The sequence below is a fragment of the Cricetulus griseus genome, chromosome 2, assembly GCF_003668045.3.
Source record: "Cricetulus griseus strain 17A/GY chromosome 2, alternate assembly CriGri-PICRH-1.0, whole genome shotgun sequence".
Classification (NCBI taxonomy): Eukaryota; Metazoa; Chordata; class Mammalia; order Rodentia; family Cricetidae; genus Cricetulus; species Cricetulus griseus.
The window spans coordinates 268,015,844-268,160,022 of NC_048595.1; the positions used below are offsets into that span (position 1 = coordinate 268,015,844).

A 144,179-nucleotide genomic window follows, 5' to 3' on the forward strand; every position below is an offset into this window, starting at 1 on the left:
TGAAGTCAACATCATTCATGATCAGACCTGTGCGTAACTCTGCTGCTCTGAGATATTACCTTTATTATTAATTTACCCATGTATCACCTGATAATATATAAAGACAAAATGTGGATATGGATTATTCCCTTCCTTCCTTCTTTCCTTCCTTCCTTCCTTTCTTTCTTCCTTTCTTCCTTCCTTCCTCCTTCCTCCCTGCCTCCATCCCTCCCTTCCTTCCTCCCTCCCCCTCCCTCCCCCCCCTCTCTCTCTCTCGCTCGCTCGCTTAGGATTGAACCCAGAACCAGTAAGCCATCTACCAATGAACAATACTCCTAGATTTTAGACATATGACTTTAAAAATTAAACCAATGTTCTTTATATTATTTTACAATTGATATTTCTCTATGCTGACAGATATTATTCCTACAACATAATCTTCATGTTCCCATAGAATACTATGTTGAGCTGTAGTAATATAAAGTAAGGTGCTGTTCTGAATACCTTAGGAGTACTCCTCACCTCATACATACTGTAGAGCAGTAGGAGGTGGCTTTACATAGGAGAAGACTCAAGCCCACAGAAGTAATGTGGTGTTTTTCATTTTGGTGATAGCTGTCAAAGAGCAGAGCTGGGATTTGAATGTCTGCAATCAAGATGCAGAACAATGTACTTTACTCCTGAACTCATTAAGTATAACTGAACCTTTAGGGACCTGTTTTAAAATCACAGCTAGGTGCCCATTAAATTCCTCAATGCATCATTCCAGTGTTTGTGCCATTAAAACAATGACACAGCTCTTTTCACCTTCATCCTCCAATTCCCTTTATTGATTTCTAGCAGTAACTGTCTGTTCCATCAACTAAGATTGTACATGGAGATAATACCTTTCTATCTATTGAGGAATAAATGATGAAGGGATAATTCTTCAACCATTCTCCCCTCCCTCCTTCTTGCTCCTTCCTTTCCCTTCCTCTCTCCGTTTCCTTCCATCTTTCCTTTCCATCCTTCCTTTTCTAGAAAAGTATTGCTTTACTTTATCTACACAATTAATTAATTGTATACAGTCTTTTAAGGGGAAAAATGAAATCTTGGTTTCCTGTTTCCAAATGACGCCTTTGAGACTCATTAGGGCTTCCGAGGATGAAGAAATGAAGTCATGAGAATATATCAAGAAGATTTTCAGGTATCTACTTTGCAGTTTAAAGCACATTTTCAATTTTTAAAAATAACTTCTCTTTTAAACTGTGAAGCTGGGTGTGGTGGTGCATGTCACCAATCCTGAGCACTGTGGAAACAGAGACAGGCATTTATATACTACATGTATATAACTGCAAGTGCCTGCAGAGGACTGAGGTGGGGCCCCTCCTGGGGCTGGACTTAAAGGCAGATGTGAGTCACCCCAGGTGGGTTCTGGAAATTAAACTCCAGCCCTCTGGTAGAGCAGTAAATATTTTTAACATCTGAACTCAAAAAACAAAATGTTACAACCTAAGTTGTCTCTCTACACATCCATTGAAACCACAGGAAAAAAATAAATCTTTAATAAGGAACTCAGAAGTTTTCAAACGTAAGTGTTCTATTTCCCAGGGCTAATATTGAGACAGCAAACCACTAATGAAATCACTAGGCAAAACTGAGAGTAGCATAAATGTTGATATTCTGACGTCAGCCTGCTAGAAACAGGAAGAACACACTTCTGCAATTGCACTGAGAACTAAGGCAACTCAATGGTCCCAGATGGGTGGATTTTTACCAGTCTGGGTGCTAAGAGACTGCCCACAAACTGGCCATGGCACAGTGATCACCAGCAGAAAAGCTGTTAATGGTTTCCAGCAGCCAAACCTTCCATAGATCTCTCTCAAAGACTTGCTGGGATTTTTGGTTTCCTCATTGAATTTAGACATGACAACACCAATCCTGCAGTGGGTGTTCTCATGTACTTGTCCCATTGTGTTCTACTGTGACTTAAGAGTGACCGAAGGGGAAAGTAGAAAGATCATCAAGACTAAAGAATGTTAGGATGGCTTAGGTCTGAATCTCAGCTGTTTGTGCTATGTGGAATTCTGGTGATTTTCCTGGCCCAGCACCCGTTTTCCATTTTCTGTAAACAATGTCTTCCTCTTCCCTAAGGGATCTACCTTGTATTTGTGTTGTGCCAGCAACCAAGATGCCTGTCTTCCACTGAAACAGGAAGGCATGTAATCCAAGCTAAAACAGGGAGATTCAGTTTCACAGATTGGAATTGTGAGTCACTTGAATGGGAAGCAGCTGCAGCCTACGATTCTTGAGGTGGTTTTTCTGAAGAAACTGGTCCATTCATTCCCCAAAACTATACATGAGGAGCAATTCTGCTTCTTATTCTTGTATTGGCCCAGCTGTGCACCTTTAGCTTTGTGCACTAGCTCCTACCTCTCTGATACACTTAATTTATATTATCTAGAATCTTCTCTGGTTTGTAAGAACTAATATATATGAAACCAGGGAGTCCTAAACATTTTTTGACTCACAGCCCACTCCATTTTTGCCTAAGAACTTTTTACATGACCCTGATTATATAAGTCTACAAAATGGGGTGGGGGTGGGGGGGGGGTGGGGAGGGATGACCCAGTCAGTAAATTATTTGCCATGCAAGCAGAGGATGGGACTTTGGTCTCCAGGATGGTGATCACAAGATGGTGGTGGCATATTTATAATCCCAGCTCTTGAGAGGCAGAGACAGGCAGATCTTTGAGGCTTGCTGGCTAGCTGGCCTAGCCTGATCAGCATGTCCCCAGTCAATGAGAGACTCTGTTTCAAAAAACAAAGTGAAGCCAAGTGTGGTGGCACACCCCTTTTATCTCAAGGAGGCAGAGGCAGGTTGATCTCTGTGAGTTCCAGGTCAGCCATCGTTACACAGTCAGAACCTGTCGTAAAAATCAACCAGTCAATCAACCAACCAACCAACCAAGTGAATAACACCAAAAATCCAAGGTGGATGACACTAGAGGAATAGCAGTGGAGGTGGACCTGTGAGTTCACACACACATAGGCACATATATGTATGTATGTATGTATGTATATATGTATGTATGTATGTATGTATATATATACACAAACACCTATGTACACAAAACATCTATGGATAATAAATTGTAATTTTTTTTATGGGCTAGCAAGGTGGCTCAATGGGTAAGGATGCTTTTGGCCGCTTTCTCTTGAGAAGCTTGCACCCATGTTTTGGATGTGTGCCTTCTTAACCACCCTCTCTCTCTCTCTCTCTCTCTCTCTCTCTCTCTCTCTCTCTCCCTCTCCTCATATTTGTGCTTAAAATCTTGCTCTTAATAAACTCAAAGTTCACTTTAAAATTTTATTTTAAAACAATTCTCTGGCATATGTAAAAATTTGCCATTTTTAAAGACAAAAACCAAATTTGCATACTAAGATGATGTGCTTATCTATTTTCAAATAAAGAATTAAATCTTGAGTGACTATTTGAAATTGAGGGACTTGGAATGTCTTTAACATTTTTCTAAGTTGATTGACATTTTGATTTTTTATCATCAATACTGAGAATGCTGTGTTACATATCTATATAGTAAAAATATTATTTAGGACTGTTGGCAATTCTGTCCTAATCCCAAGTCAAAATTCACTTAATGAAATTTTATGAAATTCAAGCCAGCAGCCGAAACAATAATTTTAAAAATCAAACATTCTAACACACTATAATCCAAAGATACAGTAATTTGATACTTACATGCTGAGAAATGACTGTAGGAAAATGCTGAAAGGCTTGGTTTCTTATAATTAAGCCATTATGTTTCTGTAAGAATAGAATACTCTATGTAAACAGTAATATCACTACAATTCATAACATAAAATAGTCTCAAATGTGAGCCAAGTTGTCTCAGGCAGTGTTTGTTGGTGCTATGTGGGGTGATGGCATGCATGGTTTATGTTCAGAACTAAGGCTACAGTGATGATGTACAACACAGGCAAGAACTGCCACAATGACGTCAAATTCATTGTGTTTGATTTATAAATGAATTCTTGGTTGTTTTGTGTTCATACCCATTTTACTGTTGCCACAATTTTCATGACCCTCTCATTCCATTCCATGATCTCATGCAGTGTCATGGCCCACAGTTGAAGAAACTGGGATGTAAACAAACTGAGTGGATCATATTTCTGATAGACATGGACTCCGCAGGTGTAAGGTGTCTGCTTCAATCTATTATGATTCTGTAATATTTCACTTTTAAAGTTTTCTATTATTATTATCATTATTAATATTATTATTGTTGAGACAGGGTTTCACTATGTAGCTCTGGCTGGCCTGGGACTCACAATGTAGAGCTGGCTGGTTTGGATCTCAGAGTGATCCCATCTGCCTCTGCCTCCTGAGTGCTAACTGTTTTTTAACTTGTGTGTAGTGTGATTTTCTGTGGGCATAAGGCTGTTATTGAGTGTCTTATCAGATTGCTTTCCACCTTATTTTTTGAGACAGGGTCTCTCACTGAACTCAGAGCTCATGATTGCCGAGGCCATTGAGCTCCTGAGATGGGATCCACCCATCTCTGAGCCTCCGACCCAGCATGAGGGTTCCATGTGTCTGCCACCAGCTCCAGTTTTCACACAGGTCCTCATGCTTGTGTAGCATGTGCCTTACTGAGGGAACCATCTTCCCTGCCCAAAGTCTACTATTTCCTATTTAAGATAAAAATAATGGTGGAGCATTTAGTTAATCTTCCTGAAGTTAAATAATATCTAAAAATTTTTAAAGCAATACCTGTTTCTCAGACTTGTGACAATTAAAAGACAACATGCCCCCAAATGCCCAGTGCACTCTCCTCTGGAGTAGCTAACACACATCTATTGGCCCATTCTACATGTCTATCAGTGTGAACGTCTTAGTCTAAGGCAAGTTCACACATTGAGACATGCTAACATTTTGCAATAGAGCTACTTTTTCTGAATTTTTGACCACACAGGAATACTTACTAGATGTTTCTATTTAGACTAGAAAACTGATCTGATAATTTGGATATTTCAATGGAACACTGATAAAGTTCGTATTTGGTTTTAATGAAACAGCTTTGATTTGGCTAAGGACAAAAGAGCTAGCATTCATAGGACTGTCTCAGCAATATTTTCACTCTTTAAAGGAACATTTCGAATAGTTCCAGGAACTTATCTCATTTCATTGGAAATAACGAAGTGATCTAGGGTGAGGTACATTCAGATGAGTATCAATCACTTGGATAGCCAATGAAGTCTCACTTTATGTGTGTTTTGGCATTGATGCCTACTTAGGCACATTGTAGGCCCACTTGTAATTGTTCCTGAGACTCCATAGAGTATGGATTTACAGAAAACTAAAACTAATTCTTAAGTGTCCTGGGGCATTTACTTTAATTGATTGCTGATTCCAGATATATATATATATATATATGTACTTTTTTTTTCCCGAGACAGGGTTTCTCTGTGTAGCTTTGGAGCCTATCCTGGCACTCGCTCTGGAGACCAGGCTGGCCTCGAACTCACAGAGATTCTCCTGTCTCTTCCTCCCGAGTGCTGGGATTAAAGGTGTGCGCCACCAACGCCCAGTTAGGTTTGCATATCTTTAGTTCTGCTCTAGGAGGCTTTGGGCATAACAAAATCTTTAGTTCAAGCATTTTCTAATTTGAAAAAGTCCAGTGGTTTTTGTTTTGGTTTTGTTTTGTTATCCAGTGTGGACAAAGCACACAGGTGACCTGCTTCTCCCAGAACCAAAACCACACTCTCCACCTTTGTCTGTTTTTCTGAGACAGAGTTTCTCTGTGTAGTCGTGGCTATCCTGGAACTCTCTCTGTAGACTAGGATGGCCTCGACCTCAGAGGTCTGCCTGGCTTTGCCTCCTCAGTGCTGGGATTAAAGGCATGTGCTAACATTGCCTGGCTCCAGAACCTTCTGACAGCTGGAATCCTGGAAGTCTTGGAGCCTGCACTGTCAAGGCAGTCCAGTTTTGCTGGCAGAATGAACAGAGAAAGGTTTTATAAAAGACAATGTTGGCTGTCATCACCTCTCCCTCCTCTACAAGGAGAGAAAATCCTGCTTTTACTCAGGCCCCCAAATTCTTAGGCGGCTTGTTCCTTGCAGAAAATCCAGGGAATGGATCCCACAGATCTCAACCAGCTTCGGCAAACTCGTTCGTTCCCACCACAAGCCCAGGGCTCTGGGGAAGACATCTAGGAAAGATGCTGTTCTTGCTTAATTAAAAATGTAGACACTTTAGAGAGGCCCACGGGTCCCCAAACCTTTCCACTTACCTTAAAAGTAAGAATAACTTGAGGTGACCACGTTGATCTCACTATGAGGTGAAAAGATGACTGTCTAAAAAGAATATGCAGGCTGGAGAGATAACTCTTGCTGCCAAGCCTGAGGATCTACTGAGTCCAATCCCTGGGACCCACATGGTAGAAAGAACTGACTCCTGCAAGTTGTCCTCTGACCTTACAGATGTGCCATGACATGCCCCTCCAGCACTTATATAATAAACAGATGTAATCAGAATGTTTAAAAAGAATACGAATCTCTTGGTGTCATTGAGCTGTGGCCTCAGCCTCATACAACCTAACAATCTGAACCCTCCAGTTCCACACCAGTCATTGGTTGAGATAATCAAATGTCTTTATTATCTTGTAGCTGGAGGCCTTCTTTAGATCCCTTAATATTTGAAATGCTGTATGTCATCAAATAATAAGACTATTATTTCACAACAATGTTTCGGGAAACAAGAAATTTCTGCAACAGTCTTTCATTGTTTTACCAGTAGTGGTTCTCAACATGTCAGTTCCAACCCATTTGGGGGATTGGACAACCTTTGGTGTCTCCTAAGACAATCAGAGGCATTTACATTACAATTTGTAACAGTAGCAAAATTACAATTATAAAGTAGCAATGACAATAATTTTATGTTGTGTGTGTGTCATCACTCCATGAGGAACTGTACTAAAGGGTGATTGCATTAGGAAGGTTGAAAACCACTATACTAGTAGATATAGGCTACTGCAGTATTTGCTAACACTGTCAGATCATGCCTCCTGAAGCATCCAATCATAGCAAGCTTGCCTGGCATGGGTTGTTCTGTAAAAGTGACTTGTGAATGGGCCCAGTAATGCAAACACTCATCAGTCTCTGAAGAGAAAACTCTAGATTAAAGATGAAAGAAGTCGGTTCCTGCTAGCCAAGGTTGGATGTCAAATCCTTGGATATCTTCATGGATTCAGGAACATTTGTTTGCACAGAAAGAGACATAACTCTAAAAACAGAGGGGACACTAAAAATATATAAGAGATATTTTGTTACTACTGAGAGTCTGCCGTTTCTTATACAAAACACAAAATAGAAACAAAATTCCAGGCAAAGCTATTTATTCTCTTATTGGGTGATATATGCTTCATTCTAGTCTCACTGTTCTTTTCCATTTAAAAAGTATTGCTGGTTTTATTCTACTAAAATGATTTTACAACTCATGGATGGGTTACCACAAGCTGTTTAAAAGGCATTTAAAAGTTACGGTGGGTTTTGTTTTGGGCTGCAGTTCCTCTGAGTCAAGCTGGTTTCACTAACATGGAAACATCTCACTTAGCAGGAATTCCAAGGCAGGGCAGAATGGAGTCTTGTTTGCCATCAGTTCTCTAGCCACTAGGTCCCTGCTCTCACTCCACAGCACCAGATCTGTGCCTGGGTTGGCTCTCCTCATGGACTTGAGGCTGTCTGCTGATTGCCATTCATTTATTATCAGATCCACCCGCTGGCCTTCTCTCCTTTGCCTTCGAACACAGAGAAGGACAGGAAGCTGGGGTACTTAATCACCTGACTTCTGCCCTGGGACCTCCCATTATGTTGAACACTTTCCTCGTTGAAGGTCACTGCTTCTCTCAAGGTGACCATCTCTGTGTGACTCTGTCTTGGGCTCTTGTCCCTGTAGATACAGGCATGGTGACAGTTCTCCTGCTACTCATGCTATGGTCCAACATTATCCTGACTCCTTTGTCCTTGTACCTCTGTGCTCTTGTAAACAGTTTCCTTTATTAAAGCGTCTTGGTTGCCTAATTTTGAGTGTGGCAATGGTATCTTGGTGAGGCCCTGACTAATACCATCTTCCCAAAACATCAGTGAAGCATCACTGGGGGACAGAAAGGTTAGCTCTTCATTAGAAGACAGTGGAGCTGTCTGTTTTCCCATTGGCACAGAGGGGCCAGGTCTGGCCATTTGTGGCTTGGTTAGTAGAGAGAGGAAAGAGACAGCCTTGGTTGGACTACAGTGCCCATCCAAGGAAAAGACACAAATCTTTCACAATTGCCACAATGCTTAACCCTAAAGAGCCAAAAATAGAAAGGGAACCTGTCCATGTATCTTCGAGACTATAATGCTATGATTCGTGATTTAGCCTGACGTCATGGCAACAAGTAAATACAGGCAGTTTCTTTGGGGCAAATTAAATTAATTGCACAAACACCAAGATGACTCATTCAAATACCAGAATGAATTATGATCTTAGAATAATCTCCTTTTTTTCACATTAACTTTTCTCAGAGTAGGGTCAGAATAAAATTGCAAAGGTCACATAAGACTTATTGTGTGTCATCTTGAGGGAAATTAAAGTTTAAATGTTATTTCGTATACTTGTTGGTAAAAATTAATTTTACCCTTGAGTCAAATTTCATATATGATCATGAAATAAACCATTGGTCCCAAAAGCTGATGCCAAATCAGCAAACAGTGTGACTAGGGATGGTCTCTTCTCAGTCTCCATATGTGACTCTAGAAATGTTTTAGGGAGTGGCCAGACTATGGCTGAGGCTTAGGAGGCCACCTCCACCTGTCCTTTCTCTTCCCTCTGAACCCAGGGGACCAGTAACAAGATGGCAACAAAGAGGAATTGTGTCAACAGTAAGTGAACTTGTAAAGTGCAAACAAAGACAGGACTTTCTCATAGCAGTAGAGAAGGCTCTAGGAAGTCCTGATGTCAGCTGGCTTTGTTGGCAGCCCTGACAAGGCTGGCTCTTTGAATATCTCACCTGTTTTATTCTCTTTCTTCTCCTTCCCCTTAGGGGTCTATTCAGCTCCTTCCCTTCTTTCCCACTTCCAACACTTCTCTTTATTTGCTAGTGTAAATTCACTCTCATGAGAAGTGAGAGTCTGGGATAATTAAAACTCCTGGGTCAAACAGCATGATGGCAGCCCCTGTTTCAGCCTCTGGAGGTTTTCTAGATGATGCAGCATGATTAAGTGGCTCCTTCTAGGTGCACATGAAACCCAGATAACCCTCTCTTAAGGCACAGGCCCTGAGCAGGCTGACTAGGGTCCCTTCCCAGTTCTTCACCGGCTTTTTACAGCTGCTGTTTTCTGTCCCTGCCAGTCTTTGCTGCTGTCACTCCATTTCCTAGTTCTCCACTTCTTACTCATCATCTCCCATGATCCTGTTCATCTCCCCCTTTCAAATGCGTTTGCCAGGATGAGTTGAGTGATACTAATTCAATGAGAATAACTCAGTCCTGTGGGTTTGTTGTCATATTGACAATATCTTGACTCGGTCTGGTAGGCAGTAAGAACACTCCTGGAAACCATTCCCAAACCAGGAGAAACAATGTGACAGTGGCCCTGTATCACATCAGTAAAACCAAACAAAAGTACTTATCACCAGGCATCTGGATTCCCAAAATGTATAAGCCCTTGCTACAACTCTGATGGAAGAAATTTCTGCATGGATGTTGTAGGGATTTGAACAAACTGTTGTGAAGTTATGCTACTGTTTCAGATGTTAATGAGCTCATGAGCACATTGCTAAAGTCCTGCAAGACCAACCTCCCCTTTGTCTCTCCTTTTTCTACCTCAGAGCTTCACTCACAAACATTGAAACAACTTAAGTACCTGTCTCAGAGCACTAAGATAGGTTTTCTTTGCTTGTGGAGAGCAGGAGACATCGTGGTTGTTTTTAACAGCCAGCTTGATTCCATTAAGAAACACCGATGAGTCTGTGAAGCTGATTCTAGAGTGGTTTGACGAGAATGGAAGACCCGCCCTGAACAAGCCTATCTCATGGGCTCAGGTCCAGATGCCCATGGGCTCAGGTCCAGACGCAGTGAAAACTGAAAAAAGGAGAAAGACACCCTAGGACTTGATCTCATTTTTCTCTGCTATCACATTTGAGCAAAGGGCCTTCCTCACCGTGGTGGAATGTACATACCTTCAACACATGAACAAAAGTGAATCCCTTCTTCCTTAGCCGCTTCCTGACAAGTATTCTGTAATAGCCACTAAAGTAACCTTTTCAAAGACTTCTCCTCCAGTTCTCACTTGACTCCAACTATTGCTTATTCTCTTATTAACCACTAAAGAAACATACCCAATTCTTACTTTGTTTTTTTTTTTTTTTTTTTTTTGTGGCAGGTTCTTATGTAGCCTTGTCTGGCATCGAACTTGTTCTGTGCAAAGATGACTTGGCACTCCTGAGCCACCTAGAATTACAGTGTTGGAATTACAGCATGTGCTACCAGGCTCAGCTAACTCTCTGATACCACTCATTTCAAATTATGCATTTTGTCAAATAGCTAATAAATGATCAGAAGTCATTGGGACTCCAAGAGTGCTAAGAATGGAGATATCATGGCAAATTCAGGCCTGCCGGCTCCTCTATGTGTAGAGAGAGGAATTCAGTTCTGGAAAAGGAAGATGGAGAAAAGGAAGATGTAGATAAAGCCACTGAATCCCTTTATAAGAAAAAACAAAACAGCAATAGTAGTATTTCCAAAATTAATCTTAATTTCTTTGCTACTGAGCTCTCATGTTTGTTGGAGCTTCCATTTCCTGTTATCTAGTTGTCTTAGGTCACACATGCTCTCTCTTTCCACAAGTGCATTTTTTTCTTTTTTCTTCTTCTCTCTCTTTTTTTTATTTTTTTTTGGATTTTCGAGACAGGGTTTCTCTGTGTAGCTTTGGAGCCTATCCTGGCACTTGCTCTGGAGACCAGGTTGGCCTCGAACTCAGAGATCTGCCTGCCTCTGCCTCCCAGGTGCTGGGATTAAAGGCGTGCGCCACCAATGCCTGGCTCACAAGTGCATTTTTTTCAAGGCCATTAACTTTTTTTTTCCATTCATTTATTTAGCTCATAAATAAAGTCATGCACAATTATGATACATAATACAGTATGTTCACAATGGCATGGCTAAATTAAACCAATTAACATGTTATATATCACAAAATGTCACACAATTTCAATTTTATGTGTAACCTAGAAATGATGAACTTATGGGAGCAGAGAGCAGAATTGTTGTGGCTATTTGGCTTCAATGTGGGTCTGTTAACAATGGGGGAAATAATTGGTTTAAGGATATAAAACTGCAGTTGGACAAGAGGCATGGACTCTGTGATGTCTTGAGGTCTACTGAGAGCATGATAAATATGGTTGATAACAATATGCTATACTTTAAAAGTTGTGAGATAGTATACTTTAAGTGTTCTCAAGGCCATTAACTTTTAACCCTCCCTGAAAGGCAGAGTCTTTGTGATTGCTGAGAGCAAAAGAGCTACAGGTGAAAATGGGGAAAAGACTTCACAACTTCCCATCACTCTTCTCCACGTAGAAAATTGCTCCTCAAGTCTCTGTGGTCCTGCTCTGAAATCTTTTATCTTATAAATTTTACCTGTACTTGCTCCTGTTTCTTCATGGCACAACCCCACAGAATGGGACCCCCCAACTGCTGTGCAGACTGTGCTGAGGAAGTGAGTCTGCTGAACCTGCAGAGAAAGTGCACACCTGACTGAACTCGAACACTTTCACACTCACAGTGACCACCTCCCCTCAGCTGCACCTCATCAGGCCCTGCAAACATGCTCAGCTCCTCTAGAAAGTTCATCGTCTGCAGTGCCTCGTTGCGTTGTCACTTTCTTGTAAGGCACCGCACCCATACCCACTCACCCACTCCCACTCTCAGCACAGAGTCACGGAGTCACGACTTACCCGCTAGAGAAAAGCTGCAGGCAGCAGCCAAGAAGCACCTTACCTTCCAACCCACCGACATGGTGTGTTTGCATCTGCACTCCTCCCCAGCCCCCACCACCACCTCCCAGTAGAACATGAACAGCCAGCTGGCCAGCTGTCAGAAGATGATCACAGGTGCACAGAGGCTACTCCCCCTCCCCTTCTCTCCCCTCCCCTCCCCTTTCTCCCATCTTCCTTCCTTCCACTCCATCAGAACTCGCTTTGCCCTGGCATAGAACATTGTCCAAGCCCTCCCATAACCTGGCTGGACTCCTTCTGTCTTGCCACCTCTTGCCAGAGGAAGTACCTCCAAGGGCCATCTCTTCATATCTCAACCAATCTATCAAAGTGAAGCTGTTCACTAGGACAAGAGGAAGCTCTGTAGGCTGTTGAGGCTTCTGGGAAAATGGCCCCCAGAACTCCAGAGACCTGAAAATCTCCATATTTATTAGTTAATCTAGTTCACTGCTATGGTTCCCAGGGTTACAGGATGGAAAATTCTCAATCAGGCTTTGTAAGTAGACTGTTAGGATGGTGCAGGCCTGTAATCTCAGTCACTCTGGAGGACTAGGTAGGAGGACTGAGAGTTCAAGGCCACCCTGGGCAATGTAGTGCGATGTAGTCACTCAATAAAAATAAAGGATAGAAATATAGAATGTAGGATATATATTCGATATATAAATATAGAAAAGAAATAAAGTAGAAAGGGGATAGAGATACAGTTAAATGGTAATGCACTTGCCTAGCACATGTGAGGTCCTAGATTTTATTCCCACCATGGGTCAGTCACTCAATCTAATGGGACAAACAGACAACTTTCATTCAAAAAAAAATGTTGTAAGCAGCTTTAAGCAATCAGACACTTGAGTCTGGGATAGAGGCAGTTTGCGGTGATAGGTTAATGAGTGGAGGCACATCTTTAGAGGTGATGAAAATGCTGGTGCTGGTGACATGCCATTGACTGTACCAAGTACTAGTGAATTGTATACTTTATAACAGCAACTTTGTTGCTCTAAGAATACCACCCTGACTGAAAAACACTAGTAAGGAAGGGACAAACCTTAATGGAGGTCTTTAGCAGAAAATACTTGAAAATGTTTCTGTCTGGCTCCTACTCATCGAGTGGAAGCAGAGCGCTTGCTTGTGCTGCAGACACTGTGGAGGGGCTCTTGGCTTTTGTCTTCTCCAAGGAACAAATTCAGTCAAGAAGCACAGATGATTTGAGCAGAGGTTTATTTAGGAAAGCAGCAGAAGTCTATTTATCGAAGAAGCCAAAGTTTAATAAAGCTAAGCGCAGCAAGCACTCCAGAGAGAGACTGGAGTGGGTTGCCTCGAGGCGGGAGCTGCATGCTAGGTTTTGCACTGTGGAATTGAAAGTGGTTTTAATGAAACTTCTGAGGTGAGTGGCTTAGTCATGGGGTAAGGTGAGGTAATTTCTGTCCCAAGCCACTGTAGCCTGAATCGCTCTATTGGGGTATTTTCTTCCATGACCTGGACAAAAGGGGAGCGTTGTCAAAACCACAGGCAAATGATATTATGATGACATCAGGTCATTTAAGTATTCATATCCACATCAGGTCATTTGAATAGTCATATATATATATATATATATATATATATATATATATATATGTTTTTCAAGACAGGGCTTCTCTGTGAGGCTTTGGAGCCTATCCTGGCACTCGTTCTGGAGACCAGGCTGGCCTCAAACTCACAGAGATCCGCCTGCGTCTGTCTCCCGAGTGCTGGGATTAAAGGCGTGTGCCACCAACGCCCGGCCTCATATCCTTAATTAGAGAATGTGAGTGGTGAATGTCCTGGTGCCTTAGTTTCTAACTTAGCAAGGACAACCTAATTTCAGTTTCAAGAGCGTATACTCCAGGGAGCATGTAAGCATCTGCAGAGACAGTTAACAAAATGCAGACACATATGTTCTTGGTTACTCCTGTCCAGCACCTTGCTTGCAGTGGTCTGGGGTGGTCTCCTTCCTGGAAGAGGCTGAGGCTTGTTTAGAAGCTGTCCTTACTTAAATTTTAGTCTGTTGCAATTAGATGCATTGGGTGCGAGATTATGCGGAAGGACAACAGTGCTTTGTACCTGTTCTTCAGTGGAGGTGTCATAGGAACGAGTCAAAACATACCAAGAGTGGCTTTGTCGTTTTTCTCGGAGCTCTAGCCATCCTCTTAAGCTTGGCTACTTCATCACTAGCTGCAAAGCCCTTTTGTTTCTCATGCCTACTGTTTCTGATCTCATCATTTTAACTCTACCACTTGAATATTCATTTTAACTCACACATGTTTTCACCATAATGCTTGGAGGGAAAAGGATGGCTCTCGAATAGATGAACTGTCTATGTGACATTTTGTTTTCCTTGACAAAGTATTCAACCAGGAGAATTCAGTGACAAATTTTATTTGTAGGTCATGTCATCTAGGATCTATTCCTCTTCTGCACTGAGGGCCCAAAGGGGATAAAATAATTTTTAAAGATACATGAAAAATATTACATATTATATCCTTATTAGCCGATTTGGAAAACTTGGTTTGCACGTGAGATATTAAGTATTTATTACTCTAAGTAAATCATATGAAATATGGAAGGAAGAATGAAGGGCTCCAGTTATTCAGCAATTTCCAGTGGATTTGAGCTTCAGGTCTGCTCATTTTGAGTGGAGGAAAGTCACCCGCTGGGGACTAATTTACATTGATAACACGCTGTAACTTAATGGGCCCACTGTAAAAGCTGAGACTGTGAGTGGGATCAATAGTGCATATTCTTTACTAAGGCTTTTTAATGCATTTAACCACATTTGGGTATTAGTCTTAATAAGCTTTGCAAGCTTTGACTATTATTGCTCCTCAGAGTGCTAATAAGAAATACAGAACTGCACATTGTATTTCCATTAGACAGGCAAATACATATTATAAGTCATTATGGAAACTAATTATTTAGGAAAAGGAAAGCCATGCTAGTGGCTGGGAAAAGTTGCCATTATATCCAGGGGATATAAAAATAGCCCGTTTTCTCCCACGGTATCATCCCCAAGCAATGTCGGAGTTTATTTTTCCAGCCCACAGCAAGTCTTCTGCTTCTCTTCGTGAGTGTGAGACAAAACCCCCAACTTGCACAGACTCGGCCATTCTGGTTGGGTTTGTCTTCTCCACATGGTGGGGACACATGAGGCTGATTTGTGGGTTCTCAGTCCCTGGGTGGCCACTGTTGAAGCTACTCTCTCTGCCATGCCATGGGCATTTCACACCCTTTTCCAATAGCCTTCCTCCATTCACCCTTCCCAATAGCAACTCCTATTTCCCAAAGGAGAAGACAGCCCTCATATAGGGTAGTGAGATCAGTTTCAAGGTCCGTAAATCTAAATCCTTTACTTTTTTGAAGTACAAACTTCTCTCTGCTGGGAATTAGTAAAGGGGAAAATTCCCTTTGGCTTTAGCCACATGGAAACACATGGCATATGGGGGCATTGTCTTCCTCTCAGGTTGGCTGGGCTAATGCTCCATTACCATGGAGGACCAGAGATGGAAGAATAGATTTTGTTGGAAGAGTGCATGATTTGAGCTCAAAGAGAAGTAGAGACACTCAATAGGCCCCCAGCACTTTCTGGTATGAAATAAAGATCTTTGTTATTTGTTGAAAGAAGCCAGAGCATAGAACAATTATGTGATGTCTCCCACATTAAGGGAAGTGGTGGGGGAATATGGGTGAGAGACTGGATTGAATTCAGGTCTCGGATTCTTGCTTGACTCTTAACTGCCACACTCTGTTTTCACTTTATTTTTAAACATTAAATGCCTCTTAGGCTTTTGGCAAGAATTTTTAAGTCATCAATATCCAATCCTCTGCCACTTAACAGCCATTTAACATAGAAGTCCATAATGGAGCTTTCTGATCTTGAAGTACACACACCCTGGAAACTCAGATGCTGGGTGTCAGCCCAAAGCTAAAACATCACGGGTGAGCACAACCTTTTGTAAGGCCCTTGAGCCTCAGTGACTTTTCCTTGCAGGTGTAACTATAATGAGGTTGGAGCCTTCACTTGGGTTTATTCAGTTCTTGGACTTGAATTGATAATGAATCATCAACTGGAGTCTGAGTCCATTTCAAAAGGATGCTGAGCAGAAGATCAGGGAAAATTGGTCTTTGTTTAAAAGTGACCCCAGCAGAGATATCTCTCTTAAAATCCGTGGGAAGTGAGCATTTTCTTTTCTTCCCTGCACTCTGATGAGCAGAGCAAGATGGAAATAACATTTAGTAATGGATTTGAGTCAGGATTTAAGAATTGTAAGAAAACAACATGAATTTATGATTCGTGAAATATTAGATCTATGTCAGAAACTGCTGGCATTTTTTTTTTAACTAGTGTGACTTCATGTGTAGCAAGGGACACTGCATACCAGTTAGGATCCTGCTGAGTCATAGCCAAATTAGAGGTATATGTATTTCTATGACTAAGCTTAATCCAAATGTTTCCACAAGAAATAAACTTCATCCAATAAGGACTCAGGGCTCCAAAGCTGTAAGCACTCAAATGCTTTTACCCAAACTCTAACTGACTGGAGGGCTAAAATTATTGCATTTAAATGAAACTCCTAGTACAGTATCGTATATGTGGTAGAGTCTGTGAGCTGATGATAACTGATCAAAGGCATCATTACTGATGCCTAGCTGGAGATACCATTTCTACTTGGAGAAAAGAGAACCTGTCAAATTCATTGCAAATCACAGTGGCTTTATTGTTTTTCATTTGTTTGTTTTTGCAGACAGGGTCTCCTGTAGCCCAAGCAGACCTGATGATGTTACTTAGCTAAGGATGATCTTTAACTCCTTGTCCCCCTGAATCCTCTGTCCAAATGCTGGCATGTGTCACCAGGCCAGACCTCAGTGGCTTAGGTAGATAGATAGATGATAGATGATGAATAGATGGATAGATAGATAGATAGGTTGTTTTTTTTTTTTTGTTTTTTGTTTTTTTGTTTTTAAAACAGGAAGGGTGGGTTTATTTTGGCTTACAGTCTGAGGGATATAACCCACCAGAAGATGTGGCAGTATAAGCACTGGTCACATTGGGTCTTCCACCAGGAAGCAGACAGGATGAATAATCCACAGAGGCTTTTAAAGGGGCTTTAAAGCTGAGTCTGGACATCCTCCAAGGTGACTATGACTTTAGAATAGAAACGGCCCCTGAGTAAAAATATTTTCTCTGAAATATTTCCTTCAGAGAATGCCTGTGGATTTGCTTAAAATTCGATTGCCAGAGATGTTGATGCATTGTGAGGGACCAGACTGCATGCCTCTGAGTCTCCAGTAGGGCACCTGGGAGCTTTTCTCTTCTGCTTCCAGGTGATGCTATGAGCAGAAAGGAGAGGCACCCAGAGGAAGGTGCATTTCCTTACATACATTCAGCTCAATTCCAGGAATCCTATTGGAAGGATGGCTTATGGAGAGAGGAAGGAAGGTATTGTAGAAGCCATGGATTTCTTGGATGTTTGGAACACTGAGGAGATTCACACTTCTCCAATGAGACACTTAATCCATAGAAATGAATATGTGGGGTGTAATAGAAAGTTCAACATAGGCTTTGAAATAAGTGTCCTTATAGTTAGATCAGTCATGGGGCCACATGCTTTTAATGCCAGCATACAGATGGCAGAGTTAGGAAGATCTCTGTGAGTTTGAGGCCAGGTTTGTCTACAGAGTGAGCTCCAGGACAGCCAGGGCAACACAGCAAGACCCTTTCCTTAAAAATAAACAAAAAAGCACCCTTCTAATTGGATAAAAATTTCCCACACCAGAGATTGCTGTTGAATGCTCTCTGTGAGGATAGTTTCTCATTTGTGAGACAAAGGTGATAACATTACTCTACAGAAGAGCAAGATAATATATATGTGATGATTTTCAGTAGCTTCTCTGTGCAACCATTGACATCACTGGATAGATATATGTCCAATGTGGAGATGTTTGCATTTTACCTCCATGGCTTTAGAGAGTCACAAATTGTTTATTGTGTATCCACGGTGAGCCAGAAATGTGTTAGCTATTACATATAGGGCACTGGCTAACCAAATGACAAACATGCACCTGTATTTATGGTTTTTATATCCCAGAAGGGAAGACAGACATTAAACCAAAATACTTAGGCAGAAAATCTAGAAGATAGGTAAAGCCTTTGGAGATGGAGCAAATCAAGCCTTAAGTGTTTCTCTTATTGTGTCTTTGTCCTTGTCCTGTTTCCCTTTTTGTGGGCTGTGGAGAAATGTCCACAGAAATGTATGGTACCCATGTTTATACTAACAAAATTATTTTTAAGTGATAGCACATACCTATAACCCCAGCACTCCAGAAGCAGAGACAGGAGGACTGCTTCATGTTTGGAGACAGCTTAATCTACATAGCAAGAATTCCAAGCCAACCAGGGCTACAAGTCAAGACACTGCCTCACAAAACAATGCTCCTCCCCATCAAAACAACCAACAATGTGAGTCAACCATTATTTTTTGTTTGCTTGTTTGTTTTGAGACAGGGTTTCTCTTTGTAGCCCTGCCTGACCTGGAACTTGCTCTGTAGACCAGGCTGGCCTCAAACTCAGAGATCCTCTTGCCTCTGCCTCCTGAGTGCTGGCATTAAAAGTATGTGCCACCACACCCAGCTAGCCATTCAATATTTTAATAATCAGCATTCTTATTTTGATAATAAAATTCACTGTGTAGCATAAACAGAAAGGAATTTTCTGGGGTATACAGATAATTCAGAGACTGTTGGGAAAACTGAGAAAAAAAAATCTAGGCTGAGTTGCCAAGAAGGAAATCAAACTGCACTGGAGCACCGGTCTTTGAGAGTGGCAGTCACTTCTTTGTGCATCAGAAAGCTACAGAAGCAAGAAACTGGGCAGCCTCATATGCCAAGTGCAGACTTCCATTTCTGCATCCTGCTTCTGCCTGCATCCAGCCTTTCTCCCAGTGACACTCAGGTCTGAATTAAGTCTTCTAGAGTGCTTGTCCCCGGATGGGCCCAAGTCACGTACAGAATTTCATCATACACAAGACTAGCCTCAGCACAGCTAGAAGGATCTGGAAGTAATCCATAAGACCTGTCCCAAGAGTGACCAGTAAGGACCAGGATCATCACTGAACTCAGGATTCTCCTTAAAGACCAGATTCTCAGAGCTAGAAAGAGGGCACGGTAGGTAAAACACTCACCATGAAAGTATGGGCAGTACTGCTGTTTAGATCCCTAGTCCCCACAGACCTGCTAAATGGGCATGGTGAGCAGCCTGTAATTGCCATACTCGGAAGGCAGAAGCAAACATCCTCAGATCTAGCTGGTTAGCTGGACTAGCATCGAGCTCCAGGTTCAAGAGGGACCCTGCCCCCCAAAATATGGGGGAGAGTTTTAGGCCCTGTGCATGCATGTGCATGCAGAAGTGCTCACACAAATGTGTGCCCTCCACATGTGTTTACACATATACACATTACATTATATACATCTGCACCCCCACCCCCATAGACAAGATTCTACTGAATCCTCAACACGCTCCCTGGGTCCACTGTCATGGAGCTGGCCTTTTTAGCTGATTATACTGTACTTCAGTGGAGCCGCTGAAGATATTAAGCAACTCTTTTGCTCCTACATGCCTGTTTTTTTTTCCCTAACAGCTGGCATAGGTGGCATACAGAACAAATGCTGTCTGTTTTCCTGATACACTGAAATTCATTCCTGATTTTGCCATTTGCCAGTCAATGTGACTTGCAGGTGTCACTGAGGACATGGAAACAAATGGAATGTGACATCTGTGACAGATCCACGTGTCAATCCTCTGATTAGCTGATAAAAAAAAACCAAGATGACTCAGAGAGGAGGAAATTGTTTTAAATGGTAGAAAAGCCAAGAAGCCAATTATTTCTTATAAATTTATAAACAAAAGCCACTCGCTCCCTTTCTCTCCTTTGTCTCCTCTTTTCTCTCTCTTCTCTCCCCCTTTCTCTTCCCTCTGTCTCCTGTCTATGTTTGTTTCTCCGTGTGTGTGTGTGTGTGTGTGTGTGTGTGTGTGTGTGTGTGTGTGTGTGTGTCTTGCCTCTGTCCTTCACTCTCCTCTGTCTTCTCTCGTCTCTCCCTGTTTCTATCTCTCTCTTCCCCTGCCTTTGTGTGTGTATGGGGAGGGGGGCTGAATTTTTAAAAGAATAAGTTAGAGTCTGGTGATTGTGGCTTACTAAACTTCTTCTATTGCCCAAGACTGAAGACACTTCCTATACAGGGAGGCTTCCAGCACTAAACCAGTCCTGGGAAACTGGCTAGGCACTCATCCTAACTGGTCCCTAACTGGTGTTTTCTTTGATGGCCTGTGGCTTGCGACTTGGTGCTTCCAAGTGTCACACAAGGTTGTAAACTTTCAGTTTATGGAATCAGAAAGAATACTGTCTGCTTCTTAGGAAATTGGTTGCCAGCATTTACAAACAAGAAGATTTTACAGGGACTAAAGGGATCAAATTCTTCCTGATAACAACACATAGTGTAGGGGTACTGAGCTTTCTCATAGGTAAGCTATAGTTTTAGATCAGAAGTCCATCCAATATCTCACAGTCCTCATCACTCTGTTGTCCTCATAGTTGCCTTTTTAAAAAATTGTGCATGGGGTTAATGATTTTCTTTTAATTGAGAAACACAGAGGTTTTATACCTCTCTATAAAGTAAGAAAACACACCATGAGAAGGGCATATATTTTAATCAAGTGAGGAGTCTAGACTTTTGATTCTTTTGGTCTTTTCGTCCTGCCTAACCTATAGGTTCAGATCTATGGTCCAACTCCAGGGAAGGTCATTTTCCTGATTGGTCTCTTATGGAAAGTCTCTTACTTCAAAGAGAACACAGAATGCTCCTTTATATCTTACAGTATTTTAGCATATATTTTCAAATAAATTTACTGACATGAAAAACATTCCAACTATAAAATGAATAAATGATGAACACATGACCACATAGAATATCTACATGACTTTTCTTCATTTATAATATAAACTACAAAAACTATGTAGAAGCAGGTAGAAGTAAAGTTGAAGAATATCCACCATCTATTGACCCTCAGAAGGGGAGGAATCTTTCCTTTCGCATCGATCTGGCATCTTGGCCTCCTGTATACAAACTTTGCTATGCTTCATAGAAAATGAAATACCAAACTCTCCAAGTGTTGTCACTAAACTTCGCATTGCAACAATTTCTACTCACACAGAGAGTTTAGGGGATGAAAATTCCAAGGGCATAGACCAAGATAGGAAAGTTTTGTTTTGTTTTGTTTTGGAGACAGTGAGAGTTAAAGTTTTGTCTTTGGGGGGCAGGTGGCTTCTGGGATATCTTCTGAGATATTTTCCCATCTGTGCACTGGTGGTGGTGAGTCATGCACAGGAGCTTGCAACCCAACAGGGCGAATATGTGTCAATCACACTTTATAAACAATGACATTTTGATTTCCTGTCATTTGAATGTTTGTGGTATATATGTTTTGACATTTTTCTCAACACTGAAAAACTATGGAAACCTTTCTTAGCTCACAGGCCATATATGGAGCAGGGCAGATCTAGCCCTCTGGCTCCAGCTTTTCAGCCCCTTTCATAGGTTGTCCATATTTCTCCTGTTGTGGGCTATGGACCAAGGGGTCATGAGAATCCCACAGAAGTCACCCAGGGGTTAAGATATAGCCTCCTTTAATGTGTAGATATCATTATGTCAAGATGGTGAGGATGATAAGCTAGGTGGTTCCATGGTGACATTGAGCTGTAGGTTCATATTGAGTCAGCACAGCAGTGTGCTCTTAATGACTCTCCCAAATACTGTCCCTGCTGAATAGTTGTCATTCTTAGAATACAGCATAAAAACTCACTTGGAGTGAGGAAAAATTAATAATACAGATGGAGTCACAGCATCATTCATCAAGATGCTATGTCAGTGATGGGTGGTTTGTACGGACTATAAAATTGATGGGCTTCCTTTCATAAGCAGCAAGCTTTTTGCCATAATAATGCATACAGAGAGGAAATTATGGGTTCTAGGAGTGACAGAAGTCTCTTAGCTCTGCTCCTAGAGAGATGAGTAGCTGGGACCAAAGATGCAAAAGATTGGGGTTAGTTTGTAGGAAGACAGTTCTGTCTTGTTTACTTGCAAGGAAAAAGCTCCTACAAGAGAAAATGGAATACTGTAGGTTCCATTTTACCTTTCCGAGTCTTTCTCAGCAATCCTGGAAACCACATGCTTAGGAAACATTATGGGATGGGCACTTGTGCCTCTTCAGGGCTTCCGGACATTTAACTACAATGTCCATAAGGAGGCTGTGAACTATCACAGATAGTCATTGCAAAATGAAGTGTCCTTGTTTAGGGACAGACTTGGCCATAGTTGGGAGCAGGGCTCTTTCAAGGTCTGTTCCATGATATAATGATCATCAGGAGTGCCTCAGGGCTTCCTCTCCATAACTTACCCCTGGGGTAGCTCTGCTATTGTTCCCTTGACCATGCCATATTTTCAGCCTGGGGCTTTTCCTCCTTTCCCCTTTTTGTGGCCTATAGATTCTCTGACAACATCCTATGCTCTCTCTCACTTTCTCTCTGTTCTTCAATAACCTTCAGTTCTCCAAGATGTTAGTGGACTATACTCTTCCAGAAGCTTCTGTGATCAGACTTCCCAAAAGTCTCCGAGGCAGACCTGTACCAAGAGAGGCCAACTTCTGTGACAAAGCAAGAAGATAGCACTGTGTAGCATCTCATTAAACTACCCTGCTGTGCACCAAAGGTGGGGAACTACAGATCCACAAACATAAGCTGCTCTGAAAATAATCAGCTGAATCAAGAAGCCAGTGGGACAGACAGTTGCTACTGTAAAGGGACAGTGGTCATAGCCACCCTTCCCCACAGCCAACACTTGTAGTTGCCACTAGAAGAAACAACTGCGTGGCGGCTCTTGAGGCCAGAACTAATTTGAAGCACAATAGTCTGAAAAAGCTCCAATCAGACACACACACCAAAAACTCTGTATCACTCAGAATGCTTGTCTTGTCCCCAACCTCAGGTGCCGAGTTCCAGATGTGATGACTGGACTGGTGGCTACTCCAGACCAACCAGGGTACCTATCCTCATAAGTATCATGCATTTCTTGGCGCATGCCCTTAGTATTCATCTTTTGTGATACTGGCATGCTGTTACAATTGTGTGTGATCTCATCATACCTCACAAGGACCAAACTTGTAGTCTTAGCTGAAAACAGGTCGAATTTCCCAATGACGCAGTCTTCCAAGAAAACTTCTCTTCTCATCCCAGCTGTTATCCAGTTCCTCACTGCCTTTTACTCCTTGTGATGCTGGATGCTTGATTAGATTCTCAAAGGTTGTTTTGTCCTTGCATGTAGTGACCACTCAGTTCCAGAGACCCAAAACTTCAGCTTATAGCAAAGTCCCCTGTAATGCCTGTGAAAACAGAGTGTTGTGACCCCATAGCCAGTCCCCTTCCCTGCCAAGTTTTTGACCTTCAGTGCTGCCATGAGGGTGGAGGGTGAGGGAGTCTGAAGGATTACCATGTCTTTTCCCTCTTTTCTGCCTCTGCTGTTCTTGCATGCATCCTATTATCTTAAGGATGTTAGGCAAGCAAGCTGAGCTCCATTTCCATGCCAAATATGCATTTCTAACATGTCCAGGTTAACTTTGGCCATCACAGCAAGCCCATTGTGGTGGTTTGAAAGAAAATGTCTCCCACAGGGAGTGACACTATTAGGAGGTATGGCTTTGTTGGAGTAGGTGTGGTCTTGTTGGAGGAATTGTATCACTGTGGGGATGGGCTTTCAGTTCTCCTATGCTCAAGCTACACCCAGTGTGGAGGACAGTTCACTTCCTCTTGCGGAAGTGATCAAGATGTAGAACTCTCAACTCCTTCTCTAGTACCATGTTTGCCATGCTGTCATGCTTTCTGACATGTCAATAATGGACTAAAGCTCTAAACTGTAAACCAGCTCCAATTAAATATTTTCCTTTATAAGTGTTGCCTTAGACATGGTGTTTCTTCACAACAATAGAAACCCTAACTAACCCACTCACTAGCTAACTATTCATATGTATTTCCTTCCAGAAACTCAGCATGCATACCTCCACCAGAAGACAAAGCTGATTCATGGTCTCAGGGCCTCTGAATTCCCCAAATTCTGTTTCAGTGTATGAGGTCATAGCTGGCCCAATAAAAGTTGTTTTTATGAAGTGGTTATTTGAATTTGTACGTGCCTTCCATACCCAAAACAATTTGTAAACACAGATGCAGAATTACATTTTTGTAGGATAATTCCTCTTTCAAACAGGGACAAAGGATTTCTAAAATTCAGCATTGGGAAGAATCGCCCATGGTAATAGTGGAGGGAACGGCATCATTACTGACTGAGCCTCCTCCTGACTGCACACAGGTGTCACTGGAGCCTGGTAGGAGAGCTCCCATTCCTATTGGGTAAACTGGAAGAGACTTCAATGGAGGCATTGTTTACAAAGTGTGTGTGTGTGTGTGTGTGTGTGTGTGTGTGTATGTGTGTGTGTGTGTGGTGAAATTAGGGTCTCTCTCTTTTCCCTCTTTCACTTGTTTCTCCATGGCTACAATGCTTAGGAAGTCATGTGACAGTGATGCTCACTTTTCATATTAATTGCTTTCCCAGAGCATAGTTCAGACAACTCTGTGTTGGAGCCCAGAGAAGGTGACCAGTGCAGTACAGACCTCCCTATCTGTTGTCCTACAAAATTATTATTCTCCTCTTGTAGGCTATGAGAATTTAACCAGTCTCCACTCTGTTGACAAATTGACTGAACAGCAATGGGTGGTGGATCTCCCCCTTTAGACCAAAGGGGGGAGGATCTCCCTGAAGGGCTTGGAAGCACGTTGTGTGGCTTCTGTTCACCCTGTTCATCCATCAACGTAGAGAAAATCATACTTGTGCTTGCAAGAAGCTTACAAAGCGCGAAGGAGGTGTGAGATGCTGAGCTTGCTTGAAAAAAGGCTTTCTTTCCTATGCTTAGCATTTGCTAGCATAGCCATGAAGGGAGGGCATTTATATTCCCCAGACTCTGCAAGAAATATTAGATGGACTTAGCATGCAGGCCATCTCATTTCTTTATAGTAGATTATTCTCCCATCTCTACTGGTCAGTCTGGGTATGCCTACCTTGGCCATCAGCAACAGTCAATTGTAATTTAGCAAAGGCCTTTATGTGTCCAGCTCATAGGCAGGCCTTAGCCGCTACAGTACAAACAAGATGTATGAAACATATGACATAACTTATATCCCCAAGATGATGTTGCATGTTGCTTGTTAAATTTCAGTCTTAGGTGGAAATATATATATATATTTCCTCTGAAGTGAAGAGATATAGAGTTGAAGGAGAACAATCTTGTAAGTTGGCCATTTTTTATTAGATAGCATTTGGTGGTTTGGGGGCGGCATTGAACATTTTAAACATTGAATATGCTAAACATGATGCACACACTTTCAAAAAAAAAAAAAAGCTCTTTTGCAGAAGTCCTGTCACATGCTATTGATCAGAGTGTCTTTCATCTGCCTGTGACTTCAGTGCCACAGTTAAAACTCACCAAGTGGAGACAAACTGGAAAAGATAGGCCCCCTAACCCCTCTCAGTGGGGGAAGGAGAGGGATCTAGAATGGATTCAGATGCCTCTGGAGGCAGGCAGAGAAGAGGGGTAGGAGGACAGAGAGCAGGACTCAGGATCACAGGCTTGGAGGAGGTTCAGGGCACTGGGGAAGCTCTTAGATATTTGTAGGGCAGCCTACCTTAAAGGACAGTTGCTTCATTGCTATTTAGCAATGTGGGCCAAAAATGTTCCAATCTTCAGATTTTATTTTAAAAAGCAAGAATTTGAAATTTATAGCTTTCTCTGCCCTCTTGTCTTCTCCCTCCCTCTTTCCCTCCCTCTTTCCTTCCCTCCTTCCCTCCCTCCCTCCTCTCTCCTCCTCCCTCCCTCCCTCCCTCTCTCCCTCTGTGTGAGTGTGTGTCTCCTTCATCATCATGGTCATCATCATCTTAATCTTTTTTTTGGAGACAGGATCTCATGTGGCTCAGGCTGTCCTCAAACTTACTGTGTGTCTGAGAATGATGTAGACCTTCAAGTCCTCCAGATTTCACCTCTTGAATAGTGGGATTACCAGTATGTGCCACCATACTCAGTTTATGTTTTGCTGGGGATCAAACCCAGGTTTCATGTGCACTAAGCAAGCACTATACCAACTGAGCTATATCCCTAGCTCCTCATTTCACAGAGACACATTGAAAACAAGAACTCTGTGCATTAGGTAAGGTGCATTAGAATTGCAATTAAACCAAGTTTAAAAAACACTAAATAAAATATATCTTATTCTTAAGAACCAACGATCTCATCCTGGTCTATAAAGTGAGTTCCAGGATGGCAGGGCTATAGAAAGAAACCCTGTCTTGAAAATTAAATTAAAAAAAAAAGAATTATAGATCTAAGCACGGAGACCCGTCACTCAATATGATGCCGAATGTATGAAACTGTCTTTAGTGCTAAAATGCAAGCTTCAACTCCCAGGATTGAGGACAAATGGCTAGAGATCACAAACTCTGCTCTCCACAAGCTAACTTTTCTCAGAGATGCTTCATCAGATTCAAACTCCACTCTTTCTTCCTTTGTACTTATAACTTATACAGAACGCAGATACGGTTTACATGTTTGCTTTTAATCTATTTTCAAAATTCAGAGTGAAAGAAAAAAAAAAAAAACAACCCAGCCTCGAATTTGCTGAAGCCTTTGGGGGGTGGGGTGATCTCTTTTTCATCAGCCTTTGCACGAGCCCTTTTATTAATAATTTATCACAATGTTCCACAGCAGAGATAAAGCAGACGCCTACATGATCATTTTGTGTTCATAATGTGAGCTCTGCCGTGCCTTTAATCTCCCTGCACCTGCTGGCACCTGCTCCCTCCCCTCTCTCTAAGGTTTGTGTTTTCTGTTCTGCTGCCTGCACAGCTTTTAGCTTCACGTGGCGTGCTGCCTGGCTAGGCTGCTGTTGGCTAGGCAGAGGAGATGGGTGCAGCCCTCCATGACCTCATTTCTACCCAGCCTTCATTTTCAGCTTTCATTTCACAAAGTCTTGTGCTTGGGGGTGGTTCCTAGGCCACAACCGAATCTCAACTGAACCAGTGGTTCAGTCACTGTTTGAGTTGGATTAAGGCTGTGTTCTGGGGTAGAGGGTCCCATGTGACTCAGTGGCAGGTGTCCTCTTCTAATCTCAAGAGGGAAGCAGATGATCCTTCACCAGACAGATCCATCCATGGAATGTCCTTCAAGCCAGCCATTCTCTACTCAAAGTCCAGAGATAGGATGTAGAAAGTCTGTGATGCTCCTGAGTCCATGAGACCCAGGGAGGGATGCTGTCTACTTTTGTACTGTGCAGGAAGGACACAACCTTGGCTTATTGCACTGCCTCTTTGGTGAGGCTTCTTCTTCGAGTGATCTTTTCATTTTGTTTGAGAAGTTGGTTCTTTTAGAAATGGCCTATATGGTGCACTTGGGTGGCATCTCATTAAGGAAACCTGGAGAACTAGGGATTGTTTTCATCTTGAAAACACAGATCCAGGAAGAGGAGATTTAGGACCCATTGGTAAGGAGGGAGCTGGGGCTGGCATCCAAACCTTTCTAAGAGAATTACCTGCCATTAGAAGGGAACATAAAAGTGAGCTTAAAATGTTCTCTCTTGCCTATTTTTCTCCCCTCTTTATCTTTTATTCTGACTCTACACTGTGAAAAGTTTCTATGGTAATCAATATTGTGGGACACCAAAGACCATAGCAAAATTGGCTTCTTTCAAGGTCTATGAACCTTATGGCCATGCAGACTCTAGAAGAAGGGAAGGATGGAAAAGTTAGGAATTCTGAATGCCTGGGGAATTTTCTGAAGAAGAGAGAGGACAGAACCAGCTGCAGAAGTGGAAACAAACGAAGAAAATGCCTATTGCCCCTAAGGTGTCAGCTTTCCTCTGGGCATTGCCATTTAGTCTTGGTATAAACAGTTGGAAAATATATTTTTTCCCTCACATGATCTTTCATTAGCTCTTACTTGATATCAGTTATGTAATACTCAGTCTCTTGTATTACCTAACATTCAGTCTTAGGTAAAAAGGGAAGAATTGAGATAGAACAAGGATTGGAATGGTAGAATTCGGACAATAGAAATACTGAAGACCATAGGGGTACAAGTGTGTCTCTAAGAGACTGTCTGTGGATAAGCAGTTGTGTAGGACTGAGAAGTGGTCTAACTCGGGCAATAAATGCAGCTGAAACCATAGATCATCCTTCCCCTGCCTCGGAGATTTTAACAGTGTTTTCCATAGAAACTACTACCACTAGAATGAGTCAGACTCAAGCCCTGCTTGTTATTTCCTGCCTGCCCTTGGGCAACTCACCTTAGCCTCCTTTGTCTCATGTGTAAAATAGGACCAAGGACACCATGCATCCTAGTATGTAGTTCTGAGGTTTAACATGTTTATAGCACTTAGGGTAATGGTCGATAAATGGTGTTCGATTGTAAGCCAATTACTCCACCTCATGAGACCTTCTCAGGGGCTGACTGCTAAGGTTGCACCTTAGGATAGGGATTCAGAAAAACATCTAAGTATACAATCTGCTCCCTGGCCAGGGTTGTCATGCTCTCTCCAGGGTCTCTATTTGCTTTGGTGTCACCAAGGCAAAGTCCTGAGTCAGAAGGGATGGAATTCTGACTGGAATTTAGCTTAGGCTAACTGGGTAGTGTTCTGACTTAGAAAACACATTGTTCATGATTCTGTTGTTAGCTTCCAAAGGAGTCCCAGGAAAGGACGAAGACTCATAAATAGAACTAGTTATTTGTTTGTGATTCATGTGGCAAAACTAGGAAGGGAAGAGCTGAAGTCAGGCAAGCCTCCTGAGGTCTCAGTATATCCTGGTTGCCCCCAGCATGTAGGAGATGTCTTCCTGTTGACTCATGGCTCTGTGAAACTTTTATGGGCCCTTGTTGCTGTTTTACTGAGGTGCCTCCCACCTCTGCTCCATGCCGAAGCTTGCCATTAATCCTGTTTCCAGCTCCCTTTATCAACCTATAACTAATGAGTGTAAATATTGACTTTTGGATGTGTTGGTGTTGTGAGATTTCAGCCGTGTAAAATGAGACAGTTGAAAAGCGTGCAGAAAATACTGCCATGTTCCGGCCCTTGAGCAAGACTAGCATTCAGGGCAAAGGAACGGTGTGGACAAACAGCCTAGATTAAGTGCACCTGCTACCTGAACCAGCTGTTCCATTAAGAGATGTGTTTTTAAAGGCTGAATCTAAAGTGGCTTAAGTGTTCATTGAGCCTTTGCATCCAGGGAAATGGTTCTGATTCTGCTATGGCCAGCTGTGTGTCACAGATAGATTCGGCGATCCCCCACCTCCTGCCCTTCAATGTCCTCACCTGAATGAGGGTGGCGATACCTTCTTGGAAGGGCTGTCAAGACCACATTCCATACATAAGGAACTTCTGTGGTGCTTGGCGAAGGAGCACAGGTAGCCTGTACTGAATGGATGGATGCCAATTTCACCACTTGAGAATGATGTGCAGAAATGAACCCAACAGGGAAGATCTGGAGGCAAGTTTTCTGACTGATCTTCTCAATCCTCTAGAGAGTAGAGTTTGGATTTCAGTTGTCATTTTTTTTCCCCATCAGAATCCACAAGTTCACAGCCTTATGCACTGTATGAAAACCTCATTTTATCAACAAGTCAACAAATTTCTCAAAAGTTTGCTTGCCTGAAGCCTTTTTGAAATTAAAGTAATATTTTTTTTCTAGTAGAAACAGTGCTGTACACAGTGGAGCCCTCCCCAGGCCAGCCCCAGCTGAAAGAGCTGAATTGAGGTCGTGTTCAGTAGCCACTGTCTGAGGCCCATCACTACAGACACCTGCTCCAGCCACAGAGGCACTCCCGTTTCTCCCACTCAGAGAGCTGTAGCTCTCTTCACTTTGGTGATGCCCTGATGGCCAGGGATGACCCTGATGTAGGATCCCAGATACCACTTCTTGCACCTTTCCTTCCACTGTGACCATGCTTCCTTCTCTGCCCCCTCCACCCTCCTACCTCACGCAGGGCACACAGGCATTCTCAGCCTCTGTCTCCCCTCCTTTAACTTCTGCAGAAGTTAGTGCAGCCCCTTCTTCCAGGTTTCCATTGCATCTCATACTCCTTTACTATGCATTTGTGGCAATGATTTGGAGTGACTGGAGAGCAGTACAACATCTCTCCTATAGTTAGAGACTTGCGTTTGATTTTTTTCCTGGGTATATAGTTTTGTTCTCACTATCTAGGGTCCTTGCCTCTGTCTACTTCTTCAGTTCCATACATATTGATTTGTCTTTAATATGCCCCTGCCTAGGGTAAGAAAGTATAAACAATAACAAATAGCAATAATGGATGTTTTTTGTTGGTGTTCTTTTGGTGCAAGATTTCAATGTGCAGCCTAGGCTGCCCTTAAACTTGAGATCCCCATGCCTCCTGAGTGCTGGGAGTTATAGGCATGTTACTACATCCAGCTAATAATGAACATTTTTAAGTTGCTAGATACTATCAGTTTTCTAAATCAATTCTCTCTCCCTCCCTCTCCCCCTCTCTCTTCCCTCACCCTGCCATGGACTGAATTTCTTTAGCAAACCAAGAGTGGAAAACATCAGACAAGTGATTAAACTAAGACATAGAGTAGTTAGCAACTCACCCCAGGTCACAGCCCCTAAGTAGACAGAAGTCTAATCTCAGCAGGGCCGTACTGCAAAGTCTTGTGTGCGCATGACTGAATGAGCACGTAGAGATGTTGGCTACCTCTCAAGGTAAAAACAAAGGCATTTCAAAAATATTCAGTTTTACAGAAGGAGGAAGAGCAATGACTATGGAGAGAGAGAGATTGATTCCTAATGTGGGGATGCAGCACCTCAAAGTGGCACCAGGTCCTTTTCCCCAATTAGAAAACATCAGTGACATGGGACTGCATTCCATGGCTATGATGGGCCCTTGAAGCTCCAGGGCTCTGTGCCAGGCTTTGGATAAGGACAGTTGGTAGAGTGCTGTCCTTGTAGAAGGTCTAGAGATGCTTGCTAACCTGCTGCCTCTGGTTTAGCTGATGAGTAATGCCATCAGCCCATGGCCAGCAAGGCGTCTGGTTATCTTCCTCCATCAGTCTACTCTGCCCGCCCGGCTCCCTGTTCTCTGCCCTCTGTGCCCTGTATAACCTGCTTCCTCCCCATTCTTGCCCGTCTTGTCTCCCCGTTTCCTTCCTTATTTGTCACACTGGACTGTCTTTTCTGTGAGACAGGAGCTCCTGGCAGCAGCATGGTTCATCCTTTTCATTGTGTGTCTTGTGTACCAAGGGAGCATCAATTTTTGGCACTCGGTATAAGATCATGCTTGACAAATGAATGCATTAGTGACTTGGTCCTGGAAAATCTTTCCTAATCTTCACAGACTTTCCCCTTCTCCCCTTCCCATTCCTCTTCTGCTTATGGAAAGTATAAAGCCGAAGCCAACTCTCTTTTTCGCTGGGAGATGGATAATTAGCTCATTTACAGTTATGAAATGAAAAGTGATGGGCCTTTTAGTTGAACAGGCTTTGATTCAAATCCTTCCTAGCCATGGTTTAACACTTCTAGTCCTTTGTTCTCCTAGACATGAACTAGGTATAACATGTTCCCTATCCATGAAACAGGTATAATGTGTCCCTCCCAGGGTTGGTGGTAATTTCAGTAGTGATTTAAGTTGAATAGTCTTTATCCAAAATCATTGGGACAAGAAATGTTTCATAGTTATTTGCAAATGCATATGAAATATCTTGACAATAGGACCCACCTCTAAACATGAGATTCACCTGTGTTTCATATATACCTTCTACACATAGCCTGAGGGTTATATTAAATACTGCTTTCAGCGCACCTGTGTTTAGAGTGCAACCTCTCACGTGAAGTCATGTGTGTGTGTGTGTGTGTGGAATTTTCTTCTTGTAGAGTCATATCAGTGATCACAACCTTCTAGCTTCCGGCACATTTTAGATTGAGAAGGTTCGCCCTGCATTTTTGTTGCACTCAGATGGTGCTTTGTATAGCAGGGCTATGACGTGACAGCTGCTCTTGTGACCTGCCTGTCACTGGCTTCTTCTGGTGAGTTTCCACTGGGCTTCAAGCCTCCCATTTTCTGGACCATTTTGTTTAGGTCACAGTAGGACAAAACGCCAGAAGTGTCAGAAGGAAACAACTTACTTCTCAAGAAGATACCTGCACCCCTTTTGAACTCAAAACTTGGCTCCCATTAGTAAGATTGTGAACATCCCTTGGAATCAGCAAATAACTTGGATCTAAGGATGGTGTGGTATGTGGGGTTTTTGCCTTCTTACTACTTATATCACTGGTCATTTTAGTGTGGGTGCGTCTGGGGATGCACTTGTTGATAGTTTTTTCATGCATTTGTTCTGCTCTGACATTGCAGTTGCAGGTCCTGATGGGCAGGGGTTCTTGCGGCCCTCAGCGTACCTCACATGGTGTTTGGTCAGTGGAGGAGGAGAGATGATTGACAGGTATCTTGTGATGATGGCACACCCAAACCCTTTCTATGATTTCAAGCTCTGATTGTTAGTATTTAGGCATTTGTACTGACCTGCCTTTGGGTTCTGACAAGATATGCCCTCAGCTGCTGCCACTAATAGCACCACCTGTACCTATTCATTATATTCCCTTTTAAAAGGTCCCTGCCCACCTGGCATCCCTCTCTCCCCAACCTTCCTCTCTTCTGGTGCTCCTGTCCCCTGAGGCTGGTCTTGCCCCTCCCCTTCCCCCTTTTTAGGATCCTCTTCCCTTAATAAAAATCCCCTATGCTTGGACATCTTTCTGGAGCCGCTTTTTAAAAATTATTATTATTATTACAACAATGGTGTCCCCAAAATAGAAGGGCCCAGAGAAGGAGAACACAATATAATGCAGATATGTATTTCTCCCATATTATAACGATGAAAAGAGATCCAAGGATTCAACCTGATTAGCTGATTAGCTAGAATTAGGCAGTAATATAACTTTGCTCTTTATTAAAATATTGGAACTGCTAGTGCTGGAAAGATGGTTAAGAACACATACTTCTCTTGTGGTGGACCTAAGTTCAGTTCCCAGCACCCATGTCAGGTAGCTCACAGTCATCTATAGCCCCAGTTCCTGGAGATCCAACGCCCTCTTCTGGCCTCTGTGGGCATTGCACAACCCATGCACTCTCTCTCTCTCTCTCTCTCTCTCTCTCTCTCTCTCTATATATATATATATATATTATATATATATATATAATAAAAATAAAAAAATCAAATAGAAAATTTAAAACAGCATTAAACTCACATGTTTTTAAGTGCTCTGATTTTGTTTGTTACAACAATGGCTAATAAATTTATCCTATAATGTCAATATAAACAGAGAGTAATTTTTAAAGGGAAAACGTATATATATATGTATATATATATATATATATATATATATACACATATATATTTGTCCTTACCTTCTACCTCCCTATTCTACTCCTCATTGTTATTATTTGTTGAAGAAAAACCAGATCTTTATCTATAAATTTGAATTCCTTTCTCAATTATGCTTGGAATTCAATACAGTTCCATCCCGAGACGATTCAGCCTCCAAAATGTTGTAAACACAACACAGAAACACAAGTAACCATGGCTAAACACTTCTTCATCATGACCTCAATTTCTTACTGGATGCATACTCACTCCACCGCAGTGGTGAAAGTTCTCAGCAACTGAGGCTTCACATTCCATTCCAGAATGAATGAGACACAATGTTTGCTTTTATAGGGAAAAAAATCCAAGAAATTAGTCATATCTCTGAGCAGATGGACAGAATGTTCCATGGTCTATAAATTAGATTATGACACTTATGGTCTAGCACCTATTCTGTGAGGTGAGTCACTCGATGAAGCAGCTGCCCTGTTTGTCCAAGAGTCAAAGTCAGGGAACTAAGATGGAGTGAGTTTAGTGTTTTGTGATGGCACCATTAGTTCTGGTGTTGGGAAGGCACGGGAAGAGGGACCTGAGAAAAAGTGATTGAAGTTTACTGCTGAGACTGGGGAATATCCCATAGGGATGATGCTGGTGAGGGGGAGATGGAAAAGAAACAAGGCTGGCTTGCCTACTCAGTTCCTGCAGTAACAGTTCTTCTGACTGGGACCCTAAAAGAGACAAACTTTGTCCCCTGGAGAAGGGGAAAGGGTCACCATCCCCTGAGCAAATTGAGAGCATGGGAAGAGGGGGGAGGGAGCTATGAGAATGAGAAGGGAAGAAGAGGAAGGATGCAGAGGTCATGAGGGAGCAGAAAGGTTGAGTCAGGTGTAGATTAGAAGAAAGGATATGTGATAGGTAGGATTTTAGTTGGGGGGGGGGTGGTAGGGGAGGACAGGAGGGAGAAGGGAACTGGGATTGTCATGTGATTCAATCTTGTTTGTAATTCAAATAAAAAAATGATAAAAAAGAAAAAAAACAGTTCTTCAGACTGTATTGTACAAGTGAAAGGTGAGGCTAAATGTACATACCAAGTTGTGAAGGGTTGGTAGTTGTCATTTAATACACCCCCTCCCCAGGAAATAGTCTCAGAAGACAATTTTCATGGAAGGGAATAGCCATTTTTATTAAGCTACAAAGTAGAACTTAAGAAAAATAAAAAACATTGATAATTATTATAGAAAGTAGCTGTTTGTTTGGAGACTCCAGAAAATGAGTTTGTGAATATATATGTCTGTGAAGGAATTCCTAGGAAACAGACAAGACACACTGATGGCCAGGCAGACAGCTGAAGTGTGCTGAGAGACACTGTTTATTAGACACTGTGAATTCAACTTGAGTGCAGACAGTTCCCAATTCATACTGTGTGACACTATAACAAGCCCCTTTGTAAACCAGAGTCTATTTATTCATTCACATCATTCGCCCTTTCATTTAACAAAGTCTAACATGTGAAAGGCAAAATTCTGTCCTTTTCTAATTCCAAGATGCATCCAATTCAGTGTAGAGGGACAACAAATTTAAAGTCTGGGGTGAGGGAGGCAGATGAGATGTGTATAAATTGGTAAGAATTCCATGATAATAAATATGTAAAAATATAAAAGACTGGAGAGTCAGTGAGGGGTTCTCCCTGTCCTTAAACAAAGATAATATTGTTTGCCATTTGACTAACAGGATCTTAAATTTGGGGTAAAAATGCATTAATGGCTAATATTTTAATTAATTAATTAAGTGTGTGTGTGTGTGTGTGTGTGTGTGTGTGTGTGTGTGTGTGTGTGTACAGGCACATGTGTGTAGAGAACAGACAACAATGTATGGGATTCTGTTCTTTCCTTCTACCATGTTGGTTCTAGGGGTTGAACTCAGGACATCAGGAATTCAGGTTGTCAGTCTTGGTGGCAAGCTCCTTTGCCCACTGAGCCATCTTGCTGGCCCCAATGGTTAGGATATTCTTTTTATCTTTTAAAAATTCTCCAGATAACTCATTTCCCATTGTTCTGATAGTAAAGAAGAATGGGGCTTTCTGTGGTTCCTTATTAATTGGTGTCTTAGATGCAATAATCCTTCTTTCCCCCCTTAAAATTAGTTGCATGTGTTTCAGGGGTCATCAAGGTTTCCTTCCATGGCTTTAGGAGCCTTGGCATTATCAGTAAAAAATAAAAGTAAATGGCAAAATTATCCTTGGAGTATTAGTCATACACATCCAGAGTCAAAGTTAATGAATTCAATTATTTTTTTTAATCTATACTATTTGGCGTAAAGGTTATGTTCCTCTGGATGTTTGTCTGGCTTTTAAAATGGCATTATTAGTTCATCGAATACCTAGTGGTTACTACCCACCAGTATGTTTCTGGCCTTTCTCTACAAGGTCCTGGCTTCTGAGGAGTTGATGAGCTAATGCAGGGACTAGATGATGTCATGACTCGATAGCAATACTTGATGGACCACCAGAATAGTCTCAGATGACGCTATGAAGAGGCATAAATATGAGGAAAAGAAAACAGGCAAAGGTGACATGATGGGAGAGATCAAAATGGTTTAGTCATCTTGGGTGATTTCATCACCACCACATTAATGTCAACCTGCCCCAAGTCTCCTCTCCAGCAGTCATTTGATGAATATACCCTCTACCCTGCTGTTATTCTCTCTCTTACTCACATTGTTTACTGCGTCTATTCTTTTTAATCATCTTTAGGTCATAAAAATGATAGACAAAAGCAGAAAACTCAGGAAAAAAAATAGGAGAAGCCAATCTGTTTGTTCAGCTTTCTCCTGTTTAGTCCCTAGAGGTGAACATCAAACGATGGAAGGACTATAGACTATGAAGTCAGAGAACTTGGCAATGAATATCTTCTTTCCTATGGATTTTCTTTGACTTAGGGTGACTCATCATTTTCCTGTCTCCAAATAAGGCAGAGTGATTGCCTTGGCAGATGCTGTTGTGAGATGTTAACTGAGGCGCAGGAGGCACCTGCTGGATATTCACTCCACCTCAGGAAGCGAGGCTCCCTGCAGTCTGTCCAATAACAGCCAAAGTGCAAAGCTAGCTGGTTCTGGCAGATGCTGGCAAAGACAGTGTTACAAGAAGCAGTGAAACTCTAGAGATGAAACAAAGATTGTTTTTGAGCAGTGCAATAGCTTGGAGTAAGAATTATTTAGCTATGAGAACTATGTGCTCTAATGGAAGAAAGGGCATGAAGAGAACAAGCCATATATTGAAAACATGTTGACTCACTAGGATCTGGAGCATCCTTGAGACTTCCGTTCCACTCTCAAATCCTAAGGACCATCATGTCCCATTGGTTCTTCTTGCTGAGGGCCCGACTTCCATCTCCATGGCTCAGTCAGGCATCATCTTACTTGGCCTCATGGTAGAAGTTGTGTCTGCCTCATCCTGAAAGCATCCACTCATCCACAAAGCATTTATGAAGGGTCAATGGGCCATGTGCTGCCACATTCATAAGAATCATAGGCCTTCAAGGTCTCCACACGTCAGAAGAGAGGTAGATAGCATGTGCCTGTTAAACTGAGCTGGGATTCAAATTCCAGGGGTGCACAGGAAATTACAGGAATGGGAAGGAGGAGCACCTGGCATTGCCAAGCAATGGGCATCTCTGGATCTACCCAGAATCCTCCTTTGCAATTGATGGTTGACATATAGAAGCTGAATAAGGGTTAACGTCGGTCATTTCAGGGGTTGAGAAGATAATAGAAAACTCAGACTGTTGCTGCTGGTAGTTGACAGGGTAGGTGACAAACTCCTAACAAGAGGCAATGGGAGGGAGGGAGAGAGGGAGGGAGGGTTTATTTTGCCTTATAGTTCAATGGCATACATTTGTCATGACAGGAGGGCATGGAAGCATGAGTGGAAAGCCAGCATTGTCATGTGGCATTGGCAATCAAGGAGCAAAGTGTGATGAATTCTCATTTTCTGCTCACTTTCTCCTTTTTATTCAGCCTGGGATTCCAGCCCATGGGATGGTGCCATTCACATCTAAGATGATTCTTCTTGCCTTAGTTTATGCAATCTGGAACATTCCTTATAGACATAACCAGAAGTTCATTTCCATGGTGATTCTAAATCATGTCAGTTTGACAATCCGGGTTAACCATGGTTAGGGAAGGGGTCTCTAAAGGGTCTGGGTGAGGTGACATTGAGATGAAAACTGAGCAATCACGAGGTGCCAGGTCAGGGGGTGTTCTTACATTCCACAATGTGCTGTTTCTGACCAACAGAAATAGAACACAAACCATGGGTGGAATTTTAAGTTTACTAGTAGCTTCATCAAAAGGGCAAAAACATGGTGTTGACTTGTAATCCTAGCACTCAAACATCTGAGGCAGAAGGATTTCAAATTTGAGATCAGATTACATAGTGACTCTGTCTCCAAAAGACAAAATAATGATGATGACAATAGTAATAAATAAAATGAAAGAAAGATAAATGAATAAAGGGAAACAGGTAAAATTAACTTTTCACTTCAGTTACACTAATATATCCCAAATAGCTTCAGTTTAAATGTACTGGTATAAAATTACGAGGCTGGGTTCCTTCATCTTTTTTGTACTGTCTTTGAAATACTGTATTCGTGATGCTTAGAACATGTCTCTGCCCAAGAATGCTAATTCTCGGAATTAGCATTTCGAGAATGTGTCCCTGGAAATGCCTAGGAAATGCCTAGTTGGAAACCCTTCTGCAGAGTGGTAAAAGGCATTGATATGTTGGCCTCCCTGAAAAGGGAGGCTGCCCTGCCCATATTGCAAACCATGCCATTGGAGAGTCTTTTGTGCTGGGTGCAATTAAGCACATGAATTTGGCTGGTACGGCCTTCACATCCACCTGGCACCAGAACTTAATTTCATAGGGTGGCCAGTCACTGTGGCCCCTTCCAGGCTCAGGGGCCAGATTGCCCTTTCTAGTTGGAGAAAAAGAAAAGCAGGATGTGAGAGGAAGTAAGTGTTATAGGAAAGGTTTCAAAGTCTTATGGTTCTCAGTTGTAACTAAGTCTTCACTTTGTTAGAGAATGAGTAACACAGATTTCACCTGGACTAGCCCAACGGGCAGATTGGAAGGGAACATTTCTATCAGTAATTTAACTTTGTGGTCAATATTTAATTCCCCATTGGTTTAAGAATTTGTAACATTTAATTAGAAAATTTTGTGTGGGGCATGCTTGATAAAGGCCTGCTTAATTTGAGCACTTATAGTTTATTTTAAATTTAGGGGGGGCTCTGAGGGGATCTCTATTTCTCTTCCTTTCAAGTCTCTTCCATTCTACCATTGCATTCTCTATTTCCATCATCTCAGTTTTTGATTATTCTAGAAGAAAGTCTAATTATAATCAAAGTGTTAGTTCTTAAATATAAAATATTATCTTTGATAAAAATATAAACAACCAAGAGAGGTAATTTTTTCTACACTTTAGAATGCACCTTTTGTCCTTACTTAAAATAGTCTATCAAATAAAGGCAACTGCAAAATGTAACTGAAATACAATGAAAATTTAAATCAAGATTGCTTAGGCAAAGGAAAATTTTTGTTGTGTTAGCAACTTCAGTCAAATCATATTATATGTTAACAAAATGACTATATTTCAGTTGTAACATTAGTTACATTTTTTTGATACTAAAAGTGATTATGTCTAGATCTTAATAATCTAAAAAGTTAAGAATAGTTATGCAACCATGGAAAATAGTGCTGTACATCACAATTTCCTCCGGACCCATGAAGCCTTCTCCTAGTGTGTAGACCAGAGGCAACTGAGACTCACATACTATATGCTGAAACAGGGTAAGCTTTCCACTTCAACAGCTTCTATGTCTTAGGACGCAGCCAACTACAAATGGCAAGAACAGTAATTTTATTCTGTTCAACATGAACATGTGTTCCTAAACAATATGACAATCATTTGTGTAGCATTCACGTAGCAGTCCATAAGTAACCTAGAGATGATTTAATGTACCACAGAGAATATACGTAAGTCATATGTGAACATCATACCCCTTTGTACAAGGGCCTTGAGAAGCTCCAGATCTTCATATCTGAAGAAGGTCATGGGACCACCATCCCACAGTACTGAGGGGTGACTGTATGTAAAAGCTATAAGCTGGATGTGGTGGTGAATGCCCTTTATCTCAATCTCTGTGAGTTCAAGGCTCACTGGGTCTACACAGTGAGTTCCAGGTCAGCCAGGGCTACACAGTGAGAGCCTGTCTCACAACAAAAAACAAACAAAATCTATACATCATATTAACAACCTAAAAAGTAAACAGGTTTGACTATCTCATCCTGAGGAAAATACCTTCTGATGGTACTGAGGATCAAGCTTGGCATAGTGAGTGCTTGGTAAACCCTTCACAGCTGAGCTGCATCTCTGCGCTGGCACACTGGGACATAGCTTCTTGAAATCCTAGAAGGTCAGATTCACATTTATAACTTACTTTTTCTCAAGCAAGGGAGTCTCATGTCTGAAAATTACAATCACCATGGTTCTAGTCCCGTACTTCACCCACTCCTCTTGCCACTTGTAACTCTATGCCATCATTTGGAATCTTGCATATTTGCATGTGGAAATTCTTAGTCAACCTATCTAAGCTATCCCCATATACTCAACACATGGCTACTCTGGGTCCTGTAGGCTAAAGGATGTGCATGGTGGTGGAATAGCCCATATTTGAGAGGAATGATTGAGGGGAGAAACCAGCATAGAACCAAGGGCTATTTGGATGTGGACATTAGGACTGAGGGTTGGGGATATGACCCCCTGTACTCTGAAGCATGTGAATTATGAACTCCAGGGAAGTTCAATGTATTTTTCTCTTCTTAAAAAAATAATCATACCTAGGAAACCGAATACATAGGGTAGTCAAAAAGTAGAAACAATACCTCCATCTGTCAGTGCACATACAAGAGGTGAATGGCTGTGCTTTCTATATGGATGGTTGTTTACTGTAAATGTACTTAACATCACTGCAAATGGTTCCGATCATCAATTTTATGCAATATGTACAAACATGTTTTATGTATGTATATTATACATGGTACAAATCATAATAAAGAAATTGTGTGTGGAGGTTTTGAGCACATTTCAAGGATTTTCCCCTTTAGCTATGGCTAACACATTCCAAAGAGAGAAAAAGCAAGCAAGCAAGCAAACAACAACTAAAACCAGACAAATAGGTGTGAGCTTCTATTCCAATTACTGGTCAGGACACCCAGACTGTATTTCAGATGGAACAGTTTCCAGCTGCATGAATGCTCACAAACCTTTAAAATAAGGTATTTGGGTCATCATCCCATCCTCGCTGTAAAAAGCCAGTCTACACACAGAGTCAGAGACAGTTCCTCTGGGCCCTTTCTACTTGCTAGATTCATAGGAAGTGCCCTACTTTTAAATTAAAAAAAAATGTCCAAGTTCCTACAAGATATCCTAATAAGAAATATACATCTTATAATTCAAACAAAGCAAAACCCCAATTTCTTTTTCTTAAGTTAGCCAGTTTTCCCCCTTCCAAACATCAAATCTAATTTTTCAGTTTTATTTCTTAATAAACTATTCTAGAGAACCTTTAAACCTACAGAGAAATAAGAAAAATAGAAGCCCCTGTGAATCACCTGCCCAGTGTTGTCTCTTGCTCCTAGCATGTTACACCGATCACAGTGTTAACACAAGTCTAGCCTGCATCCGGTGCACTTGGATTTTGCCTTAACGTCCCTTTTCTATCTCAGGGTCTTATTCAGGATGCCACTTTCTTTACATTTGGCGATCTTGTCTCCTTTGTCTCCCTTAGACTGGGATCATTTCTCAGATTTTGATAGCATCTTTTGTTCTTTGTTGGTTGGTTTTTTGACAACTTTGACATTAAAAAGAAAAAAATAACCAGTCAGGTATTTTGGAGACAGTCCCTCAGGGGAGGGTATTTCTTGAGTGCGTTTTTTCTGGTTATGGGTTTTCGAGACAGGGGGCAGGGTACAGAGTTGTCACCATAGCAAGTTCCTTGTAATCAGTATGACCTGGCTGGGTTGCTGACACTTAGTCTCCTAGATGAGGCAAAGTTTGCCTGTATGTATTTGTTTGCATCTATATCAAGACAAACATCACTGATGCCTCTAAAGGTTTGCCTGGTTTCTCTACTATAAAGTTACTCTTCTCTCTGCCCCCTTCATGCTGTACTCTTTGCAAGGAAGTCCCTACGTGCTGTGCATTCTGAAAGGAGTTTCCCTAGAGATCCTTGAGCAGAATGTAGAACTTCACAGAGCCCACGTATGCACACACACCACACAATTTTTTTGTAAACCTTAATATACACAGATTTTTTTTAATCACTAAAATAATTTGGGCATCTCTGGATGGTACCTAGGCTATTAAATATGTTCTAAATGCATTACAAAACTTTATGGAAAGGGGGGAAGGGGAAGTCAATAACCCAATAACCACGGATATGTAAGTAAAATAAAAGATTAAAAGGACAAAGAAGTGCTGCACCGTTGATGTAAATAGATATCCCTCAGGAGTGCGGCTTGATTTTGAGGTCATTGTACATGCCTATCAGAACTGAATACATAATTAAATAGGCGGGGGATGTTTAGAAACAGGTTTTTCACTACTGGAGTGGAAAGTAAGTTATAGACAATAAAAAGGCAAATGTAAGATGGATACTAGTGGTACTAGGTTAGAGTTGGAGTCAGCATTATAAAGTCATGGCTGGTTTAAAGTAGACATGAACACATGTGCCAACGTTAGTGCGTAAGTGGATGCAATTCTTAGATGTGTTTCCTTGATTTCTGATATCATTGTCCAGTAACAGGAAATGGTCAATTTTAGGACTGAGGCAAGAAACACATAGGATGATTCTATAGCATCTTATAGGATGTAGAGATACTCACAGCAACTGCCAAACCAAAAAGCAATGCCCTGACTCTGATGTGAAGATGTCAAAGGGACCCAGGAGTGAAATGAAAATGCTGTCAATAGCAGGAACTGAGTCAAACCAAGAAAGAAAACAAACCATACTCCATTGGATTATAAGTAAAAATTAATATCCACATGCTCATGCTGGCAGACATAGTGATGAGTGACAGGATTACATGGGAGGGGGTAAAAGACCATATATGTAGCAGGAATCCCACACAGGTTCTGAAAATCTATTTTTTTTGTGCATGTCATTGTCATTTCAGTATCATAGAAAATTACACAAAATCATTGAAGAGGTCACAAGGCTAATGGCCATCCTTTGATTGGAGTGAGCAAACTGAGAGTCGTAGAAAATCATTAGCAAAGGCAGATTTTCACACACTTCACTTTTAAGTTTCCTTGGCAATGAACGTTGTCTAGCAACTGCTAGATTTTCCTTCTTAGATCTGAAGAGGAAAGCTCCATCGAGCCTTCGTGTGTGTGTGTGTGTGTGTGTGTGTGTGTGTGTGTGTGTGTGTGTGTGTGTTTACCAGGGTGGGGACAAGGATTTAATCTCCTTTTACACACATCTTCAAGAAGAAGAAATGGAGATCATTTCTTTTTACTTGTAACTAAAACAAGATCTCAATGTTTACTCATCCCTGAGTACCACCACAAAGAAGGAAGGATGCTGTCATCTTCCCAGTAGACCCATGCTGATTGCTCAGTGTGGGGACCTCAGTGACTCAGGAGCAAACCTCCTGCAGACACACCCCTGAGATGCACATTCAGAGAGGGCTAGCCTTATGACTAAACATGTGGCCCTTGACAGTAAGTTCCACATTGCTCAAAAGGACATGCCAGTGATAGCTTGATTTTAAAAAAAGCAACACAGGTGTGGCTACAACAGCCTGTGAAAACTATGCCTAATCTTTTGCTTGGGAAAGTTTTGAGAGCCCAGCGATTCATTGTTCCATCTAGCCATTGGTACTCTTTGACAGTGTGTCTGCATCCTGCTCCGGTCCACCTAACCCTCCTGGACACTAACTTTCCTCAGAATCCCCCTAGGATAAGCATCCAACCAATATGTCTTTGCAAGGAGGCTTCATCCAACCTCCAATAAGAATCTTGCCTTTGAAATATCTTTTATTGTTCTGTTGCTGGAGTGATATTTGCTAGTTGTAACATGAGCCTGAAAGAGAGGCAATTCCCTAGAAACCCAAATTATAAATAACAAATAAAAAGTAATCCATCCTCAGCATCCAAGCCAGATAAAACAGAAATAATCATCGCATAATACCTGTATGATTTACTATATGTAAAACAGATGGCAGCTAGACTAAATATTCCTGCTCCATATCTTCCTCTTTCTCTTTAATCAAACATTATATAATACCGAGTCTAAAAAGGGTCAATGTGGCAACATTTACAATGTGTTTAATGAAATTAAAGACCCCACGTGTTAACATTTAAGGCTTTAATGTCTGCTGCTAGCCAGCATTGTATGCTGACTCCAAATCATGAAACCATTGCAAAGGGATACAGGATTTTACGTACTCTATCTGAGTTTATATAGATTCTTGATTCTGTAATGGAAATGTGTCCTTTCCCAGGGTTACATAAACACCCGAAGAAAGGACCAGGTCACTGTGCAATTGTGAGCTTCGTTTAGCCACTTAAGCTTGTTGAGGTCGGCCCATGCTGTAGTCTTGGGTATTTGCAGTCTGTGAAGTAAGTCCACATCCTTGTACTGTTTATGAAGAACCCCTACAGTAGGGAAGGAGGAGGCTGACAGAATAACTCCCATTTAGCCCTCTTAGCACCTCTTCTGTCTCTCTCAAAGTATACTGTCCGCCCACACTGTTGTATTTACATCAGTAGAAATGGCACACATGAGTCACCCTTCACGTTTTAGCTATGAATGAAATGGCTTCTGAACCCACAGTACAACTGGCATTTACTGATGAGACATGTCAGACACTGAGTCCCCTCTACATTCTACACGGTAGTGGGTGGTGTGAACATTGGGGATCTTCTGCCTTGTGGGACTTTATATATGTTATTGCCCATTGGCTTTGCTTTCTCTATAGACACATGCATGGTATTTGTCAGCTGTAATAACACAACATCATCACTGCATATTCCAGAATGAAGGGAATGTGTTGAGGAAAATTTCCTTTCTTATAATGGTTTCGACTAATGAGGAGCCTTATAATTTGCTATCTAGATTACAAAAGCAAGGATGGAGAGGAAAGATGAGGAAAAGGGCAAAGAATAATAGAGTATCCACACTGTTATAAGGAAATATATGAATGAAAAATAAACACAGACAACAATTATTCTTTAAAATGATCTTTGGGGCCACTTTTTTTGTTTGTTTTTTCAAGACAAGGTTTCTCTGTGGCTTTGGAGCCTATCCTGGCATTCTCAATCTGGAGACCAGGCTGGCCTCGAACTCACAGAGATCCACCTGCCTCTGCCTCCCGATTAAAGGCGTGCACCACCAACGCCCAGCTTTTGGGGCCACTTTGTAATAGCCATATTACAAACTACAATCAAGAGGTAAAATCAAGGAAATATGTGTTCTTCCTATATTGCTGAGTTTCCTGCCTTTTGGCCTCATGTAGATACTGTCTAGCAAGCCATAAAATGAAAGTATGCACTGTTTCTGTTCATGCAAAAACAAAACAAAACAGACAAACAAACAAAAAAACCCCAGACAGTCACAGTTCCCAGAGTAACTGACAATAAGAGAAAAAATATTGTAAAAAGAGAGATGTGCATATTCAATCAACTTCCTGGTTGTTTCTCTTAAAAACAAAGAACCAAAAACTATCTCCTTAGACTTTCTACAAAGAAAACCAGGAGGCCTGTCTTGTGCTGCCAATGTGTGCAATGCTGTTAATTGTTACTTCTGTGTTATTTTCCTGAGACCAGGAGCATCTTTTCTGTCTCTGATTTTCACTTCAGGATTTGCTCTCTGACTTTCCCTAGGAAGCCTGCAGTGAAGCACAAATGCTGTTACATTTTAGAATGAATTCTTTTCCTGTTTCAATAGGAAATCCATATAAGGACATGGTAATTGCAGCCTCAAAGACTCGGGGAATTGTCTTGTCTAGCTTCTCTATGCTAAGAGTTAGCCAAGAGAGGTGAAGGGCATGGAGGACAGTGGAGACAGAGTCAGGCTAGCAAGTGAACAGAGCTTAGGAGGTCTCCTCTGAACAAGGTTACCTCACAAAGTCTTAGACATAATATTGTTGAAAACTATTGGGGGCGGAGAGGAAAACTATGACCTTTGAAAAATGAGCCTTTTGGCTGCATGGCTCAATGGCTCATGATGTTCAGAAAAACCACCTTAAATCTCTCCAAGTAAGAGGTCGTGTATACTTAGGCATATGGTACTAATATTTAAGTGTAGTCATGGGTTATATAATGATGCTAAAGTCAGTGACAGGCCACATGCATGGCAATGGTCCCATGAGATTATATAGTAGAGTCACAGCTGCCTCGGCTTGTGAAAGTATACTTAAATGATGAAATCTCCTGATGACACATTCTCTAGTGCACACACAGTGATAAAAATCACCTAATTATGCCTTTCTCAGAATATATCCTCATCATTGAGTAATGCATGACTACATACAAAATCATGGGCATTTGGAAGATTTTCAAAAGTATCTTGGTTCTACTCTGGAACAATGTCAATGTGGTAAGTTACTGTGGGACAGAGATCAGAAGGAAGACAATGAGTCAAGCCTGAGATGACTATCATTTCCATTCGTACGAAGGTCTTTAGAGAGACTGAACTCCAGCTTTGCACACCACATCTGTCATTGGCTTTCTGGGATTTTTGGAGGGATAGAACCACAAGTCTAGCTACTGTATGTTAGAAACAAGAGAACATCAGATTTAGAGAAAGAGAATGCCATTCAAAAGTTTAAAATTAGTTCTAAAGTTCTTCATATATAATGTCCAGCATTCAATCAAAACCAGAAATCAGACAGGAAAGCCCAAACCCAAAATGAATGACATTCCCTGAGGACAGACCTCCATGAATCTGAATAATGCACCAGACAGACAATTATTTTTGAAATATTTGACTGAATAGTCTTAAAGAATTAAAAGACAAGATGGAAAATTTTGGCAAAGAACTACCTAAGAGAATCAAGGTAGTTCTTTATAATTGAACATTTTAATACCTGAAATTAGTAATCGATTGGTGAGTATAAAGGAATTTTCCAAGTTATTTAGTGAAACACTTAAATGATACAACATGGGGAAAATGTCAAAATACAGTTACTCTCTTGGTATTCATGAGGGATTTGTTCCAAGATTTCCCAAGGATACTAAGATCTGAAGATACTCAAGTCTTTCTGTAAAATGATGGAGTGTTTGGTGTAACTCATACACATACTTTCATGTATTGTCATTGTTGTTTTAAGACAGGGTCTTGAGAGATAGCCCAGGCTGGCCAGGAGCTTGCCATCCTCCTGTCTCAGCCTTCAGAGTGCTGGCAGTGTTCAGCTTCTTTGATATACTTTGAATGATCTTTCTGTTGGATGCAATGCCTGACACAGTATGAAGCTTTGTAAAGAGTTGCTATATTTTTTGAAAAGAATAATAATAAGAAAAATGTCTGTATGAGTTCAGTACAGATGGAATTTCCATTTGCAGTCAGATAAACCCATCAATGTGGAACCCCTGGACATAGAAGATTAATTGTATTTGGCTTTTAGCCAAATGAATACATAATATGTGGCCTCCATTATGTTATTCATACAAAACAATGTATATGTTTCAGAGTTGGTGTAGAGACTTTATTCATGTGCCTCTCACTACAGGATCTTTCTAAATAATTCATATTATTTTCATTTGTATTAATGTACTTGTCTTCCCTAAATCTTATCATTCTTTTCTCTCAGGTCAAACACTCCAGAGAAAACAGCCTAAAGGAATTAAGAATCTGAGCTTTGTCTTCTCCTTTACTATGCTTCTGGTGGACACTGAACCTGTGTTTGTTTGTGCTTATTGTAATTAATTGCAGCTACCAAGCTGTGTGATAGACTTCTGGAACCTACTCCTCTTATTTAACTGTAATTTTGTACTCTTTGAAAAATGTTAATTTTTTGTATGTATGTATGTATGTATGTATGTATGTATGTATGTATCCATCTACCTACCTATCTATAGTGTGTGTTTGTGTGTATAGGTATATGGGTATATGTGTGGTGTGTTTGGGTATATTGGTACGTGTATACAAGTATATGGGTTTGTGTGTGTGTGTGTGTGTGTGTGTGTGTGTGTGTGTGTGTGTGTATAAGGATATGTGTATGTGGTGTGTATGGATGAGTGTGTTTGTGTATGTGTGTATAGGTATATGGGTATATGTGTGGTGTGGGGGGGTATACTGGTAGTGTATATGAGTATATGGGTCTATGTATGTGGTGTGTGGGGGGGGATGAGTATAAGGATATGTGTATATGGTATGTATGGATAAGTGTGTGTGTGTACACATTCATACCATGGCCCTCATGTGGAGGTCATAGGAGAACTTGCAGGAGTTAGTTTTTTCATTCTACCATGTGGATTTCTGGTATTAAATTCATGTCATTCATTAGCTTGGTGGTTGGTTCTAGTATCCAATTAGGCATCACTCTGGCCCTGAAATTTTGCAACTTTTGTATACATTTCCCCATTTATCACTTGTCCTCAACTATCTCCCCTTTGGTACCCAACTGACACTTGTGTGAGATAGATATTTTAGATTCTACATATGAGTAAGTTCATGTGCTTGTCTTTCTGTGCCTCGTTTATTTCATTTACTATAATGTCTTCTAGGGTCACCTATGTTGTCATAAGTATCAAGATATTGTTCTTTTAGCAGCCAATATATTCACACATATATCACATTTTCTTTACATATTTATCCATAGGTGGACAATTACATTTGTTTCATATTTTAGCTACTATAAAACATACAAAAATAATGTGGGACTTAAGACATCTCTTTGAGATGGTGATTTTATTTCCTTTATAGACCTCATGGTTGGATGTTGTGTCAGGATCTTCGTTTGCAAAGTGACCAAGGTAAAAACATCTTGTCCTGATTTTTATCCTGACTCCTGGATTTGTGTCTATCTGGGTACTTTTCCAAGTCCCTAATCCCCTAAACAGTAACTTCCACCTTGGCAACACATTTGAGATGTTCCATGACCCTGACCATGCATAACCAAATGTATAATCAGATGCATAACCACAACAATTAATGTGCTCAGCCAAAACAAATGCTACCAGATTCCCCTGACATACACCTGACAATGATGTCACTGTGGGTTGTGTAGAGTGTACATTTATATACTCCGTACCCTTGAGTATCAATGCTGAATGTTCTTTATGCCAAGAGCCTGCTTTCAGTCACTCGCTATTAAGGGTCTCTTAGCTTCATATGCATGACGGTCTATAACTTTCATGCCTGGACTGTAACAATTTGAACATGAAGGGATGACTGAAAGAAATCAGGGTTCAGTTCCTTTCAGATATGAAACAATGGCAATGATATTATTATTCCCATCATTTCTGTGGCTGGGAGGATATTTGTTTGAAACAATAGAGATTCACAGAGACAAAGGAACAGGGTGAAACAAGGAAACAAAGCCAACAAAGGGACTCTAGGAATTAAGAGCAGATTATAACCTGTACCATGGAGGGAAATTTTTACTCATTCAGCTTAACAGTGGGAAAATGAAAATTTCATATATTGACCAATTATGATGTTTTCTGGGAGGAGACATCTACATTTCCATTGTGTGAGCATCTCAGAAGTTGACTCTGAGAATATCATTACATAGAAACCTACATAGAGCCAGCCTGGGCTACACAGGGAGAGCTTCTCTCCAAAACTAAACCAAGCCAATTTTAAAAAGTCCAATGTCGGATAGTAATTGCACTACTTTATGCTCATGTGATGCTCAGAGATCAGAGATTCTCCATAGGTTCATTTACTTTGCTCTTTATAACAAACCTAATACATGGACCCTGAGATGATTCAATAGGTAAGTGTGTCTACCACTAAGTCTGAAAGACGGGACCTTGATCCCCCAAACTCACATTGTGGAAGGAAAGAACAACTCCTGAAAGTTGGCCTCTGACCTCCACATGTGCTCTAGGACACACACAAATTACCCTCCCCCACCAACAAGTAAAATTAACATACCTTAAAAAAGAGAAAGAAACCCAGTGGGCATAAATCAGCCAGAGAAAAGTTGCAGACTGACAAGAATGCCCCGTCTTGTGCAAGGTTTGTGTTCAGAAGTTGAGAAGAACCGTCAAGCAATTTGCTGTCTAGACTATCGTAGGTAAAGATATGTGGACTCACTTGTATTTGTTTCTGCCTATGTGTTTAGTGTAGCTGAAGTTATTTCATAATGGTCTTTCACTTCTGAACCTCTTGCCTTACTTTTACTAACTGTAGTTTAAGCACAATTTCTCTTTGGATTTACGTTTACCCTTCTGGTTTATTACCCTGAACAGTGGGGGTTGTTCACAAAAGAGAAGTAATTGACCCAGTCACAGGTATTTCTGACTGCAGGTGGCACTTACAGCATAATGACAGAGGGACACTTTACCTTCAGGAGGGTTAGTGGGTGGTTACACTGTTTAGGAGTATGACCAGGAAAGTGGGTTTGTTAATAAAAGGAATTTTTATTAGGGCGAGAAACCAGATGAGAATGTGAATTTCATAAAAATACAGCAGAATTATTTTAAAATAGTTTTTTTAGCAAATGTACATAATAATAGGTTTCCTTATGATACTTTCATATTATTACAAACAATATTTTTGATAGAAATTAAGTATAAAATATGGAATTTCTCCATGTTGGATTCTACATTTATCACTCTTTCCCCACCTTATACATTATTTTCACTACTCCTTAATTATATGGGAAAATAGCACTACTATGCAATTTATAATAATTTTTAGTGGAGAAGAGCCTTACGTTTACCCTATTTTGTATGGCATGTCTTCACAGAGCACAGTTTTTGTTGTCTAGACTTCAGCTATTGCTCAGTTGAACACTATCTGTGATGTGAGCCTGTCTCTAAAACTATATCATTGTCGCAAAATAATATATCTTTTAAAATTCAGAACCCTTACTTGAAAAACTAAAGATCACCTGGTGGCTTGTCTAGAATGGACAGTCGTCATCTCTACACTGGCACAGAGCGCTGCTCACCTTGTTTTGTCTTCCCCTCTGAGCCCTGTAGAAGGCATGGTCACTATAAGGAAAGGGAAAACACACAGAGAGAGGGAGAGAGAGGAGAGGGGGGTAGGAGGGAGAAGGAAAGGGAGAGGGAGAGGGAAAGGGAGGGGGAGAGGGAAAGGGAAAGGGAGGAGGAGGAGGAGGGGGAGGAGGAGAAGGAGGAGGAGGAGGAGGAGGAGGAGGGTAGGCCAGTGGGAGGGAAGTGGGAGGAGAGAGACAGAGATCACAAGGGGTCAGTGTCTATGCTGTCAGAGCCTAGCTCAGGAGGCTCTAACTCAATACTGTTGACCAAATCAGCAAATTGATCCAATGCTTTTGGTTATGTATTGGCTGCATCAATCTATACTTAACTCGTTTTGGGATTAGTCCGTTGATTTGTTTGTTTGCTTGCTTCTTTTCAGTTTCAGCAGAAACTTTACCCATGACTTTCCTTCCTTCCTATTAGCCTCCCTAAGACACAGGCAACCTGTGCCTCTTACCAGTTATGTCAGAGAGCCGATTGTTTAAAATGCAACAGTGTTGTTTCTTCCAAATGGACAGTGTGTCTTACAGCCTAGATGGCCCCATGGCTACTGCTCTGATTTTAGGCTTCAGTTCCTTCGGGTCAGAAGGCAAGCTGGAATCTAATCCAGTCCTGTGGAAGAGAAGCCAGTGCCCTTAACTGCTGAGCTATCTCTCTAGTCAGAAGGTCCGGGTTTCTGAGGATGCCTCTCAGACATCTTGCTTGTTTTTGAGAAGCCCCAAGAAGTTTTGGAGGACCAAGCAGTGATAGGATTCATTAGCTTAGACGCTGTCTTACCATCCTTCAAAACAAGATATTTTAGCTGCATTTGGTGCTGTAATGCAGGCTAACTGTGAGTTCAAGGCCAAACTGGGATACACAAAGACCCTGCTTAGAAAGGAAAAGATTTGCTATATTTATTCTTTCCCAATTACTCCAAGGGTTGTTGCTAAAGTTGGCAGAAAAGCAATTCTTGATGGGTTGGGAATGATGGATTTTTAACCATCTTTATTTCATAGCATACAGGAGGCACCCTGAAAGCTTAGATTTCTGGAGTGGGTACAACCATCTCGTAAATATAAAAAAAAGAACACTAGCAAAGATTGATTATACTATAGGGTTGGAAGAGAGGTTAAAGAAGGTAAATGGCTCTATAAATGTATATGTCCCTTGAAAGCTCAGCTGGATCTAAATCTGTGGCCATGCAGAGAGCTTGGCATAAGGATCTGAGATAGTGATGCTTAAAGTGCCAACTGTGCCTGAAGACCAAGAAATGCACTTTTAGCTACAAATTATGAAATAGTTATTTAGGTATTTTTCTTCAAGAGAATAAATTTTCAAGCTATAAATCACTTTCTTATGAAACAATTCTACAATCGTGTGAATTTTTATTTAAAAAAATATGTCTTACCAAATACAGCCATCCCTAGGCATCTGTGAAGAACTAGTTCCAGGGCCCAAATCTGGGGGTGCTCACACCCCTTGTCTAAGATAGTATAGAATTTGCATATTGCTTAAGCATATACTCAAGTGTTCTTTAAATTGCCTCTAGATTACTTATAATATCTAATGTGATGTAAATCTGTGCACTGTATTTCGTAGGAACAAATAATGAAGAGTCCACACGGTAGACCCAATACTACCAGTTAGAAATCAATAGGCATACTCCAAATAAAAGAAGAAGAGGACCCAGAGGTGTAAGGAACAGCACTTTAATTGCCTCCTATCTTTCCCTCGAATTGGAGATGGCTGCACTTTCAGAGAAAAATTTCGATGCAATGAGGGCTGAGGAAAGTCACAGCTGGCCACGAGAGTGACACTCTGCACCAAGTGCCCAGTGACCTCCACTGACTGGTTAGCCAGAATGAGTCACATGAATGACAAGTTCCACCCCCACCCTCCCACCCCCAGTGCTTTTAACTTTCTATCCTTTTGCCATCTTTCCTCCGCAGCTCAAAGGTGTCTGGACTTTGCTAGGCTGTGGGCACCCCATGACCTACTTAGTGTTGACCTCATGGTGAAGTGCTGCCTCGTTTCTTTACCACAGTGATTTTCTCCTTTTCTAGTCTTTCGGGTGTACAGTTCACACACCGCAGTATGAGTCCACGTATCCCGAACTTTGTCGTGGGCCCATTTCTTCAAAACTTATCTCTGCTCCTCAAGGCGAGTTTTTCTTGTGCCTCCTCCAAATCCAGAATGGTGCTATTCTAGTAATAGCTGCTAAATTGCACTGAGAAAACTATAGACTGTGTCACTATTCTTAACTCTGCTGAGCAGCATGTACAGTGTTCTCCATGCAGCCCAAATGCTACACAGCCTTGGTGTCCTTCACGCTATATGCAGTCAACCGTTTCTGTCTCTTTGGAAACTCAGCATTCAGACCCAGGTCCACAAATGAAAATCACAATTGTGGGCCCCCTGGGCTCCAGCAAACTTGTTTGAAAAATTAGAATAGAGTCATTTAGACAGGATCCAAGATATTTTCCCAAGAAAACTTGTGATTAGGAAAAAAAAAAGTTATGAGATTTCTGGCACAGTTGCCGGGAAAGGAACATGCTGGAGGTATGACAGGCATGAGCCCAGACAGGCAGGAATCGTGGGAGTTGAAGCCCCTCTGATGGGTGTTGAATGTGGGTACCAGTAGGGCCATCACAGGCAGCAACATGTGGGCAGCTTTATGAGGGAAAGAGTCACCAAGCTAGTTATTATGTGTGTTTTCTCCCCTCCCTGCTCCTCAGCCTTCTGTTTCAAGTTATTTTTGTGCTCATCTGGCACTTTCTATCTTTTTCAGACAAGCATCAACAAATGAGAGAGACGATTCTTACTGCCTCTCGTGTATTGCTTCTGATGGATGAAGTCCTGAAACGTATGTGTGAAATGCATTAGTTTGAAAACAATCACAAATGGTGAAATGGTGATTCAGGAAGCATGGGGTCAAGAACGAATAAACAAGGAAGGCTTGGGGAGAGAGAATTGGAAAACCTACCAAGTGAAAGCTATGGTGACACTCAGGGAAAGCGAGAAACACAAGTTACAACAGTCAAACTGAAGGGAAAAATTTATTCCGCTTGTATCTTCATGGCATAATTTATCAGTGTAGCACATGGCAAAGGATGAATTCTGTTCTTCAGATGGTAGCCATGCATGTCTACAAACAGTGTGAGTCTGGGGGGGGGGTGGGAGAAAACTTTATCCCAAAGAATACTGGATTCTTTTCTTAAAATGACCTAATGCTAAAATGGTAAGCATTGTTTACCTTTTACTTCCAACTGCTTGATATATAATCAGGTCAAGTGTTTCCATGGTTAAAAATATAATATACATTTTTTAAAACCAGTGTGTGGTTTATGTTTTCCCACTTATTTATTTATTTATTTACTTGTTTACTTTTTTGGTTTCTTTTTGATACAGGGTTCTAGGTGACTCAGAACTTGCCAGTTAGACCAGGCTGGCTTTATGGCAATCCTCCTGCCTCTGCTTACCGAGTACTGGGGTTAAAGGTGTGCAGTGCCACACTAGGCTCATTTCTTTATTCGTCTTCTGCATTCAGAAATTTTGAAGGATCCTCTTTTTTTTTTTTTTTAAAAAAAGGTTATCTTTCACTTATTCTTTGATTTCATACATCTCTACAATGTGTCTTAACCATACCCAGCCCCAACATCTCCAGCTCCTCCTGGATTGCCCCCATTCTCATGTCTTCTCCCTCACCTTCCAAGAGACCAGTTAGTGCTGCCTGCTAGAATGTTGACCCATCCTGCTAACTTGACCCTGTGCAGGTCTGGTGAAGGTAACCGTAGCTGCAGTGAGTCTGTGAGGACAACTGTCACTCATGTTCAGAAGACGAGTTTCACAGTTCTCCTCAGCCTCCTTCTCTTGTGGTTTATTGATTGTTTTCTTTTTCTTCTATCCTTTCTTCGGCAATGTCTCCCCAAGCCTAGAAAGGACTGATATAAACGTGTCATTTAGGAAATGAGTACTCAGTAGTCCCTTATTCTCAGCACTTGAACTAGAAGATGAGGCTCTGCTACCCTGTGAGAAAGAGGCTTCTCTGGCTGCAATTGAGAGTAGCACTAACTGCTGGGTGGTGGTGGCACATACCTTTAATCCTAGCACTCTGGAGACAGAGGGAAGTAGATCTCTGAGTTCAAGGCCAGCCTGTTCTACAGAGCTAGTTCCAGGGTAGTCAGGGCTAAACAGGGAAACCTTGTCTCAAAAAAAAAAACAAAATGGAGAGAGAGAGAGAGAGAGAGAGAGAGAGAGAGAGAGAGAGAGAGAGAGAGAGAGAGAGAGAGAGAGAGAACTTGTCTCTAAAAAAAAACCAAAATGAATTGAGGGAGAGCACCAATCTATGAGTATAAACAAAAATATTTTGACATGTCCAGTTAGCAGAACAGAAGTGGTAGGTTTATCTGCACAGTAAATTCAGAGCCAGGCTGAGCTGCAAGAGACCCTGCTTCAAAGTCCCAAAATAAAATGAAGCACAGAAAGATATAAATATGACCCAGAAATCTCAGTGGTAGGCACATAACCAGGATAATTAAAACTATGTTCCCACAAAACCCCATATGAATATTCATAGTAGCATATTCATAACAGCGGTACTATGGCAACAATCCAAATATCCACCAGCTGATGAGGTTAGACACGAATTAAGTGTATCGCCCAAATGGAACATCATGGATCATAATAAAGGATGAAAAGCTGACTTCCATCGCAATGCTGAACATGCAAAGCACAGAGGGATGCCACTGACAGAAAATAGGCAAATGTGATAAATGTGAGAGACAGAAAATAGAAGCATGGCCCCCAGTGACTGAGAGGAGATGGGGGATGGACAGGGAAGGCTAGAAGATAACAGGATTCCTTTATGAGATGATACGTTTTTTAGAATCATACATAGTAATTGTGGTTGCCCAACTTTGTGTATATACTTAATCTGTAGACTTGCATGCCTCTGAACCGTGAATTTTACACGTGTGAATTCTTTTTTTAAAGAAACAGTAGAAGAGGGGCTGGAGAGATGGCTCGGCAGTTAGGAGCACTTGCTGCTCTTTTAGAGGACCTAGATTTGACTCCCACATGGTAGCTTGAAACTGTTGTTCTAGCATATCGAAAGCCTCTTCTAGCATCTGAGGGCAACATACACACATGTACTGCACAGACATAAATATAGGCAAACACTACACATAAAGTAAAATAAATAAATCTAAAAATAATCAGTAGTGGTGCTGCATGTGTGATTCTAATATTTTTCAGGGGGTAGAGGCAGAATGATCAAGGTTTCAAGGCCATCTTGAGCTACATGATATCCTATCTCTAAAAAGTAAACAAAAACAACAATGTGGCAGAACTGGTTAATACCTATAATACTGGGCCTTAGGAGACTGAGCAGGAGAATTGAGAGTTTGAGGCTATCCTGGGCTACATAGTGAATTCCAGGCCAGTCTAGATTCTAGAGTGAAAACCTATCTCAAAACCCCAGAAGTAAAATAAGACACTGTGCATAGATTCCCAGGGTCTACAGAGGACATTGCTATGGAGGGAGCCTGCTGTAGGAGCTCCTTCTGTCTCATTTCTGGGTTTTCCTCAACTTCAGGTTGAATGACACACAGAAATCCAGTGCTCTCCATGCCTCTGCCAGCACCCCACTGCCTCCCAGAATGACCCTGTTCTCAGCTTAAGAAAAGACAGAAATGTGCCATCTCCTAATTCAGCTGCTATCAACTGAGCCCAAACAATGACCTCCTAGATCCAAAAGGTGAGTCCTCAGGCTAGGGAGTCAAGAGCTATCCTCAGGTCTTCTGCAGACACTTTGAACATTAGCAGTGAACATTCAAAGGAACAAAGAGAAAGATACATTCTTAGTCCTTGGCATTGCCTCAGTCTGCTGTCTTATATGGTTACACGGCTGGGCGTTTCATGTCCCACCAGGAGCTATTTCCATGAAGTTGAATTATATGTAAAAGTCCAAGAAACTTCAGGTCATTCTGGGAACATTTCCCATGTCAAATAAAACATCATTCAATAAGTTTTAGTATTATAGATACCACATTTTTAAAGATTGATTTTATTTATGAATTTGAGTATTTGTCTGCATATATGTATGTGTACCACATGTGTGTCTGGTGCCCTGGGGAGCTGGATAGAGAAGGGCATCGGATCCCCTGGAACTGGAGTTGCAGATGCTTGTGTTGCCATGTGCTAGGAACCAAACACAGGTCCTCTGCAAGAGGAACCAGTGCTCTTATCTGCTAAGTCATCTCTCCACTTTAAATGAATGATTAGACAGATAGATGATAGATAGATAGATAGATAGATAGATAGATATAGATAGATACATACACACACACACACACACACACACACACACACACACACACACACACACATTCATACATAGAAGAGGGGTTCTCACTATGTAGTCCTTGCTGTCTTAGTACCTGCTATATAGACCTGGCTAGTCTTGAACTCACAGAAATCTACCTGCCTCTGCTTCTGCCTCCTCAGTGCTGAAAACATTTTTGGTGCTGGCAACCAAATCCAGGGCCTCATACACTCACACATAGACAAACACTCTACCACAGATTATACCCCCAGCCTTCAAAAATGTTTTAATTACAATTTTATTACCTCCCCCCCACACACGTGTGTGTGTGTGTGTGTGTGTGTGTGTGTGTGTGTGTGTGTGTGTGTGTGTGTACAGATGGTTCAGAGAATTGTTCCCCATATGGGTGCTAGTGATCAGACTCAGGTTGTTGGGGTTGGTTGAGCCATCTTGCCACTCGGTGAGTGATAAATTTAAAGGACAGATGCTACAAAGTTCTCTCTTGTCCTGTCATCCATGCTACTTCTTCCTTTACAATGTGTTCTCCCTATGAGGCTATTCAGCTACTTATGAATGGGATTTTCTAGCAATCAATCCAGTTCTGATATTTACAGACAGGGGCAAGAGCACCCCCACTTGGCCCCCTTCATGGCCTGTCCTTTTTAAAAACAAACAAACAAACAAACACAGCTGCATTGCCCTATAATTTAAAGACTCTCAAGAACATTCCTATGTTTGTAGACATCACAGAAGACACAGAAGGCTTTAGAGGCCCCTCAACCTAGGAAAACAAGCAGCAATCAAGCTTGGCCTGGAAGAATAGCCGACTTGAGTTCTAGGAACTTGTACGCAGGCTGGGGTACTGAGACTGACAGCTTCACAGTTCTGGGCACCCAAAGCATGAGCCAGAAGCTTCCAAGTGAGGGGGCCTCTTGGATTCTTGTAAGATGTTTCTCCTCTAGGACTAAAGCACAGAACTTAGGCCCCAGCACCATTTTCTGGGTCTGTGGGCAGGACTGCCTGCAAATCTTGGGCTACCAGTCTTTCAGGCAGGCCCAGGCATGGAGGTATGTCTCAACTGACAGGAAGTAGAGCTGTCTTAAGCTCTTCCCAACCCCTCTCTCTGCAACAGAGGGCACACGCTTCACAGCTTTCTTGAGTGTGTGCAAATACACCAGAGCATCCTGAACTAATTCTCTCCTGAATGGAAGGCAAGAAGCCGGTGAGATCTGATGTGAGCATGGCTGATATGCAGGTCTCGAAAGGGCCCTTTCCAACAGATGATTGCGATTCTTCCACGCTGAGTCATGACTAATCACCTACAGGCTCTCGCCAAAACACTCAGAGGGACTCAGGAGCTTAATGGATTTTATTTTCATTTTTATGAAGCAATGAAATGAGTTTTTATTCATTAAAATCCTAAAACAGTTTTTAATTCTGTGGGGATAATTTAGAAATCGTTGTGAAATGTAATTGATTTTTATAAACATGTCTGCAGTATACTTTGCACTAATAATCATTCACATTGTAATTTGGGGAGGATGTGTGTGCTTTCCAAGTCTTTGTCGAACAAAGTGCTACCTAACATTTTCTAAAGAGCACAACTATTTCTTCTGTTAATGAAATGAAGTCTTTTCAAAATGGGGACAGAGGAAAGTTGGTCAAAAGATTCTTTCTGCAAAGAAAGGTGAACTTGACCTACTGTGGTTGATATCATATCTCTCCTGCAACATTGTTTAGCAAGAGTGGTGGTTCTCAACCTTTCTAATGCTGTGACCCTTTAAAACAGTTTCTCATGTTGTGGTGACCCCCAAACATAAAACTATTCCTGATGGGGGAGGTCCTTCTGTGTATATGTTTGTCTTATTAGTTAATAAATAAAACATTGTTGGCCAATAGAGAAGGAAGATAGGCGGGACCAGGACAGAAGGAGGATTCTGGGAAATGTAGTAAAGACAGGAGTTGCCATGTGATCCTGGCAAGAGAGGACAGGTGCCAGCGTCCTTGGTAAGGTAAGTCTTTATAAAATATATAGATTAATGGTTGTGGTTGATACTTAGGACAGAGCTAGCAAATGAGAAATCCTAGTCATTGGCCAGCAGTATTGTAATTAATATAAGACTCTCTGTGTTGTTTTGGGGCCCTAGTGTGGTGGTGGAACTCAGGCAGCTGGTGGAAAGAGTTATTGTTACATATTCCCATTGCTACTTCATAACTGTAGTATTTCTACTATTATGAATCATAATGTAAACATCTGATATTTCTGATGGTTATTAGGCAACCCCAGTAAAAGAGTTGAGCCCCCACAGGTTGAAAACTGCTGAGCAAAAGGAAAAGAACTTGTTTCTGCTGCCTCTAAAACTTCCTTGGATTGGCTCTGGACTCACATACACGAGTTTGAAAGGGGTGTTTGGGATAGTAGTTTGTGCTTTGTGGAGTTAAGCACATCTGTGTCATGGTCTATACGCACTAGAGTCTTTCCTAGGAAAAAGCTTCTGCTTTGACCACACTCTCTGCTATTGAGTATCATCCAGGGTAGGGTGTTTGTGCATCCTTGGAGAAGGATTAGCTTCTCAGACACACCAGCCATAATCAACAAGGCCATCATCTCTTCTCAGAGGTCTTCCCTTCTCCTTTATAAGCATCCTCATTTGGACCTGGTCTTCATCTACAGAGTTCAGAACACAAGATCCTGTATGGTTCATCCTTCAAAAACAGGAAAGGGTTTCCCTCTTCCTCTTTCTCTTCTCTCTCTTCCTCTCTGTCTCTATCTCTCATTGTGTTTTCATTTGTGATTTAATGTCATGCTATTTGGGCAACAAGAGCGTTCAAAAGCTGAGTATATATAGGCTTTCCTCTGGCCCTCCATACCTGCCCATGGCACTGGTGGATGGGTTATGAGCACTGGTTTTTGGATCTCCCTGTGTACCTTTGTCCGGGAAGCTTTCTACCTGGTGAAACAACTGTATTCTTTGAAAGGGAACAGGAAGCTGATAACCTTGTGGGGGTGCATGAGCAAGTCCCCTCTCCCCACATACTCCAAGATCTGATGTCCCTCTGGACTTTATTTAACAAAAATGTTAATGCAAGGATCGAATTATGAAGACAGTAATGAGGCAACTACAGAACATGGGGCCCCAAGCCGAGCCCTTTTAGAGCCAGCGTGTATTGGGCATGTTGGTGCTGCTGGCCTGGCTTCACTCCCTGTAGCTTCTGAAGATCCTCATTGAGGGTGAGGATGGCAAGCGCACATTCACTAAAAGCAGTTTTTTGACCTTACACTTCCACATCTCCTCTCTCAACAGGGTTTCTGGTAACCCTGGATGGCCTTGAACTCATCACATAGCCAAGGCTGGCCTTGAACTCTGATTCTCCTGCTGCTAATCCCAAAGTACTAAGATGACGGGTGCATATCACCTCCCTAGCTTGGAGGGCAGTCAGTTCTTCAGCTCAAGTTATTTAGGATTCAACTTGTTATTCTAGACCATTTGGGTGGGGAGCCATTTTCCCTATTACTAACTGACAGCACAAACTGTATAGGAAGTGGAAGGCCAGCTGTGTCATTCACCTGCCCCAACCTCACTCCTGAGAGGTAGGTGGCCCTCGAACAAGGTCTCCATCACTTCTGTGTTATGTGCGATATTGATCACTCTGGTTTCTTTCTTTTCTGTCCTTGGTGCTCACGGGGGACACTGGGGTGACAGTTGCCCAGTTACCTGAATTGCCTACCAGATGACCAACTCTGTCTCTGTGTCAACATGGCAAAGCTGAAGGATGGGAGTGGAGAATCACATTCCCAGATTAACCCTGAATTTATACTGGCCCCCATGCCACAAACCACCTGAAGTAAAATCCTTTTAGAGACACAGGTGTATTTTGCTTTCCTGTTCATCCACCCCCTTAATTTATTTGTTATTTTCTATTTTCTATTGACTTCTATCAGTATCTTCTTTCTTTCCATTTATTTATTTATTTGTATGCATGTCCATCCATTGGTGCACACATATGTATGAAGATACACTGTTGAGGAATATTTGTTTACACTGTATGAAGATATGTCACTGTGACTGATTTAATAAAGAGCTGAATGGCCAATAATTAGGCAGGAAAGAATAGGCGGGACTTCCGGGCATCTAAGTGCACAGAAGATGGCAGGGAGACACTGAAGAAGTTGGACATACAGTACATAGGAGAGGTAACGTGGCAAAATGTAGGTTAATAAAAACAGGTCAATTTAAGTTATAAGAGCTAGTTGGGAAAAAAGCCTAAGCTAAGGCCTAGCTTTCATAATTAATAATAAGTCTCCATGTCCTTTTGGGGGGCTGGCAGCTGAAAAGAAAGTTCAACAAGAAAGTCTACTACAATGCATGCCCTTGGGTGCACTCCCACGGAGGACAGAAGTAGATATCAGATATCCAGTTCTATCATTCTCTTCTTCAGTCTTTTGAGACAGGGTCTTTCATTAAACTTGGAGCTAGGCTAGGCTGGCAGTAATCAAACCGGGATCCTCTGTCTCCAACTGCTCTCACTACCTGGGTTACAGGAGTATGTGACCATACCCTGCCTTTTACATGAGTGCTCGGGATTTGAGCTCAGGTTCTCATGCTTATAAAGCAAGCACTTTTAGCCACTGAACCACCTCTCCAGACCCTGGATCACCATTTTCTAGCTTTAGTTACATGAAATTCCCACTCCATAAGTTCATGGCACATCGCTATTTTCTGCGTTTTTGAAACAATATTGTTTTTTCTTATAGAAAAGTCAAGCATGGTCAACAAGGCAAAAGTTTAGAACATAGGCAACAGTGACAGCCCTTTAGCACTGTAGTGCATGCAGGTTGGCCTTACATAATGGCTGTGGTATGGTGCATGCAGGTTGGACTGACATACATGGCTATGGTGTAGAGTTTGTAGGTTGGTCTTACATACATGGCTGTGGTGTAGCGTGTGCAGGTTGGTCTTACATACGTGGCTGTGGTTCATATTGAGATACTGTAAATGTGCATCACTTTAAAACATTTTTATCAAGTCCATGAAATATCACAGATACTCTTCATGCTATCATGAATTCAAGACATGTGAATGCTTTTGCATATACTTGGAAAATAAACTTCTAAGGCCCCTTGCTCTCAGATCCCAATTCACAAATCTTAGATTGGGACTTTTCTGAAGCACTAGAGGTGACTCAGCCTGCAATTCATTTCAGGGCTTGTTACCACCCATCCAGAATGTGACTTTTGATCTCTGCATCTTTTTCAGTTGTACTGATAGACAGGTCAGTTTATTAAGACAGTGTCACATCAGCAAGCAAACCTTTAATATATTGTTCTGGACATCTCTAATTCAACTCTGCACACTGGAGTTACCAAGCCAAAGAACTTTCAAACCCGAATAAAGTGAATGCTATTTGAAGTAGAAAAGTAAATTCATAAGCGATACACTTCTTTGCTGATTGGATGCAACAAGTGCAGTTACTGGGATTGTCATCTGCCTGGGACAGTGGTCCCCACTTTCTTCTGTGCATCAGAACCACTGACAGGGCTTGTTAAAGACAGGCTGCCACCTCCTGCCTCCTTCTCTCCACATCCCAATTCTCTGGGTCTGTGATGGGGCTGCAATCTGCCTGTATTATGAACGCCTGTGTGATGCTGGTCCGGGTCACAGTTCAGAAACCACATCACTTGTCATTACTTTAGAAGTCTCTGTAAGCTAGTACATCTTATGACAGTACAAGAGTGTGATACAGAGAGAGTCTGGGGTCACAGATGTAATGACTACAGAGCTGGGAGTTCATTCAAGGTGTGACAAGGCTGATGGTTTCCCATAAGGCAACCATGTTTCTTCATTTCTCTGCCCACAAATTCAACATTCCAGAGCTTCTCAGCTCAGGGGGAAGAAAAAGTCATTTAGTCTGAGTGGTCGTGGCCTGAGAACATGGCTTCAGATGGTTCTGAATAACATGGTCCACCATGGAGGCAACTGCATGAGCTTTTATAGCCTTAAAAGTGAAGGAAGTTATAAATTAAGGAACCAAATACCCTGCAGATGGGCTGGCTGCAGAAATGCAGGACGGGCTGCTACACTGTCCCAGTGTACTCTGGGGACATTCTCAGCTTTCAGGTGACAGTTAGTGTTCTGTTAACATATTCTAAGAGTTTTGTCTGTCAGTTAAAGGTCAGACATAAAGGTGTATGATAAGTGGCCGATGGAGGGGTGGGGGTGGGATAAAGATAGCCCAAGATGACTTGGTTCTGAATATGCAAACTTCTAACTTGTTACAATGACATTGATCAGGCCATCGGCCTTGTAGAATCCCTAACACAGATGTGGCTTTGGGTAGGAGTGGAGATGGACAGGCAGACTTCAGTTTAACAGCTATCTTTACAGCAAACATCTTCCTTGAGATTCCTACCCTACTTCCATCCCTGTTAAAAGGAGATACACCAGGGAAGTGAGATACACCAGGGAGGCGAGCAACCGGGAAGTGTTCAGTGGTGAAGTTCACTAGGAGAAACTGGCTCATGGAGTTACACTCCCTACTTCCCATTCACAGGAGGGAGGATGGGGCTGCTTCCTGTGGCTTTGGGACAAGTGGATTTCAAAGAATCTCTTCTCATCAGATATTGCAAATACAACAAACATTTCTTGGAAAAGAGCTCTTCCTTCTCCGAAGACCACCAGCAGGGTTCTTCATAGGATGCTTCACTAACCTGTTTATTCAGCGAACTCAGAAAGCAAATTGCACCAGGGGCCAAATAATAAACCTTCCTGCTCAACCGGCTGGATAATAACACCCAGCATAGAGGAGAGGTGAACATTTGGCCACCCACACCTCAAATCACCAAATGATTCAGACACATTTCATGAATAAAGCAATCCTGAGACCTGATTATGTCAATTTTACCTGTTTATGATGCATGCCCAGGCTCTTGTCTCCCTGCTGTCTTCTCCACGTGCCATCCATTTACCTATATTATTATAATTCAGTCTCCATTTATTGGTCCTGTGAGCAGAGGATTCTGGTCTATCAGGCATCTAGGAGGAGTGGCACCGCTCCCTTCAGGCATGGTTTGGGACTGAGAACCCAGTGTTAGGAGATGAGGGACCATTCTTATCTTCAATTTTATAATTGAAATGCATGCCTTCCAACCATGTTAAGTATGAATTTAGTGTGGGATGTCATTTAAGACAAGACCAGGGGACACATTCCAAGAGCTATTTTGTCCAAAGACATTAAGGAGACACATACAGTCTGTAGTCCTACTAATAATCCCCTGACTGGGTAAAGGAAGGGCTTAAGTTACCAAAGAAAGAGTGTTCACAAATTGGCTTGCTCCAGGGGCCAAGAACTGGCTATTTTGGTTGCAGAGTGAGTGTGGCAATTCACATTGACAGAGGAAGGAACACCCAATGATATGAGGAATTCACTGTGGTGAAGAGTTAACATTCAGGCCGAAGGCTTGTCCCTTAGGAGAGCTGAGGCAAGGCAGCTCTGGGTAAGCTGCTAGACTAGGTCTCTGGTGTGGGCATCTTCTGCTCCCTATCTGCTTGTGTCCCTATCTGCTCCCTCCCTCTCTAATGAATGACCATAAAGAGGGAACTGGGGACACCAAAACCAGAGGGATATCTGATGGCAGGTGGAGGAGGCTGGCATGTGTTGGGTGAGGCCCAGTACCTTCTTTGGGGTCAAAGCCTTTAACTTCCACAATGCAGAGTTTCATCTAAACCCAGAAATTCATCATTCAGGCATTTGCAGAATTGGTTAAAACATCAGCATGCCATCCCATCAGACCTTGTTAACTGGAATTCAGTCAGCCAGAGCTGATCTGAAAATTCCGTTTTTTAGAAAGCATGGGGGAAATTGTCTGAAACAGATCCATATTGATGAGTTAGATTTAAAATAGAACAATTCCAGGATATAGCTGATTCAGTATAAATCCTATGCAAGGCATTTGGGGCAGTAATTATTAACTATAATGTTTTTGTAAGAGATCCTGTCATCAATCTGTGTGTGTGTGGGGGGGCAGGGTGTGGAATGCCTGTAATCCCAGCTCCTGGGGAGGTTGAAGCAAGACGATTGCTATAATTGTGGCGTTACAGGCCAGCCTTTGTTACATAGCAAGACCCTGTCTCAAAAATCAAAACAAATTCTTATGTCAGAAGGAGATACCCTTATTAGTCTGCTGGTATATATTTCAAAAATATTGCCAGCAGTGAAGACCAATAGGGTGGGTGTGAGTCGATGTGGAAACATTGACTGAGGAGATTTGCAATGTAACCTCCACAGATAAAGGGGACTGACTGCTCTACAGCCTTAAAATCCCCACATCCTACTCTTTTTTGGTCTTTCTTTCTTTCTTTCTTTCTTTCTTTCTTTCTTCCTTTCTTTCTTTCATTTTTAAGATGGAATCTCAGGAAATCCAGTCCAGTTTCAAAACTATATAGCTGAGGATTACCTCAAACACTCCACCCCTAAGTGTTGGGGCCACAGGCATGTGCTATAAGCTCTAGATAATCTTTAGTCACTTGGTTACTGTTGTTCTCTTGGGATGACATCTCACCCTGTAGCCCAGGCTCACCTCAAACTTACAGCAACCCTCCTACTTGGGGCATGCACCACTATGAAGTGATAAATGTTCATAAGCCTCTGATGCCTCTGCAAGTTAAATTTCTTCGGAATCATCACAGTCATATTTTCCAGTAGTCAAGCTTATTTGAGTTAGAGAAAGCATGAAGAGTAATGTCTAACATATGGGTCCTCTGCTTCCAATTCTAGCCAGCCACATGTCCCTGGGCCAATCTCTTCTCTCTTGGAGTTCTCTGTGAAATGTCAAGGCAAGCACCCAGGTTAGGGAGCTACAATGACTGGGGGCTGGGGAGGGGGCGCCCCCCCCCCCCCCCGGCAAAACAAACAGAAACCAAAAAACACTACATTCTTGATGGGCTTTTCATGGAGGCTGTCACTGACAAGGCATCAAATAAGTCTCAGCTATGAGATTAAATTCCCTTTCAAGAATCCGTGCCCATTCTGTGGACCTCTTAATTCAATAAAAACTGTTGACTGTTTATAAGTGCATGGGTTTTTAACACTATACAATTCAGCATCCAATACCAAAAACATCTAGCTATTGAGAACATTAGGCATTGAACGAGACAAAGTTCCACACAGCCTCATAATTGAAAGGCCAGCATAGAAAGGCCTCAAGTAACTTTGTCAAAAGGCTCAATCATCTCTCACAAATGGAACTGATTTAAAGTGTCCATTGTGTAGAGGTATAGAGGTTATCTGCATGCAACATGGAAAATTGAGACAGTACAGAAAGACACAAATGGAGAAGGGAAACGTTTCACCTTTGACTAGCCCATCTCCTCCTTCCTCCATCCTTCTAGAATTTTTAATGGATACAGAAGAACATAGACATGTATTTGTTTTGCAAATGGAATAACACCATAGCCATTCTTTTTCATCTAGTTTGTTTGTTTTAGCTTTTGTTTTCAAGACAGGGTATCCCTTTGTAGCCCAGGCTATTGTCAAACTTGTAATCCTCCTGCTCTAGTCTCCTGAGTGCTCAGATTGATGGCCTGGCTTCCATGTAGACATTTTTAACTTAAAAAAAAATCTGTCTTGAGGATATTCCTGTATATTTAAAAGACAGATGGTATTCTGTTAGACAAAGTTTCATGATGCCTTGATAAACTCTATTGGCATGCTAGGACAAAATACCCAAACTTAGTGACCTGAGAAGTGATAACCATCTATTTTGGGAAGTTCTAGAGGCTGGGAGGTCTAAGACCAAGGTGCTGGAAGACTCTAGATTTGGTGACTGCCCTGTCCCAGAGCTGATACCTTCTTACTATGACTTGACATGGCTAAAGGATGACAGATCTCAGCCCACAAGGGCTCTATCCTCCTGACCTTATCCCTTGCCAAGGTTTCACATCCTAACATCATCACCTTAGGGTTAGGATTTCAACATACAGATGTTGGGAGATGAGGATGGAAACTCAATCTGTTGCAACTGATAACCTCTCAGTTGATGAGCAACAAGTAGGGATCTCTTATTAAGGTTGTCTAGCAATAATGTTTATTCTCAAGGAACACTAAACCATAAGTTTCTAAATGTCCAGGTTCCTGAAATATTGACATAAAAATGTGGTTATTCATAATTCTTCACTTGTACTTGTTATTGTGAGGAGCTGAGGAAGCCCTGAATGAATGTGTAAAGAGCAAATGAAGTCTTGAATGGATGTGTATTGTTTGACACGAGCACATCCATGACAAGAACCTGAATGCCTCAGGCATATGGGAGTACAGCAACCTTTCCTGGGGTAAGGTTCATAAGGATGGCAAAGCCTTCCTGTGGTCCAATGGTAAATGTTGACAGTGTGTACAAGTGGTTGCAAATGATTGGCAAATGTATGCGAGAATGAGCAACTGCAGTTTCTTCCTTCTGGATGTCTACAGCCTGAGACTATTCCCCTAAAGACACCTACTGAGATGAGATATCTCCTCCCCTCTGTGCTGGACATAACAGAAGCTGAGAGGTTCTTGTTTGTTGTTATATAGTTGATGCAATTCTGTCAGAGTGTGTATAACCCATCTGATGGAGCTTTTCTGTACGTGTGTCTGTCTGCCCATTCTTTCTTCATTCTCTCAACACCCCTGGTCAGGTCAAGTCCAACATCACACAGGACTTGGCAATTATTCCCTATTTTGGAGGCAACTGTTGATCCTTTTGGAGTTTTGTTTTATTTATCAGTAGGGCCTCATGTAGCCCAGGTTGCCTTGAACTCTTGATCCTCCTGCCTCCACCTCAAAGCCCTTGGATTATAGGCCTAAGTGGCTCAGCCAGTTCCACACACATTGTCATTTCCCCTCAAGAACTATTTCTCAAACAAGGAAATAGTTTTCATCAGCTCATTTCAGGCCTTCACCCTATCTATAGTGAACCTGTGTCCATAAGAAGCCTAGCCCAGAGTTGGAAACAGAAGGGAAATGAAATCCTCTTTGAAAAATAGCAGCTTGTTCATTAATTGTTTAGGAACAAGCAAAGCATAAATCCCAGGCCTCTTCCTGAAGCCTTGCCTCCTTCACTGTGGTCAAGGTCCCCTCAAATAGCATGTTGGGGTTCTTGTACTTTCTCTGGGCTCTCCTATAGCCAGCTTTCAGCCTCTATCAGTGCTTCACACTGGAAGATGCAAGTGAAAACCCAGAGCTCAATGGAATCTTTTATTTATTTATATATTTTTTCCTGCCAAGAGTGACAGTGATAGCTGGAACTTTTGATAGATGGGCTAAGGTTCCGGTATCTGGTGTCCAGTCTCTGGATTTGGGCCTGAGCTGTCTCTTCCTGGTAGCTACAGCCATGGCAGAAGATGTGGCCATGGAGACTTCCCCAGGACAGCCCTAGGGTGCTGAAAGGCCTCCAGCCTGGCTCCCTGGATCTCTGGCCCCAGTTCTGACACAGTCTCATTCTTGTGTGGCCTAAATTAGCAGTTGTCTTAACTTCCCTGTTGCCAAACTTCTTCTGCTTGCTTCCTCATGTCAACCTCTGGAAACCTGGTTTGCCAGTTGCTCAGGCTTAGCCTTGTTGTCCTCTAAATTCCTTTCAATATTAGCATGGCTGGTCCTTGTGCATATGTTCTTGGATTCCATAGCCTCTTCTACAGCTACTAGAGTTATCTTCTGTAATGTAGTTCAAATGATGTCACCCCTCAGAAGCTTCTGACTAGTAAAGCCCAACCCTGTGGTAGTCTTCAAGACTGCATAGGCTGCTCTCTCCCTATTCCTCCCCCACTTTATAGAATAGACTTCCTGTCCTTCACTCACCACTCTCTACACATACTAGCCTTGGATCCACAATATCCCAAAGACTCCCTGAGACACACCAAACACCCAACTGCCACTTGATGGTCTCAGAACACTCCTGTCTCTGCACATTGGGGGTCTTCTCTTGGATCTTTTGTATACAGGATACTCCCCACTTGAAGACACCCCCCATCAACCCTGCAGTGCCAGTCCCCTGCTTCCTTGAATGTCCCAGTCTCCTTACCACACACATCCTAAATCCTTATCCCTCTTACTTTGTGCTATTTTTCATCTCTTAACCTCCAACATATACTTTTTAAAAAACTTGTTTATTTTCTCTCTCTCCCCTCTCAAACATATAAGCCCCATAACAATAGGGAATGTCTGATTCTTACTTTATCTTCAGGTCTAGAAGGTTTCCAACTTACAGTCAGAACTCAATATTGAATAATTAAATGGATGAATGAATGGATGAGGATATATCTACATCATCTATCTGTCTATTATCTATTTATCTACCAACATATATATACATATCTATCTATCTATCTATCTATCTATCTATCTATCTTTTATCTGCATATATGGCTTTATCTACTCAAAGAGTTTATAAAGAGTACATTACTAGTCACTCAAAAAAAAATACTCTGAAGGCAGCAAGCTCAGTGGAAGTCACTCAGAATTGTTGAAGGAAATGAAGGGTTTCATAAATATGCTTCATTTTAATTAACAACAACAACAACAAAAATCCTCTAAGATGTGTTGTGGGAATTTGTTCTGATAGCCAATTGTATTGGGGTGGCTTGACCCAATGGGTGTGGTTTTCTCTGGGGATACATGACCCATAAGAACCGAGGGCAAGGGGTCTCTCTCTTGGACCATGGATGAGCTGGCAAGAAGCCAGGGTTTGGAGCTTCCCCATCGTAATTTGGGAGGTTACCACAGGCAGTGGCAGAGAGCTGGTCTCCTAGTGGGAACAGCCGAGCAACTAGTGACATGACCTGGATTCCTCATTCTATCTTGTAATCACTGTATACAGATTTTGATTAATACAAGATAACACAATTTTCAGACTTCCCTCTTTAAAGACACACTAGGAATTGAGTGTGGCTTGTATATTTAAATCTTTTTTTATTAATTCTCTGAGAATTTCATTCCAGTGTATCTCAACCATATTCACCCTAATTCCTCCCCTTAACTTGTCCCACATTCGTCCCCAACTCCACAACCCCCACCCCTACTAATCAGCACACACATGCTGTAACTTAAATGATATGTATGTGCTGTTCTGCTCTACACAAATATGTTAATGCTTTACTTTAAGAATAATATGTGATATGGGCATGATGTTACATGCTTTTAAACCTGTGTTGAGGAAGCATTAACAGCTGGGTCTGCATGATTTCCAGGCCAGCCTAGTCTACACAGAGACAAAATTTTAGCAATTTAGATTTTTTTTTTTAAATTCTAGAATCAGGCAACTCATCATTCCATAAAGCAGAAGGAATGTTCGGGTAGGCTGAGCAGGGAGGGCAGCTTCGTGACAGAGAAGAGCTGAAGAAAGCAGAAACAAAGAACAGAAGGTGGGCTGGTTATCTCAAAAGTGCTTGTCAGAGAAGGCGAGACAGGATAATGGAGAAGTCCTTAATTACTTCAGGTGTTTTTCTGTAAGAGTTTAAAAAAATGTAAGGATGAAGGCAGAGGAAACTTAATTTTTACCGCAAGTGGCCTCTGTGAAAAATCCATCTTTCTTTCATTCTTCTGAGGAAGGTCAGATAGCAATGGAATTCCAGTCTGGAATTGTGGCCCCGTGTGATTCCATTTTGGGTATTAGTTTTTCTTCTAGGGTCTCATGTAGGACTTTGGTAAAACAAAACGAAGCAGAATAATGTTTCTGTAGTTTTTATTTAACACAAATACATCTCAAAAATGGTGTGGCATATTCCATCGTAACAATAACCATCATCACTCAGGTTTCAGTCACCAATTGGAGCTCATACCTGAGTCAACAGTAAGGGATGATGCATTTTGTCAGGGATGCTGTTGTCAAACATGTGAAGGGACACATAGCTATCTATCACTTTGGTCTCCCTGCTTCCAGTTTTCCAAATGCCAGCTTTTGGTTTGCACTATTCTAGTTATTAGAAAGAGCTATGACTTCAGTTATGCTTATAAGAGGTCAAAGAAAATTTCAGGATGATTTCTTCCTACCAAATATTGACCAATTAAGTCATTTTTTTTACTTAATATATAGTTGATTTATATAAAAAAGTGTCTGGGATCTGTGTCCTGGTTAGCTTTAACTGTCAACTTGACACAGCCAAGAATCATAGGACAGACTTGATTGAGGAATTGCATAGATGAGAATTGCCTGTGGACATCTGTGAGTCATTGTTTTGATCATTACATTGATGAAGGAGGGTCCAGCCTACTGGGCACCATCCCTACACAGATGCTTCTGGCAGGTTTATAAGAAAACAAGCTGAATATGAGCTGGCTTTCAGGTGAGCTGTCAAAGAGCATCCTCCATGGTTCCTGTTGTACTTTCAGGCTCTGAAATGAATTCCTGGGTTAGAGGTAATGAAGTGCAAATAGTAAGCAGGCCTGCCTTCAATTTCTTGCCTTGAGCTTCGTCCTTGATGAGTTATGACCTGGAAGTTTCTACTTTGAGTAACTATGAAATTTTTCTTAAGTAGATGAGGGACTTTGATTTCTAAAGGTATTCTGTGTTTCATTTCTGCAATGTGTGAAAAAATAACAGTGCCTGATGTGGGTACTCTCTTAGAAGGAGTCTCAAAGCAGAGTTTATGTTCTTAGAAAGAAAGGACACAGTACATATAGAGCCTGGTTAACACCCACCGTGAGAGTATACTCTATGTAGCTTCATAGGCAGCACATCATGGAAAGATGGGCCATAGAGAGTAATTGGTGTGGGAAGCACATGAGGAGGGAAATTTGAGACATGTTTTGACCTTTCTTCTTAGGTGCTGAATATAATAACATTCCCAGAGCCCCTGATCCTGGGAGAGCAGTGTTGGCAGCGTTGTAAGGAAGAGACCAGCAAGGCAGGAGGACATAGTTCCAAGTACTGGGGATTTGCTTGCTTTCCATGGACTCCTATCTTGCGACATCTTTCGTATGACAGAGACATGGATTTGTTTCTTTGGTAAGACACAACTAGTCTGAATGCTTCTATTATGGGCATCCCTTATGCATGAATATCTTTGATTTGAAACATTGTGGGTGTTTCTTTTCTTCACTTAGCCAATGACATGAAGGAGCAAGAATTGCCATTCCCATTTTTTAGTTATACAGACTGGCCTTTTATAAAACTAATTGATTTTTGTGTGGTCAAATCATTAGGAAATAGAGAATTCATAAAAATGTGAAGTTTAGTGTCTTTATATGGCAAACCATACATGAGCTCACACTAATATACACATACATACAGTGTCCTTAGGAAGTAGACAGACCCAAATTTAATTTTTTCTGTCTGTTTTGTTGTTCCAGGTCAATTTCCTGCCTTTTCTGATTTGAATGCTTTGTCTGAAAGGTAGATATTTCTAAGGAACTGAAAACTTCCAAAGGAGTTAATGACTGAGGTCTTGATGTAGGGTGTGGGCACATATAGTAAGTGGAGTTCCATGCTAATTCTTCAAAAATTGCTCAGATATGGGAATAAAGGAATGGAGCATAGAGATGAAAAATGTGCTTCACCTTGAAGTTTTATGTGTCTAGAAAGAACTTGAAATAATTTTGCTTACTTATTTATTTTTAATTAACTAATTAATTATCTGTAGCTCAGGCTAACCTAGAACTCACTATGCTGGCCAGGTTAGTCTTGAAATCACAGCAATCTTCCTATCTTCTCTTAGAAAGTAATGGAATTACAGGAATAAGCCATCACATCTTGGTGACATTTTGGTCTGTTCCTTATTAAAAAAAAAAAAAAAAAAAAAGATTAGTGAACACAGTCGACCAAGTTCTTGTTCTTGGGTTATTTGAAAATCTTAAAGTTATTTCTCCACATGTATACTTGAAGGAAATGTAAGAGAGAAAAAATTACTGTGTTTTCAAGTATCCCAGGAAGCAGAGGAAGAGGTAAGAGTAGCCATTCTATAGCAAATTTTGAAATTTTGTAACATATAGAAAAGGGGCTACTGTAATCTCTAGGTTTTCTCAAGCACTTTTGGAATTCTCTTTGTAAATATGTGGCCCCATGGGCTGGAGTGGTGGCTCAGAGGTTAAGAGAACTGGCTGCTCTTCCAAAGGTCTTGAGTTCAATTCCCAGCAACCACATGATGGCACACAACCATCCATAATGAGATCTGGTGCCCTCTTCTGGTCTGCAGGGATACATGAAGACAGAACACTGTATACATAATAAATAAATAAATAAATAAATAAATAAATAAATAAATAAATATCAAAAAAAAAAGATTTAAAAAAAATATGTGGCCCCAACTGGGTGCTATGTAATAGGACTTCAAGGGTGCCCATGAACTTCTCGGTGGGTTGAGATTCATGAATTTCTTGACTGGACACATTATTAGTCAGGATCAGTAAGACTTACACATAAACAGAACAGCGTGAGATGTGGTCCATATCCTGACGTATGTTTGATGCCATCCAAATCACAAGCAGGTGAAGAGACAGAATAACAACATGAATCAGAGTGTGTTGCATGGCAGGGGTAGGGGAGGGGGGCAGGTGGACACATTTCTAATGCGTCAGTAATGGGAAGTACGCTTTGGTTTGTCTTCCCCTTTCCAGACTCAAGTAGAAAAAGTCAAGGGTGACTTCATTCTTACTCAGAGCAGTTGACTAGGTCAAATAACCGAAGCTTTCTCTCTGCCAGTCTGAGGCCCTATTTGTTTGTTGGAAAGGACTCTGGTAATTCAGCAGAATGTCTACTATCTCCCCTGACATAGCAGGAGAATCCACTGTGACAGCTGCTGCAATGGCTGCCCCTCAGCCTGCTCTTGTCTGACATTTCTAAGGCAGCATCTGATTACAGCTAGCAACTTGAAATTAAGGGCACGGAGATGAAATTACCAGTAGACAGGGACTGAGCAAGGCAGTGAGGCAGTCTGAAGTGTGTTCCTCTTTCAGGCTCCGAAGAACAGGCAAATAATCCCACTGATGAGCAGCTGTGTCTTGTGGGTATGACAGGCATTCAGAACTGGCCAGGTCAGCAAAGACTACACACGGTGTCAACCTGTGGGATTCCTCTGAAGTGCCCCAAAATGTTGAGAATACTTAAGCTCATAAGAAAGTCTATGAAAAAACAAAATGGGAGATGCAAAGCCTCTATTTACCTGCTATTTGGGGAAGTTTCAGATATAAGTCATTGGTCTCTACCCATGACTCAACTGCATCACAGTTCAGAAGTTTCTCAGTGTTGGTTTTTAAAGTTCTATTTATTTCTACTTGCATTTCCTTCTCCATCCTCTTCATTATGATTCATAACCAAATTGTTAGCGATTGTTCCTCCAGATATGTTGAGTAAATTTCAAGGTTTCCTGATGAAGTCTTCAAGCCTAGAGAAAAGATATAATAGTGACAATACATGAACACAGTAAATACGTACACATGTCTTGTAACTTACAAAGCACTTTTTTTCCAAAAGGAAAGAAAGGCTATGGGCACATTTATTCTACTTGATTCATGGTATAAATTAGATCTATGTAGATAGAATACAAGAGCTCATGCTTGGAGCAAAACCCTCCTGAGTGTAACAGCTGATATCTGAACTGTAAGATTTTGAGGAAAAGGTGAACTCTCTATTGAAACTTGGCAAAGTGTTTTACCTGGACTATACTTCACACTTAACCACAACGTGCTCATGTAACTTCTTGACATACAGAGTAGGCTCTCAACATCCACTTAAACATGCTTTTAAGTGGAAGGTCATAGCCCCTGTCACACCTGGGCACATCTGAAGATGGGCTCTTTACTTACAAAGTACTTTCACACAATACACTCACAGTTTATCCTGGGCACATCAGTGATGGCCAACACCTCCTTCTCTTTCCTGAAGTTTCTTTATGTAAAATCTCTGAGAGCTGAGATTTTACATCACTAGAGGTGGAGAAAGGCAAGTGAGAAACATTAGGCTGTCTAGAGAGGGGGAGAGGGGCTCCAGGAAGAATGCCTACTGGGCCACTATTCCTACCATCTCACATTGGAAAAGAACAGACTGCATCAGACCTCCGTTTCCCAAAATGCCAAATTAAACTAGCCCACAGCACCCGACTCCCACTGTGTTACTGTGAGGATCCAATCAGGCAAGTGAGAAAACCTTTCCCACCTTCCAAGAACAAAATCAATACTCTTCATTTTTTCCCCCGGCACTTTTCCTAGCATCTGTGACCTCAACTTCAGTTGAAGGCTCCATCTACTACACAATAAAGACCAATTTTTCATTCATAAAAGCATGATGGCCTCTGAGTCATCTTACTTTTATCATAATCAAAACATAGAGGCTTGCAGCTAGATGTCTGAGTCTTGGTCTAGTGTCCTCTCTCGTCAAGAGAAAACCAACATCATGGTGATACTTTGCTTATGATCTAATAAAGCTTGCCTGAAGGTCAGAATGCAAAGCTAGCCACAGCCATATAGGCCAGACAGTGGTGGTACACACCTTGAATCCCAGCAGCCACACTAGTTAGCCACAAAAGTTGGGTGGTCCCAGCACTAGAGAGCTGTGTAAGACAGGAGTTCAGGTCTCAGTCTGTATTCAGTTTCAGTTTGCAGTCACGCTGAGGACAGGATCACCTCAACCTTGGTAGAGGTAAGAACTCTCTGGTGGTTAGCTGCCTTTCTTTTCTGATCTTTAGGCAAGCTTTATTAGATCATAAACAAAATATCACCATACAATATCTTATATTACTTTAATTTACTTAAATACATTTAGATAAATTAAGCCATTTATTTATTTATTTATTTGTTTATGTAGTACTGGGGATTGAATCAAGGACCTCATGAATGCTAGGCAAACACTCTACTACTGAGCTATATTGCCAAACAAGTTTTAATTGTTTTTTCTTATAGCCAAGTTTGCAGACAATCTACATCTAACATGAATGCATGCTTGTGTTCATTCCTGACTCCCACATCACAGTTTTCACTGCCGAAACTGAGGCTCCAGGGTTGGGCCCAGGAATCTGCTTTGTGTACAGAGTACGTGAGCTAATACGGATATGCTGCTAATGCAGGAACCTGGAACTTCCTGGTTAGAAAAGCTCAATTTGTTCATCATTTCTGCCCAGCCATAGTGAGATTTCTTTATCAATTGCCAATAGAAGCAGGCATGAGGGCAAATGTGAAATAAAAGCAGCCCTCTGCTGCTATGTAAAATCTGCTATGTAAAATCTTTTCATGTTTGAAAGCACTTTGAAGTGATATCTTCTCAGCTTTCTTTAACTGGATGGAGCATTCAAAAAGGGCTTTCAGAAAATGTATCCCCATCCCAGGGTTGTTCTGTCCTCTGCTTAAGAAACAATCTTCCAAGCTGTTAGTTAAACTGATCATTAGCCAGCCACGAGTTAAAACAAAAGGCAGCTTCAGCTCATCTTTAGTATGGCTACTAAAATCTCGAGGTGTTGGTGGTCGGTATCATCTTTTGAAAAAAGATAAATATTTTGCCTCTGATATCTAATGATTACAGAATAAGATATAATTTCAGAAGTTATAGCATGTTACCAGTCAGTTTCCTAGGGACACAGAACCGAAATGGACCAAACTGACATTTGTCTGTGGCACTAAGCCTTTTTGTCTGGCACTGGTCTAGGGGTAGAGGAGCCAGTGGGACAAACCAAGGTTTCCCGTGCACTTACATTCACTCTGGGGAGACAGACAATAAAGAAGGAGTCATCTTTGATATTTCTAATCTATAAACTGGCACGTTCCAAGTTACAAAAAAAATGATTAAAATGGTTTATTCAGAATATACCATAGTGAGTTTCACAACACTGGGAACTGAAACATTAGGAAACAATCCACTTAATCATGGCCACTTACGCCCACTTTCCCATGAGAGTTGCTGTCTACGGTTATAATTGATTTCTTCTCCCCAGAGGCACAATCCTGTCCCCATGTCATTTTTTACCTTATTTCACAGTCCTGCCTTCTGTACTGATGCTCAGAAAAAGCAGCAAATTAGGAGATTAGTTTTTCTCTTCCCTTTTACGTTTTCTAACTCAGGCAGCGAAACCAGTCTGAACTGGATGAAGTATTAAATCCCTTCTCTGGAGTTTACCCAGAAACTAGGGATACTCAGCTTGCAAGACTGCAAACTGATACCTGCATGTACCAGCCAAAATGACATCCTATTTGTTATTTTCTTCACGGTGCTACTCATGTTTAGAATTGTAATATTAGTCTAGGAGGAAATACTGCTGTAAGATTTTCACTTTTGTTTTTAGAAGAACATGTAGTTTGTGTTTGATGGAGTCTTTGGTACTTTGATGTTTAGAGGATGATAAGCAAATAGAAAGCAAAGATTAAAAATGAAAAAAATACCTGTTTTTAGTAGCTACATATTTCATATCTATTTTCCTTTCATAGGCTGACATCATTTCATGGAAAACTACTTTTTTTTTTCCTTTTTCAAGAATATATCCACAGCATAGAAGATGGTATGAATGGGGTCAGAATTTGGCAGGTGTGTACTGGATATGATATGATTTTTCATATTTGTTTTTGTGTCCAAGTAAAATATTTCTTTAGAGAAAGATACTTGGCTAAGCTCAAACTTCATACAGGTTAGCTAATTAGTTACAAACTGCAGTCACGACACTTTTGGATAAAGCGTACCATCCGTGTCCAATCACTGTAGAAATGGGTTCCATTTTGGTCATGTTAACATTACCCCTCTGAATAAAGCTGAGGCAATCCCAGAATCAAACATGGTACAAACTGTGTAACAAGCTGCAGAGAGATGGCTTCTGATCAGAACTGAGCATGAATAAAAACAAATAAATCAGGGAAGCAACTCTTCCATTTCTGGTGACCTCTGGATATCAGATTCAATGCCAGATAAATAACAAGCATCTTGCAAAATAAACTGCCCAGCAGTAAAGAAAGTGACAGTAGAGCCCACAAATTCTGGGAACCCTCATGGCTGCCAGGAGCACAGGACTCGGTTTTGAAATCTGAATCAGATATTTGAAACAGCTAGTGTTCCCAACTTGAGCTTCTTGGCAGCCGTGCTGGCTGAGCGTGCACATAACACAGGTGGATAGATGGTAGCAAACAACTTTCGGGCTAGCAGCACTCCTCACAGTTGCTGGCAAGTGATTCCTTCTAAGGGTACATGGCAGGGGCAGTGCCAAGAGAGAGGACATGGTGAGGGGGTGTTGTGTGTTTTTGAATATACAAAAGCATTTGGAGAGGTTGATTCTAATTTTAATTTTAATTCTACCTGAAGCCTCACTTTGGGGGCATAGAATGCTAGCAATGAAAGTTGTGCTTAGTAAGGGACTCTCAAGGTCAACTGGGATAAAGGCAATAGTTTGACGACCATCTTCAGGGACAGCTCATCTCCCTCTGACCATTCTACCTGGCACAACCACAGTCTTTAGAGAAAAGACACTAATCATCTGGAAAGGCCACAGCTGAGAAAAACAAAAACAAAAACAAAAACAAAAAAGCCAGCTCACAGGACAACTGGGACCATCCCTGCTTGGGTTCTGTCCATTAGAACCAAGGCCTAGAAATCTCTAACAGGAAAATAGGATTTAGTGGATGCTGCTGCACAGTTTTAGTCTAATAAAAGCACTGCTTTCATTGGCCACTTAGGTGTGAGTTAATTTCACAATCTGACAGTGCAGTGTGACCCATAGCATTTCAAATTAATGTTTTTGCTCATGCATATGTGAAAAGCTCAAGACTTAAAGAGAACAATTTGTGGGGTTTTCCATAGTATAACTGATCTACCTTCCATGTGTGGACATTTAAACAAGGCCCCTTACCCAGTCTGCAATGCTAAGCATATATTACACTGGGTACATTCTTGGTCATTTTTTTTTTCCTGATCATTTAAAAGAAAATACCTCTCATTATTTGAAAGAAAAACCAGGGCACAGAAATAATTTCCTAAGCAGCCATATCAGTTGTAGAAGCTACCCAAGTCTCTGCCTTGCTGCTGCTCATCATTTCAGCTTGTGCCTGGGTTGTTTCCATCAGGCAGTTCAAATCAGGAGTAAGATGCATTGGCCTGGCTGTTGTTCTGCCAAGCAGATAATCCCCTAATGGTCAGTCAGCACTTCCATCCCCCAAAGTCAGGCTGACCTTCAGAGGCAGAAGGTGCTTTAAGTTTGTGCAAAATAACCTTAGAGACACAGAGAGTCCTGCCTGGGGTGTGATCCCTCCCCCAGCTTCCTTTTGCAATGTGAGGCCTGCATATCTGTGACGTTTCCTTCTTAAAACATTTGGAGTTAGGACAAAATTTGCATAATTCTATTAGAAGGCTTGCACCTCAGCTTTGGAAAAAAATATTGGAGAAAATGCAACTGGGGGTGGGGGGGGAGAAGCCTTATCTTTTGGTGCAGAAAGTGTTTCCTGGAACTAAGCTTGTTAATGCTGGGATTGCCTGCTAAGCTCCTGAACGGAAGAATAGATGGGAAAGGTTTCGTTTATCACCACGTTCGGTCTGCAATGGTTGGAAGCCCAAGACAGGGAAGGATTTTCCATCTCACCATGCTGCACATATGGCAACTGGAATCCCGTACAGTGGCGGCCACACAGCTGTGTTTCTGTAGAGTTTTACAAGATGTATTGGTTCCTCTCAATTGAGGACAGTTTATTTTGGTGTCATTATGGAACCTGAGGAGATCATCCTTAGGGCCAATAAATCCAAGGGCCTGTCACCATGTCTATTTTGATCAGATGATCCACCTATCTCTCCCAGGCGGACAGCCAGTCTGGCATGTGTTTCTTCTCTTCAGTTTCTGTGAAGGTACTTAATGAACAAGGCACCTTTGGCTGTGTAACTGTTACCAAACCAACTGTAATTAAAATGTCCTCTCTGTGTCACATGGGTCTGTGAAGTGGAGCCACGAGCTTCCTGTTCGCATGATGGCATGCTGGAGGGGAAGTGTGAAGACCATGACCTCTACTGTGGCCAAAGAGCCCACAGCCTCCAGTCCAGAACCATCCGAACACCCAAGCCTGCCATGGATCTCAGGTCTTACATTCCACCCAGAACCACCGTGACACATGACTTCATTTTTATTCACCAGTGACCTGAATGACTTTTTAGAGTGCTATATAAACACTTAGGTACATACACTTAGGTAAAGGGGCAGTTTATTGCGTGGGAATCAAGATTCACTAGACTCAGTACAGGTTAAGTGAAGTTTATTCAGGGAGAATATACTTACACACGAGGTGGGTGACCACCACAGGTTCCAGCTCCAAAGATCCACTCAGGCTGTTGCCTGTGACCCAACTGGAAGCAAGAGCGAGCTCTGGGGTCCTGGACCCCAGATCTAGTCCTCTCTCCATCAAGTCCTCACCTGTGACCATGCCCAAACAGGCGTGGTCAGTGCTGCAGGTGTGGGCAGAATGGATATCTCACTACAACAGTTTAATAGCATAAATCTTGTCAGTATTTGAATAGCAGAAGTAGCTTTTCTTCCTACATAGTTCACTGAGTGTGAAGTCCACATGGATTACTGTGATAACTGCCTGGTATATGTTTATGTGTCTATGACCATAGGACATTTCTGTGGGACTGTTGTCAGGGCACCTAGTGGCTGTGCCCCCAACAGTCTTTTCTGCCTATTTGTGTAGAAAAATACTTGGTTTTCAATATATGGTATTTCCCTGGGCCCTCTCTGCATTTCACATGTAACTGAAAGCCTTTTCCAGCTGCATCGGTGATTTCTCTAACACTGATCGTCTTACACTGCAGTCCCTTCTTCTGAGAGGCGACCCCTTTACCATGATTTCATGAGTCTTGACTTCAAGCCCCAGACCACAACAAGCTAACCTTTATTTAGACAATTTGCTAAACATCTAAGTAGATGAAGGAAATTTGGGAATTGTATTTACCAATTTACAAAAAAAATTAGAGAAATTTTTTTCATAAATTCCTATCTAGTTGTTTAAGTGTTTCCACCTATATTAAATATGCTATTTTCATTTAGGTTATTTAAATTTCTACACAGATTTTGTGTACACCCTTGGGAGAACTTTCCTATGGGTTTTAAAATGACAACTCTGTTTCCCTGTTGGGACCATTGCAGGGCTGTTGTTTGTGACTAGGTGTTCTACAGTGCTGGGGTGTGCGGTTCAGTAAAATCCACACAGTGAGGGTGGTTTGAAAAGATGTGGGCTATGCTTTCAGATTGATGCCCGAGACCTGTGTTCTCCTTATGTAACACACAGGCAAAGCTATGCCTGTATGGAGACCCAGGGCAAAAATGTGAGCTGTTCAGCCAAAATTGCCACCTGAAGACACATAGAACAAAGAAACACAAGTCCTAATCAGATTAGAGCTAATGAACCAGTCTCCAGCCTGTTGTGAACTCCAGAAATGCCAAGTCATTCCAGTGAATAAACAGTGGACTCAACTCCAGGAGAACAAAGTGTTTTCTTAATTATTCGCATTCTTTTCACAGCTGTAATTACAGGATAGTTTCCATTTTCTGTCGCAGCAACTTGCTCCCCATGCAGGTACATCCTTGAGCTGTAGTCTCCCCTGAGCTTGAAAATAGTTACCAAGCATCACTTAGATGGAAAAATCCCTCCTGCTGTCTACAAAGGATAAAATGTTAAGACCTCAGTGGGATGCAGAGAAGAGAGGCAGTTTGAGGTTAGTTTTCATTTAATTTGGTAACTGATGGTTAGGGATAAAACATAGCACACCATTAGGCACTATGTATCAGAAACCTACCAGCTAATATACCTCTATAATGATCCTTTATTCCTGAAGATGACTTTTTAAAATAGCATTTTCCCAGACAATCACCAAAACAATACACAATTTTTTGACTCAGAGTTGCCCACCGCCCCCAATCTCATTACTCTGGGGTACCCACTATGGCAAGTACAATGGGAATTCTACTCTGGGTCTTTATCCTATTTTAGTTTCAGCAACATGTAGTCATTCGCAATTTTAATCATATATATGCTTATACTGCAAGTTCTTCCTGTCTGCTACTATTCTACGTTTTGAAAAGGGGTCACATAGTATATTGTTACACATGTGGGGAATTGTCAGAAATCATTCTTGGATGTATAATTTCATTGTTTTCTCAGCTTTGAGCTGCTGCTGTTGGTGGCAGGATGACTGAAGCCGCTGTCCCTTTAGCTGGAGTTGGTCCTCTCTTCAGTGTTCTATATTTCCTTTAGGGGGTCAAGCCCTTTTGCATTTGGTCTATTCTACATGCAAGGCTCCACCAAGTATCACTGTTTTATATCTGTCTACTGTGCACACTTCAGTGTATACTGTTCTGAATACAGTGCTGTCCCACTAAAACATGAATTGTCCCTTCGTCCAGCACATTGACTGTGCGCACTCTTCACACATTAGCCACTGTGCTATCTCTTTTATGAGATTAGCATCACAGCACTGCAGGGCTTATGGTCAAGTAGTGCTTATTTTACTGAATAACAGTCCCCATATACAAAAGCAATGATCTGAGAAGGCAACTAGGGTATAAAACACGGAGAGACATATTAGCTGTGGCAGTGTATAGCAACACTGCAAGGGATATGGGAGAAACATTGCATTTAAACACATTGGGGTGGCTTAGGTATTATAGACAAATTGGGGCAAGCAATGTGGGTCTTGGAATACACCTCCTGTGCATAAAAGTGATGCCATCTGTTATTTTGAAAGTGGGCTATGATCTTGGCCTCAATTCTCTTGACACCTCTTTACTAGAAATCTGTTTCTCTGCCGGGCGTTGGTGGCGCACGCATTTAATCCCAGCACTTGGGAGGCAGAGGCAGGCGGATCTCTGTGAGTTCGAGGCCAGCCTGGTCTCCAGAGTGAGTGCCAGGATAGGCTCCAGAGCTACACAGAGAAACCCTGTCTCGAAAAAACAAAAAGAAAGAAAGAAAGAAAGAAAGAAAGAAAGAAAGAAAGAAAGAAAGGAAAGAAAAAAGGAAAAGAAAAAGAAAATGAAATCTGTTTCTCCATAGCCCTGGGCATGTTAGGTCATGCTATGGTGAAGAATGAATGAATGAATGAATAAATAAATAAATAAATAAATAACCCCAAAGTCTCTGTTACTCAGTAAAACAGTTCAGCTATTGTTCATCCAGGGAATAGTAAATACTTTCAGGGACTCCACTCCCTTCATGAGCCAATGGTACAGGATTCTCCTACCTGCAGTATGTCATCTCAATGGGTATCTTCCAAGGGTGTTGATCCAATGGTAGAGGATCTTCCCACCTGCAGTGGGCCATCTCAAATCATATCTTCCAAGGCTGTTACTAGAGGAAAAGAGAAGGCTATCAAGTTATACCAATCTCAGAGGGATTGTCAGGATCAGAGACTGCAGGGACCATTCAACATTGAGATCCAAACAATTTAAGGAATAATGCAAGTTCAGGAGTGACATAACCAGATGGTCGCTGGAAAATGTAACCCAGGGAGGGGAGCCTAGAGAGCAGATGCGGTCCAGGTAGCCACATTGTAGTATTCATGACTAGAACTTTTATGCGTGACTCTCCATCTGGTTTCACATTGCAATCATTCTAGGAGCTCTAGAAAATGTGCAGTTCGGGCCCTGCCTGAAGCAGCCTATAATCAGAATCTTCTGAGGACAATCCTTCACTTCTTTTTAAAAATCTACCCAGTGACTTGAAGGCCCCTCCCTGCTGGTTAGGTTTCATAGTATGGGAAAGTGCCATTAAGCCTGCTCTGCAAGAGAATTGTTGTCAACAATCTCAGATAGCTGTGAATTCTCTATGTTACAGGTAAGATGTGCAATAGTGGCATGACTATTATGAGAGCAACCAACTACTTTCTGATTAAATTGGAGACCTGCTTCAGAGAAGGGATTCATGCCTGGTACTGTGAACTTGGTCAAAAGCTTGGGAGGTCATGGGCTCTGGAGGGAATCTATTACTCTTTCCCAAATGGACAATATGTTGTACCAATTATGCTACCTTATAAACACTTGTATTTATATCCAAAGATAAGTGCTTCTGTCAGCCTTGATGACACAAGCTTCCTTTTTCACAGGTAGCAGTTATTCTAGAGACTCATAATTGAAAAAAAAAATCCTGATAATGTGACCATTTCTCACAATGCCCAGACCCAAAGGAAACATTACAGCATTTCTCTTCACAGTTTGGGGAGCATTACAGAAGAGGGGGCAGAAAGAATGTAAGAGCTGAAGGAAGGGGTAGAATGTTGTGAAATGCTGTTCTCAAGGCATGATGAGGCCAGTGCACTCTTAAACACATAATATCTGTGATTACCTGCAAAGATCAGCACAAGATTGGGATAGTCAGTATTCACCATGGAGCAAAATATGGCTCATGAGGCCACACTCCTCCTTGAAAATTTAAAGACAACTAATGGTTGCTAGTGGATGGAGAAATAAACAATAAATATACAAAAATGCTCTTGCCAGCAAATGAACTGGAACCACAAAGTCAAGGGGGAAATATGATGGGTCTACTTTACTTCTAGTGATTTGTAGCTGCTTTTACACTGCCAAAGCCAACCTCCCATACCAGTGTTTTAAAGATGGCACCTGACACACAACAGATTCTAAACTCTACTGTTCTAGTGATACTATTTTGTTTAATAGCACATTGCCATCCTCCACACAGCACTTTGATAGTGATAAGCACAGCCATGCTTCAGACTACACCAGGGGATTGCCAAAGTCACACATCTGTTTTCTTTGTACTCAGTCTCCCTCTGTGTTTGCTCAGGGTTCTGCAGGTAGCTGTGTAGCCAAGACAAGAGGCAGGATATAAGTGATGCCTTCTTCTGCGCCATCTTCCAGGTAACTGTGGGTGTTTTCAAGTCAAAGGAGAGATGCGCTATAGAAAACAAGCAGGCAGCTCGCTGCTCCAAGGATTAGACTTGCTTGGGCCCATGCTTATGAGGTCTATATTTTGAAATTACAAAACTGTAAGTTCAAAATAGAGCATCTGAGCTTATGGGCTATCCACTAAGGACACTGGATTCTGGAAATATGACTTAATCACTTGTGATTCTCCAAGTTCTGAGAGCTGGGGCTCTTGAGCGCTCAGTGTGGTCCTTGTTTCTCTTCTCTGTTCATTTTTTAAAAATCCAGTACTTTGTCAAGCTCCAATGTACTTACTTTAATGTAATTACCTTATATGTTAACTGTCTCTGCCTCTATGACCTTCTACTTTTATTCTTGATGAATATTTCAAAGTTCTGAAAACTACAACCCCTATTCCTAACTTGTGTTTTGCTATTCAACAATCTTATCACCATGACCCACCCCAGTACCATCATCTACTTCTTTTTTAACCTCAAACTTGTAGCCTATATCTGCCCGTCACTTTCAGACCAATTGCATCTATACTTGAGCAAGTGACATGAGTATATCATTGTTGTGTGGCTTTTCCTAAAGATTCATAAAAGGAGTCTATTCATCCCAACCATAGAAGGTACTAACGGATCAAAGGAAGGTCTCTATCCAAGTCCAATTTGATGAAGCAATGAGTTACTCATAGGAACATGGGAAATTCAAAGGTAGCTACACTATTGGGAAGTCCCTTAGGGAACTTATAGCAGCTAGAGTCATACCTGGAGCATGGATGCTTCAGGACAAGCTGTATCCATGGTTCTCCTAGGTGACTTACAGGTAGTTATTCTACCAAAGAATCCCAACCCAGTCAATTATTACATCTTATATAACTTTGGAGATGGGAATGGTCTTGGAAGGCTACCATGAAGTCTGTGGGCTCTATCTGAGCCCAGTAAGTCTGGAAGCTTTATAAAGTTCACGTTTCCCTCACTTCCTCCACTAGGGAATTAATAGGACAGACCTCACATCCTAAATAGCTATTTTGCCACCATAATTGCTTAGGTTCCCTCAAATCACTGAGGTGCCTAGATGCTTTCAAAACACTTGATGAATGAACAAATCGTGCAGAATGATCATCTGTTAGGAGTTAACAAAGACTCTTACACTTCACTGTGCTCCCATCATAGGCTAGGTGTCCTAAATGTAAACATACTCCTGGTGATATGGATGTTCATGACATAGGCAGGGAGAAGCTCATAGACCCAAGAGTTTTGGATAGTTTTGCTGTGTTAAGCTTTATTGAGCATTCACGGACTATTGCTTTATGGCAATTTTTATAGCAAGTAGGCATGCTAAGTGTCCTACATACTTTATCTCATTTAACCCTTATCAGCAAAATATAGGATAGGATTTATGCTCAATGTTCTTGATGAGAAAATCAAGCCTTTTAAAGTTAGCTGCCAGAATTATATTAAATACTACAATAGATGACCTTCAAGTTTCTTAGCATTTTCATAATTATACTATGCAAACAGCTCTTTTCTTCTCTAGATAAACTTTTATTAAGGATCTCTGCTACTTTGATTGAAATAACTTCTTGAGTTTCACAGGACATCTGAAAGTATTCTAAATGCCCACATAAGTTGTGCTTTATACCACAGCAAATATTTCAAGCATTTCTATGCTTCCATACACTGTAAAAATAGGAAACCTGTCTTCTAAGCTCTTGAGCCACATTAACCAGCTTGGCACTAATTCTCAGAGTCATGCCGTCTGACACCTAGTGCAAGAAGCCACCCAGGAGCTGACTCACCACACAGAATACCAAGAGTATTGTTCAGAAAGCTTCACATTTACTGGGAGCTATTTTAAGTACCATTTGGGGAGAAAAAAAACCTTATTACAATTAGCATATCTTTAAAAACAGAAATGTCAGTGCTAAAATTCTCCATGTGTATATGCCTCTTTGATTTCTTGGTTCTATTCCGATAGCTCTTCAATTATATGGAAATAGTTTCATGCTGACTCCTGCATTCAATCATCATTGCAAGGGAAGAAGTTAATGTAGGCACCTCACTCAGTAAACTTTGCCACGGGAAAAGAGCCGGATGGGGTTCACCCAAAAGAATAGGGAGAATTACAGCAAGAGGAGGCAGCATCAATTTTCTAAGCAGCTCAAGGTGGGAGCAATGTACCTACATGGGGAATAAGGTACATACATGGAGAGCCATGAGATTAAGGCTAAAGAAGCAGCAATGAGAATCTTGACTCCTCCTCTTCATGCCTAGTGCAAATGGTCTTGGTGCTGTTCAGCATGCATATTGTTTTTCTCTCCAGCAAGCTTGTGTCAAGTCTCCAGAGAACCAACTCAAAGTGTTCTTTAATGCTATAGTACTGACATTCTGATAGGTTTCTAGAAATTATTTCATTCTATATAATGATAATAGATATTTATTCATTGCCTACTGAATACTGTTCTATGTTGATCCAGGATTCGAACACAGGTAGTCAAGCTCCACACTGCTTAAATCATTTGTACAAAATGGTCTTTCCAGGACAAGCCTCTGTCTGTTCTGAGGATCACACCTTCCTCTGAGTTATATTCCTAGCTCTTGGATCCTTCAGACAGAGTCTCACCATTAAGCTCAGGCTGGCCTTGAACTCTCTGTGTGAATGAGTCTCTTACTCAGAGCAATTTACCTTTTAGTAGCCCACATCAGTGCAATGGTTTAATATACACCAAGAAATGACATCTTCACCACTATTAGGGACTTACAGACACCAGGGGCATTAATTAGTTCAGCTGAACCCAGAGCTTTGGAGAGAACACCATAGAATTGGATATCCAGGAAGAAAGGGGTGAACTCTTCCTTTAAGTGGGGGTACCCCATGCTCATGTGTCTTGGGAAGTAGATGGGATTTATAGGGAAAAAGTCTTGAGCTGGACAGAGTTTAAGAGGTGAGAGTTGACCTTTCCCTCTTCTCTTTTAGGAAGTGTTTCCAAACTATGTTCCCAGGTTTTAAATCGGAAGGCTCTCTACTTTGAATTGCTCACTAGTCTTTTGCTTGCTGCAAGCTCAAGCATTGGGTCAGAAAGAGGAGGAAGAGGGATTCTTCCTGCATTGTCCTTTCAGTGACCCCCATGGAGGATCATGCATGCATCACATGTGCCCTAGTGTGGAATCAGACCTCAAGTCAGGAAGTATCTAAGAGCCAGTGCAAGCAAGAGTTCGATAGCATCCCACTTATACCTGTAGGTTAGTGTGGCATTTGGTGAACTTGTCAGTCAACAGAGATCTTGTTAAAATCCAGACTCTGGGTTTGCAGACCTGCGCTAGGGCCTGGGGCTATGCACTCCTCGGAATCTCACTGGTTATGCAGATGCTGCTTGTACACAGACAGCACTTGGAGGAGTAAGGACTTAGGGGACATGCCAGCTGGGAGGCAGAGTGACCTTCCACACCTAGCTGGCATGTCTATTTTTAGAGTTTTTCCCTACATGCTCCTGAGTAGATAGAATTTGAGGGTAGCTGTCCTCTAAAGTCCCCCTCCACTCGGCTGCACAGTCTGCATCAAGGCAGACAGCATCTTGTGTGTCCCTAGGGGCATATGTCCTGCCCTGGAAACAGCTGTATATTTCGTCACCACTGATGTCACTCTGCACTGCTGTGTGTAACAGAGGATCAGTGCACTAAAGGCCAGTCCTGGGTCAGAGCTGAAGGAAAATACCAGAACTGGTGATCTTTGGGCCTCGGTGCTTGAAGAGATATCAGTGTGTGTGTAGCCTCACTGTGCCAGCTTCCCTGAACACTCTGAGGGAAAGAATTGAGGATTTGTATCCAGTAAGCTCTCATGTGAGGAGGAGTCACTTCAGAATCACCATCTCCTTGGTTTTCCTCATGTATCATGGGATACATGAGCCCCTGTCTCAAAAGGACAAAACAGTTTCTCAACAAACTAAAATCCTCCTACGGACTAGTTATACTGTTCCAGATGGGCTTTCAGTCAATGTACCAGGGAGCCTTCACATAAACCTTCACTGTCCCACTATAACTGATAACTAAGTTCTGGAACCAGCCTAGGTTCCAGTAAGAGGGGAGCAGAGAAAGAAAACATGGTAGTATGTGTTCACTTCCAAAGAAACTCAGAACAAATGACTAATTGATCCTCACTTTTCATTCGTTATGTGTGTACACAGAGGAATTCTTGTCAGCCAGGTAGAAGAACCAAGTTACATTGTTTGCAGAAAATGGACTCAACTACAGATTATCCTACCAGGTAAATTAAGTCAGAAAGACATATATTGAATGTTTTCCCTCATTTGTAGTCCCGAAATTTCATATAGATATAAAAAATCATATATGCATAAAATGAAAGAAGTACTATTGTCTAGGGGAACAAAAGGGAGAAATGGGGGCAGGGGGTTTTGCCCCACATATAGCAACATTTGTGTGAAGATTTTAAAAAATAAATGAATTAAGAAATAATCTTTGCCTCTTTGGAAATCAACAAAGGTGCTACTTAAGTCAGATTCCAAGATGTTTCCATAAGAAAGGAATGGAGTCAGGAAACCCAAATTTAGGTCAGGGGCAATGGGACAGTCTTCCTGAGAAAATTAATTATAGAAGAGTGTTTCAATGAAAGTGATGGAAACTATGGCTAATGTTTCTGGAGGCCTTCACAGGGGCAAGCTGCATGCTGCAGTTCCATGACCGAATAACTAGCATGGAGAACCAAGACAATAAGTGGAATCCAGCCATGCTCCTGGCCAAGATAAACTGAGCTGAGCCCTGGCTGCCTTCCATGACCTGGTGCCTGGGCACCGCCCCTGTGAACACCCTGGAGATCTCCTTCCTACCCGAGCCCCACATCCTTGCCCCTTTCCCATCTACCCCTCCCATCCAACCTCCCCAGCTAGGTGAGATTTCTTCTTGCAATCATCTCACAGGGCCATGTTTTCATCTCATCTTATTTTTTTTCTACCATGTTGTCTCTCAATGACTATTATTAATTCATTCATATTTGACAAAAGTTTACTCAGCTAAGTAGCCTGTTGTTCTGTGCCCAATGGGAAGGAATTAAAAATGTAGTGTGAAGACAGGAAAATAACAGATCTTGACAGGTATCTCCATGAGGACGGCGACAGTGTGAGAGGGGAGCAGCTGCCAAAACAACATCTCAAACAGACTTCACGAGGCAGGCAGGGGAGGGCTGGAGCGGAAGACATCGTGAGAGAGATGCTGCTGGTCAGCTGGTTAAAGAGCCAAAGAGCCAAAGAGTGAGACGCCTACTGATGAAGCAGCCCAATAGCAGACATGGCACCAGGAAGGAACATGATCTTTTGTTTGTTTGTTTTTTGTTTCTTTTGTTTGTTTGTTTTTGGAATTGTCCACCATTTCTTACAACGTACTGGTCAGGCTCTAGTGAGAGGTGGGGGCTATAGAGTTAAATATGCCACAATTCACACAAGACCTTGCTTAAGGTTGCTTGCTTAAGGTGCTTATGTTTTCTCCTCAGGCAAAGGCAGGGCATTGCAGGAGTTTAAGCTCCTTAAGCAAAGGGAGTTCAATGCACCAGTGTTTTGGAAAGATCACACAGCAGGATTATGGAGGAAGGAAGAGTCAAGCTACTGTTGCTATAACAGAGGACTAGAGAAACAGAATAAGCCTTAGCCAGTGAAGGCAAGGGAGAGGAAGAGGACTGCGTGGGTATCCTGGCTCACTTTCCATTAGTCAGAAAGTTATTTTTCTCTTACTTCATTTTATTGACATAAGAAGAAATAGTGGTACACTGAGGGTTTCAGGCTTGAACTAAGGCTACTGCTAGTACTTCCTGAGTTGGGAATGCTAGAGTGGCAGGTAGGTGCCCATCCAAGGCCCAGCCTAACCTTACATAAAACTAAAGATGTACACGCCAGCTTTGCCTCACAACTGAACTACACAGTGATCTACAGGTGTCCAAATCATGAGCACAGGTGTAATTGTGTTATTCTTCAACATGAATAATTTATACTTTTGTCCAGTTCTTTGAGTATTTCATCATTGCCCTGTGAATAACTTCTGATACACAGTTTCAGAAACTATGACATTGACCGGATGAGATGTCACTCTTTAACAAAAGTTATCTTTCCTGGCCATATGAAAGCTACTATTTTTCAAAGAATATACATGTGCACATGCATGCGCATAAAGCCTGGCCTTCCTCCCCACTCTCTCTCTTTCCTTTGTCTTCTGTCTCTTTCTTTTTCCCCCTTTCCTTCCTCCATTTCTTCATTTTGCTTGCCTGCCTCCCCTCCCCTCCCCTCCCCTCCCCTCCCCACTCCTCCCCTCCCCTCCCCTCTCCTCCCCTCGCTTCTCCTCTTTGCCTTTCTTCCCTCCACCCTGTTATTAATCTAGGAGAAGCTCTCTTCCCACCTGAGCTGAGTGCACGACTGACTACACTATGAGCATTGGGAGCTCTCAAATCTGGAGTTAGATAGACATAGGATATTTAGCTTAGCAGTCTCACGGAGAGGTCCATCAACCACACCTTTTCACCACCTCCTGCCCTTCACTCGCTTCAACTTCTTCCAGGTGGATTGATTACATTCTCTCCCCAGCTGGCATGTAGATATCACCTCATGGAAAGAATTTAAAAATAATTGTAAGCTCATTAGATGTGGCAGCATCCTGGTGAAAGCGATGATGGGGTGATGGAGCATGGACTCGAGAGGTGGGAGGGTGTGGCACAGAGGGCCTGATTCACTGTTAGGAGGGAGTTTTTAAACCGTGTCAAGCACAGCTAGTGGAGGACCGAGGCTGTGGGAGCACAGGACGGAGATCTCTTTGCTTGACTGAGATGAAATGTGTTAGCTGGAGCAATTAAGCAGTAGAAATGTAACCCCTTGGAGACTTTTAATGGCTGCTCTACTGTCACCTGTACTTGGGCTGCTGGAGAGAAGAATGGACTGGGTAATCAGCCCTAAATTCAAATTAAGAGTTTTTATTGGCTTGTTTCCTGAATTCAGAATGACTTTCTTCACCAGTCTTCAACATCCTGACCAACCATAGAATAAGACAAGTTACTAAATCACAGGAGTATCTGGGAATTTGAGGAGGTAAGTTTTGTGGCACATGTCCCAATGTAAATTTATATTATTTTTGCCACTTATTATCATGGAGAATAATCACAGCTTCAAAGGATATTTAATTTCAAAAAACATGATATAGGAAAAATTAATTTGTGATGAAAAATGTCCTTGCATAAACTTCCGGTATCTCTAAAACCATATAAAGCAAAGAGTGTTTTTAATCTGGAGGGAGAATACTAACACTTTCTAGACAGTTATTTTCCAGTCAGCTTTTGGAAAATGAGCATCGCATGGGGGGTTAGCAATGCTGTCAGAGTAGAAAGTTTACCCAGTTTTGGTTTCATATAAAAATGTCACAGCTGTCTATTTTTCCTCTTGCCAGTGGCTTTGTGGGAGATACAATGGTATTAGACCTCAGCTTGACTGAATACTCAAAGATATGAAAGTTTGCCTTTCTTTGAAACCTGGTTTCATTCTTTTATTAAAACACACCAACTTTTTTAAAAAATATGTTTTATTTATTTGATATGTATGTCTGTAAGCACATGTGAGTTTATGGGCACTATGTGGTTGCAGGTGAGAGCTCCTAGAGACCAGAAGAGGGCATCAGATCCTCTGGAGCTGCAGTTATAGATTGCCGTGTGTGTGTGTGTGTGTGTGTGTGTGTGTGTGTATGCACGTGTGAAGAGCAGACAATTTTTTTTCCATTTTTTAACTTAAATTAGAAACAAGATTGTTTTACATGTCAATCCCAGTTCCCTCTCCCTCCCCTCCTCCCCTGCCCCCCACTAACACCCTACCTATCCAATATCATTTCTGCTCCCCAGGGATGGTGAGGCCTTCCATGGGGGTGGGGTCTTCAGAGTCTGTCATATCCTTTGGGATAGGGCATAGGCACACCCCCGTGTGTCTAGGCTGAGGGAGTATGCTTCTATGTGGAATGGTCTCCCAAAGTCCATTCCTCTGCTAGGGATAAGTACTGATCTACTACAAGAGGCCCCATAGATTTCTGAGGCCTCACTGACACCACATTTATGGGGTCTGGATCAATTCCATGCTGGTTTCCCGGTGATCAGTCTGGGGGCCAAGAGCTCTCCCGTGTTCAGGTCAGTTGTTTCTGTGGGTTTTACCAGCTTGGTCTTGACCCCTTTGCTCATTACTCCTCCTTCTCTGCAACTGGATTCCAGTTCAGTTTGTTTAGCTGTGGGTATCTGCTTCTACTTCCATCTTCTGCTGGATGAAGGCTCTAGGATGGCATATCAGGGGATTTTGTTTAGATGTCAACACCACTCTTTCTCTTCGTTTTAACTTTGCTCTGGGCCTTCTGGAAACTGCCACAAACACTTGGCTACAGCAAACTTGTAGGGCAGGTATCCACAAACAGGCTTCAGAATTTTGCCAGTCTAGCTATGTGGCCAAGATGATAAGAGGGCCCAAGTAGGACTAAGGCTCAGAGCTGGAGGGTAAGTTAATAATACAAATGTAATAAATGGCATTAACCCTGAGCAAAAGACATGGTTGGATTCCTGAAATACAGTCCAATATCACACTTTGGGATGACTGCACTCAGAGAGTCCCCAGAGCTCAAAGTCTGCAGGAACAAAGGTGGAAGTCTGGTCTTGGGAGAGAATGTGGGAGGGCTGTGCCAGAGGAAGCACTTCAAGTCTAGCCATCCCAGCTTCCCTGATATTCATTTGGAAGAAATAGCCTGGGCAATTTGGGTTCAAGTTGAAGCTGGCCTAAGCAATTAGGGACAGAAGAGTGTGAGGTCATGGCAATGTCCAAGAATGAGGAGCGGGCGTGGGGAGGGTGGGCAGAGCGATAAGAGGAAGCTCCTCACTCCAGAGAAGCCTACTGGCCTAGCCAAGTCATGGAGCTGGGGGTGGGGTGGCTAATTACTCATGCCTTTAGTCTACACAGAAATATAGCAAGATTCTGTCTGAAAGCAGTGCCCTCTCCATTCTCTGAGAGTTTAACAATAGCCTCCAGAATGCCATCTTCTCCAAAGTCCACAGCAGTGCCAGAAGATAGTTGCTGGGGCATGCTAGCTACATCCCTAATGACCTCAATGGCTTTTTAGGTCAAGTTCTAGATCACATTCCTCATTACACAACAGGCATTAGTTAAGATGAACTCACATACAGGCTTGGATGTAGCACACTGACTCACATGGATCAATCAAGTTATCAGACCACCCCCCCCTCAATAAATAAATAAAAGTGGGACTCAACTGCAAGCCTCTCTCTTCTGGTGACAGGTTCCTGATTATGGTGGAGAATTCCAGAAGGAAGAAACTGGCACTGTGAGGGGGTGGAGGCTGTGGCAGGGATCCAAACTTTCTTGTTTGAGGAAGTTCACAATTCCCCATCTGCCTTCAGGGAAGAACACGTTATTCATTTCAGTCTTGTAGCTTGAGTTCTCATAACCAAATCTTATTGTCAGCAATCTGTGTCCCCATGTTTTCTCAGCAACAGCATGGCCACCATGGAGTTGCAAATGTCCCTTCTTAAACAGTGCAGTGATAATTGGGAGTCCAGATACCCACCACACTTACTTTCTTTGGTGAGTAATATATAACTTCTACAGCTATTTCCCTGAGCCAGGTAAAGGACAGGGAAATAATTAATCAGCAACAAGTAATTCTTGGGCACTTAACAGTATCCTAAGCACTTAATCATATTTATGACTGACTGCTAATGAAGATTATAAACCATTTAGCAACTCCAAAAGTGAATTTCTCTGCAGGCTTAGAGAGTATTAAGACATTTTGATTTTACCAAGTAAATATTATTCAGGCTTCAATTCCTGGGCAAAGAGATTCAGGAAATGAGGTTAATGCTTTGTTGTCCTTTCCTGAGTCCAACAATTGTGTGTTCCATCTGGGAGGCAAGAGCTTGGCTGAGACATCCTACACCTCATTCCTGAGCATACTGTGCCTCTGTGACCCACCGCATTATCATCTTTATCAATAGAGAAGACAATAAGAATTACCCAAAGAAAAATTAATTTTAAAAATAGACTTTTTCTTAGGAAACAAGAAAGTTACTATAAATCTTTGCAGTTGCTTTTAAAATAAAAGATGGATACTAGAAGTATCTTAAGTGTAGGAGTTCTAAAGAACATCTTTAGTAGCTAGAAGAAGTTTGACACTGGATAGAGGACAGTAGGGGGACAAAGACGACACAGAGAGTCTGAACATTATCCACCTCTTTCTCAGATACTGCTAATATTTTGTTGTTCCCACTGTTGTTTTCAAAACCAGTCCTGCAAGTAGGGAATGGCAATCCTCTTCCATAAAACGTTGGTAGCAATTTCCTTACACTAACCAGAAGGGGGTCTGTGGAAGTAGATTGAGCCACGGGCTCTGTATTAATAGTTCTTTAACATCCACAGAGACACACCACTGGTCACACTCAATTCTTCTAGTTTACTTGAATTTTGCTAAATGGGGTGTATGTAGTTTGTAAGCTTAGTTTTGATTTGTATAGCTATAACTTGAGGGGGGTGACCATCAAGTCAACATGAGAGTCCTGTGAAAGCCTGTGTTTTGTTTGTTTGTTTGTTTGTTTAAACACTTCTTAAGTAGAGGGAAGGGTATCAAAAGCTAAAAGGTTCTATTTAGATATGGAGTAAAATGATATTAAATATTAAAATAGTATTTTAACTTGTAACTAAAAGCTTATTTCAGGCATTATTTGACAGAACAAAGTTCTAGAAACTTACTGGAACTGGTGGAATTTGACAGAAATTTAAGCTCAAGCCTTCACCAAGATCAAATATTCCATATGAGCATCATATATTTCTAACAGAGTCATATATTTTAGTGTATATTTATTGCTATATAACCCCCAAATCAGCCTTTCTTTTGTTATTTGAATATTGAACAAGAATATAAAAATGCAAAGAAGATCTTTGTTTGGTTCCCAATCCTTTTATAGCACAATCTGCCAGCATTAAAGAGTAAATATAGTTTGAAATATGAATTGTCTCTCACTTGACAAATTGAATGAATTATTTTGTACATTTAGTGATTAAACCAGCTCATGCAATTATTGTCTTCCTATAAATATAATCTATTTACTGGCTCTGTGTCCACACACCATGCTGGACTCTCTGCTTACATGAGATCTGTGTGCCAGAAAACTATCTGGATACTCTTGTTCTACCTCATTTTTCATACACGCAACTTGGAACTTTGTTCTAAACTCTCAAACAGAAATCCTTCTAGAGAATCTCTGAGATTATTTTTTTCACAGTGTTAGCAAAATTGTGGTCTTTCTTTAGAATCCCCCACTCTCTTTAAATAAGGCAGTATTTCATAGAGTTTGGGTCTTAAGTTGGCTTAACACTTTCAGAATTGCTATCCAAGAAATCTATCCAAAAACCTTAAGCTTGTGTAGAGGCTGACTGTTGCTATTAACAATATTGGAAAATAAAGCACTTATTTTACATAATATTTTTGCAAAGGTGTGTGTGTGTGTGTGTGTGTGTGTGTGTGTGTGTGTGTGTATGGGTATTTATGTGTGAGGGGTCTGTCTGTGTGTGTACATTCACCTCCATGAATTTGGGTACCTGAAGTGGACAGAAGAACAGACAGTTGGATCCCCTGGATCATGAGTTGCAGATGGTCACTGGGGACCAAACTCTGGTCCTCTGCAAGAGCAGCAAGTACTGTTAAGCACTAGCCCTCTATTTTACAGTGATTTTGATCTCCTTAATATCTGCTTGATGGGAAAAAACCCTGAATTTTCCTATGTTTCTAAGAGACTAGGAGTTAGAGAGACTCACTGGTAGGCAGACAGATAGGGAGAGGGGACATGGCTAGGTAGTAAAGGTGCAAATTTCCAAGATGGCTGGCTCCTTCTTCACCCTCTTGACTTGAGATTAAAGCCTGGCCACTTAAAACATAGACTTTATAGGCTTTTGTCACTCACAAACAAACCCCTGCTGAAGGCTCAACAAGTTCAAGGTCTGTTCAGGACACGCAACAAAATAGTTGTGGGTCAATCAACCATTCGGTCTATCTTCAAACTGACCAGCCCTAAAGCAGGGGAAGAAGACTCTTCAGAAGTTTAAACTCCCAGTCCTCAAGACATTGGGTTTTTCTGCTTTGCAGAGGGTTTTTTTCTCTGTGTGTCTACTGCATATGTGTTTTTTCAACCCCCAAAACACCTTTCTTCAACTATTGATTCTGTCTGCTGTGCTTGAGGTTTCTTGGCTGCTACCTGTTGTACTTTAGATCTTTTCCTGCTTTTTAATTTTTTAACTGGCAGAGAAAATAAACCCAATCAAAACTCCTAGACTGAATAACTTCAAGATCCTTAGCTTACATCATTTCTACATTCATTTTGGTACATTATCCTGGTTGAAGAATCAATCGCTGATACCGCCAGTGATATATTCTAAATAAGGTATCTGTCTTAGTTAGGATTTCTATTGCTGTGAAGAGACACCATGACCATGCAACTCTTATAAAGGAAAATGTTTAATGGGGGCTGGCTTACAGAGGTTTAGTTCATTGTCATCACTGCAGGAGCATGGTAGCATTCACACAGATGTGTTTCTGGAGAAGAAGCTGAAAGTTCTACATATAGATTGGCAGACAGCAGGAAGAGAGAGACACTGGGGATGGCTTGAGCATTTGAAACTCAAAGCCCACTCCCACAGTAACACCAAGGAAAGTTGAAATTTTTCTGAAATTCAAATTTTCACTTAAAATGTAAGATTTTATCATTCAAAATAAGCACTGCCAAGGCTATTCTTTTTAAAACTGATAAATCCAACCCATTTTGTTCATTTTGAAGAAAAAGTCACCAGGTGTGGTGGTGCACACCTTTAATCCCCAGCACTTGGGAGGGAGAGGTAGGTAGAGCTCTGTGAATTCAAGGACAGCCTGGTCTACAGAGTGAGTTTCAGGACAGACAGGGCTATGTAGAGAGAAGAGAGACCCTGTCTCAAAAAGAAAAAGAAAAGAGAAAAGAAAAGAAACATTTAAGCCTGAAGAACCAAGTTTGTCAGTTGATATTTCCAGTACTAACAGTATCTCATGCAAGAATGGCTAGTTCACCTTGAGATCCAGTCATACAGATCTATGTCCTTGAGAAAACCAGACAGATAGATCTAACAGGCAGCAGAGGAGCCTTTGGGACACCCTACTGTGCCATTCAGAGCACTGCCCTCAAAGGCTGAGATGTCTAAAATTAACACTATTCACTGATTTACTTAGGAAAGTTTTGGGTGACTCTGGGTTTCTTCTTTTCCTTTCCCTAACACAGCAGGGAGTGGGTGTCACAATGACAAGTACAGTCTGGTGGTACTGCTCTAAACAGGCCAAGGTGCTCCCCAACAGCAGTGCAAATGTCAAAGTGAGGAAAGGAAATCATTGAAAATGCTACAAATGTCTATGGCCATATCACCCGGAACACCCCTGAGCTCCTCTGATCTCAGAAAATGTTGAGACCTCACAGGCCTTCTAAGAGGAGCTTGGGGGATTTCTAGGGTTTGCTAGACTGCACTTTGAAAACAACTGTTTACCATAGGGAACTAACCTTTATAGATAGGAAGAAAAAGACACAAAAAGGTAGAAATATTGAAATATCACCAACTTTAAAATTCCTTTATTTGCAAATATTTGTACCAATGCTCAAAATTTCTTTGTTTCATTAATTCATTAAACCATTCTTGGGAGAACATAAACTGAACACACATCATGTTTCTGACCTTGAGTTCTGTTTTGTGGACACAAAGATAACAAAGATAAGTTGGAGTTCTGTAACTTGAATAAATCTACCATCTAGAAGGGAGAAGGTGTGAAGCAAATTCCTGAACACAAAGAGTTCTAGAATTAGTGAAAGTAGAACATAAAGGAGTGGACTGTTCAAACTCAGTACACCATACAAAAGTTCTATGACAGTGGTTCTCAACCTGTGGGTCGTGACCTCTCTTGGGGATTGAAAGACTCTTTCACAAGAGTCACTTAAGATAACAGAAACCATAGATATTTACATTATGATTCATAACAGTAGCAAAGTTGCAGTTATGAAGAAGCAATGAAAACAATTTTATGATTGGAGGTCACCAAAATGTGAGGGACTGTATTAAAGGGCTGAAGCATCAGGAAAATTGAGAACCACTGTTCTACAGTCATGACCCAAGTTGCATCTTGACATTGGTAGACAGAAAGGGAAAGCCGTGCAGGTTTCTCCTGAAGGGATTTGATGTGATTGATGAGAATAGAGTAGTAGGAAGCAAAGACCTTGGAGCTCAAATTCCAGCTATGGGAGTTAGTATAGTAGTCTGTGGATTTCTGGCAGCTACAGATTCATGTACAGCAAGAGTACATTTATGGTTGTACAAGTTTGAGTATAATAGGTGTCCCTGACAGACTCATGAGTTAATGCTTGGTCCCTGCTGGTGATATTATTTTGCGATATTCTGGAAACTTTAGGACTTGGGTCGAAGGGTTAGTCCTTGTTGGTATTTTGTTCTTGGCACCTTCCTATACCCTTTTTCTGCTTCCTGGTTGCCACAACCCATGGTCATTTTTTTCCCACACATCCTTCCCACTATCATGGATGGATATATCTGAACACATGAACAAAGTAATTTCTTCCTTTAAGTTGCCTTCTCAAGGGCCCTGTAAACAGTTCAGGAAAGTTGGACAATCATAACAGTTTAAAGACATTACTTGAAGGATGACTGAGGTGTCTTTTTACCATTTTATTCCCAACCTCAGAGTTAAGGAGAAGCCCCCAAGATAACCAGAAAAGATCCATTTAGTGCAATCTGAAACCTCCAGAAAACAAAAGACCGATGTGGACAATATTTGTGACTTCTTTGTTGGAAAGGAAAAGATTTATTATAGTGAGAGGTAAGGTCAGAGTGTCATGACCCATGGAGTGACACAGGAATAAAAAATTAATAATAGTTTTGACTAGGTTAGACTTCTAGGAGGAAGAATTAGCTGCTTTCCTTCAACAGCTCTCTGTAGGGAGTGGAGGAAACCCTGAGTGTATGAAGTCCTGAATGGATGTGTATTGTTGACATGGGTTCAGCTATGTCAAGGACTATAGGAATGGCAATAGGCAAAGCTTTCCTCTGGGTTCTGAGTGATAGTTAGCAACCAACGTGAACAAAACCCAGCAGCTTCAGCTTCCTTTTCGTCCTAGATGTTTACAGCCTGAGACCATTCCATTACAGAGACCTCCTATAGAGATCAGCCAACCCCTCCCCCTATGATATGCCTAATAAGAATGCTGAGGTGCTATGTTGCTTTAGCAGTAGGTACCACTCCATCAGAGCGTGCACATCCCACCTGATCTCAGCTTTTCTGTACATGTGACTGACTCTTCCTCATTCCCAGGCAAGTTTTATCATGGTAACCAGTGCTCAAAATCTTTCGCTCAGCAAGCAGTGTTGATCTCTGTTCTTCCACATCAAACACAGACTTAGCTGTTTAACTCTCTCCTCACTGTACCAGAGGAATGAAAACATGATCGACAAATGCCAGCCAAGGATGGAGATGCTTATCTCCCCATATAGTCCCCTCAAATCTTTGTGGGCTATTGTGGTTGAAAGTCCCTGTGTTAACTTGGAGCATTTGCTTATTTGGTAGGGTTAAGATGAAAGGAAGTAAGTAGACCATTCTGCATAGTGAGTGTGTCACATCTAGTCAAAGGACGATCTGAATAAAATAAAAACTGAAACAGAAGGATTTCTCTTGGGTCTTGAGCCTGTGAGCCCACGTTTCAGATTTAGATTTTTCTAGCCTCCATACTTCATAACTCAAATTGTTATAATGAAGAATAGCAAATACACAAATATTCCATTTGTTCTATTTCTCCAGAGAACACCAGCTATTCAGCTATTATGTTGTTGTTCTCTGGACTTGACTTGGAAGGCTCCATGTGTGATGTATAGTTACTTCCTACTAGGCCTAGCAGCTTAATCCAAATGTGGTTGCTGATTCAGTCTAGATTTTTAAAAATATTTCTAGTAATTTTTTTTGCAGCTCATCTTTTTAGACTTGGGGTTTTTTTGCTCCCTTTTTATTATCATCTTTTGAGTTTAATGAGAAAATTCCAAGATAATCAGAAAAGTCCCATTTAATGTAACCTGAAACCTTCTCCAGAAAATAAAGGAGCAATGTAATATATAATTTGTGTGGCTTTTTTGTTGCAAAGAGAAAAAATTACTACCTCAAGAGATGAGGCCAAAGTGTCATGACCCATGGAATGATACAAAAATAAAGATAATAAGACTCTTGAATAACTTTCTATCTTAAAAAGTAGAGTCTAAACGGAATACAGAAGCAGTCCCACAGGCAGAAATCACAAGTCTATCACTGCCCATGATGAACGCTGTAGAGAAAAGTGATCCAAGATCCCACATGGCCTTGCCACCTAATGCATTGTTCTCTTGTAAACCTCTCAAGTATCTGTTTATGCTCTGCCTCTTTCTGTGACTCTGTAATCTTTTGCTAATATCTAGCTGATTTTCTGTAGGTAACTTTAGTTCAATGTCTCAAAAGAGAGGGTGGGATTGGCCCAATTCATCACCATCATTCTAAGTTCTTAGAGTCAGACCATTTCTCAGGCAATCAGCCAAGGTCAGCCATCTTTGGCCTAGGAGAGCATTAAGTTCATTTACGTAGGGGTAGTACACCACTATAGAGCAAGACTTGACCACCCACACCCAAGAAACTTCTAATAGTGACTTTCCAAGCAGCTGGTGCTGGTTTCTGAAGAGAGCATCAGGTATGACTACCATGCTAGGTCTGGTGAGCCCTATAAATCGATGATTTTAGTATAACAGATTTCAGTGGCCCTTAGGCAAAAAATAAAGAGAAATCCTCTACTTTCTCTGTGGAGAACCATTTCTTTTTTAATGCATCGTTTTTGCTCTCTCTCATTTCTATTAGTATGGCTAGGTTGTGATAGCAAAATACCATAGAGTAGACAGCTTAAAGCACAGGATTTCTTTCTTTCTGCTCTGGAGTCTGGGAAATCCAAAATCATGGTGATTTCTGATTCAAGTCAGTTCCTGTGTGAAGGTTCTCTTCTTACATGAAGATGGTCATATCCTTTGTCTTCACATAGCAGACAAAGACAAGCAAGCCTTTTTGTATCTCTCTTTACAACCATTCATCTTCATGATCTTCAGGAAGGTTTCATCTTCACCATCTCACCATCTAAACCTGATCACCTTTCCAAACACCCATCTCAAAATAATTGCATTGGGAATTATGGGGGTCCACATCTATTTTGTGTGTGAAAAGCCACAATTTGGTCCATGACATTCTTTCCCTATTTGATCTTCTTTCTGAGGTCTATTGCTCACTTTTACCATCTTACTTTAAGGCATCTTTGTCTTTCATCTGGTTTATTTGCTCAGAATTCTGCTTTCTGTGATGGGAACAAGTGACTTCTTTACCAATTCCAATGGTGCCATAAACAAAAGTGAGTAGAATGTTAATCTACAAGATCAGAGGAGAAAGACCACGACTCAAATCATCACAGAACAATTCATTAAAGCAAGCATTTTTTTATTGGTGTACATGGGCTGCCTCCTCCTAAGGCAGGATTCAAGAGGTCAGCGGTGAACATAATGAAGACAAGGTTTTTACAACTCAGAGGTATGGAGTTTCCAAATGGGGCAGTTGGCTGGCAAAAATGCAAAGCATTACAGAAGCAGAACATAACAGGTGGTCATAACAACGTAGTCATGACAACCTTATGAAACAAAGGTAGGGTCACAAGATGGTTGTAACAACTTTTTGAAACAAAGACATGATTGCAAGGTGGTCGTAAGGTAGTCAGAAAAATAGATGACCATAATAACCTTCGAAACAAAGGCATGGTTGCTATTTCCTGGAACAGAGAATGGTGCAGAGACATTTGTAATGCTAAGACTACACATGGGCATAGCCCAACCATTGAGAAACAGAGGTTTAATAATAAACAGGAATGAGCCTAGTTTGTCTTTACTATAAGATGGCTTTTAAGCCTCCAATGAATGCAGGCTGGTTCTTCAGGAACCTGGGAGACTCTACATGGTAGATCCACCTGCAGCTGGACCTAAGAACCAGGAGAGCTCAAATGATTGGTGTGCTGGGAGTGTCATGGATAGCTTCAAATGTTTTCATGAGAATAGCCCCCGAGTTTACCTACATATTCAGGTTGAGTCCTGGGGAAACTAAGAAAGTCAGAAGACTAAGAATTATTTATTAGTATACATGGAAACAACTAGAAAACTAGTGAGATCGAATGCTTAATTAAAGTCTGTAACAATAATTGATGTGTATTCATGTGAAGGACCTCCCACAATCCAGTGAACATCTCACCTTTTCCAACATTTTCTCTCTTAACCTATTTTGAGGTAAAAAGTTGTTTCCTTTCTGTAGAAGTTACTAGAAACAAACATTAAAGCCCCATTTCATTTATACAGCCAGCAACCCAAGTTGCCCAGCAAATTACTATTTTGGTTATTGTTAATTTGAGTCTCTGCACACATTTCTGTAAGACTTAAAGTTCCTATAAGCAGAAAAAGGAATTGTCCTATATGTCATTTACATAGCTGGGGAGCTTTCCAAGGGTAACCATTATGTATATGACGGGGGGGGGGGGGATGCTAGGCTGTCACATACAGCATTTAGCAAGCTTTCTTCAAGTTTCCAGTGCCTCTGTGAAATTCAAAGGGCCTCAAAAAGAACATATTTTTAAACAGTTACTGCCTTTGCTGCTCTTTGTACTGCATTGTGCTTTTAGTAACAAGATTATGGATTCATTCTCGAAGATGTGTAAACTTTTCCTCTATTTTTAATTTTTTAGGAGTGGTAGCTAAGAATACATAGACTCTAATTTAGATAAGTTGGGACTTGACTACAATATTCAGCACCCTTGGGAATGTGTTTCTGCTATTAGCATCTCTCTGGGCCTTGGTTTCTTCACAGATTAGATTGGGATAATGATGGTCTGGTAAAGTGGTTATGGGACCAGAGACAATGGTGTATGTCAAGCGCCTGGCACATGGCAAGCACCCGTACATTGTTATCTGGACAAGTGCTGCAACCAGCTGTTTACATTAAAGGGCATTTGAATTCTCTGAGCTTGCTGTAGCTTGATCGCCTTCTTTCCTGCCTGGTGACCGACTTTCCCTTTCCTCATTGTTCTAAGAATACTTCTGCATATGGCCCATTGTAAATAGTAACAATTGTTTGGTTGTTCCATGAGACAGGAGAAGCCTTCCTGGAGCCTGGCTGACAGAGCTGCCTGTCTGACCTGTCTAGCTGCTTGGGGGCTGGAGACAGGGCCCAGTGTGCTCACTTCCTCCCTAGGACAAGAACAGTGTCCCTAACCAAAATAGACTCTAGTCTTCTTGCAAACACTACCCAGAATAAACTCAAAGGAAATAAGGGTTAAAGTCCACTGGAGGGGTTATTAAGGTAGAATTCCCCCACCAAATACAAAGCTTTTCAATAACAGGTATTAGAGTATATGAGCCATTTTATGCCAATTCTAGCTTATAAATGGAATAATATACTAAGTAGTCCTGTTTTAATTAATTGAACACAGATATCTTACCTTTGGAAATAAGCATGTAAGGCTATGTTTGTAAATAAAGACAATTTAATCAAAAGGCCTAAAATTCAAATCATTCATGGGGTTGAGGAGAAAATCAGTTAATATATTAGCATTAAACAAATACTAAAATTTAGATTTCTTCACACCTATAATAAAGCTCAGAATAAAATGTTTGTATGGTTCTTTCTGTTTCTTTATAACATTTAAAAATTAGAGCTGAGTATATTCATAATAGAAGTTGTGTGTAGGGAGCAGCACAAAGAAAAACAGAATACTAGAAGGACACTTATTAAGTCAATAAAACCTTGATATTTCAATTAATTGGTTACTAATTTCATTTTTCTATTGATGTAAGATATTAATTGGCTAATTCTCTTTTTGTCTGAACAATGTTAAAAATTGAAGAAACTTTTTAAAAAGCAGGTTTCAAAGTCACCTTCCAAGGTTTCATCAATGTTTTCTCTAATTTCATGTGTATGTGCACATTCATGCCATGGACTTGTATGCTGAGATCAGAGGGTAGCTTGTATAAGGTGGTTCTCTCCTTCCACCTTGTGGGTCCCAGTTACTGAATTCAGGTAATCACAGTTGGCAGCAAGTGACTTTAGTTGTTAAACCATCTTAATAGCCCTACATTCTATTTTTTAAGAAAAAAAAATTGGTGTGTGTGCACGTGTTTGTGTTTGTACATGCATGTGTACCTGCTTGCGTGTGTGTGTGTGTGTGTGTGTGTGTGTGTGTGTATGTGTGTGAAAGAGAGAGAGAGAGAGAGAGAGAGAGAGAGAGAGAGAGAGAGAGAGAGAGGCACACAAGAATACACATACCCCAACATTTATGTGAAGGTCAGTAGATATCCTGGAGTATTGGTGCTTTGCTTTCTGCCTTGAAAGAGATAGGGTCTCTTAGTGGCATATGCCAGGCTAGGTGGTCCACATACTTCTTGCAGTTCTTGTATCTTTACCTCCCATCTTGCCATAGAGCTGCTAGGTGTCGTTCATGTAAGCAGGAATTACAGTGTATGGTCATTGACAACAATAATACCAGCAGCAAAGATGAAAAGAGCAAGGTTCAAAATCAGTTTGTAATACATGATGAAAGCTACAGTTCAAAATACTTATTTGGGGACAACAATAAGTATCTTCAGACCTCAGATTACTCATTTATACTATGAAGAGAATAAGTGCTTCATTCTCTTAATACTCTCAAGGCAGTGGATTTCCAGTTCTTGAAATGTACAACCAAGGTCACTTCCGTAAGGGACCTAGAATAAGTAAAGAGTCTACTAACAGTGTTCAAAAGGTAATGTGAAAAAAAAATAGTCAAAATTAGACCTTTTCTAAGAAATGGGGTTTTGTTATCAATCTCATGTCTACTGAAAATTCTCTTCCTTTAAAATATATTTAACTCTTTGTCCATTTTACACTATGTATTTTCATCCTCCTCCTCTTAACTCCTCCCAGATCGACCTTCATCTCCCTACTCCTTCCCAATGTTGTGTGATGATGTATGCATATATGTAATGCATATGTATATATGTGTATAACCCACCAAGTTTAATTTCTGCTTCTCATATGCTCATTCTTTTCTACCTGACCTTGGGTAAGATGTTTAAATGCTTTGGATTAGGTTATACCTTTAAAGCAGAAGTTCCCATATCTGGCTGCATATTAGAATCTAATGAGGGCTTAACAGTAATATCTCCCAAAGGCATGTGCAGGAATGCTCAGAGTGGCGCTGTTTGTAATAATGCCAAGATTGGAAATGATGTGTATGGACAGGATGAATAAAGACACTTCAGTACACTCAGATGAGAGGACCATAGAGCAGGGGGTTAGCCAAATTCTACTAGAGGTCTGCAGTCTCGGTTGCAGTCTGCCATCAGAATGTGAAAACCGCTATTGACAATATTAAACCAAGTAGACTGATGATGCTGCAGTAAAACTTTCTTTATAAAGCAAGAGTGTAAGCCCATCACTATATATTTTTTTGACTGTATACACACACACACACACACACACACACACACACATATATATATATATATATATATATATATATATATATATATATCAATGAAAGTAAATTATAACTACATGAAGTAACAAGACAGGATTTTACATACATAGTTCTTGTGAGAGAAGCCAGATACAGAAGAATATATATTGTGTGATTCTTTGATACACTTTTCAATAGGAAAGAGTGTGCCATGAAATGGAGAGTTGTAGTTCTCTTGGGAGAGTGATTGTTTAGCTAGGATAAGACCTGAGATGTCTTTCTAGTGGGATGACTGTATTAATCTGAAACTGTGTTCACCTTTCATTTTTATACTTACAAAATTTCCACTTTTTTTCCTGATGTAAGGTTTATTTCAAAGGAATGTTGACAAATATTCCACTGTTTTAGTTTGTACAGTCTGAGTGAAGCTGGTCAATACTGTGACCTGAGGTCTCTCTTAATTCAGCCTTGTAGAGGTGAATGACCTGCCCAAGGTCACAGCAGTGGAGATGCGATACAAGAAGCCGTGCTCAGAGTGCTGTATGCGGTGAGTCAGCATGGGCCCAGCATCCGCCCTTCAAAACTTATTGAGAATTAACTTGAGGAAACCAAGGTCACATTCCAGACTTGAACCTACACTGATATTTGCACCAGCACCTGAATATCCTTGCTGCCTTCTGTCATCAGAGAGGGACCCAGTTGCATGCTTGTTAGAAGAGCCACGAAAATGCCAAGGGCCTTTTGAGTGTCAGCAAGGGCACAGAAGTCAGCTCCCAGACTGGATGGTCTCAGCATCCTTTGTTCCTCTGTGCCTAGCATGTACCACTGTCACCGTGTAGAAGGCACAGCCTCATCTGAGGCTTTGAACAGTCAACACCACTCTCCAGCTTGGTAACTTGCTGGAGAATTATTGAACTTCACTTAATTCTCATTTTTTCTTATCTGTAAAATAATCATAGAATCTACCTGAATTGTAAGGTCTCCACCCTTCCCGAATACAACAGCTTAAAAAAAAAAAAGAACATGATTTTTCAGAGTGCCAAAATTAATATACAAAGCACTATTAAGACTGTCCAAGGACAAACCCATTTAACCTTGTCTAAGAGGAAGTTTCATTTTTAACTGTTACTTTATAATGAAGAAAATAGGAATCGGAGGATATCTGGAGCCTGATCTGTTGTGACAATGACAAAGCCTGGCAACTGTCACTGGATCTGTCCACACATGAAACTGAACAGAAATTAATCCCCAACCCCTGTTTTTTTTTAATACATACATACATACATATTCAAAGAGCTTTGAATTGGAGCTGAAGCCTGGCAGCCCAAACACTGGAATTCTGGGCAGGGGGCATAGCTCAGTGGTAGAGTGCTTACTTAGCATGTACAAGGCCCTGGGTTCCATTCCAGCACTACAGAAATAAAACAAACACAAAGCAATGCAAAGCCACCCAGCTTCAATGACTCAGGAAACAGCTTTCACTTCCATGAGCACTGGGTTGGGAAGCGCTTCTTAGTTTTTTCCTAGGCTGATGAATTTTCTATTCCCTATGCATTTTTTTTCTCCTGAGACAGGGTTTTTCTGTGTAACAGCCCTGGCTGTCCTGGAACTAACTTTGTAGACCAGGCTGGCCTCAAACTCAGAGACCTGGCTGTCTTTGCCTACCGAGTGCTGCGATTAAAGGCATGCACCACCAAACCTGACTTCTACGCATCTTGATACTTGCTACAAACAGAAAATAATTTCAATGCTTGTCCTAAAATTTTGTGGAAAAGGTTTTAAATAAATATTTTAAACAGAGATTTCAAAGAATAAGTCAGCTCTATCTTTTTTATGCATGCATGCTCACACCTCCTGTCTGTGAGTCCCCTTTGTGCCTTTGTCCTGGGCACACCTACCTCACCTCTACTGCACTCTAATGAGGGCACCATTGAATGTGACCTGGCATAAATACCCCAAATCCACCCAGAACCAACTCAGTTTTTCCATGGTAGCAAGCTATACTTTTTGTCATCTTGTCTGCTAGATGATGCTGAATTTCCTCCAGATGGAAAAGTGATGATGGCAATGTGGTCACCAGCGATAGAGCTGAGAAAATATAATCCCTCCTTTATATGAGGTACTTTTCTACAAAGGCAGATGAAAACTGTATCTGATACAGAAGTCATTTGACCAATAAGCACATTTGGAAAAGACTGACAGATTCACAGTATCAAGTAAGATCTGTTTTCATTTCATTTCGACTTCCTATTATATGCTCACATCCCAAAGCTCAGTTGATATTCAAGGGGCAACCAGGTTTGTTTAAGTCATTTACAAAAAATGAAATAAATGAAAAGGTTAAATTTAACGAGCCAACATTTTGCTCTCGATGCAAAGGATTAGCAGAATTGGGGAATAACATTAAAATCCATTACTACAATATGTGCCCTACATATTGGAAACATTAGGTTTTAAAAACAATCCATAAACACCACTGTTAATCTTGGAAGGCACAGTATTCAGTAGGTTGAAAGATTTAGTGTTCCAGTAATAGGGGTTTGGAATTCCAAAACACAGAGAAATTGTCATTTTTGTTTTGTTTAGCTTGGTTTTATTCCAGGAAGTTAGGAGACACTGAGCCAGACGGCATAGATGACACGCCATGATGTGAGATCTTCCTCTGTGTGAGACAGGAAATGCCCTCAGCCCCTGCGCATGACTCCCTGCAATGCTTGCTCTTTTATTGGCACATCCATTTGTTTCTCTCTGTTTATTCTATGGATTCTGCATAGATGAGACAGGGAAGAAACCACAGCTACAGGACAATGCAGCACAGCACAAGTTAGTGTCACGTTGTCCAGGAACCATGAAAACACACATAAACTATTTTATGAGAAGACACTTAGTATAAACTGATCGTGCCGCAGCAGCTTCACAAAGGACCTAATAAAAAACTATTGCACACAGATGCACACGTACACATACACTTATATATGGCTTTTCCCATGTGATGTCATTTGGTGTGTGTGGGGTGGGGGGTGTTACAGTTGTATGTCACCACACCCAGTGTAGCACAAATGGTTCCTGTTCCTCTTATGCATCTATGCATGACATTTCATAAAGAAATGTCTGACTTTTGGCTTCTGGTGGGTTATTTTCTATGAAGTTATAGATATATGAGAAAATAGGTCAAGAAATGGGATTCTTCATGTATAAAATAAGTACTCATCTTTGTTTTGAAGATGGCACATTGTTTAGTGGACTATGAGGCGATGTTCATAGTTTTACAGGTACATAAATATAAATGAAATTATCAATGAAAAAAAAAAACAACAGCAACTGGAGAATTCCTGCCCGTGACTACTTAGATAATAATGACATCCAAGTTGCATCTAAACCTTCATGAAAGATACAAAATCATTTACAAGACAATTACCCTTAAATTTGTAATTTAAATTTAAAATACACCATAAATAATAGGGGAAAATAGTCATTTGGCAAAATATAGTTGGATATCATAAAAGCTAGAATTGTCAAACAGCCCTTCTCTTATTAAATTCTGTGGACCTTACATTACAAGACAGAGTTGTCTAAGTGACAAAACACTGATGACAAATTCAAAAGCATAAAGGTTTTAGGGCTAAATCTCTTGCACCTTTCTGACATTAGGCTTGGGTCTGCATTTTTAATGCTCTTGGAAGAATCATGGTAAAAATAGGATACCTTAAAAAAAATCCCTGTTTTCAGACATAAGCATTCATTCTCACAGAATTATTAACTTTCCCACATGTCTGTCAATTTTCAAGGAAAAAAAGAAAAGACCAAGAATCTGAAAAACAACGTGTCAACATCTGTGATTCAGAGACAGAACAAATATACCCAGCTCCCAGAATAACCCGAGGCTGACCCAATTGAGGCTTAAATGAGAGGCTTTCGAAGACTATGGTTGCTTCACAGTAGCTTTCTGTGGATTCTCTCAAAAGGGAACAAGACCCAAGACTGGTCTTCATAGCTCAAAGCTCTTCTGTTATTGGGGGCGGGGATGGGGTGTGAGCATCATCAAGCTACAATCCAGATTGACCAGTCTAATAAACAGCCTTCTCTGAAATGAGCACTTCAGGAAACTTAGAGAAGACCTACACCTGTCATATATTGCAAATAGTTAAATTAAAGCAATGGTAGAGGATTAGACACACAGCCAATCCTACTCAACCTCTACAGGTCAGTCTGTACTACCCTTGAACAAACTACAGAGATGTTTGTTTGTGCAACAGGCAACACCATCCTCCACTTCCCTACTGCCCACTCCCACCTGTGCTTCCTGGAAGTCTTACATTCAGGTGGGGAGCACTAAGTGGCCTACCCAAGAGGGAGGTACCAAAAGAGTGCAGCAACTAAGGACAATACATCAGGACACCCAGAAAGGTTGGATTTCATGCAGGTGTAAATTTGCTGCTTCTTAAGGGTCCATAGGACAGTTTCTCAGAGGAATGAGTAAAAAGGCAGGGTCCCTGGACAAATTAATAGTTCTGAGTATTGTATTGACATTAGCTTACCAAATAACAAAAGTTGGTAGGACCAAAGCTCGAATATAAACAAGTTCATAGTGTGTTGTTTATAGTTTCTGAGAATTAAGATCTAATCTGTAGCTTTCCCCATCCAAAGGTGCAAAATGAATATTATTTTGGGAAAGGAGGGTTTACCTATCCAAAACTCAAACAGGGTAGCTATGGAAACACTTTTTTTTTCCAAGTTTGTCATACAAGCAAGAAGACCTGGATTCAGATCCCAGAGTGATGGATCTCCAGAATCCATGTAATATTGGCATGACAAGTCTTAGTCCAGCCTGGTAATGTGAAGACAGAATCCCCAGAACAAGCTGGCCACTGACATTAGTACAATAGGTGAGCTCTGGGTTTGGTTGAGAGACCCGCCTTAAAGAATAAGGTAGAGGCTGGGTGGTGTCGTTGCACACCTTTAACCCCAGCACTTGGGAGGCAGAGGCAGGCAGATCTCTGTGAGTTCGAGGCCAGCCTGGTCTACAGAGAGAGTTCAGGTCAGGTTCCAGAGCTACACAGAGAAACCCTGTGGGAGGGGCAGGGGGAAGAATAAGGTAGAAAAGCTGGGAGAAACCTTGGGCCTCTACACACGTGCACATATCTACACACGTGCACATATGCATAGGCATCTGAACACACACATGAGGAGCCACTCACCCACAAACAAACACACATACATATCACATACTCATACATGTGCTACCATGCATTCATACACACACACACACACACACACACACACACACACACACACACATGATGCATGCATTTGTAGAGTACATTGTGATAATCTGATGCTTATGTCCAGTTTCATAAAAACAAATCAAAACAAATCAGGGTGATTAGCAGTCCTATATCTTTAAATATTTATCATTGGCAGGGAGGGTAGATGTTGGGAATCGTTGAGTTTCCCTTTACTCATAATCTATAAAGAACACAACGTAAGTTGTGACCTGGTCTCCCACTCTGCTGGAGAATGCTGCCCTTTGTATGGCATTGAGAAAATGACCTTGCTCGGATTCCAGAAGTGTGCTTTGAGAACAGGTGCAAGGAGGTTGGTGTTCTCTTGGTGCTGATCTTCATTTTGTGTTTCTCCAGCTTCACACAGAAGTAACTGAGGACATAGAGTGTTTCAGAAAGCAAACAACTTGATCTCGGGGAAGTCTGCAGTTTCAAGGAATGAAACAAACATCATCTTGGGAAAGGAGACTTGTCTAAACAAGTGCAATCTGCTGTTTTAAAGGGAAAGGACTTGTTGGTGCAGGTGAGGCTGAGCTCCCTTCATCTGAAAGCACCACCCTATCCCAGTGAGATGCTGAGTGAGCCACACCATGGTCACATGCTTCCTCCATACCCTCCTCTTTCTACTGACTGGCTACCAAAGCCCTGTGACCGAGTGGCCTTGTATTGGGACTAGGGTTAGGAACAAGGGAAGAAACTTCACAGGTGTGGTTTATTGTTTTCTGGTTTTGTTTGTTTGTTTGTTTGTTTTCCTTAAAAACTTCCAAAGGTAGAATGAGAGGCTAAGCGTTACGTAAGTAATTCACAAGTCAGACGCTCTGGAAGTTGCTGGAAGCTTTGCAGATTCGATGTATGTGATGAAGTACATCCTTCCCTTTTCACTCTTTTAAAGTTGCCTCTTGAGTCTCCCTCCCACTTGAAAGTGTCCCCTGCTAGATTCTGAAGTTATGATCCTACATCAGACTGCTGTGGCTGGGAAAGATGGCTGGAACATGAAGGTGTCCAGCTGTATGACCAGGTGAAGCACAATAGCAGAAGATAATTGCATAGTGTAAGCAAGCTTGTAGTGGAGAGGACTCATCAGGGCAAACGAGTCTCCAACTCTTTAAACCACTGTACTTATTCATAGCCTTACTGGTTTTGAACATAGAAAGTCTCACACCTGTAGGTCAGAGAAAACACACAGGGGCAAACTCCAGTTCTCATCATAATCCACTTGAGAGGGCAGAGAATAGGAATGTAGAGGCGGGGAGGAGGAGAGACAAACCCTGTTCCATACACTATTTGAGACTCAAGGTATTTCCTTCCAGGTAGGGGTCAGCAAACCACAGGCTAGATACAGCCTGATTCTAGGAACTAAGACTTTAACAAAAATTTAAATATATCTATTATATTTAAAAATAAATGTTTTAACAGGAAAAAGGAGGAGGAAGAAGAGAGAGATTTCTGTCGTTAGTTGATAATTCCTAAAATATTTTCTATCTAGCCTTTTACAGGAAAGCATGCTGCCCCTTGATATCATCGCAGTCTCCAAAGTCTTTGAAATGAGGTCCCTGGCAAGCCTCTGTGGAGGAGAGAAGAAAGAGCATGTGGAATGTGAGAAACAGCCTTTCAAGAAGCCTGTGTCTCTGATGGGAATAACTCAATCATTTACCTGACAGGGAAGACAAGAAATAGAGCTGGGCTCTGAGCTTAGGAGGAAAGCGATCTGGGTGGCAAAGATGTGGGTGTTGCAAGGGGCATAGGTTGACTGCTTCCAGAATCGGGCTGTTGTTGAGTTCAGGAATGGGCCAGGGCACATCAGATTGGGGTTACCACAGTGGCTTCTCAGAAGAGGTTGGACTGTGGTGGCTGATCAGAGAGAGGCTGAAGGTTAGAGGAAGGCGATAACCACAGCACAAAGGTAGGAAATACAAGGTCATCAGGGAATCATACTTCATAAGGAAAAGGCCTCATGGGGAAGCTATGACAGATATGTTTAGCGGGAAAGATTGGGTTCAGATGGCAAAAACGCCTTGACTGTCAAGCCTGCACACACAGATACCAACTTTTAAATAAATCCTTTAACCAAGGATATTGTTTCCTAATTTTTACTTTTCCTTATGTAACTGTTATGATATGGTGGCCTTGTCTGTATATCTGCCTCTTTAGTGATTCTGTTGGCACCTCTGGCTAAAGCCTGTCCTCTGAAAGGTGTGCTCAAATGTTGAGAAATCACAAAATCAGAGAAATAAATTCTTTGAAAATAATCAAAATTACAAACAAAACATGTAAAGGACCATGTGATGACATTAATAGTAAATTGAAAGAGTCGTATAAGGTCGAGTGCTCAGACGCTTGCTACCAGAGTAAGTATGGCTGTCAGTATTTGTGATACCCTCTGACACTGAGTAGCTGTGTTTCTCCATCTTCTATTCCTGCTTGTGAGAAAATAGCAATCCTGGTATATCATCTGTGTGTAGGTTCCTGAAAACAGCTTGTTTACCATGGTCTGCTTTTATCATACAGGTGAAACCATATACCTGTATTATTTGTCTGTCACTTAAGTCTGTGTCCTGGCTGTTTTTGAGTTCCATTTAAGCTTTGGTTTGCAGCAGCCTACCACATATGAAGCACTGTAGTCTTAACAGGCATTCTTTTTTTTTTTTCTAAATTGCAGACAATTTCTCTATTTCAAAGAAGACGTTCAAATTAATGTTGAAACAAGCAATTCAGGAAGTGATATGCTTGTTATAAATGTCCTGCTTTGTTTGTAGGCCTTTCAAAGGCTAGTATATCTTGCCTTGGAACTCTTTGTTCTTAAGGGAGTATAAGAGCCAGCTTATCACACTGAGTTCACTTTGACTTGCCATGACATTCACCTACACTCTTTTCAGCAGTTTGTTTTCACAAACCACCAGTTCCGGCTTGTGACCAAAGAGTTCCAGTTCCTATACACCCTGTCCTTCGCCCTGAGTCTATTAGCTAAGATCCTTCAGGGGACCTCTAATGGCCCCAGGTTCCACTTCAGGACAGTTGAGCAAGACCCTTCACAGAACTGTGTACAACTCGAGCTCCGGACAACACAGACCTTGGATTTTATAACCCGGTCCTTCTGGACATAAAGTGACTTTGACGGTCAGTGGTAATTCTGTTATCCATCACTCTTAGCTTTGGCACTTGGGTATATTAAATGGCCAGCTTCATAAATAAAATCCTACTCAAGATGAATCTAGGGGACCTGACTCTGTTCCCACTGACGGATCCATTCCCTCACCCATCCAGGAAAGCTTGAAGACTCTGATACAGGATGTGAGACTTAGGTATATGGTTTCAATGGAGAAACATAACTGCTTAAAATTCCTTTAATCAAGCATGATTTTCAGGAGTATTGACAATCATTCCATCCGTGACTGCCAAAAAGGGAAAGAAACTCAGAGACTAGGGGAGCAATTTGCTTCTCTGGCATTTCCTTGAGTTCCTTTCCTTTTTGTTGTGTACTTCACAGGCAGGCTTCAGTTCTGAATAATAACCATACTCTTGCCTCCCCTTGAGAACAACCTGACTTGCAAAAAACCTCATTTTTAGAAGCATCTCTTTAAAGCAATCAGTCCCATAAATTATACATGTTGCCTTGCATTTTCCAATAGGTAGTCGACAGCAGTCCCCATGGATACTCATTTTCATATTAAAGTGGAAGAAACCCAGAAGCACCCCCCCAATCCCTGCAACTAAAAGGCAGAGACACCCTTCCTTTGGAAAACCTGTTCATTCCTACAGGGAAGTTTTGTTCCTCTTTCCAGAGGCACCGTTTTAGGCTTGTGCAATCATTTCAGCACACCGATGCTTTCTAAGTGATAAAAAAAAAATACATATATATGAAATTAAGCCTGCAGTTAAAGTTTATTGAAAATATAGGTTGCTGTAATTTTGTTGATGATAGAAGTAGAGAAGTAGAAATGATTGGATTCTGCAGCTGCATTCAGATCACATGAACCATGGCTTTGGGGGTACACAAGGATGCTAGAGCACACAGCTGGTATCCACCTCCTGCCCCCCCCACGCCTCAGCTTGTTGAGTGTAATAAGAGAAGAAGAGAATCAGAACACTCACATTATTTCTTTTTACCCTCATTATTGTTGTTGGGGGGGGAAACCTATCATATATGACCGATCAACAAACACCATCAATATGAGACATTCTGGCTGCCTTTATTATAAAATCAGTTGCATTGTGGCTTTGATGCAGTGGCCCACCTACCACCTCCCACAGGCTTTGAAAGACAATTATGAAAAGAAATACCCTTAGAGAGATATCTAGTCCGCCACTATTTGGGAGGGAAAAGGGTCGCCTTACCACCATGAATCTGCCATCCACCTCATAAATATTTGTAAAGTACCTTTCAAATCCACCATACAGAATCTACGAGGCTTCTAGATCCCTTTGGAGAAGCCCAGTCCAATCTCTCTTGGCTTTGGTAAATCAACTTGTGTTTAAACTCTCTGTGTCTCTCAGGTGAACATTTTCATTTGAGAAGACGAGGAATAAGTGGTGCTGCCCATGTAACAAGTCAACAAATTAAGTCATCTTCATTTTTTTAACCATATGTTTTATTAGCATAAATATTCTCTACCCTTCACCTGTGTATAAAATTATTAACAATTTTCATCGATGAAATAACAGAGAAGCAGAAAACCTCTGAAATTGTACAATATCAAGCCTTGTTCCTTTATTTTTAGCCACAAATTATAGTATGTAATCACCAAAAAAATGATTTTTTTAAAAAATGCTAGAAGGGAAATAAAGAAAGGCAGAGAGAAAAGAGAAGGAAAGAGGAGATGGGTGAAGAAAGACAGAGGGAGAACACAGAAGTAAAGAAAAAAGGCAATGAGAATTGAAGAAGTGCTTCCATTATGAGTTTTAAATAGGAAATCCCCATTAGGGTAGAATATTATAAACTAGTATGAAAACAGAATATACAACAGAAAAATTTGTCACCTGACAAACGTGTAGGTCCTGAGACCAGCAAACTATGGCTACAATTTTGCCAACATTTACCATGAGAAATGGAGAATTCAGAAGAGGCATGTAACCTTCCTGAACAGAGGTAGATTAGCTCCATTGACAGGGTAAAAAAGTAAACACATCAAGGGGCTGGTCCGGAAGTTGGATGCTTCTGTTGGAATCCAGTTGTACCACTTTGACCTGCTGACCTTGGCTATGTTGTATAATTTATTTACTTTCCTTTCCTCATATGGGAACCAATGGTAGAGAATCCAGCAAACCTACCCATCTTGCAGGGTTACCCAAGGACCCAATGAAGTCATCCTTTTGTGACAGCTCATTGAAAGTTGTCAAGCACTTAAGTATAGTATAACATATGACCACAGTGAGCTGCCGGCTGTTCCCAGGCCTGGCAGTTGGAAAGTCAGATAGAGAAAAGAAGAGGAGGTGGGGTACAGCACAGCCGGGTGTGGTGGTGTGGCCCAGGCCTTTAATCACAGCGCTCGGAGGGAGAGGAGCAGGCAGATGTCTGTGAGTTGGAGGCCATCCTGGTCTACAAAACAAGTTCCAAGACAGCCAGGGATGCTACATAGAGAAACCGTGTCTCGAAAAACCAAAATAGATAGATGATAGATAGATAGATAGATAGATAGATAGATAGATAGACAGATGATAGATAGATAGATGATAGATAGATGGATAGACAGATGATAGATAAATAAACAGAAGATAGATAGATAGATAGATAGATAGATAGATAGATAGATAGATAGATAGATAGATGCAACCTATGCTAGGGCTGTTACATAGAGAAACCCTGTCTCAAAAAACCAAAATAAATAAGTAAATAAGTATAAGTGAAACCTATCCTATTATCCACAGACCTAATTAAAAAACAAAACAAAACAAAACAACAACAACACACTACTTGTGGTCTTTTCTTTAAGTGCTAAATTTTATACAACAGGGCTTAGCAACTGCCTTTTAGTATGGTGAGCTCAAGAATCTAAAGATAGCAGTCCTGTGTCATCCCCCCCCCCACCTCATGGTACTAAGAAGCAATAGAGGAAGAAGGAAGGGAGACACTTATGACAAAGATGTGTTTTCAGGAGTCGTTGTCATCAGCACTCCAGTATGGACCACTGTGAAATGAGAGCAGCTCACTAGAAATTAATACTGAGTGACATCCAGCAAGCTATGGAGATGGAAACACAGCAAGAGAACCTGCCTGGTGGCTCCTTACTGACAAGATGAGCCCAGTGTCTCCTGTCAGAGCCGGCTGATTAACAATGAGAGGGACCCGGTCAGGACAAGGCCGGATGCCAGGGCAGAGTGGCTGACACATGCTCTCTTGCTTCTGACAACAGCTCAAACTTCTGGGGCTCCAGGAAGGAAACTGACATTTGGAAACAGCTAGAACAAAAGGCTTTCCCCTCCAACTGTTAGCACATGGGACTGAATTTTGGAAGATTATAAAAAAGAACCATTGTTCATCCTCTCCCAGGCCTTAGCAAGCATTTCATCACTTAAATATATATATAATGTAGTCTTAGCCCAAAAGCTTTGTTTGTATAAGGGTGTGTGCTGTCCATGGTGGAAAAGTTTCTGAACATTTTCCATTGTCCTTTGCGCCTCCCTCCTTTGTCCAGTCATTGGGGTCTTTGTCCATCGTAATCCTAACAGGCACTGATTCTAAGGACCAACCTTATTTGAATTTTTAAACTTCAAAGACCCTAATAATGAAGAAAAAACCAGAGTCTTTTTGGAATAGAACTAGTTGCTCTCTGAAGAGCCAAATGACTCCTTGCTTCCTTACTTAACTGATTATATATTCATTAAAAGTTTTTCAGTGGATACTATGTCAAAGATGATATATATTTAGCAAACCAACAGATAGGAGTAATTTTGTCACTAAAATGACAACATTGTTTTTGTACTGAAGTGTCTTTTCCACTTGCAGTGTTTTCCAGTTTCTGTATCTGGGACAGGTGTTGACAGCTGTTATTCTGTGGTGGGAATTTTTAGAAACACCAGCACTGTTGGGTGGACAAGTCCCTTCATCAGGAAATGGTGCATTAGTCTGAGATTGGCAGGGCTGATCTGAGGACCACACTCCCATCAGTCGAGTTCATACTGCTTTCCCCTGAGCTGCTCTCTATGGTGAACGATCTTCTAATCCCGGTAGAGCTGGGCACATACCCTCACATGCTCCTTCTTACACAGAAAAGATGGTCTTAACCATTTTTAAGAGAATTCTCGAGTAAAGAGATTATTAGTGGTTCTCATTCTTCTCTGAAAGGATGGACCAGAAACAAAAGGAAAAGCCTGCTATTCTACAGTCCCAGGACAGCAGATTCAGAAATCGCAACACTCATTTGCCTCTGAGCAGCATTTCAGACAGGCTGAGAGCAAATTTTGAGGCTCTCTTCATTATAATGCAAGAGCATTTCACACTGCCTTCTGCCTGCAGCACATTTTTAAACTTGAAAGCAAATTCAAATTCTTTGAACATTAAAGAAAGAAAGAAAAATCTTAAAGCTAAACAAATTTTGGTCTCACTAGGAAAACCATTAATAAACAATACACTCATACTGTGAGTATATTTTCATACTATTAAATATTTATTTATTAAAAAGTAATAATCTGGAAACATCTCTTTCAATAATCTCCCTAGGGTGGGAAACACATACACAAGCATGTGTGTGCAAGTACACACACACACACACACACACACACACACACACACACACACACACTATAGAATCAATGCTTTGTAGGCAACTTCTCCAATGAGTTCTTGAGAAAAGCTGGTAATGTTTGCACATTGTAACTGCTTTCCATTTTCTTAAACAGGAGTCTCCATCCTCAAATAATCTACCCAAAGCTGTGTGTAGTGTTGGTGCTTATGGCTAGGCTGACCTACACATCCCATAATTCCTGTGTTTCTGAGTAGGGTGAGCTATCTAGAAAGGTTTGAATGAGGGAAGGTGAGGGAGATTAAAACTAACACACTTAACTCCCTTATGCTGATGCTCTTTTGCTAGCCAGCCTTCCCCTCTGCAAGCTTGAAGCTGATCGATCTTCCCCAGCTTCTCTTCCTTCTTCTTGACACCTTCTCTGATGAGTCTAATGGATCATTTGCTCTGGAAAAAAAGTAGTAAGGGATTTGCATGACCAAGGGTGGGAAATAAATTCCACAGATACCTAAGGGTTTGGACAGGGCATGTTGAGGTACCCTTGATGATTTACAATCTGCATCACGATTGAGACCAGGGGTTCCAGGACTACTTATGCAGGTTGCTCTGCCACTTGGAGCTCATGATCAAGAAGAGGTGACACTTTGGAGCAGCTGGCAGGTGACAATTCTTTGAAGTACCCTTTTGTCTTGCTACTGGGCCACTGCATCACCAAGTTGCCGTGTGGCCTGAGCTACCCCTGACCCGTGATTTCTGACATTGAAGGTCAGTATGCATTGCAGCCCTCCATTACCAAGTGCAGGTGGTGTACACGGACTTGGGCTTGAGTGTGTGGGAAGGCAATAATCCGATGCATGAGCAAGTAGCTCATATATACATGGGTCCTGCTTGTCTTGATTTGGTCTTTCTCTCAACCTATTCCAGTGAACCTCACGGGGGAGCTTCTTATGACCAGATGAAAGAGGAATAAGAAATCCAACACCCAGGCTAGAGATGATTCTGTGTGTTAGGCAGACATCACTCAAAACTAGACACTTTAAACTGAAATGCATACCAGGGCCCCCTCTTCGTGTGGCCTTGCATGTCAGTGATAGAAGGGGTCCCTCCTAGTGTGTGGAACCTCAAGCAGTGTGCTTGGTTATTCCATTCATTAGAAAGGAGTGGTGTACAGAAGCATAAATACATAGCAACTCATGTTTCAGGGGTTAGAAGGAACATGATTTTAAACTATAGAAAAGGAAATCTGGTAGAGAGGTAGTTTGGCTGTCTGTATATTTGTGTTCCATGTGAGCTAGAACTGGCTTAAATATTTGTGTCTCATGAAAATTCTCAACAAAGGATGAATTCAACAGAGGAGGATTTTAACTATCAGTTGGATAGGTTTAGTCATTCTGTGTTTCTCAGGCAGCTTTCCCCCCCAACACTATCCAAATGGTTCATGAAATTATGTCTCAGTAACATGGACTTTTACTTATCATAGTTCCCACTGAGTGCCCAGTTTTCAAACAGCACAGACCTTCAAACAATGTGGCACACGTTTCCAGCTCCTAGCTAGAAAATCTATTGGCAGATTAATTTAAAACAGGTCATTTTCCTGATGGAAGAGGCAGTATTTTCTCTTACCAGAATAGAGGCTTACTGTGAAAACACATTTGACTTCCTTACCCACAGTGTTTCTGCTAACTCCCGAACCTCTCACACCAGGTACATAATGAATTTCACACACTATCCCTTTTGACTGGGAATTATTTCATGGCAGATGAGGTACAGAAATGGGATCATACCATCTATTGATCTTACTGTGCTCTTCACTAGTTAGATAGATGACTGAACATTCTTTTGAAGGCCTGCTTACTCTTTTAAGATGCTAAGTTTGACCTAAATCAGCTTATATTTATGTTTCCCCCCTAGTAAGATTTAAGAGAGGAAATCAGGAAATCAAGGGATGGAAGGAGTATCTTACTATGACTACTAGTGATCTACTAAACACATCTTATACTTCACATTCCTGAGGCATCAGGCTCTCCCGGTCAAGGGATCTGTCTTTGTTTGGGTTTCTATTGTTGTGAAGAGGCCAGCAACTCTTATAAAGGAAAACATCTGATTGTGGATGGCTTACTGTTCCAGAGGCTTAGTCCATTATCATCATGGCAGGAGGTATGGCAATGTTCAGGCAGACATGGTGCTGGAGAAGGAGCTGAGAGTTCTTCATATTGGTCCAAAAGCAACAGGAAGAGACTGTGAGCCATACTGGGCATAGCTTGAGCATATGAGACCTCAAAGCCCACCCTTAAGTGACACACTTTTTCTGACAAGGCCACACCTCCTGGTAGTGCCACTCCCTATGGGCCAAGCATTCAAACACATGAGTCTATCAGGCCCATACTTATTCAAACTACCCCAAAATCTTAGTTCCAGAAAGAGGAAGGTTTCACTGTGAGATATTATGAGCTGATTGAACTAGAATGTCACCAGACTTTTTTGACTCATGACATTGAATCTCCAGGGAAAAAGAAGTGGTTTCAAGGAAACTGTTTCTACGTGAGAGAGTAAAGGAAAGCATGTGCTCAAAAACTGAAAATCTTATAAATTGCCTCCGACTCCTCCCAAATTCTCTAATTAAAAACAATTACTCAATTAGTACAACTGCTAATGACCCAGACCCTTTGAGAAGAAAGATTTGGTTCACACTATTACACAAGGATCTATAACCAACTCAAGTGTTCACTGGACTAGAAAGGACATGGAAAAAAGTGGTTATCAAATTTCATCTGTGGCCACATGACCAGTTAGTTACAAACATAAATAATAAAATAATGGGTATTGCTTTTTCATTTTGTTGTAAGGATGTATGCATATATAAATATATGCAAATATAAATGCCCCATCTGTTACTTTCATATTTCTTCTAAGTATTTACTTAGGCTGTACAATTCAAATTTTGATGGAAACAAATTTCTAAGAAGCAGCCAAGTTATCAGAAGTGATTTCCTTGTAGCAGGAAGAGCTAGAACTGTAATCGTTCTATCGATCAGCCTCACCAGTGAGTGGAGAGGAATACATCTCTCTGGATAGGGCTTCTGAAGCCTGGATTCCTTCACATCAAACAAAAACCCTCCCCAGCGAAGTATAGCTACTATCTCCAGAGGTTACCTTGGTAACCCAGGGATGAGACATCAGCCAGTGAATTCTGAATGGGGCATCTGAGAAATACATAGAATAGCATCAGTCTGAATACAGATGAGACATCCTTGTTAGTTTTCTTAACAGCATGAGCATGTGAATGCTCAAGACCCAAGCCATTCCTTTTGCTCATTTCTTTCTGGCCCACATTCATTTCACTTTGCTCTGATCAGTCAGGAGTGACAGATTGTTCCACAGGGTGCCTCTAGGTCCCCAACATTGAAAGCAACAGTGGCCATTTGACTGCCAATCAAAAGATCTACATTTTTTTTTTAAACTAAGGGCCATGACATATTTCTTAGATATGTGACTATGGATGAATCTGAATCTCTCTGAACCTCATCACAGCTATAACTAAAGGAGAGAGACTATGCAATCTTGAAAACTTCTACGTTCTGGGCATCTATGTGTAGACCAATAAAAGCACAGATGATCAATAGGTACAGTCATGCCAACAAAGAACTGCATAGACAGCCCAAGTCAAACCTTTACTGGTTATGTTAGACAGTATAACCTAGGCATCCAACCAGTGTCCAATCATTAGATATATGAATCCCATTGGTTACTATGTTAGACAGTATAGCTTTGGCAACCAACCACCCATCCAATCACTAGATATGTGAGTCTCCACTGGTTACTATGTTAGACACTATAACATAGGCATCCAGCCAGCCATCCAATCACTAGACACAGGGCAAGATATTGTTCTAGAAGCTGGAAATAGGAAGGTGAATGTGAACCAGCTCTCCTTGAACTGTTCACACCTCACTAAGGGGAGATAAATTTATTCTTCACTAGGGACCGTATGTGAAAATTTCAATTAGTATGTTCAGAATAAAGGAGGTGTTTGGTGATGTCATGATTCTATGAACCCTGAACAAAGCGACAGGCAGACAAATGATTCCTGCTTCTTCAGAGAGGTCATGGTGGCCCTCACTTGTGGCCATGTGGCTTTACTGTCAGTTATATGATTCTTGTGTGTCATAAATGCCCCAGCAGGCCTTGAGGAAGAGGAAGAAGAACAGGAAGAAAATAAAACCCTGTTCTCTATGCAGCTGAACAGGTAACCATCATGGTCTCCTTACTGAAGGAAAACCATAGACTTTCCAAGTAAAGGAGACATTATCTAAGATTGGCCCTCTCTAACTGGTCCAACGCTGTTAACTTACATTCTTCATTATAATTGCAGTGATTTAAAACTGGAAGTTCATCCTCACTGGACAAACACACATTTTTGAGGTTTATGTCATATAAGCTAAAAATACAAATAGGCATCTGAATCCTCCAGATATATATTTTTAATCCTTACGTTTCTGTTTTCAAAACACTTTCTGATTCTTCTCAGTTTTGTCAATAATCAACAGCAAATCAAACAGCTGTGAAAAAAAAAACAAACCAGAAATACTTTCTTCCAACAAAGTTACTCCTGTTTCTGTCTTCTCAGCTTGTGTAATTGAAGGGACTAGTAAGCAAACAGGTCTTGTGTTTAAACTTTAAATGATGAGCTGTTCACCACCCAGAAAGCTGGCAAAGTGTCTCCTCTTCCCGACTTCCGTGAAGCCAACAAGTCCGGGCCTGTAGCTGGCTGATGTCCCAGCACCACCTACTACCTCCAACTCCAGAGATGCCATCAGGTCCCACCCCAAGGAGCCAGTAGTCCCCAAGAAACAATGAGCGATTCTTACAAGACACAACCAGAGCTCTGTTGCTGCGGCACAGGAAGGTCGGATAAGATCTCCCAACCACAGCGTTCCTTTGTGTCAGCAGAGGCAAGTGGGATGTTCCTTCTATGGCTCTTGCCGGGTGAGAGGAAGCAGGCTTCGAAACACAATGTTCATTGAAATCTGCTTTCATCTGAGGAATCCCCAAGTGGCTCCTGCTTGGAGGTGCGTTCTGTCTGCAGCTGAGCCCTCCTGATGCATTTCCGTTGTTTGTTCTGGAGGGGAGGCAGCACCTTCAGGAGACTAGGCAAAGGGCATCTCATTGTGCCGGACAAGGCATTATGTGTCAGGATGTCTCCAGTGTGTCTGGAACCTAGAAGGTGCAATAAAAATAAAATAAAAAACAATTGTCCTTCAACATGCCGGCTCACGGATGGAGTTGAGGAGCACAAAGCCCCTCCCGTGACTCCTAGGGTGCACAGCTTGCTAGGTGACCTTAGGAGCAGGAAGTCATTCATTGCTCAAGTTGCAACCTTGGGCACAATGCCACTAGCCACAGTGGTGGAACTGAACGCTACCCTTAGGATTGGCTTTAAAGAACCTTCCCGGAAGCCGACTGGACTCTTTGAGCCAATGAGGGGGCACGGCTGGAAGAGAGAACTGACCAGTGTTAAGCATAAACGAGAAACCTCTTGAGTCTCTTGTCCTGGCTTCATACTTCAGCCACTTGTCTCATTTTGGAGGAAAAGCATTCTGGATGCAAAAGGGACTTTCTTTTATTAAGAAGAGATCCAAATTAGCACATAGGGAGATGAGCAACACTGTTTAGTACTTCTGTACTTCTTCCTGGATCCTCCATATACTATTCCTCTTCCTTTCTGCTCCAGTTCTCCTGAGCCATCCTACTTACAACGCGATGCAGAAAAACAATTCGTGCTCCCCGTGGACAGAAGGAACGCTGCCTTTCCCATCAATGGCACTTTAAACGCGCCATAGATAAACTTTCATTATTTTGTTTATTTATCTATTTATATTTATTTATTTGGTTTTTCGAGACCGGGGTTTCTCCGTGTAACCGCCCTGGCTGTGCTGGAACTCACTTTTTAGAGCTGGCCTTGAACTCACAGAGAACTCACAGAGAAACGCCGGCTTCTGCCTCCTGAGTGCTGGGATTAAAGGCATGCACCATCACCTCCAGGCTTACATATTTTTATTTTACCTGTATGAGCATTTGCGGGGGTGGGGTGGGGGGGTGGCATTTGTGTCTGTTCATCACATGAGTGAAGTGACTGCAGAGGCCAAAAGGGGGATCCCCTGGTACTGGGGTTCCAAATGATTGTGAGCTGTTGTGGGGTATTTTAGTCACATTCTGACACTCCTGAGACTGACAATAAAGTTTACCTTGAATCAGAGGGCAGAAGCAGCTACTAGCTAACCAAAATTAGCCATAGAGGCTTAGGAGGAATGAGGACATAGAGAGACACAGGAAGTAGTAGGGTGGGGCTTAGAAAGATTCTCTACCCTTTCCAATCAAGAAGAAGAGAAAGGGGTCACTGGTGGCTTCTCCACTGCTTCTCTGATCTTTCTGGCTCTTACCCTGAGACAAATGCTTCAATGAGCTGCCCTGTGGGTGCGAGACATCAAAACTCTGGAAAGGCAGCTAATGCTCTTAGACTCTGAACCATGTCTCTACCCACTCCACCCCCTGTTTTTGCTTCAGATTTCAAAGTCATCTGGGAAGTAAGGTAGACATTGTCTGTTTCAGCAGTAGAAGGGATTGGTGGAGAAAGCAAGGTAAGAGGTCTTGAGCCTCAGAGATGCTGGCAGAACATGGAAGAAAACTCAGGTGTCAGGATCCTAACCCAGGCAGTGTTTTCAGGTTCGATGCCTGTTCTACTTTGATTTCTATAGTTACTAAATGCAAAGTGGGGAGGAAAGGGTTTATTTCATCTCATAGCTCCAAGTCCATCATGAAGGGACGTCAGGGCAGGAACCCAAAGTAGGAACCTGGAGGCAGAAACTGAAGCAGAGGCCATGGAGGGGTGCTGGTTACTGACTTGTTCCCCATGGCTTGCTTAGTTTGTTTTCTTAGATATCCCAGGACCACCGGCCCAGAGGTGGTACTGCTCACAGGGGGCTGAGCCCACCCAGGTGGGTCATTTAATCAACAAAACACCCTACATACTTGTCCGAAAGCCAATATGATGGAAGCATTTTCCGAATTGAGGTTCCTTCATCCCTGATGGTCCGAGCTTATATCAAGTTGACAAAACAAAAACAAAAACAAAACAAACCAAGCACTGTAGTACCTAAAACATGTTGACAGACTGGACATGGTTGTGCATACTGTAATCCCAGCACTTGGGTTGTGAGAGGAGAAATGGTTCAAATACCCAAGGACAACTAAAGTTAAAAAAAGCAAGTTGGAGCCAGCAGTGGTGGTGCATACCTTTGATCCTAGCACTTGGAAGGCAGAGACAGGGGGATCTCTGTGAGTTAAAGACCAGCCTGAGTTCTAGGACAGCCAGAATTAATAATGAGATCCTCTTTGGAAAAACCAAGACAAAACAAACAAAAACAAAACAAGAAAACAACAACAAAAACATGTGAGCAATGAACAACCCCTAATCTGGGCCTATCCTTCATCCACATCAAAGGGCTAAAGCCCTTCATGTGTCTTCATGCTTACAGCAAAGGTATAGGACTGATCCAGAATGAGATAGTGACACTCAAAAAGCCTGGAAGACATTTCTTAGAATCTAATGTACTTGTTCTAGTCTAAAAGAACAAACGTCAGTCTTACTACTGACGCAGGACATGGACAGAAACCACAACCCAGGTAGCTAACGTTCCAAGAAGGAAACGAAGAAGTACTAAGAAATCAAAGTTCTAGCTAAAATTTATAAAAAGAACCCAAGCTTCTCTTGAAATGGCTAATTTTGATCTGAACTACTAACAGAATTTCTAATTCCTAAGAATTTTGTTGAATCTCCATAGAAGATTCTCCGGGAAAGAATTATCCAAACCTAGGTAATTACCAAAACTTAGGCAGCCTGGTGACTTGTCACCTACCCTTGACTTAAAATTTCTCACTCATGATTGAAAACTCTTGTGTGTGTGTTTCTTCATTTTGTGGACAAGGACGAACTAATGATGTCTGGAAGACAGATCATTTATACTCTTAGGGAACATAATCTGATCCATTTAATTCAGCCAAAAACTATGTGCCGAATGCCTGTTGTGTTATTACTTGCAGCAAATAGTTACATCCTTGTCCACAGGGATGGCACACAAATGTAGCCTGAAGACACTCTTAGGACTTCAGTAAGATTTCTGTGCCTACAGCATGGGTGCTGATTATATGGACCCTGACTGACTTGTGGGGAAATAGGAAACGCCTCTAGAAGATGATTCTGCACCGAAGAATTAATGTGAGAAAAGGTAAATTGGCCTAAAACACAAACACAGAGTGGAGGAGCTACTGGCAGCTTCTGGCTGTGAAGTTAATAATGAGGAAGACAAATGGGACGAGGCATGGGCATAGTGCCCAGAAGTGAAGACAGTCCTGGGGAATATTAAGGTCCTTAGGGCACAGATAAAAGAGACCGGATTAGTTTTCATCACTTTCTGATACCGAGACTCCAGGAATTTGTCAGTGTAAGGTGAGGGATCAAAGAAACTGAAAAGTGAAGGTGTAGCCTCAGCTCTGATCAAAAGACTCAAGATGACATACGACAATTCAGCTCCAAGGACAGAATCAGAGTGCTACTGAGCTCTTGGGTGGTTGCATGTGGCCACTTAGGAGAAACTAAAGAGTCCCTGTAATACTATTCAATTCTTTCTTCCTGAAAATACAAATAACAGGACATCTGCAAAGGCCCTGCTTGGTCCTGACTCAATTCTGTGCCCCTAGAATGAGACAGGAATCAGGACATAAGAAAAAAGAGAGAGAGAAGGAGAGGACAAAATTCCTCATGATACATGTAAAATATTTTTAGTGATCTCAAGTTAAGAGCTTAAAATTGGAAGGTTGGAAGAGGACATAGCTTTGAAGGGACATAGAATAACACCATCCCTCAAACTTGCTCTGTAGAAAGTAACAATAAGAAAGAGGTCAGCTTACAGAGAGAAACCAGCAACAAGGAAGAGAGTCAGTACTTTTCTCTGGTGGAAAATTCAACAGAAATAACCTTTATTATTATAATTTTTAAGAAATCAGCAGAAATGACTAATCATTATTATTAATTAAATAATAAAGAGGAAACCTGGCAGGGCCTTGGAGAGAAGGGGCATGAAGAGCTCCACAGTGCTTCACCTCCCTTCCATTCTTCCTGAACCACACTTACTACAGGCTTAGTGAGGTCAACGAGCTGACAGCTCAAGAGCAGCCAGGGCCAGCATATAAATTTCAGAGCCCAGAACAAAATGAACATGTAGAGTCCATTATGCAAATAGCAGAAAGGAATGTACTGTTGCAGGTACTGGAACATGAAGCATTATCTTTTTTCTTTCTCGATCATTATCTTGGCTCATCAACGTTTTTATTTATAATTATAATGTCTTTAAAAATTGAAAAACAACTGTGATTTTCAGCACTCATCTTTACATGATTCAGTGTCTATCTTGAAGAAAGCCCCATCATTCCATTCAGCTCACAAAATGGTAGTTCAAGGGCAAAGTCACTAAGGATGTAAACATAGGAGGGCTCAAGATTCACAAATCCATGAGGCCAGCAATTCAATCCCCAGAACCCGTGTAAAGGTGGAAGGGGATGACCAACTCCATAAAGTTGTCCTTTTTCCCTTTCACACACACACCATGGTGTGCATACCCCTCCACACACACAAAAACAACACGAATAATAGAAGAAAGAAGGAAGGAAGGAAGTCAGTCTTTTGAGATCAGTAATGTCAACACCAGTACAACTTCTAAACCAGCCTCATACAGATTAGGTAGGAAGATTAACCAATTATAGGGAAGTATAACCAAAGAAATGATTCAGAAGTCTGAGCCAAAGCTGCATTATAGATAAAGACTGTCATTTTGGGGGCTAATATATCACTATTACACTTGATCTTAGCCCAAATATGAAGAAGCAACCGATTAATACTATGAACTTAGCTCACTTAATATTCTACACACAACTAGATCACAAATAGCATAAACCATATTGGGGAATAGCAGGTGTTCTCATAAGAGAGCCCAGAAATATGTGGGGAATGCTTCTTTTGTCTTTCTTTACAGGGTAGTACCACCATCTGGGGGAACAAAGCCTTGAAGACATTTTTTCAAAGACAATATCGGTCTTTTTTGCAACTTCCTTGTATAGATCAATTGGCATTTACAGTTTTGCACATGTGCAATGTTCGGGTGGAAAGGAGTTAATATTGAAATACCCAGCAGAAGGCATGCTGGACACGTTTTCTATACAAAAATGGGGGTGGGGGCACTCATCCAGGAACTCATAAAAGATACTGCTGTGGCTGATTGGCAGTTTCAGATTCTGCATCTGCAGAGCTATTTTTAGCCAAATCTTGATAATCAATGATAAAGGAAGAAAGAGGAAAGAATGGACTATTAAAAAAACTATGCTTCAGTCACAAATTTTCATTAAAACAGTTTTTTTTTTTAATGGGCATGATTCCATCCAAATTTCAATAAGATTTATGAACAAAGTTTAATTTATAACCCCGTGTTTATTATCTTTTTATGTCATCTGTTGACTCTTAGGATCAAAGGTCAAAGGCTAGGTCAGGGGATTGTTGGGTGGCCATAAACAAACAAGGGATAACAAAAGAATAAAGAACCACAGAAGCGTGACTTCCACCCTACGTGACCACACCACACAACTTCAACACATACCACAACAATGAGCACTGAAACCTAGCATTTTGATGAATACTTACTCCATGGACACGTTAGTTCCAAGTCACATCCCTTCTGGAAAATGCAGTTTCACTCAAAATTAGCAAAGGGCAATTGATTAAAAACAATAAATAGCAATGCTTTAGCGTTTTTAATTTATGCTATGTAGCCAAGTGACCAACTGACAGTACTTTTAGAAGGAAAGTTTTTGAAAGATGTGCAAAAAGCAAGCTTTGCAAAATGCATCTTTTGTCTTAAGAACTTAATTTGACAAAAGCGTTAGGACAAGAATTCTTGGAATGCAGCCCCACTTTTCACATTCAACTTAGTTAATTTATGGTTAAAGTAAAAAATGACACAAGTTCCTCTGGTGTCTTGAGCCTAATATCAGAAGTAGAATTGCAGATAATCTGGAACCTCGAATTTGTGACTTAAGTTCAGAGTGTTCTCCACTTAGTACATGGTCCTATGATATGGATCTCCAAGTTCTCAACACACTTCAAAGGGACCAGTATGAGCAAAGTAAGGACAGCATCAATTTGTTCTCATTGAGGGTACATTTGCAATGCCCCTCGAAGCTTTATTCTTTTAGATGTGTTGAGAGTCTTCTCTATCCCAGAAAGTATTGTATGTGTTATGCATGGAGGAATAATTTACCATAATAACCTCCTCACTTCTAGCTGATCGTGAATCCTTCTGATGGTAAAAGACAATGGTATTTCCTACTTTCTTTCCTCTCTTCTCACTCCTTGCTCTTGTTACTACTCTATAATAAAGGAATAAACAAATCTCTAACCCAGTCCATAACTAATGTTTTGATATACCAGTTATTAAAAATAATCATTTTCAATTTTATGTCAGAGATTAATCATTAGTCGCAGATTATAAGGAAACTGGTAAGATTCATCATCCTCTATCATCAAACTCAGGAGTTCCTTTGGTTGAAATATAAACTGAATAATACCATTGAACTCTCTCATATCAGAAGATTTTTAAGTCAGAGTTTTGTTTAGATGATATTTTCTACTCAATCTAAAGGAAAAGGAAAGAATGACACATAAATTACATCTCATGGGTTTTGACGTGACAAAAACATCTTAAAGCAAAAGATTTAGCGATATGCAAACATTTGGTGAGACTTGCTTTTATTTTATTTTTGTTGTTGTTTGAATGGGAGAGAGCGAGAAGCAGCAGTCCTTAGGACAGACTGCAGAAGTGGGTTAGGGACGGTGGTTAGGTGCACAGACTCTGTCAGCTCCTAGAGCGCACGTTTGGAGAGTGAACTAGCAAGTGGGCGATTTCGGTACATGTTCCCACTCAGAACCTCTGCTTAAACAGAAGTGGTGTGATCTGGAAGTAAAAGGCCTTATGTTCAGAGAGCGAGCTTTCCTTTTCATCACAGGACCGACTTTTGTTGACTGCCCGAGCTGTTTTCAAACTCTTAATTCTATAAACCTCAATATTTGAGGTCCTGATACTGCTTTATAGTTAAAGGTAATGAGAATTTGATCTGTGTACCGAGATGGCAGTTTGAGTTGGTACTGGATGATAGTCCCAGCTACAAACAGGATATATGATATGCTTCTGTGGTCAAAGATCTGGACTTGAGCAATCTTTAAAAAGAACCCAGAGAACTGGACAGTTTTCAGCACTGCTTATAAAAATATTATCATGTAAGTGTGACTATAATGTCCTTGCATTTGTTCTACCATCAGCATCTAGGGGTGACTTGTTTCATTTTTGCATCCTCTGTGTTATTAAATAATAACATTTAGTAAAGTCACATTTCATCGTGGCTGACAATATCTTAGGAGCACAGAGCTTAATAAAACAAAGCCGTAGCAAGAGTTTTGGCATCGCTTCATATTTCATTTCCCGTCCACGTTTATTGTTCTCGGGGCTGGAGAGCGCTCTGACGTCCTTTAGAATATAGAATACATTTACCGTCAGCAGACATCCTTTCTCTTCTCGATAAGGGACCAACCAAAGGGCACTCCAGTTTTCAGCAAACGCCAAGACATCCATCTCGAAGCCTTCCCTTCATTTACATTTGGTAGAACAAATCTTGAGCTAAAGGTTTTGATTATTCAAAGTCTTCTGACTCTTTTTCTTGTTTAATTTGGCATTTTAATTCTGAAGTATTTACCAGGCTTTTCTTTTCATCCATTCTGCCTTAGACAAAAGATTGCCAGGAGAAAATAGCCAATGAGGTAGATGTAAAGGTTGAAGGCATGGGGGTAGGGTGGCAGGGAGAAAGGTCACAGTTTGCTAGGATTTTGCCATGTGCTGACTTAAAAAAAAAAAAAAAGGCATTTACAGGATTTTGAAGTGTGTTTTCCACTTACTGAAAAAGCATTTGTGGAAAACTAGCATGCCCATGGAAAAGGGAAATGCGCTCACCTCTGCTTCACCCTCTGCAACAAAAGGGTGGATGGGATGAAGCACTCGATCCTCCCCTGTCTACAGAAGAGGAAATGAAGAGAAATTCTACTGGAGCCAAAGAGGCAAGGTCTGGAACCATCCACCATTACTTCCCGAGCAGAAATCAGCTTCATGCATACAACAGCCAGCATTTGCTCCCCAGAGCTGGACATTTCAATTGTGATTCCTAAAATAGGGAAAATTCCACAAGATTTTATGTTTGAGTTCAGACGAGAAAACCCACCATTTTCTTGTCAAAATCAGGTTGTTTGCCCATAGTCCTCTTCCCCTTAAACTGAACAGAGGAATGGTGTTTATAGTAGATCAGAAAATGGCTCCTTTATCCCAGTGTTTCTTTCTTAGCTGAAACTAAAAAAGTTCCATAGGAAACAAAAACAGGCAATTAAAACTAAAATAAAATTAATCAGATATGTAAATAAGTCAAACATGCTTACAATCTCAACACGTGGAAGATGGAAGAGGAGGGTTAGAAGTTCAAGATTATCCTCTGCTACACAACAGGTTTGAGGTCAACACCGGCTAGATGAGATGCCATTTCAAAACAGAACATGCAACAAAGTTTCATGAATTGTGCCATAGTCAATTCTAGCCATGTAAAATATTTTTCATAGAGAAAACCAGGCAAAAGATAGAAAGGAGGGCTGTAGGGATGGCTAGAAGTAAGAGCATTTGATGACCTTCCAGATGATCTGAGCTCAGTTCCTGTCGCCATAGGCAGCTCACAATCATCTGTAATTGACTTGCAAGGGGCTCTTTTGGCCTCTGAGAGTATAAGGCATGAATGTAAGGCATATACACACATGCAGGAAAACATTCATATGATAAAACAACAAAAGAATCTTGAAAATATAAAACACCTTCCTGTATCGTACCTCCAAAGAGTGTGAGTGAACGCATAAACATTTAAAAGAATGAAGAGTTTTAGGGGTTGGTTTAAAACTTGCCTGATGTGGAAGAAAGTGTGGATTCAACCCCCAACACTACATTAAACACACACACACACACACACACACACACACACACACACACACCATACACACTATACAATACACACACACAACACACACACTACACACACACACACACACACCACACACTATACAATACACACACACACACACACACAACACACACACACCACACACACACTACACACACCCACAAATATATATATATATATATATATATATATATATATATATATATAGAGAGAGAGAGAGAGAGAGAGAACCTTCAAACCCTCTTTTTGCCATTTTGAGGTATTTCCACAGAGAACAGAAAGAAGTGTCACGTTGGGATTACCGAGTGTAGCAGAAGTCCATCTAAAGAAAATCCTGAAACAAATACATTTGTACTCTAGAATGTTCAGAAGAATAAACAAACATCTTTTTCTTTTTGTTTTCCTCTTCCACTTTCAAATGACACATGTTCAATTGTCTTCCCCACTGTCCTCTCTTTCTTTCTCTCTCTTGAGTCAGGGTCTCTATCTTATGTAGCTCTGGCTGGCCTCAAACTCAGACATCTACCTGCCTCTGCCTCCTGAGCCATGAGATTAAAGGCATACTCCACCATGCTTAGCCTCCATCTAATGCCGAACGCAATGTGGGGTCAGAACTAGATTGATAACAAGTAGTCCCATTCAGCTTTATCAACTTCCACATAAAAGCTTCACAAAAGCTTAAGGAAGGATTTTAGAAGCAAAAGAGCAAAGACAAGCACGACTTCTTGGTAGCAGCATTTTCTCTGGTGGTCTCTGTTTTTCTAGAGACAAGCAGAGGCTTGCTAGGCTCCCTTAAGGGAGGTTTCCTGACTCAACATAAATGGAAAAACCCCATAGCTCTTTTAAGAGGCCCTTCTAACAATTGAATGGTATGTTCAAGCAGCTGGCAGTGGCAGTGACCACATCTCCAAGCTGGCAGCATGTTGCTTGATGGCAGCATAGACCAAGGTTGTGTGCACAGCTCCCAGTCCTGGTGGTAAGCATGTGCCCCGCCATCTTGGAAAGACAGTGGCTTAAAACAGCCACTGCTTTAATTTTAGCAATGTTGTTTAGCAGATAAAAGACTGTGGCTAGAAAAAGGTAAAGATTACAGTAAAGACAAATTCAGATGAAGAAAAACCTCTAAAGGTTTACACTGTGTTTAAAAATATGCATAGGTTTGTGAGAGAAAAAGAAACAGGATAAAGTGCTTAAAAACAAAAACAAAAAAAGAAGAAGAAATAGAGTAGCTGGGTGTGGTGGCACATGCCTTTAATCCCAGCACTCTCTTGGGAGGCAGAGGCAAGTAGATCTCTGTGAATTCAAGGCCAGCCTGGTGTACAGAGTGAGTTCAAGGGCAGCCAAGGTTATACAGAGAAACCCTGTCTCATAAAAGGAAAAAATAAAAGTAAAAGAAATAGAATAATGAAAAAGCCACATAAAGATGGAAAATACACAGAGAATCTGGATACTATTGTTAGATCCCCGGAAAACTCAGGCTGTTATGGCTGCCAAAAGGGGAGCTGGTCCCTTCACTATATGCTATATTGTTGTCTTTAAATTGTTTGATTGCCAAAGAAAGAACAACAGCTGTTAAAAGACATTTGATTATAAGTGCAGCTAAATTAATCCAACTTACATATTTAAAAAATACGTTGGCTTCTAAATTTAAAAAGGACAGGTTACTTGGGAAAAGAGATTTTGCTATGTTTCCACAGAAAATATAAAGCTATGGATTCCTTCCAGACTAATATGGTTTGATGAAGCAAGACCCTCTGAAACAGTGTCTCAGGTGATCTGACATCTAAAATAGCTGAGACGATACAGCCTTACAGACTACAAAAACAAGAACCTGGCCAGGTTTCTGTGTTTTATCATAATCCCCATGGTATGGACATCACCCCCAACCAGCAGGAAGCAGTTTGGAATGAATGACACCCAAATTCCCAAATATTGTTTATAAATATTTGTTTTCATTTAAATGGGGTTGGTTATAAATGGTAATGATCACAGTCACTCTCTTTTTAAAGGAAAAAGCGGGAATAGTATATAGAAATGAATACTTTGCTTTGGTATGGATTTTAATTTATTGATACAACTTTAAGGTCAATTTTGTGATATGTATATTTCTCCTCTTGTTTAGCCATTGTGTTTATACAGATCTTTTAAAATGTAATGCATAAATACAGATTAATTATATAGTTACCTATAATAGTCAGAACTTATAATTAGGTTTGTTAGGTTTTCTATATATACAGAGATGTATTTGAGATGGATATTCTTCAAACCTTTCAAAGACCTACAGAATATATGGCATTTAAATGGTTTAGGGTTTTTCTTGACAGTGAGACACACTGCTCTGGCACACCAATTATGTCAGAAAGGAGGATAGGCATTGAAGAAACTCATGGAGTTTGCCTTCAACATGGCAAGATTAGCCATTTGAACAAGAAACTACTCTTGCCTGGACTGTTTAATAAACTGGGCATGCAGGACCCACAAGAAAGTGACTGCTAAACTTATAAAACAAGACAGTCCTGAAGGGTTCCTGCTTCATGGAGAAATCTGCCAGACACACTATGGCCTATGGGCTGAAGCTCCAACATTACAGAGGAACTTCTGATGGCTACCCAGGCATCGAGATGTCTCTGTCAGATCTAGAGTTTATATATTATCCTTCTGTGGTCTTTGATGGAGTTGAAGACAGATAGTTATGGTTATAGTTTTCTTTAGCTATTATAAAAGATAAGCTACATATAAGACTTTAGACTCACAAAGATAGGCTATATGATAGAATATTTTCTTTAAATCTTGCTAAATGTTAATGAACTAAATATTGTAACTATAGTTCTTATTTTTTAACTGTTTTGTTATATATTTTACTGTGTTAATGTTAAAACCCTTCTTTTTATTTAGACAGAAAAGAGGAGATGATGGGTTAAGTCCTTCTGTGTATATGTTTGTCTTATTGGTTGATAAATAAAGCACTGCTGGCCAATATGGAAACAAGATAGGCCAGAGTAGGAGAGAAGGAGGATTCTGGGAAATGTAGTAAGGAGGAGTCGCCATGTGATCCCGGCAAGAGAGGACACATGCCGCAGGCATCCTCAATAAGATAAGTCTTTATAAAATATATAGATTAATGGTTATGGTTGATACTTAGGACAGAGCTAGCAAGTGAGAAATCCTAGTCATTGGCCAGCAGCATTGTAAATAATATAAGACTCTGGTATTTGGGGGCCCTAATGTGGTGGCGGTGGAACTCAGGCGGCTGGCAAAAGAGTTATCCATCCCTTCTCTCAAAGCCTCTTTTAATTTTACCTTTCAAGACCCTTTCTAGTTTCCTGGTCTCCATCCACACTTTCTCCTACCTCAATACTCATATTCAGCAATTAGAAGCTACAATTCATACATAAGAAAGAACATGGAGTATTTTTCTTTCTGAGCCTAGGTTATGGTCCTAGTTAGAATTTCTATTGCTGCAATAAAACACCATGACCAAAAGCAAGTTGAGGAAAAAGGCTTTATTTTGCTTACACTTCTACACTATAGTCCACCACTGGAGGAAGTCAGGACAGGAACCCAAGAAGGGCTGGAACCTGGAAGCAGGAGCTGATGCAGAGGCCATTCAGGGATCCTGCTTACAGGCTTGCTCCTCGTGGTTTGCTCAGTTTCCTTACAGAACCCAGGACCACCAGTCGGGGAGTGTCCCCACCCACAATAGGCTTGATTCTCCCACTTCAACCACTAATTAAGAAAATGCCCTACAGGCTTGCCTACAGCCTGATCTTACCAAGGCATTTTCTTAATTGAGATTCCCTCCTCTCAGATGACTTTAACTTGTGTCAAGTAGATCTAAAGCTACCCATCACAGTTACCTATTAATATAATATATTCCACTTCCATTTTTCTGCAGCTTTCATAATTTCATTTTCTTTGGAGCTGAATAAAGTTCTAGTGTGTGTTTGTGTGTGTGTGTGTGTGTGTGTGTGTGTGTGTGTGTGTGTGTGTGTGTGTGTGTGCGTGTGTGCATGCACATCTTGGCACACACCAAAGAATCATTTATTAATGCAGTATTTACAGGCTAGAAAAGGGAGTGATAAGAAGAGCTGGAAAGGAGTCACTAGAGTAAAATCATGCAGCAAGAGCTCAAAGGGTCAAAGGTAAGGATATTCAGAGAGACAGCAGCGATAGTGGTCTACTACTATATAGTATCTTCCTATGAAGAATTAGCAGCAAGGGTTAGAAGAGCCAGTATTTGTTAGGGTTTCCAAGCAGAACTAAAGTCCCTAAGCAGCAAGTATCTAAGTTTTCTTTGTTCACTCAGGCCAAGATATACATTTTTAATAGTTTAAATCTCTCTGTTTCTGTCTCCTCATCCGTGGTTTGATTCTCAGATACTGTGGTGTGTAGAAGGGTAGAATAAAATCACACTGCACTGAAGTGAATCTACTTCCCCTCTCTACATTTATTTGTGCAGCGATTCTGTTCAACAATATATAGACATAACTTCTTGGCTGGCCAATTTAAGCCTTTTAAGCAACAGCTCTAAAGCAATACTGACAAGTTGGTTTGCAGAGCAACAGAGGGAAACATAGCGTATATATGTTTTCATTAGCCATTCATCTGTTGATGGGCATCTAGCCTAATTGCATTTCCTTGCTACTGTGAAAGCAGAAGCAGTAAATACAAATGTTCAAGTATCTCTGGGACAGGATGTAGTGTCCTTTGGGTATATGCCCAGCAGTGGTAAAGCTGGATTACATGGTACAGCTGTGTTTGTTTGTTTGTTTGTTTGTTTTTGAGATGCTTCTTGAGTGGCTTCATTGCTCTGTACAATAATGCTCCATATAAATAAGTGTTCTTTCCTCATCTCCTGACCTGCATTTCATGTCATGTTTTTCTTGATAGCCATTCTGACTAGGATGGGATGGAATTTAATAGTAGTTTTGATTTGCATTCTCCTGGTAGCAAAGGATACATTCAGAAATATGTACTAGACATATATTTCTTCTTTTGAGAATTAGTTGTCACCCCTTGGTTCATTGGCCTATTTAAAAATAGAAAAATTTCTTGCCAAATATCTAGTAACGACACCTTCCGCCGGCCCAGATTATTGGATCTGTTTGCATCTACCAGAAGGGAAATGTGGTCCCACACCCACCAGGAGAACAAGAAACACTTGCTACACCCACCAGAAGAAAGGATGAAAAGAGGACAAGGTAAAAGCACACCCAACAACAGAAAACCCAATATGACACCACCGGAGACTAGGAACCATATACCAGTAAGACCTCAACATCACGATGCAGATGAACCAGAAGAGAATGACCTTAAAAACATCTTCAGGAAAATCTCAAAGAGGACATGAGAAAATCCCTTAAAGAAACTGAAGACAAAACAAACCAAAAAATACAAGAAATAGTTCAAGACCTAAAAACTGAAATAGAGACAATAAAAAAAGTACAATCTGAGGGAATGCTGGAAATAGAAAAGCTAAGTAAACGATCAGGAACTACAGATGTAAGGATAACCAACAGAATACAAGAGATGGAAGAGAGAATCTCAGGAGCTGAAGACCCACTAGCAGAAATAGATTCATCAACAAAAGAAAACCTTAAGTCCAACAAATCCCTAACACAAAATATCCAGGAAATATGGGATACCGGGAGAAGAACAAAACTAAGAATAATAGGTATAGAAGAAGGTGAAGAAATCCAACTCAAAGGCACAGAAAAATATTCAACAAAATCATAGAAGAAAACTTTCTCAACCTAAAGAAATAAATGCCAATGAAAATGCAAGAAGCCTACAGAACACCAAAGAGACTGGACCAAAAGAAAAAAAAAAAAAAAAAGGTCACCTTGTGACATAATCATCAAAACACCAAGCATACACAACAAAGAGAAAATATTAAGAGCAGCAAAGGAAAAAGGTCAAGTAACCTATGTAGGCAAACCTATCAGAATCACACCTGCCTTTTCCTTAGAAACTCTGAAAGCCAGAAGGTCCTGGATTGATATTCTACCTACACTAAGAGACCATGGATGCCAACCCAGACTACTATACCCAGCAAAGCTTTTAATCATTATAGATGGAGAAAACAAGATATCCAATGACAAAACCAGATTCAAACAATACATATCCACCAATCCAGCACTTCAGAAAGTACTGGAAGGTAAACTGCAACCCAGGGAAGTTAACTACAACCAGAAAAACATAGGCAATAGATAATCCCAACTTACCAACAGTCAAAAGAAAAAAGGGATAGAATCCCACACATAATCTTGCCACCATCACCAAATCAAAAACAAACAAGAATAAAAAATAATCAATGGTCATTAATATCCATCAACATTAATGGTCTTAACTACCCTATAAAAAACACAGATTAGCAGAATGGATAAGAAGACAGAATCCTTCCTTCTGCTGCATACAAGAAACTCACCTTAACCGCAAAGACAGATGGTACCTAAGAATTAAAGGTTGGAGAAAGATCTTCCAATCAAATGGACCCAAGAAACAAGCGGGGGTAGCAATCCTACTATCCAACAAATTGGACTTTAAACTAAAAAAAGTCAAAAGAGATGAAGAAGGTCATTTCCTACTCATCACAGGAGAAATCCATCAGGATGAAGTCTCAATTCTGAACATTTATGCTCCAAATACAAAGGCATCCACGTTTGTAAAAGAAACTTTACTAAAACTCAAATCACAAATAAAACCTCACACACTTATAGTGGGAGATTTCAACACCCCACTCTCACCACTGGACAGGAACACCAGACAGAAACTTAACAAAGAAACAAAAGAACTAATAGAAGTTATAGCACAGTTGGACTTAACAGATATCTATAGAACATTCCACCCAAATACAAAACAATTTACCTTCTTCTCAGCGCCACATGGAACCTTCTCTAAAATCGACCACATACTTGGCAACATAGCAAACCTCAATAAGCACAAAAAAATGAAATAACCCCCTGTGTCTTATCAGACCACCATGCTTTAAAATTAGAATTTAACAACACAAGAACTACAGAAAACCTACAAACTCATGGAAATTATGTAACACCCAATTGCACAATTCATGGGTCCAGGAAGAAATAAAAAAAGAAATTAAAGATTTCCTAGAATTCAATGAGAAAGCAGACACAACATATCCAAACCTATGGGAAACTCTGAAAGCAGTGCTAAGAGGAAAGTTCATAGTGCTAAATGCCCACATGAAGAAACAGGAGAATAATCACACTAGAGAATTAGCAGCACAACTGAAAGCTTTAGAAAACAAAGAAGCCAATACACCCCAGAGGAACAGATGCCAGGAAATAATCAAATTGAGGGCTGAAATCAATGAAATGGAAACTAGAAGAACAATACAAAGAATCAATATAACAAAAAGTTGGTTCTTCGAGATAATCAACAAGATAGACAAACCTTTATCCAAACTTACCAAACAACAAAGAGTGAACATGCAAATTAATAAAATCAGGAATGAAAAGGGGGTCATAACAAAAGACACAGAGGAAATCCAGAGAATCATCAAGCCATACTTTGAAAACCTATATTCCTCAAAATTTGAAACTCTAAAGGAAATGGACAATTTTCTGGACAGATTTCACTTTCCAAAATTAAATCAAGAACAGATAAGCAACTTAAATAGACCTATAACCTCTAATGAAATTGAAGCAGTCATTAGAAGTCTCCCAACCAAAAAAAGCCGAGGGCCAGATGGCTTCAGTGCAGAATTCTACCAGAAATTCAAAGTACACCTAATACCACTTCTTCTCAAAGTATCCCACAAAATAGAAGCAGAAGGGTCATTACCAAACTCTTTTTATGAGGCCACAATAACCTTGACACCCAAGCCACACAAAGACACAACTAAGAAAGAGAACTACAGACCAATCCCTCATGAACATTGATGCAATAATTCTCAATAAAATATTGGCAAATCGAATCCAAGAACGCATCAGAGAAATCATCTATCCCGATCAAGTAGGCTTCATTCCAGGGATGCAAGGATGGTTCAACATATGAAAATCCATCAATGTAATCCACCATATAAACAGACTGAGGAAAAAAATCACATGATCATCTCACTAGATGCCGAAAAAGCCTTTGAGAAAATCCAACACCTCTTCATGATAAAGGTCCTGGAGAAATCAGGGATAACAGGAACATACCTCAACATAATAAAAGCAATATACAGCAAGCCAACAGCCAACATCAAATTAAATAGAGAGAAACTCAATGCAATTCCTCTAAAATCAGGTACAAGACAAGGCTGTCCACTTTCTCTATACCTCTTCAATATTGTCCTTGAAATTCTAGCTAGAGCAATAAGACAACCAAAGGAGATCAAGGGAATACAAATCGGAAAGGAAGAAGTCAAACTCTCACTATTTGCAGACGATATGATAGTCTACATAAGTGACCCTAAAAACTCAACCAGGGAACTCCTACAGCTGATAAGCACCTTCAGCAAAGTGGCATGATACAAGATTAACTCAAAAAAATCTGTAGCCCTACTATATACAGATGACACATTGGTGGAGAAAGAAATCAGAGAAGCATCACCCTTTACAATTGCCACAAACAACATAAAATACCTTGGAGTAACACTAACCAAAAATGTGAAAGACCTGTACTGTAAGAATTTTGAGTCTCTAAAGAAAGAAATTAAAGAAGATACCCGAAAATGGAAAGATCTCCCATGCTCTTGGATAGGCAGGATCAACATAGTAAAAATGGCACTCTTGCCAAAAGCAATCTATAGATTCAATGCAATCCCTATCAAAATCCCAACACATTTCTTCACTGACCTTGAAAGAACAATTCTCAACTTTATATGGACAAACAAAAGACCCAGGATAGCCAGAACAACCCTGTGCAATAGAAGAAGTTCTGGAGGCATCACTTCCCTAACTTTAAGCTCTTTTACAGAGCTATAGTCCTGAAAACAGCTTGGTATTGGCACAAAAATAGACTGGTAGACCAATGGAATAAAGTTGAAAACCCTGAAACTAACCCACACACCTACAAACACCTGATTTTTGACAAACAATCCAAATATATACGCTAGAACAATGATAGCATCTTCAACAAATGGTGCTGGCATAACTGGATGCAAACATGGAGAAGACTGCAGATAGACCCAAGCCTTTTGCCTTGCACAAAACTTAAGTCAAAATGGATCAAAGACCTCAACATAAACCCAGCCACACTGAAACTACTAAAAGATAAAGTGGGAAATACCCTTGAATTAATTGGTACAGGAGACTGCTTCCTGAACATTATACCAGTAGCACAGACACTGAGATCAACAATTAATAAATGGGACCTCCTGAAACTGAGAAGCTTCTGTAAGGCAAAGGACATAGTCAGCAAGACAAAATGACAGCCCACAGATTGGGAAAAGATATTCACCAACCCCACATCTGACAGAGGTCTGATCTCCAAAATATACAAAGAACTCAAGAAGCTATTCTCCAAAACCCCAGACAATCCAATTAAAAAATGGAGTATAGATTCTCAATAGAGGAATCTAAAATGGCTGAATGACACACAAGAAAGTGTTCAACATCCTTAGCCATCAGGGAAATGCAAATCAAAACAACTCTGAGATACCATCTTACTCCTGTCAGAATGGCTAAAATCAAAAATATCGATGACAGTTTATGTTGGAGAGGATGCGGAGAAAGAGGAACACTCCTCCACTGCTGGTGGGAGTGCCAACTTGTACAGCCACTGTAGAAATCAGTATGGTGACTCCTCAAGCAAATGGGAATGAGTCTACCACAAGATCCAGCAATTCTACTACTAGGCATATACTCAAAAGAAGCACATTCATATAACAAGGAAATCTGTTCAACCATGTTCATAGCAGCATTATTTGTAATAGCCAGAAACTGGAAGCAGCCTAGATGCCCCTCAACTGAAGAATGGATACAGAAAATGTGGTACATTTACACAATGGAGTACTACTCAGCAGAAAAAAAACAAACATATATATATATATATATATATATATATAATTTGAATTTTTGGAAACTTTAGCTGTGCTGTCAACTTTGGAAAAAAGTATCCCAGTTTACCATGTTGAGTTGGCATTGTACAAAAATTAACAGCCATATTGGTCTAGAAATGTTGAACTCATTTTTTTTCCATTTGTACAGGGGTAATGCACTGTATTAAATATGTAAGTTCTTAAAAAAAAGGGGGGGGATTTTGAGAGCCCATCCCTTGTGAAGGGATGCTCTCTTGATCTGGACACATGGGGAAAGGCCTAGGCCTCGCCCAGGATGATGTGGTAGACTTTGGGGAGCCTCTTTTGAGGGCCTTACCCTGCCTGGGGAGTGGAGGGGAGATGGCTAGGGGCAGGTGGGATGTTGGGGGGAGGGGAGGGAGAGGGAGAAGGGATTGACATCTGAAGCAAGCTTGTTCCTAATTTGAACTAATAAAATAAAATAATAAAAAAATAGAAAAATTTCTAAGAGTTTGTTACACTAGTTACCTTGGGTGGCTGGGCATATAGCTCAGTGTAGAGCTCTTGCCTTGTGCGCATGAAGCTTTAGGACAGTGGTTCTCAACCT

The 144,179-nt window shown here is 41.1% G+C and overlaps 2 long non-coding RNA genes across 3 annotated transcripts; both read left to right on the top strand.

Moving 5' to 3' along the window:
- Positions 1 to 58,998: 58,998 nt before the first annotated feature.
- Positions 58,999 to 113,847, top strand: LOC103162492. 2 transcript variants are annotated; one of them, XR_004768459.1, is made up of 8 exons: positions 58,999 to 59,078; positions 71,859 to 72,040; positions 89,047 to 89,126; positions 91,855 to 91,944; positions 106,902 to 107,040; positions 108,520 to 108,709; positions 112,133 to 112,298; positions 113,262 to 113,847. It is a non-coding gene; the product is annotated as an uncharacterized LOC103162492 (long non-coding RNA). The 2 variants fall into 2 exon arrangements; XR_003482603.2 differs by having other exon boundaries at positions 106,960 to 107,040.
- Positions 75,922 to 79,911, top strand: LOC118238361. Its single transcript, XR_004768460.1, has 2 exons — positions 75,922 to 77,539; positions 79,477 to 79,911. It is a non-coding gene; the product is annotated as an uncharacterized LOC118238361 (long non-coding RNA).
- Positions 113,848 to 144,179: the final 30,332 nt, after the last annotated feature.